Source organism: Mustela putorius, unplaced genomic scaffold (genome assembly GCF_011764305.1).
Source record: "Mustela putorius furo isolate JIRA1106 unplaced genomic scaffold, ASM1176430v1.1 tig00000585_pilon_pilon_pilon, whole genome shotgun sequence".
Lineage (NCBI taxonomy): Eukaryota > Metazoa > Chordata > Mammalia > Carnivora > Mustelidae > Mustela > Mustela putorius.
Genome location: NW_025421424.1, coordinates 4,681,109 through 4,803,004, shown reverse-complemented (window position 1 = coordinate 4,803,004; position 121,896 = coordinate 4,681,109). Strand labels below are relative to the sequence as shown.

The 121,896-nt window shown below is 44.6% G+C and overlaps 2 protein-coding genes and 1 long non-coding RNA gene across 8 annotated transcripts; 1 reads left to right on the top strand and 2 right to left on the bottom strand.

Moving 5' to 3' along the window:
- Positions 1-484: 484 nt before the first annotated feature.
- On the bottom strand, positions 485-9,993 carry TRIM45 (tripartite motif containing 45). Its single transcript, XM_004771065.3, has 6 exons — positions 8,914-9,993; positions 6,522-7,255; positions 4,853-4,982; positions 4,148-4,262; positions 1,929-2,055; positions 485-760 (listed from the first exon to the last, which is right to left on the bottom strand). The coding sequence occupies exons 1-6, from the start codon at positions 9,399-9,401 to the stop codon at positions 612-614; spliced, it is 1,743 nt and encodes a 580-aa protein (XP_004771122.1). The 5' UTR covers positions 9,402-9,993; the 3' UTR covers positions 485-611.
- Positions 9,994-10,139: 146 nt separating this feature from the next.
- Positions 10,140-30,528, top strand: LOC106003645. Its single transcript, XR_001176253.2, has 3 exons — positions 10,140-10,494; positions 10,952-11,042; positions 29,507-30,528. It is a non-coding gene; the product is annotated as an uncharacterized LOC106003645 (long non-coding RNA).
- A 2,542-nt stretch (positions 30,529-33,070) lies between these two features.
- VTCN1 (V-set domain containing T cell activation inhibitor 1) lies at positions 33,071-90,474 on the bottom strand. Of its 6 annotated transcripts, none has more exons than XM_045081859.1 (6): positions 90,323-90,473; positions 68,849-68,956; positions 57,219-57,283; positions 45,394-45,741; positions 42,124-42,402; positions 33,071-37,279 (listed from the first exon to the last, which is right to left on the bottom strand). In XM_045081859.1, the coding sequence occupies exons 1-6, from the start codon at positions 90,352-90,354 to the stop codon at positions 37,155-37,157; spliced, it is 957 nt and encodes a 318-aa protein (XP_044937794.1). In that variant the 5' UTR covers positions 90,355-90,473; the 3' UTR covers positions 33,071-37,154. The 6 variants fall into 6 exon arrangements, with proteins under 6 accessions (XP_044937794.1, XP_044937792.1, XP_044937793.1 ...); XM_045081857.1 differs by lacking the exons at positions 68,849-68,956; positions 90,323-90,473 and adding an exon at positions 65,587-65,660 and having other exon boundaries at positions 33,071-35,862; positions 37,110-37,279; XM_045081858.1 differs by lacking the exons at positions 68,849-68,956; positions 90,323-90,473 and adding an exon at positions 65,587-65,660 and having other exon boundaries at positions 33,071-34,654; positions 37,110-37,279.
- Between the last annotated feature and the right edge of the window lie 31,422 nt (positions 90,475-121,896).

Genomic DNA, 121,896 nt, shown 5'->3' with positions numbered 1-121,896 from the left:
CCTGGCAAGAGTAGAACCGTAGCCAATTTCTGAGGTGGTATTTCACACTGTTTCCCTTTATTTACTTTCTGCTTGTTTGCCCTTGATTAAATACTAACCTAGCCTGAAGAGTATGAGATGGACGTGGCCTGGGGTGAAGCCGGGAACCTCCACCCCAATGGCAAGATCCCATTATGAATCATTTAAAGTGTGCTAGGAAAAAGTAGATACAATGAAAGGCAGTCTTAATTCTTTGAGGGAAACAGGAAACATGTGGCTCTGGGAGAAATAAACGAGTTACATATCTAAAAGTTAGGAACTAGACGCCCTGCATGATCGCAAAATTCCAACAGGATAGAGTGCTCCATTCCTGCGCGAGAGAAGGGGCCTCGGTGTAGAATGAACACCGCCGACCATCACGAAGAGAGAAGCGTGGTCTCTGGTGCTCAACCGTCCGTACATACCATCAGCGAGTGACTCACAAGAAAGGACTGGAACTCGAGAGTGTAAGATAAGGCACTTTGTTTTTAATTCTATCCGTTTCTTCAGAATTAATCAAGGTCTGGGGTCCTCTGGTAATTGTAAGTTGTGCTGACTGCAGCTAACGGGTCGACCACGTGCTCAGGAAGGCGTCAGAGTGCCACGGTCCTGAGTAGACTCCTCGGTGCGTTCTGGCCACCCATCCACGTGCATTCTGACTTCTCGGCAAACTTCCCACAGCATGACCAGTGCGGGCGCCCTGGGTGGCCTTTGTGTCCGTGGCCGCAGCCTAGGTACCCACCTGTGCGGTACCAAGAGGAGACAGAAGACAACCATTAAGAATAAAGTCCAGCAGTTTTCCGTGGAAACTTAATGTTTCTGGCAACACGTGGACTCATGGGTGTGAAAACATGTAATAAAAACTCGGCAAGAGAAACAAGCTGTCTGGCGCCTTGTCTAGGAGGAGGCCTCCTGAGGACTGAAGATAGCGCATCAATTAAGGTTTGCTGAAGTTCTGAGAGCATAGTTTTAACATCCTGCTAACTCGAGATGAACCGGTTTAGCTGTAAAGTAATTGAAATGAAAGACATGGGAAGAGTGGCTGAAATAAAGAAGATAGTTCCTAAAGTGTTTATGCAAAAGGGTGCATGAGCCTATCTTAAGGCCCACTACCAAAGTAAGGACACAATAGGATACTATTTAAAAAATAATTAGGGGGGCGCCTCGGTGGCTCAGTCGGTTAAGCATCCAACTCTTGATCTTAGCTCAGGTCTTGATCTCAGGGTCCTGAGTTCAAGCCCTGTGTTGGGCTACACAAAAAATTAGAGGGGCGCCTGGGTGGCTCAATCATTAAGGGTCTGCCTTCAGCTCAGGTCATGATCTCAGGGTCCTGGGATTGAGCCTCAAGTTGGGCTCCCTCTCAGCGGGAAGCTTGCTTCTCCCTCTCCCACTCCCCCTGCTTGTGTTCTCTTTCTCACTGTGTTTGTCAAATAAACAAATAAAATCATTAAAAAAAAAAAAAATTAAAAAAAAAAAAAAAGGAAAGGTCTCTTGCCTGAGTCGACCCTCCTTCCCCTAAGAAAAGAGCCAGACCTGGTCAAATGATGTAATCACCCACTTTCCCATCCTTGACTTGCTTGGCATTTCTAAGCAGAGTGGGTTTAGATTTTTTTTTTACACTGCCAGGCTGCTGGAAAGGGTATAGACGGAAATCGAACATCCCGGGGAGAAGCACAGGGCTCCTAAGACTGGTGAACTAGATCAGAACTGCAAGAACTCAGAACTTTAAAGCTTATTATTTCACTTTTCAGAACAGAGAAGCTTTAAGCGAACTTTTAGAACTGTGGTGTATTGATATGCATGGATTATATTCCTAGCAAGAGAGCCTAAGTCTGAGTCTCCTAAACCCAGTGGCTGTGTAGTAGTTGACCCCGCACTGCCGCGAGACTTTCGAGAGTGTTCCTCCTCACCTGGCATGGTGCCTCCACAGGCACAGCGAGCTGTCTTCTGGCCTCCGCTGGAGCAGAACGTGCAGCAATGAAACACACCCGGGTGTGGACGGTGCCTTTTCCTCACGGTCACGGTGAACGGTGAGCCCTTCAAAGTTGAGGCCAAGAGCAAAGAACAGCACGAGTCAACAGGGATGTGCTGAGCATCCATTTGCTTAAATGCAGGGTCAGTCACAGGGCATGGCCCTGGAGAGTTGAGGACAGCAGGAGGGAAACGGATGAGGGACCAGTGACCGGCTGGGTGCTTAAGCTGTGTGATGCCATGTACAAAGGCATGAGAGCCAAGGGCTCTGTGCGGCCCCTCTAGCATGGAGCCCACCTGATACATGAATAAGCCCATATAAATAAATATAATTTATAAATTTTTTAAAAAGCTGTGTTTGTTTTTTTTTTTTTTTTTAAAGATTTTATTTATTTATTTGAGAGTGGAGTGAGAGAGAGCAGGAGAGAGGAGAAGGTCGGAGGGAGAAGCAGACTCCCAAAGGAGCTGGGAGCCCGATGCAGGACTTGATCCTGGATGTCCGGGATCATTACCTGAGCCGAAGGCAGTCGCTCAACGACCTGAGCCACCCAGGTGCCCAAAAAGCTGTGTTTTGTGTCACTGGTGTCACCATCTTCTCCAGTCTAGGGGAGTCTTGGGGCTCGTTAGTAGAATGCCACAACCACAAGGCTACGCCGTTCCCATAATCCTCTCTCCAATGCCTTGTCACACACCTGCTCCTCTCACACACTGAGCTTCACTCCCTTCCTCCCTCCCGTCCATCCTGGACATTTGTTTCCCCATCCACCTAGTCTCATTCAGTGAGGACACAGGCAGAAAGGTGAAGAGCTCAATAATCCTCAAACTCAAAACTCTCCCACCTGCCCCTCTCCTTCCAGGACAACTTCCATTCTCCACTTTCTGTCCTGTGTTAGACAATCAGTAGCTAAGAAGGGAGCTCATAGGCCTTTCTCTGGCTGAGAAGCATGCTGTCTGCAGAAGCACAAAACTCAGAATCTGGTACCTCAAAAGCCTTTCAAGTGTTCCATCTCTCCTCCTTTCAAGAATTTACGATCCATTTTAAAAACACCTTGGAGTTCAAGGAAATGGGTTCAAGTTCTGGTTTAGCTCTATAGGGACTGTGTACATCAGCACGTTTGTTCCTTAGTCCAACTGCATAATGATCCCTAGGCCTGAACAGCCTGGAACAAAGGCTTAAGAATGTAGGCAGAGCCAAGTAGCCCACTCCGGCCAATGTAGTTAGATGGGCGGCAATGGCTGCTGCACAGGAGTCTTCCCCGCCCTTCCTGCACACACCACAAGCCCAACACGTCATGACACTATGATATTTCATCGTCCCTGTCAGTGCTGCTTTCCGGTTGGGGAAAACCTATGAGTACTAGGGATTCTGTTGGACCTGCTGAGTATGGCCCAATTTTAAAAAATTCACAATCTCTAGACCAGAAAGTGTCATCCTTGTCTGAGGAGGTGGTAAGAGCCGAGCACATACGGAAATAGGCGAAAGAGTTACGAGGGTAGATGGTCATGCAGAGAGACGACTGGTCAGTTGAGGGGAGAGGGCACAAGTCTCCACAGTTGTGTTCCAGTACGTTCCAGTCTGTCTGGTTACAGTCTGAACAATCCTGAGCTAAAGGCTATCACTTGAATGGGTATGCTTGTCCCCTGGCAGAATGCCCCCTGGGATGAAGGTATCTTTCCCAAATTAAGAATTTTCCAACCGGGGGCGCCTGGGTGGCTCAGTGGGTTAAGCCTCTGCCTTCGGCTCAGGTCATGATCTCAGGGTCCTGGGATCGAGTCCCACATCGGGCTCTCTGCTCAGCAGGGAGCCTGCTTCCCTTCCTCTCTCTCTGCCTGCCTCTCTGCCTACTTGTAATCTCTCTGTCAAATAAATAAATAAAATCTTAAAAAAAAAAAAATTGTTAAAAAAAAAAAAAGAATTTTCCAACGGGAAGAATGACAAAATACAAGCTCAACAGCCAGGAGGAGGAATAGGCACAGAGTTCTTACGGTCACCAGCGAAATCTACGTCATTTCTCAAGTGAAGAGAAGGAAGAAAGAGGATCCCATGCAATCCCTCCACACAGCTGATCCCCCACGTCATGTCTCCACAACCTGAGATGGTAGAAGCCAGAGGAAGCAGGGAGAAAGGAGGCCAGGGCCAGGCATAGGTCCTACTCACCTGCACATGCTGCTCCTTGATGCAGACCACCACGGTATAGACACCCGGCTCCTTGGGGGTATAGGAGACGTAGTATGTCCCGTCCTTGTTATCTCGCACCAGCGCTCTGACCGGACTGAATGCAGACGGGGTTCAAAAAACCACTCACTCTCACAGGCCTGCTGCAGCCGCCTGCCACTTGAGGTGCGAGCCCTACACCATTCTGCCCCACATTCATCTGAAATGTCCCCCAAACAGGACGCCCCTTCCACTGGTCTCAAAAACTAGTTTCACAACAGGAAGGAAGCAATATAAATGCTGCTTTAATCTGATGTACAGAGGAATTCCATGAAAGCATCACTGTGTTCTCTTTAATGGACTTGCTGGACTCCCTCCTCTGATTCCAGGAGACACACGCATATACTCCCAGCCCAATGGAGTAGCAGAGTGGGGCTGAACTTTGAGAAGGGGCCCGTTGGGTCCAACATAAGAGTATTTTTCAGGGAGCAGACTTTTGGGAGAGAGTGGAGCACTGGCATAAAACCCGCAGAAGAAAACACGTCTGCTCCACCTGGTCATATCACGTATTTTAATAGCATCTGGGGGGCACGGAAGGGGGAGTTGGATGTAACTACTGCAGGCACACCTCCCCAACTACAAAGGGGCCTTAAGTGTCCAGTTTCGTCACTGCTTATTACCCTTGACACCTGGCTGTGTAATACACACCTGTCTTTCTTATCTTTAGGGATGACCGCGACTTGCACGCTGTCTCCTCCCCGACCCATGCTCTCTCCAGCTGCATCCTTACACAGCAGAGTGAAAGAGGCTGTCTGTTTCTCCCGGGCTCGGTGGAGATCTGCGGAAGATCAAACACTCAGTCCTCACCTGAAAGGCCAGACGGGGTGCCTGCCTCTGCGGAGCAGACACCATCTTCCTTCTTCTCTTTAGAACAAAAGGTCCTGCTTCCTGTTTATCGTAATCACCCTGCTCCCTTTCTTTTCCCTTCCCGCTCCGGCCCCCAGAGCATACCTCTTGGGAGTCCCTCCTGGCAAGCCTGGTTGTCTCTCAGCCAGTTGCTGCTCTTGGATCACCCAGGATCCTGAACCTTAACTGCAGCCCTAAGGGAGCTTTGAAAAGACTTGGGATGGTCCTCTGTAGTCAGAGCAGAAAACCTCTAGATCCTGTGAGGGAAGCTTGTAAGCCCAAAGCTATCCCGTCCGAGCTGCAGATCATGCTTGAGTTGGTCGGGGGGTACAGCTGATCGGCTTGGCCTCTTCAGCACTTGGGCCAAGCTGCTGGGAAAATAGTCACTAGGTGCAGCTTCCGGCCCAGCAGTTGCAACAGGGCTTCTTAACGAGGGGCTCATAAACTACCATGTGGTCTCTGCAGAGGCTTATGAGGGGTCAAAGAATCTCCTGAAGCGGGGTGCCCAAATTAGTGGATGTTTCTTGGGGAGAGATCATTCTCGAAGGGACCTAAGACCTCCAAAAGGTTAAGAATTCCCGTGCCAGAGTCAGGCTGCATCCATGGTCCAGTCTGCCCATCAGGACCGATCTCCGACATATCTGTGTTTGAATAACTGCTTTTAGGAACAGAAGGGTCCTTTCAGGACAGGAGAGTCAAAGGAAATTATTTCTCCCTCTACCAAATGAAATGCCTACCATAATCTTTCAAATGTCAAGATGTGGCTTACATAAACCAAGAAGGGCACAGATGAAAGTATGCTCCAACCTTGTCTTCCTCATTCCTCTGAAACTCTTTGGAATGATCCAAGCCCCCTGCGGCCCTGCCATGCTCCTCTGTAGGCAGGCAGGACTTCACCCCGGCCTATCCTGTTACCGTCTTTGGGCACTATCTCTGCTCTACCATCTGATAGAAACAGCATGCTCGGGGCGCCTGGGTGGCTCAGTGGGTTGAGCCTCTGCCTTCGGCTCAGGTCACGGTCTGGGGGTTCTGGGATCGAGCCCTGCATCAGGCGCTCTGCACGGCGGGGAGCCTGCTTCCCCCTCTCTGCCTGCCTCTCTGCCTACTTGTGATCCTTGTCTCTTGAATAAAGAAAAATCTTTAAAAAAAAAAAAAAGAAAGAAAGAAAGAAAAGAAACAGCATGGTCCTGGAGGTCCTTGCTAGTAACTGCTTCGCTCAACTGGAAAAGGGTCACGCCTCACTGCTGTCTGGGATACTAACTGTACCCTGGCCAGAATGAAACAGAAAGAAAGGGCGAGGAAGGGGGGGGGGTCACTGTCCTTTCTATCACTATGGTCTCGCCCTCAGTAAACTGGCTGGTAGGAAACTCTTCCTAGCTGGATGAGGGCCCCAGCTGAAAAAGCCACACCTCCTTAAACACCATGTCCTCGCCCACCGCCCTCTCCAGGCCAGCGGGAAATGCCTTCCTACCTTCTCCTTGAAGGACACATTTGCTCGGATCGACCTCTTTGGTATTGATGGCCCCATAAACTTCGTAGCCACGGCACCGGCCTGCTTTCTGCTGAGGAGAGAAGCATATCTTATCGTTCACTCCAGGATGGACACTGTATTCGACTTTGTTCAGCTTTGTGAGCCGTTCGACTACCACCCCCTTGGTGATGAGGATCTCCAAGTCTGAGCCACTGGTCAGCAGGTGCTCCGTGAACTCCACGCCGGTCCGCATGTCTGCCAGCAGCTGCTCCAGCTGGGCTTTCTGCAGCTGCAGGGAGTTCTCCTTCTGGACCCGTATGTCTTCCAGCTGCTTCAGCAGCTTGTCCCGGTGCTCCTCGATGGCCTTGATGTAGCCTTCAGAGAACGTTCGCACGTCGGCAGCCACGGCCTCCACCCGCTCCTGGAGGGCAGTGTTCACCCCTTTGATCTGTAGGAGGGCTTCCTCCAGCGCCTCCACGTGGGGCTGGGTGCCTTTCAGGAGTTCCCGCACAGAGTCCCCATGCTTGTGGATAACATTGCTCGTGAAGTCATAGGGGTGCTCCCGGTGTTCCCCCACCACGCAGTCCCGACACACGGGCCGGTCGCAGAGCTCACAGAACAGCCTCAGCTCCTCTGCGGGGTGCGCAGGACACAAAATGGGCTTTCCGATCCTGCTGTAACCTTTCAAGTCTTTTAGGTCCACCATCGTATGGTAAGTTGTTTTCTTCTGCCGCCTAGGGACAGAGTCAGGGACAGAGTCAGGGACAGGCAATTAGGGGCCGGTTCTGCTGGGCAAGTCTGGCAGTTTTCAGAGCATGGCTTGGAAGTCAAACAGATTAGAGTTCAGTCCCTTGCTCTGACCTCTTACTTAACCATGTAATCCTCTGATTCCAGTTCCTCCTCATCTGCGCGGGGAGGAAATAATAACACCTATTCAAAAAAGGCTACTATGTTGAATAAAATGATAGTAGACTATGGCTCTCTGACCTGGGACAGGACTTTGCCAAAGGTTGCAACACTAAAGCCTATGGCCTGGAACTTTCTCTGAAGCATTAATTTGGCAAGCTGAGACAAGAGCCATGGCCTACTTCAGCAAGCTAGAGGTGAGAGCATGGTGGGAACCCAGCACCAAGAGACAGAAACTGTGCCACGTGGCACAGCAAGAAGACCCAGCAATTAAAGTGTCCAGCTGGCCCCGACAGAGTCTCCCTCCACTTTCACTTGAGATTTTGGTAAAGCATTTCCTTTGGCCAGTGCCTGCATCACCCAAAGCAGCATGCTAGAATTTTCCCCAAGTCACTGGCATTATTAGAAAGACTGAAATCAATGGTCAGTCTTCACAGTTCTTTTTTAATTCCCCTTTCCGGTGACCCTCTAGAGATTTAGGAGAATCCCCAGGAAACCCGATGACTGTGGGAAGATGCCCCGGTAGCATGATAGCAACTCGAAGCTCGCATGACTATTCTGGCACCAGAAGAGTGGCTATGGAGAAAACAGGGTCAGCCATGTAGCTGGTAGCAAGGCAGTCATAATTACAAGTTAAAAATAGAAAGACTGAAGATTACTAACTTGTTCTGTTGGTGAGACCAGAAAACAAATGGAAGGCAGAATTCAAAAACTATTTTAAGATAATCCTAAAATCTTGGCTATTTTATAATCTGATGTCCTGGAATGGGGGTGGGGGTGGAGAAGGGACAGAGAGTGATTCATGTGACCAGCTGTTCACCAAATGCCATAAAGGACAAAAATCTGCACCCCGATGATAAGTCCACCTCCCAAGCTCCAGAGTCACTCTAGGGTCCAAGGCAAGGCTGTGATGGGGTACAGCCAAATAGCCCTTATACTGGGAAGGCAGCACGGATTACTAGAAAGAGCACAGAATGTGGTCAGAAGACCTGGATTTAAAAACTGGATTCTGTTATATGCTACTTACTGGCTGTGGTGCCTTGGCAAATCACATTTTGCTGAGCTTCAGTTTCCCCAAATAATAAATGGGAGGGAAAACAGCGCCTGCTTTTCTATAAGAGTTGCAAGGCATCAAATGTGATCAAGGCCAGGGGCTGTGCATTCTTCTCTGTTTATCCAGCACCCACTACAATTATTCACCATACAAACGATTGATGATCCAAGGAAACTGCAACTGTGCTTTGCAAACTGAAAAGGACTATGCAAACCTTTGCTTCTATTATTCTGAGATGTATTATGTAAGACTGCAGGAGTTAACTACCATTCCAGAGTATTTATGACAGCGTATACTGCTCTCTGACCTTACACGGCATTTGAGCGAGCTTTCCATCCCATCTGCTCTGGGGGATTTCTGGCTTGATACCTCTTTGTATTCTGCTCTTAAGCCACACCTGGGGGGTGGGGGGGTGGGGTATCCCATCTTTACCTATGAGCCTGGCAGCAGAAGTGGCAGAGATTGGCTTTGCAGGTCTGACATCTCTTCTCCACCTCTCTGTCGCTGCACAGGTCGCACACCAGGCCCTGGCCTTCCCCATGAAGACTCTCCAGCATCACATCATTCATGGCCAGGTGGTCTATGGTTAAAGCCTTCACTCCACCCATGGGCAGGTCCACCTGAGCATCACATACCGGACAGAGGATGCCGATCTGTGGCTGCAGACTGGGTGGCTTGAGTTCCTGGAATATTGACCCCTCAGAGCTTGTGTCAGAGTCTCCCCCTCTGAGGTCCACTACTGAGAAGGGTTCCAGCTGCTCCAGGCACGTGGTGCAAACTGTGTGCAAACAAGGCAAGAGCCTGGGGGCTTTGAAAAGCCCCATGCACAGAGGGCAGTGAGTCTTGCCTGAGTTCCCCAATGCGGTCCCCCTGGGGAGTTTGCCTAGGAAACCCAGCAGCGGCTTCCTCTTTTCTGACATAATCCCCACGTTTGTGCCCAGTATCAGAAAAGGCGGTGGAGAGCTCTATAATGAAGTAGTAGGTGGTTAAGCCCACCCAAAGAGAAAGTTCCCAGAATTTGAACAGAGACCATGGGGACTCTCTCTTCGGCAATTCACAGGGCAAAATGGTAGAAGAGGAGTCGTCAAAGGAACCACCCGCAGATCTACTTAGGAGGGCCCCCTCCTTTCCACGGCATCCCATACCAGACGCGCCCACGCCCTCCGGTGCCCCCCAAGTCCTCCTCCCCGGAAGCGCTTCCAGGTCTGGTCTTGAGCTGGTCTTGCCGCCGCCAATTCCCGGACCCCCGCGCCTCTCACTCCCTCCACTACCACCCCCCTCCCGCCGCCCGCCCTACTGGCCCCGCGCCCGACACGCGACAAGCGCCTCCCCCGCCTCTGCGTGATGAGGTGGGGGGGGGGGCTCCTCCTCCTTCCCTCGACCGGCCCTGCGCGGACCGCACACGGCGGGCATGGGAGCTGCGAGTCCCGCGGGCTTCTCGGTGACCGCCGCCTCCCCAACACCGCGGCCCAAGGTGCCCGGAGGCTCTGGCCTCTTCGCACCAATCCCAGTCCGGGTCTACATAGGGAAGTCCAATCACCGTCCGAGAAGGGCGGCCCTCGCCGCTGGGGGCCCAGCCCCCCACCAGAGTGACACCAGCAGCATCCAATAAGGCTTGGAAATTCCACATCTTCGCCTATCCACTACGACCGGGAGGGGAGGGACCAAACTGAGGGCCCGGGTTGGGATGTTGAGAGCTCGGGCGGAGGGGAGGAAAAGAGCAGGGCTGGGAGTGAGCGGCACAGTATAGCCACCGTCACCCTTTTACGGGGACTCTCTCTCTATCGCTGTAGCGACCAGAGAGGCCAGAGGACCCCTTAAAAATCCGCTCTGCTAAGCCCCGGGGACGACCTCCTTCGCGCCTTCGGATTGGGCCCACGAACCGGCCTGGGCTTTCCCATTGGTGGCTGGCGCCCCGAGCGCAGCGCACAGCTTGCCGGGAGTTGTGGGACCAGGCGTCGTCTTAGTGCCGAAGGCTTCCGACGTGACGACCGACGTTTCTGCTCAGCCGGCGTGAGCCCGGAGCTCCCCTCGGGGCCTGCCCAGCTTATTTTAGTTCAGGAATCCCTCAAGCCTAGAGTGCCGGCTACAAGAGCTTCGTTTCCCGGGGCAAGGGCCCTGAGGCCCTGGTTCTGTGGCCCCGTCTGGTTGACCGTTGAACCGAGGGGTGGCGGTTGGGGAGCTCGGCTCCTCGGCGTCTGGGGCTGGAGAAGCCGTTGTTTCCCTTCGGGGCCAGGGCCGCGGAAGTTCTGAGGGCCTAAGGGTTTGTCCCCCAGGACGCTCCAGTTCTGTACACCAGAAACGGAGCACGTTTGTCCTGCCGTTTTGATCATGGCGGAGGGCCCGTGACTGGTCACCGTGGGAGGGGGGAGGATGTCGACGAGGGATGGACGCTTTGTGGGCTCACAGACTGATGGCGAAGATGAACGCGGCAGGCAGCCTTGACAGTTTCTCTGTCTCCTTCTCTCAGTGTCCGTACCAGGAGTCTCCTCGTTCGGCCCTGTGGGGGCTTGGCCACACCTGGGATCCGGGACCCGTAACTCCTCAAATTTCCAGAAATGGTAACACTCTAGCTCCTTATCCTCCACTGTGCCTGTGATTTCCGGTTGCTTCAGCCTGTCTCGTACGCCTGATTCTCTCCCTGCTGGTTTTGTCACCTTCCTTCCTTGGTTTGGACCCGAGGGGTCTCCCATTACTCATCTCCTGCCATAGGCCCACGGCCTAGAGCCTAAGCTTACAAATACAGGGAATTCCCAAACACAAAACAAAGTAGAACATGACTCTAAAATATGAAAGCTATAAAAAGCTTTGAGGAATTGAAATGTTTGGCCATGTCGATGAAGTCAAATGCCACTTTAAAAAAAATTTATTATTTTTAAATTTTTAAAAGACTTTATTTGTGACAGAGAGACAGAGAGGGAACTTAAGCGCCAGGGAGCTGGAGAGGGAGAAGTAGGCTCCTTGCTGAGCAGGGAGCCCATATGGGGCTGGCTCCCGGGACCCTGGGATCATGACCTGAGTTGGAGGCAGATGCCTAACTAACTGAGCCACCGAGGTGCCCCTAAAATTTATTTTTAAGATTCATTTATTTATGAGAGAGAGAGCGCGCGTGCGCTCGTGTGTGCAGGCATGCACTGGCAAGCTTGAGGGGCAAGGGGCAGAGGGAGAGAGAGAGAGAATCCTTACGTTGACTCTCCACCAAGCGCCGAGCCCAGTGTAGGGCTCTAATCTGGGACCCCAAGATCACAACCCTAGCGAAGTCATGGAGTTGGCCACCCAACTGACTGAGCCCCCCAGGTGTCCCCAAATGCCACTTTTATATAAAAATGACATGTGATTCCCCAAAATAAATATGCCTACCAAGGTCTTAAAATACTCCTTACCTAGGTTTCTTCAGTTTCTCCTCCTCCTCCTTTTCCTCACCTACCCCGACTCAGAATCTGCTTTCTACTCTCAGGTGTGCCAGAGTAAGTCACAAAAACTGTGCAGACTTTTGTTTGCTATATATTCTTGCTCTCAGCTTCACCTGATGCTGGGTGATGCTTGGCTTCATCTCTTATTCATGCACTGTCACATTTCCCATGGTAGGTGTTCCAAGCTTCTCTTGTTTACGAAGTGCTTTAGAATTTACATGTGCATTATTTCACTTAATCTTTTAACAACTCTGTGAAGAAATGGAGTGGCAGAGAGGTCTGGTGGGCAGCCCAAGGTAACACCTCTGAGACTTGAACTCCTATTTGGGATGCCATGTTTAAGATTTGACCCTGACCTCCCTTTCCTTTCTTCTTGAGCATCTAATCACTTATATACTCAGCAGATAACTGCCTTTAATGGAGTGAGAAAAGCAGGGCTATCTGGAGAACTCCCTCACTTTCTACTTAAAAATCTATGGTTTATCAGGGGCATGGGTGGCTCAGTGGATTAAGCATCTGACTCTTGATTTTGGCTCAGGTCATAATCTCAGGGTTGTGAGATCAAGTCTGGCTGTTGGGGCTCTCCCTCTGTCCCTCCTCCCCCCCCCTCCAAATCTGTGGTTTGTCACACCTCCTCTCATACCCATCCTGACTGCCTTTCTTCCATTCCTCAACTCTATTCTAGCCTCTCCTGGCTCTTCAAAACCTTGCTGCTCTTACGTTTTCTTTTTTTCTTTCTTTCTTTTCTTTTTCTTTTTTTTTTTAAGATTTTATTTATTTATTTGACAGAGAGAGAGATCACAAGTAGGCAGGGTAGCAGGCAGAGAGAGAGGGGAAGCAGGCTCCCAATGCGGGGCTCAATGCGGGGCTCAATCCCAGGAACCTGAGATCATGACCTGAGCCGAAGGCAGAGGCTTTAACCTACTGAGCCACCCAGGCGCCCCTGCTCCTACATTTTTAATCAGTCCTTTACTAGCATATTCTTTATGCCAAGAGTTACGATCAAATCCTAAAGGAGGAAGCAGATCCTCCCTTGACTGAGCTGGCTTTCCAGTTACTGACTTTTGTGACTCTCACCCTTACATTTCTCAGAAGAGTAGTCCTGCTTTCTGTGGTCATCACCATCAATCACCCATTTTTTTCCTCCCTCAAATAAACTAACTTCCAACTCCTCTTTTCTATTGAAACTTTTCTCTTATAGATTACAAGTGACCGAGTCACTGGCCTTTCTCAATATACAGTCTCTAGTAGTCACCATTGTTACATACTTCCTTATCCTTCAGACTTGCTTCCTTCTTGACTTCTGAAATGCTCTACTCTCCTGGCCTTCTGATCTCTTGGGCTGCTTCTCATACTCTCCTTCCTCACTGGTTCCCTTTCATCCTCTTTATACCCTACCTTTTCTCTCTACATGCCCTCTACACAGATGATTCCCAGATCCACACTTTCTCCCCTGAGCTTTGGTCACAACTATCTATTTTAAATCTGCACCCAAGTCTGTCCCCATCATCTTCAGGCCCACCTGCCTTAAATTTCATTGAACTTTTTTGCTCACTAAACTGTGTGCTCTGAATTTTCCTATTTTATTCTCTCAAGGATATCATTTTCCCCCCTTCGCTCCAACTTGAAACCTTACAGTGCTCCTGGCTTCCCTTCTCTTTTTCCCATATCCAGGCAGGTGCCAATTTCTTTCCATCCGTACTGCCATCATCTCACTGCATAGAATTTTCAGATGATACAGGACCCTTACCTGTAGTAGTACACCCTCACCTCAGGTATTGTAGTAGTCTCCGAATTATCCCTGCCCTCCCTTTTTTTTTTTTCTTTCCCAATCAATCCTACAATTTTGCCCAAATTAATTGGAAAAACGTGCTTACAAGGCAGGCTTCATTCTAAAAGTTTCATTAGCTCCTTATCTCCACAGGATAAAATATTGATTCTAATATATCCCAAAACTGGCCTTTTAGTTGTCCCCTAAGTATTGCCAAACACACTTCTTTTGTTGCCAGTTTTGTCTGCAGAATCCTTCCACCTATTTTATTTAAACCTACCCCTCCTTTGATGTCAGGCCTGATTTACACTACCTCTTTGAAACTCCCTGTTACTTCAGGGCTCCAGACTTGAGCTCCAGGAACTCTTTTGCTATATGTTTTTCTTTTCAGTTTGTGTGATAGTGTTAAGCATGTTTATTTAGTTTGTATATATGTATATGAACATATGGGTGCATATATGTATGTACATACATGTATATGTATGTTTATGTGGGTGCATATATGTATGTATACACACATGCACAAACACATTTTCTCTGTATGAAGATGAGAAACGCTTAGCGATGAACCTAATGCCCGATCACTAGCCCTGTAATAAAGGCTTATTGTTGATGAGGCAGGGAATGATGATTGCAAATAAAGGAGAATAAACCAGAGTTTTATGGGCTGTGTAGACCATAGGTGAAACGGAGTGAAGTCACAGGAGGGCATTAGTTAAGGATTCTCCTGTCCCAGAATCAGTTCAGTGTTCCCGTGCTCACATACTGCTTCATCTTTCTGGGGACCCCAGGCGGCAAATAGTATAGGGAAGTACCGAAGTCGCAGGATCAGAGGAATGGGACTGATGAATGTGATCAGGTCCATCAGAGTGTCTAAAGAGTTTCAGCCCACCCTCGTAGCCCAAAATAGTGAAAAGCACCAAAGGCAGGAAGGATGGGAAGGCAGGAGGACCTGTGAAGAATGAAGAGTGATCGGGGCACCTGGGTGGCTCAGTGGGTTAAAGCCTCTGCCTTCGGCTCAGGTCATGATCCCAGGGTCCTGGAATCGAGTCCCGCATCAGGCCCTCTGCTCAGCAGGGGGCCTGCTTCCTCCTCTCGCTCTGCCTGCCTCTGCCTACTTGTGATTTGTCTGTCAAATAAATAAATAAAAATATATATAAAAAAAAAAAAGAATGAAGAGTGATCGACTAGCCCTACCAGAGACAGAGTGAGTACATAGAAAGTGAACCAGAGAGCTGTGTCTGACTTACTTTCACCATTGCACCTCTTTCTCACTTAACCATCCCTCTTGCTTCCTTACTTCAAAAATTTTCAGTTGTTATCAAACAGAATTGGCTGTGGTTTTATTTTGTTTTAAGTAAGTAATTCCAGCGGGGGCTGGAATTCACAAACTGGATATCAAGAGTCACACCAAATGGCCCTACCAACCAAACCAGCCAGTCACCCCTGCTTGTGACCTTGACAGATTTCTTAAAACTTTCTCTTCCCAGGGCGCCTGGAAGGCTCAGAGGATTAAGCCTCTGCCTTCAGCTCAGGTCATGATCTCAGGGTCCTGGGATCGAGTCTCACATCGGACTCTCTGCTCAGTGGGGAGTCTGCTCCACCCCCCACCCCCGCCTGCCTCTCTGCCTACTTGTGATCTCTCTCTCTCTAATAAATAAATAAAATCTTAAAAACAACAACAACAACCAAACTTTCTCTTTCCTTGGTTGCCATAACACTATTCTTGATTTTTCCTTCCACTTCCTGTCCCTCTGACGACTCCTTGTCTTTCTCGCTGCAGAGCATGACTTCTTCCACCCAGCTCTGAAATGTTGGTATTTTCCAGGCTCCTCAGCCCTATTTAATAAAAATCTTCATCCTCCCTTGATTGTTGTGAGATTTGAAGGTGGTGTTTCTAGAGCCCGCGTCTGATATAAAGAGCTCTTTTTACTGTTATCATTATTATCCACACCGTATCTCTGAATTGACTCCTTCCCATCCATCCCTACTATTCCTGCTTTCAAGTCAAGTTCAAGTCCTTATCATATTTTGTTTAGATTACTAACTGGTGTCTCTGTTTCTAGTCCATTCTCGATAATCCTGTCAGAGATCTTTCTGAAACTCCCAATTTGATCATCATCTTCCGTGGCACTTCAGGACCTTCATTTGTTTATCACATATTCTTTAAGCACCTGGAATGTGTTTTCCCAGAATGCCTTCGTGGCTAGCTCCCCCCTAGAATACTAGTGAGGGCAGGGACTTTTGATTGCCAGGATATATCATTGTGTAGAACAAGCAAAAATCCCTCCTTTTATGGAAGCTGTTTTCTAATAGCGACTTCCCTTAGCTCTACCTCTGCAGGCCTACTCAACCTCCTTTTTTCTACTGCTCCACCCACACTTTTTTTTTTTTTTTTTGACTGCCCCATCCAGGCTTTTTTTTTTTTTTTTTTTGAAAGAGCCTGATTCCTGAAAGATTCTTTAGTGCCATCTAGTGGAAGTAGCTGCAAAATAGAAGTGTGCACGGTCCAAGCTCTCTAAGTAGTATAGCAGCTACACTACTAAGAGAGCTTGGACCGTGCACACTTCTATTTTGCTTGTGTTGAACTGAGATGGACAGGAGAAAACTTGGTTATGTTGCATTATGGCTGCTTTGCGTTTTATCTAGGAATTCACTGTACCTTGAGATGTTTCTAATTGTGAGATCTAACAAGTATAAGTAGTTCCTTAGAAGTGGTATTTTATGTTAAGTGGGCAACTCTTCAGCCTTGAGAAGGTGTAGGATGAAATGGCTAGACTGATCTGAGGTTTGGAACTCTCCTTGTGTAACTTCTTTCAGGTTAAACTGGAACTAAATAAGATATAAGTTCCATTATTACTTAACTCCTCACACTTTCAGAAAGAATTCTTTCTTTAAGATCTTCTAGCTCTTCTCACTTGACTCCTTGTCTGACCAGAGGCTCTGTCCTGACCCCCAGCATTCCAGAATTGATAGAGTCAAAAAGCTGCACCCAATATTAGCTAGTTTAGCCTAAATATAAGCTATTCTTAGGCCATACTTTATTACATACTTTATTTATCTTTTTCTGTGAATTCCCTTTTTATGTTTATCAAATAATAAAGCTCATTATTAACCTTTTTTGAAATAGATGTTTCATAAAGCGCCTGATATATTAACATATTTACTAAAAAATTAATGTGGATAAATGCTTTGTGATTACATTATCTTTTATATAAATTTATCTTCCACATAAAATATACATAAGCTGGGTAATATAAAGAAAATGGCACATTCAGAGATTGGATTTTGTATGGCATATGGTGATAATTCTTGTGATTAAAATTAGAGCAGCAGTTGTGGAGTGCTCATACTGGTGTATTAGAGAACAGATATTAAAAGGCATGTTTTAAATGAATAAACAAGCAAAAAGCAGAATCACACTTGTACTCACACAGAACAAACTGGTGATTGCCAGAAAAGTGGGGGGTAGGAGGTAGGCAAAATAGGGGAAGGGGAGTGGGAGCTACAGGCTTCCAGTCATGGAGGGAATAAGTCTCAGCAATAAAAGGCACAGCATAAGGAATGTAGTCAATGGTTTTGTAATAGTGTTGTATGGTGACAGATGGTAGCTACACTTGTGGTGAGCACAGCTTAATAGTTAAATTTATCAAATGGCTATGTTGTACCCCAAACTAACATAACATGTGTCAATTACACTAAAAAAAATTAAAAAACAACAACAAAAACGGGGCTTCTGGGTGACTCAGCCAAGCGTCTGTCTTTAGCTCAGGTTGTAATCCCAGGGTCCTGGAGTAGAGCCCCACTTTGGGCTCCCTGCCCAGTGGGGAGTCTGCTTCTCCCTCTGTCCTTCCCCTCCCACTTGTGCTTGCTCTCTCACTAGCTCTCCTGCCCCCTCTCTCTTGTAAATAAATAAAATCTTAAAAAAATTTTTTTTAAAGGTTAATAAAAAGGAAGAAAAAAGACGTTTTGCACTCTTTATAATATTGCATTATAATTTAACTTATGCTATGTTTTTCTGATTTGTGTTTTCTTATTTGTGCTTAATGAACATGTCAACTTGCAAGATTAATCAGGAAAATTTAATTTAGGGGAGACCCTTTGTCTGGAATACATTTGCCTCAGCTATCTTAGCTTGTTCATATGGTAAGTCTCTGAAGGCAAGGCCTATTATCTCTTGTATACTCTACGTATTCATGGTATCTAGATGCATGCCTAGCCCATAGTTGGAGCCCAATAAATATTTATTACATGGATATATGAGAAAATTGAGGCACAGCTAGGTAGAGACATGGCCTGAGGTCACATGGAATTTCTGGAAGAACTGGGGCATGAACCCATGTGTTCTGACTGCTGTTCTGTTGAGTGGTTTGGTGTAACACCTGGTCTCTAATCAGTACAGGTTTTAGTCCTGGCCACTGCCCTGAGCTCTTTGTTTTGGAAGGACCTACTTAGGCCCCTCTTCAGTCACATCCTCACCCAGGGACAAGGAATACTAAGTACATTATCCCACTCCACCCCCTTCACTTTGGCCTCAGAAGTGGTCAAAGGGCAGCTGTTGGGGGTGGTGGAGCTTGATGGAGTTTGTTGGGGTGTCCTCTCTTGGGTGGAAAAGAAAAGAAAAACAATATGGGCATATGACTTTTTTTCCTTTTGCTCATGACCCCTCAAACGTTAGGCGTGGCCATATCTCCATAGTAAATCTAGTTCTCCCTATGTGTTTAATGTTGTTTAAACACCTATATTGTACCTGACACTGTGCTGGGTATTTTCAAATATATTTTTTCATTTAAATTTGTTCTTAATAAGTCTCAGAAGTAACATGCTTAAGGACCCACAACTAATCAGGTGCAAAGCTAAATGCGTAACCAGTTTCTTCAGGAAGTGTAGAGTACTCTACACTTAACAAAACACTAATGTGTGTGCGAATATGTGTGTGTGCATATGAGTTTATATAGGTTTTTTAATTGAGAAAATAATGTTTGATAAAAAGGTGACTAATTTAAAAGAACATAAGTAAATAGTAAATCTCCTGTGCCATGCCCTGAGTCAGAAATAACCAGGTAACAATTTCTTTTGTTAAAGGTATCTACATATTTGGGACCCCTGGGTAGTTCAGTCGTTAAGCATCTGCCTTCGGCCTCAGGTCATGTCTCCAGGGTCCTGGGAACGAGCCCCTCTTTGGGCTCTCCCCACTCAGCAGGAAGCCTGCTTCTACCAGCCCCCCTGCTTGTATTCTGCCTCTTGCTGTCTCTCTCTCTCTCTCAAATAAATAAATAAAATCTTTAAAAAAAAAAAAGATATTTACATATTTTAAAACTTATCACCAATAATTTTGAACTGTTTTATTTGGAAAACTTTAGACATAAGCCACACACATCGCAGAGAGTATAATGAATCTCCACTTATCTCTCATTCAGTATCATTTTTATTTCAGGTATTTCCCCCAACTTTTATTTACTTATTTAAAGATTTTATTTATTTGTCAGAGAGAGAGCAGAAGCATGGAAAGCTGCAGGCAGAACAGGCAGAGCAGGCAGAGGGAGAAGCAGGTTCCCTGCTAAGCAAGGAGCCCGATGTGGGACTCGATCCCAGGACCCTGAGATCATGACCTGAGCCAAAGGCAGACGCTCAGCTGACTGAGCCACCCAGGCCTCCCTCCCCCAACTTTTATTATCATTTTTCTTTGTTCGAATATTTCCAATTGAATCCCAGATATCATATCCTTTTATTAAATTTTATTAAGATTATATTGATACCTATTTGAAAACATTTAGCTGTCACGATAGAAAATATTTTGACTTTTCATGTAGAAGTCTTAATTTTAAGAATACCACACACAGGGGCACCTGGGTGGCTCAGTTGGTTAAAACCTCTGCTTTCGACTTGGGTCATGGTCTTGGGGTCCTGGCATCAAGCCCCACATCTGGCTCTCTGCTGAGCAGAGAGCCAGCTTCTCCCCTCTCTCTCTGCCTGCTTCTCTGCCTACTTGTGATCTCTGTCAAATAAATAAACAAAATATTAAAAAGAATACCGTACACTGTGCAATACCGATTTTATTTGTTTTATTTTAAAATTCCCTCTTTCATTTCAAAGAGGACTGAGATGGGGGCTGGGCATTTAATAATGACTTCTGTGACTATAAATAAAACGTATACATATGCAGCTCGTGTTATAGCACTTGGTTTGCTTCTCAGGATTCTGTGGGACCACACGGGCCACTTTCTATTTTTTTTTCTTTTCCCCTCTTTTGGAAGAGCTGTTCAAAATGATAAGGAAATAAATACCTTTTTTTCTCCCTTCTCTGAGTGACAGAACCTGAAAATGATTAATATAAAAGGGCAGACTGTGATTTAATGTAGTGCCTTTTTAATTCAAATGACAGCTAACTTTTCTGAGCTGAAGTGCACCCACATCTTGGTAATAGCATTTAGAGCATGAGCAGTTTATAATATACCATGGCTTATAGAGAAGTCTATACATTAATGCTCCTAGTTGTATAGAAATATATATAATCCCCACCAGATGAGACAAAGCCAAGTTATTTATTTCTACATTGACAGCAACTCTTTCTTTCTTAAGTACCTATTTTCTAGGTAGCACTTAAATCTGCACTCCATTTTAATAAATTCTTCTTCTTCTTTTTTTTTTTTCTTTTGCACAGTGTGCAGAACCTGAAAGCTTTTTCTCCTTTTACTAATGAGAGGAGTACATGGTGTTTTCAGGAAACTCTGATGTGATAAATCCTTTATATTCTTCAGTGTTCAGTGCCTCTCTTTTAGACAGAGTCCCATCAGGAAGATCTCTAGAGTGATACTATCTGGAGGGCTGGCCTGCTTGTAAATAGCTATAAGAGGGGAGCTGTGAGGGGGCAATCGGGGTGGAAAGAGGATTCAGAGGCTTCATTGGAAACTGTACTTGCAGAGCAAATCTAAGTATCGTGTAAGTATCCAGTGGGGCTTGGTGCTGCCCCTGCTCTAGACTTGTGCTGTCCCACATGTGGCTTTTGAGCACTTGAGATGCGGTTAATTCAAAGTAGAAATGGTGAAATGTAAAATACATGTGGGTTGTAAAAGATTTGTAATGCGAAAAGGAAGGTAAATCATCTCATTAGTAATATTTTATATTGATTGCATGTTAAAATGATACATATTATAAATATATGTGTGTGTATATATATATATATATTTTTTCTTTTTTTAATACAGACTTTATTTTTTAGAGTAGTCTTAGGTTCACATCAAACCTGAGTGGAAAGTGCAGAGAGTTCCCATATATCCCGTCTCCACACACATGCATGGCTCCCCACCATCAACATCCTGCACCAGGGAGTTAGATTTGGTATGCTCTAACCAGTACTGATACATCATTATCACCGAAGTCCACAGTTTTTATTAAGGGTCACTCTTGGTGTTGTTCATTCTGTAGGTTTTGACAAATATATAATGACATGTATCCACCATTTTAGGATAGTTTTACTCTCCTAAAATCCCCCATGCTTTATTTACTCACCTGTTCCTCTCCTCAAACTCCTGGCAATCCCTGATCTTTTTACTGTCTATCATCTTGTCCTTTCCAGAATGTCATATCATGGGAATCATACAGTATGTAGCCTTTTCAGATTGGCTTCTTTCACTTAGAAATAGACATTTAAGCTTCCTTCACATCTTTTCATGGCTTGATAGCCTATTTCTTTTTCACACTGGATGCTATTCCAAAGTGAATCTGCTACAGTTTATTTATCTAAAAGTGATAATATTTTAATAAAAATCTATAAAATAAAATCTACTATGAAAATTATTTTTACTCGTTCCTTTTTACTTTTGTAATATGGTTTCTAAAATAAAGTTGTATACAATGTTTACTTTAGATTTCTTCTGGACAGAGCTGCTGTGACCTTGGTAAAATGATGCTGTTGGTAGTTTATCTTCAAAACAGTCTTCTTATTCCAACATCTGCCTGAGTTTTGCTGCCTCCTACAAAGAGCATTCTCCTTCTCTAGGACTTGTCTGCTTTGGGTTGGTTCCTCCACTGACCCCAAGCTACTTGGGATTGCCATGGTCCTCCCCCTACCTTTCCCAACAGAGACTTACGCTATTTAACTCATTTTGTCAGTAAGGTGACAATTGACGAATTGGGTCCTTTATCACTGCACTAGGTTCTTTGGAGCATATTAATTATGATGTCTGTGGTTTATAATAAAAAAGTTTTTGTAGAAGATCTGACACAAAGCCTTAGGAATTAACTTATTTTTTGTTAGATATCTTTGAATTTATCTTGCTTTACATGTATTTAAGTGACTAATACATTAATAATTGTTTACAAAAACTAATTGGAATGGAAATTCATTCTATTATAATCTGATTTATGCCTCTCTATGTTGGATCTGTTTATATCATGCATTCTCAGTAGGAGTGTTAATGCCCACAAGTGGGCAAAAATTGGTTCTTGAGGTATGGAAATATCTTACTCCTTTTTTTTTTTTTTTTAAAGACTTATTTATTTTAGAGAGAGAGAGAGCAGGGGTGGGTGGGGCAGGAGAAGAGGGAGAGAGAGAGAATCTCAAGAAAACTCACCATTGAGCAGGGAGCCCAAAGCAGGGCTCGATTTCAAGACCCTGAGATCATGACCTGAGCTGAAACCATGACACTTGCCAGATACTTAACCAACTGAGCACCCAGGTACCCCCCAAATCTTACTCTTTTAAGTATATAAGCATATATATTACTTAGACATAATATATGTAACGTGTATATGATAAACACACACACACATTACAAAGCCAAATATACAGTATATCTGCATATATAGTTTCCTAAGAGGCAGTTAGAAAAGAAGTCTGAAAATGTTCCTTAGGGTTTGGTTATGATACATGTTGAGAAATACTGGTTTATCTGGATAAGAAATTACTGCAGCTTTCACATTACAGCAGAATGTTTTTATGAACAGTTAGTTAATAGTTAAGTTAGTCTTCAAAGTTTCCAAAGTAGGGAGAGAAGGAAAAAAAACTGCGGAAAGCTGTAGGAAGATTAGAAAACTGAGGAAAGCTGTAGGAAGATTTACCTTTACAGATTGGGAGAGAGGGAGCATCTGAAGAGTGTTAGAAATCTCTACCACCAGTTGATCACCAATTATGAACATTTTGCCTCTTCATTTGTTCATTCATTCATTCATTCATTTAATCTCTCCTCCCCACCAACCCTCAACACTCCCTGGATTATTTAGGTGAAAGTATATAGATATTCACTGCACTATTATTATTATTATTATTTTGGCTAAAGATTTTATTTATTTATTTGACAGATGGAGATCCCAAGTAGGCAGAGAGGCAGGCAGAGAGAGAGGGAAGCAGGCTCCCTGCTGAGCAGAGAGTCCGATGTGGGGCTCGATCCCAGGACCCTGGGATCATGACCTAAGCCGAAGGCAGAGGCTTTAACTCACTGAGCCACCCAGGTGCCCCAGGTGTGAAAAATTTTCAAAATAAAAGCCAGGGTAAAATGCCATCCTAATCTTTACCCCCTCCTATACCCTGATTCTACACAAGGGGCCCTGTTGAACCAAAATTTCTTGGTGACATGTTTGTGACCTTTGATCTTGTGCATATATTGCTCCCTCTGCCTGGAAATACTGTGTGGCCCCCGTTTCTTCCTTTACACCCAGCCTTTGCCTGGATAACTCCCAGAAGTCTTTTAAGGTTTTACTTCCTCCAGGAAGCCTTTCGTAACCGCCCAGCCCCACTTGTCTAGGTTGACCATCCTGCATTTCCCTTTATTGTGATTGTCCTTGTTATTGTGCTTGTTGTATAATATACTTGCACATTGAACTTGTCTGCCCTCACTGGATTGTGACGTCCATAAAGGCGAGGGTTCTTTTATTCGTCTTTTTTTCCTTGGCAGTTACCACAGGTCCTCACACAATATTTACTAAATAAAGCAACAATTAATTTTTCTATGAGATGCATATTTGTTTTATAAAATTCCATTTACAAGGGAAAACAAGAAAAATTAGGGAAGATGCTGGTGTTTTATTTAGCTTGTAAAGCTTTACTGCTGATAACAGTATAATATCAGGTTAGACTTATATAAATACTAAAAATAACTCCCAGATCCCTATTATTACCCCTGTAAAACTCTTGGTGAGATGTCCCTGAGAATTCTGAGAAAAATTGTTTCTCTGAGCCCCAGTAGAGCTCAGTTTCTGCTACAATAGCATTCTGAGGGGTGGAGAGGGGAGATACACAAAGATAGGAAGTAAGGGTATCATTTCTTAAGGAATTTGGAGTTTAGTGAGAGATACAGACTTAGGAGTGATACTAATAGTTTTTCCTTACATTTGTATCATTTTTTAATAGCTTACAATGTAATTTCACATAATTTATTCTTCACAAAAGCCCTGGAAAATAGGTATTATTATTTTTTAAAAGATTTTATTTATTTGAGAGAGAAAGAGCATGAAGCGGGGGAGGGTCAGAGGGAAAAGTAGACTCCCTGCTTAGCAGAGAGCCTGATGTGGGACTTGATCCTAGAACTCCAGGATCTTGACTTGAGCTGAAGGAGGTTGGTTAACCAACTGAGCCACCAAAATACCCAGAAAGTAGGTATTAACCCCATTTTAAAGATGCTGCCAGTAAGAGCCAGAATGTGCTATGAAGCTAGGAGATTCTCTTGTTTATATCCTAGACATTAGGCATTTTCCCCCATATCTGGGGTCCAGTGATATTAAGTGGCTAGAACTTTACCAAATTCTGCACTATTCCTTTTGAGTAAAATTGTGTAGGTACAACCAGGCTCCAACGTCACCCTTCACAGTTAGGAGTTACTCTCTAATGAGCAATATACACCAAATTGAAAAGTCCTCAAGTGAAATGCATGAAATTAGGTAAGGTCAGGTTTATTTATTTTAGTAATCTCTAAACCCAATGTGGGGCTTGAGCTTACCACCCTGGGATCAAGGGTGGCATGCTCTTCTGACTGAGCCAGCCAGGTGTCCCAGGTCAATTGTTTTTTATAACTTACCACATCTTTAGATACATAATTCTATATATTTACCCAAGATAAAGACTGTGATTACAGCTAGATAAAATATGTATGCAGTGGGAAGAGACTAGAAGGGCATATACAGACATGGTAGTCATTACCAGGGGGTAGATTTAGAAGTAATTTTTTTCTTTAAAAATTAAAATTTGCCTATAATTTTTAGAGTGTGTACATAAGCAAGTTCTTTTGCGTATTACTTAAGGAAAGCTAAGGGTCTCCTGTCTTGAGTCCTAATAGATTCTTGGCTAATTTAACCGCTCAGTTGAGTAGCCATTTTTCCTCTGTCTTCCCTTCTTTCATCAAGAACATCTTCCCGTCTCCTCTCAAGAAAATACCTAGAACTCTGCCAGAATCATTGGGTCAAACCCCAGCAGCATGCGACATTGATCGGGAAAGACTTGTTCCTTTGTTTCTCAGCTCTGTCACTCTTCTGCTTTGAGTTGGATCTAAAGAAGTCTTGCTTTTTCCCTCTTGTTCAGGAGAGGTTAAGCTTTTATTCCCATCTACCATGTCTCAAAGGGTTGGTTCTCAGATCAAAATTCAAAAATCAAAATGAAACTGTAGGCAGAAAGATTAGTTGAGAGGCTGAGCAATTGTTCACTTGAGAAAAGATACTGAACTGAGGAACAATATGGATAAAGAACAGTGGAACAGGGGCGCCTGGGTGGCTCAGTGGGTTAAGCCGCTGCCTTCGGCTCAGGTCATGATCTCAGGGTCCTGGGATCGAGTTCCGCATCGGGCTCTCTGCTCAGCGGGGAGCCTGCTTCCCTTCCCCTCTCTCTGCCTGCCTCTCTACCTACTGTGATCTCTCTCTGTCAAATAAATAAATAAAATCTTTAAAAAAAAAAAAAAAGAACAGTGGAACAGTAAGGATATAGAAGCATTTGAGCAGTATAATTGATAAAAAGTGAGGACCAATTAAGACTTAAGGGTCAAAGCTTTCAAAGACTGAAATCTCTAACTTGGATGACTTAAGTAGATAGTCTCTCACAAAAATGATCTTGTTTTGGGTATGTTTAGAATGAGGTAGCATCAGCTGGAGGTGGCTGGTCAGTAGTTGGGAACATGTCTGGATTGGGGGAGAGTGATGATAGCTGGAGATACAAATTTGAGAATCATCAGATTTTTGTTTGTTTGGTAACTACCAAAAATGTATGCAATCTTTTGGCTAAAGAGACCCTCTTCTTTTGGTGTGAATCACATCTGATCTACAATATATGTTTGAGACATTTTTACTATTTTCATAGTGTTAATGATAACATTTGGACCACCGTTTCTCCAGGGAGCAAATGAGCACATGAAGCAGAGAGGAAAGTCCAAGAAAAGACATCATCCCTTGGTGAACTCAGAGGGCTATCTGAGTGTGCTCTGGGGATAAAAGATTTTGATGGCCTTCAAATGACACAAAGGAATTTAGAGATCCCATATTCATGATACTTTCTAGCAGTGTAACTCCAGAGGGTAATTCGTGTGGTTGGTTGTTTTAAAATCACCATTTGGGCCCTAATGCAAAAATAACCCAAGAGTCTTGCAGAGTCCTGGCTCTTAAAAGACCACATCTATGTGTGGCCACACCTACCTAGGAATTCTTAAAAGAAAATCAGTTCCACTTCATGCTGCTATTTCAACGGACCAGTGGTCTGATGACATTTATATGTAGTGAGGATCACCCTCCCTATAATGGCTCATACATATTCCTTTCCCTTGACTGGGCAGATGTGCCTCTGGAGGGTTCTGAAAGCCCTTGGGTGGAGAATGACCGAATACTAGCTCCTGCAGAGGCACCTTGGGAGCACAGTAGGTTAAGCAGCTGACCCTTGTTTTCGGCTCAGGTCGTGATCTCAGGATTCTGCAATTGAGCCCCATGTCGGGCTCTGTACTCTGCTTGGAGTCTGCTTAACACTCTCTTTCCCTTTGCCCCTCCCCTCCATGCTCTCTCTTTCTTTCTCAAAACAAAACAAGTAAATCTTAAAAAGAAATATTAGCTCCTGAGCTTTGGGTGACCCCCTTTTTAACAAGGCCATTTCCTTAATTGGGGGCTCCCATGGCATTAGAGTTACCTACTGCTCTCTTGAGGAGGAGGGTCACTTTGCACTGTCATGGCCTTGGCCCTGCTGGGTCTCGGGCAGCTACGCCCTGCCTAAGCGGGCCACTCTTATAAGGGTGCAGAGGCTCGCTGTGCTCCTTCAAATCTGCTTGGAAGGTTTCTCCCCAAATAAGCCCTCCCCTCTTTTATGTTTACATTAAGTAGCACTAGGGGTAAGTGTATTTGTGTCCCTTTTGCAGGATTTTGGCTAGCACACAGCCCTTTTCCATCTTCAAGGATTGCAAAAAGGATTTTAGTGAAAAGGGAAGAAAAAGGGAAAAGGCTATTTTCTGTCCCGAGAGCCCCAGGACAGAAGAGATGGTGATCTCCCTCTAGCCCCCAGACAGCTTAGTACTCAGCAATTTAGTTTAGTGTCATGCAGCCAAACTGCCCCTATCACTCAGTTCTCCTCCTTTGAAGACTGGACCCACACTGGTTTTCTTTTTCATCTTTTCATGCTCTACGGTCTTTTGTAACATTTAAAATAGTAACCTATGGTTTTGGGGAGGCCATTAGCCAATTCAGTTCCCTTTGCTGCATCCCCCTGCTGAGCCATTGTGCTCTAGCCTTCAAGTATCCTCTGACCTGGTTGGAATCAGTAGCTCTTTGGACAAGGCTTTCTGTTGTTCCCGAGCTGCTCAAGCATTAGACATCTATTTTTGGTCAGAAAGCTCTTCACATGTTTCCTGTTATGGTTGCATCGATGTTTATTTGCCTTGCACAACACATGGACTTACGGATAGCTCGTTTTTATGAGTTCTTTCATACATGCCAGTGTCACTGTGTGAATTTATCCCCCCAAATTCACATATTGCAGTCCAAACCCCCAGTATTCCTTGGAATGTGACTCGTCAGAGATAGGGCCTTTGAAGTGGTAATTAAGGTTAAGTGAAGTCATATGAATAGGCCCTAACCCAATATGACTGGTCCTTATAAGAAGAGGGAGAGACACCGGGGATGCACATGTACTGAGAAAAGGCTTGTAAGGACACAGCGAGAAGGTGCCATCTGCAAGCGAAGAAGACAAACCTTGGGAGAAATGAAACCTGCTGACGCTTTGATCTGGGATTGCCAGCCCTCAGAATTGTGAGGAAACTAATATCTGTTGTTTAAGCGCCCCCAGTCTATAGTATTTTGTTATGGCAGCAGAGTCCTACAGCCAGGCAATGTAGTAACTGCTTTTCATGAATTATCTCTTTAATAGTTGCACTTACCAAATGGAGTAGGTCCTGTTGAGACAGGGACTCCCAATATAATTTTTGCCCACAGCAGGATCTCTGTTCACAGCAGGCTTGGCCCTGACCCTGAAGGTAGCTAAGTAAGTAGAATACTTTGGCTCATAAATGGGTGAGGTGGGGAGAGCAATTAAATGGAGCCAAGCTTTTTTTTCTGACAGGTATATCTCTACCCTGAGTTTGTTTCCTCCTTGCTCACTCCATTAAGCGAGAGTGCCAACACCTTCCTTTACACCTGGGCAGATTCTTACAAGGGTTTAGTTACCGAACTGATAAGTCCCTTCTGATCATTCACTATTCATTTCTAATTTTCCCCTCTGTTTTGGTCTCTTTCTTACCCCTCTCCAGGGAACAGCTGGGAAGACTGTATTTGCATGTAACTATCTATTCGTTCTTTTTTCCTGTATAGACTTATTAAAATGGTAGGTCTCAAAGGTTTTTAAAAGTTTAAGAACAAGGGCACCTGGGTGGCTCAGTCGTTAAGCATCTGCCTTTGGCTCAGTTCATGATGCCAGGGTCTTCGGATTGGCCCTGCATTGGACTCTCTGCTCGGCGGGGAGCCTGCTTCTCCCTCCCCAACTCCCCCTGCTTGTGTTCCCTCTCTCGCTGTCTCTCTCTCAAATAAAATATTTTTAAAAAAAGAAAGAAATTTTAAAAAAAAGTTCAAGAACAGACACAAATACGTATAGGAACGTAATCTTTTAAAAACTTGGAGGTAAGGATTAATTCATAAATAGTATTGGAGAATTTGAAAAAACAGTGGTTAACTCCCTTACTTCACAGATTATACCAAAAATTAAGTTAAGATGGAGTAAATTTTTTTTTTAAAAGATTTTATTTATTTATTTGACAGGCAGAGAGCACGAGGAGGCAGAGAGGCAGGCAAAGAGAGAGAGGGAAGCAGGCTCTCTGCTGAGCAGACAACCCGATGCGGGACTCAATCCCAGGACTCTGAGATCATGAACTGAGCCGAAGGCAGTGGCTTAACCCACTGAGCCACCCAGGAGCCCAAGATGGAGTAAAGTTTTAAATGTTAAAAATAAAAACATAGAAGTATTATAAAGATGGATACCTTGACATAATCCAGGGTTGCAGAAGGTTATATTTAAAATACAGAAACAGAAGTACTAAAAGAAGAAATGGAAGTTGTGGTGCCTGGGTGGCTCAGTGGGTTAAAGCCTCTTCTTTTGGCTCAGGTCATGATCCCAGGGTCCTGGGATCGAGCCTTGAATCCGGCTCTCTGCTCAGCAGGGAGCCTGCTTTCCTTCCTCTCTGTCTGCCTGCCTCTCTGCCTACTTGTGATCTCTGTCTGCCAAATAAATTAAAAAACAAAAATAAAAATAAAAAAACAAGAAGAAACAGAAGTGGAAAAACTGATAGATTTGATTATGTAAAAGCAGAGGAGAAGGGATCATGCGTGATCCAGTGCTCAACATTAGAGGATTTAAGGGAGAATTTACAGTAATTAAATGTGTTCTTTCCAGGTGTACTTGAGGCTGGACAAGAAAGAACATATAAACTGGTCTCAGAAGACATTTTGTATATGTGCTGCCGAAGCGAGCACTCAGAAGACATTTTGGATCAACTGTGAAAGACTTCACCTCAGCAGATTACAGTCCTCTTCTGAAGTCTCAGACGTAGTCCTGGAAGGACTGTTGAGAACACACAAGGTGGTGTCGCCAGAACCGGTTAGGAGAGGCTTGAGATTCCACTGCTAGACCCTCCATGACCCAGGGAGGGGCTGCGGTGGGAAATGGCCCCAAGTGTAACTGAGGCAACATCCCAGTCTCCCTCAGGCAGAAGAGCCGTCGTCACACGTAGCAGCGAATCCGCAGGAGCAAAGAAGCTGAAAGCTTCCAATGCCTCCTCATATTTTAATACATATAATTACATGGTGGCCAATATTTATATAATATTTTAAGCCTCTGATAGCACTTTTACACATGACCAGACTCTTTCAGAAGTAGTATGGGTTGGGATGACAGATTTGAGCTTAAATTCTGGTTCAACTTGCTGGTTGTGTGATCTTAAGTACGTTACTTAACCTCTCAGGACCTGTTTTCTCCTCTGTAAAATGGTGATGGTGATGGTGATGGGGCAAGGTGATACCCGCCACATAGGATAAGGCTTGAATGAGAAAAATATCTAGTATGATGTCTGACACATAGGAGGCACTCAATTTCCTTTCCTTCTCTAAAGGTAGCTATTTGCATCAGTTGACCTCAAACTTCCAGAGTAGTCAAATGTGTAGAAAGGTAACATAGTCTCTTCAGATCTGTCTCATGTCACACAGTGATTCTTCACTGCAGTGATGGGGGTGGGGGGAGTGATGTCTGTCTGGTTAAAAAGCCCCTGCATCCCCTGCCCCCAGACTTCCTGCTGAGAATCACTGGGCTACACTTTGATATACCAAGTATCTCTCAGTAATTTAATATTGTTGTTTGATATTTTCACTCATGGCTTTATTTCAATAAAGACTTGCCTTCATGGGAGGGTAAGACATGAAGCTAATGAAAAAGGTGGTCCATTATTTTTTTTTAATTTTTAATTTTTTAAAAAGATTTATTTATTTGACAGACAGAAATCACAAGTAGGCAGAGAGGCAGGCACAGAGAGAGGGGAGGCAGGCTCCCTGCCGAGCAGAGAACCCAATTCAGGGCTCGATCCCAGAACCCCGGGATCATGACCTGAGCCGAAAGCAGAGGCTTTAACCCACTGAGCCACCCAGACGCCCCAAGGTTGTCCATTATTACCTTCTCATGTGTAGCTAGAGGCTGGGAAGCACTTTTTTTTCCCTCCTTGGGCAGTGGAGGTGAGGCAGTTAATGGAAAGAATGGTGGAAACACAAAGAGTTGATTGGGCCATGTGGGGAAAATGGAAAAAGGGGAGGGAGAGGAAACTGAAGACAATTATTATTTTTCTCCTAGATCCTCATTTAGCAGGCTGTGACTTGGCTCCTTCTGGGGCACCACTCCCTCTCAATAGAAACTCTTACCTGTATGCGATAACACTATCATACTTCTAGTCTTACCTACCCTGGGTATGAGGCCTGGATCCACCACTGGAGTCCTGTATGGCTAACCTGAACCAATTAATTGAAGTCCTATTAAGTACCATAAAGTCCTGGAATTGTATCCGTCAGAACCTAAATTGTTCTCGCTAGAATGACACATGAGTAGTCATAGTGTTTGGTAACTGCAAATATAGAGGGCAAAGAGAAGGGAAATGGCCTCCGTCTGCTATGAACTGCTCACAGACCATATTAACGGAGCATCACTTTTGGCTTGTTATGAAGAAGGGATATAGGACCAAGGTATTCATAAATTTCCTATTTGAAATGTTGTTTAGAGTTTGGGGTAAGGGACCTTCTAAGTGAACCTCCTAAGGATACTCTTTAGGCCAGAAGGTTAGATTTGAACCGAAGCGGTAAAATAACACTGAAGGTCAAGTTATGACTTTTAGAAGATGCAGACATACAATTTTCTGGGGGAGCCAAACCCTTCAGTACACATAGGGGCTTCTGTAGCGATAAGTGCAGGGCCCCCTTCCAAGCTGCGATCTAACTGCTTTGCCTCAGGAAACAAGGCTTCCTGCGTGTATCTGTTTGACCCTCTTCTAAGAGCAGACTTCCAAGGGCTGCCTGCCTGGACCCCCGTCCTTATTTTGTCATCATCTTCAAGGGAGTCCAAGTACACAGCAGTGAAAACCAATAGACAAAACAGTGTGTGATTTGGTGCTAAATTGCGTGAATAGACCAAAAACCAAGAGTAAAATCATGTTGTATAAAACTGCTCAGAAACAGCTTCACGGGGAAAGAATTTTTGCTGGAGGGGAGGTAGAATGCGAAAAAAAAAAAAAAAAAAAGACAGTAGAGAGCATTGCTAAGGCTCTGTTTCTGTGACGGTTAATTCTCACTCATGGCTTTCATACTGAAACTCCTGGAGATGACTGATGTGAAAGAGGAAACAAGACAAAGTCAGAAGAAGCAGGAGCTCAGGCACCTTTTAAGACAGTCTGAATTAGAGCAGCCGGTGGGATGTGTGGAGACTTCCCCAGCCGGAGGGAGATTGGGAATTCCGTTTCATCAATAGAACCGAAGCATACCATGTATGCTGTGAAGCAGAAGCTTTATTATGCAGTATTGAACTGTGCACACCCTTTCCCTCTATTAATAGTGCACAGATTGAGGTCACTGTGCACTTAAAACAAATCTTCAAACAACCTGGGGATAGCTGGGAGCTGATACTTCACCTTGAAATTTGACTTGTTTGGTCAAATGTGCCTCTGGCATCAGATTTGAGCTTCTCCAGATGTTTGTGGTGTGTCATATTCTGGTTCTTGCACTTTAGCTGATACAATATGGTTGTCTAATGAATCTGCCATGTGCTCGTGGACAAGGCCAAAGAATGAACCTGGGTTGGGAATGTTTATTCTCTCACAGTTTGCTTTTTCAGTTTGGTTCAGCACTGGTCCCTTCTTGCAAAAGGCTGATTGGGACCAAGCTGGAAATACAGCAGGGAAGAGTTGTTCTGAAAGTCCCCTGAGAATTGGCCCTTTGCCAATTAAATTTTCTATAGATTTTATCCCTCTGCCAACTGTCAGTGCAATTTTTGGCAAGTCACATAATCTGAGGACTGCAAGTTACACACACTTCACCCTGGGCCTCTGGATCATCTGAAAAGTGAAAGGACTAGGAAAGATGATTTTGAGGTCCTTCGCCTCTAAGATTTGAGAATTTCTTAATTCCTGAATAGCAAACATCAGGTTTTTTGACACCAGAGCAATGGGTTTGTTTACCTGTATGTGTTCTCCCAAATGTTACCTGCCTCAAGCCACTGAGATCTTTCCCAGATGGACACACAGCAGGCTGGCAAAGCCTGTGGAGTTTCCATAAGAAAGTAGGCCCAGCCACTCCTATTTATTATCTTTTCATTCAACAAACATTTATTGAAGGTCTGTTACATGCTAGTTGCTAATCTTTAGAACTTGACCCATGGCTTTTTATCCATCTTATGTTTGCTTTCTTTGACAAACCAGGCAGACAACAGTATAGGAAATGTGCATTTAATCATTCTCTTGAATGGTCAGAACTCAGAAATCTTAAGTTTTCTATAACAAAATGTAATACAGTCATGGTGGGTCCAAAGTGCCAGGGAGGCAGACCTCAACATGTGAAAAGTATGGAAAGGGGGAGGGGTGTGAGCAATACATTCTTTTTGATCAAAGCTTTATTCCCCGGTCCCATTTCAAAGGTCCATTGTCCCTGCTTTCAGAAGTCTCTGTGTGTTTCAAGGAGGGGACACGTTTTTATTTCCTTCATTGGAATTGTGACTGGGTCCTGAGATCAGAATTTGGAGCGAGAGACATTGAGATAGAACTCAGGCAGCTCTCACAGAACCTAATTTGTACCTTAGAATGAAGGGAAAGGAACCTGCTAGAGATGACTCCGTCAGGAATTCCTGGCTTCCTGAGCTCTGGCTCTCTGTGCTGAGACAATAGCCAAAGAGGCAGAGGAGAGTGCCTATCTGTAGGAAGCAAACCGGTTTTGTTAGTTCCCTCTTTTCTAGATCCTTTTGGAGGACTGACATTTGGGGCTGGGTAATTCTTTGTTGTGGGTGGATAATGCTGTACATTGTAGGATTTTGAGCAGCATCTCTGGGTTCTATCCATAACATTAGCACCCTCCCCTCTCCCCTGAGTTGTGCCAACTAAAATTGTCTCCAAACATTTTCAGATGTCCGCTTTGTGTGGGGAGGAGTGTGAAAAATCACACTGGGTGAGTCCCACCACTCTAGATGTTGTTGAAAGCTGAGGTTATCGCTGTCCGTGCAAGATAGAAAGTCGGAGCCTGACACTTCATGTTGACATAATGCCGTATACAGCGATGACGAGAGGTCCTTTCCCGGACCATTCAAGGATGCACGTCATCTGAGAAATCAAATGGCATTGGTTTGTTTAAAAAAGAAGATATTTGGATAATTTGGAAACCAGGGTGTCCCAACTACATGTTTTAAGTTACAATTATGACCGTGCCCACATTTCTTTAACATTTGTCAAGTGGGAGGAGATTCCAAGGCACTTTTGGCAGCATCCTAAGGAAAGGTGAGTTATTTGACCCATCACTACCTCTAAATTGTGACGTGGCAACTAATTAGCAGCTTCTTACTATATATACTGAGGTTTAATTTATGGATTATAAAATGTGGAGGTATTGCAAGTCAAAACTTTCTGGGAACTTAGAGCAATATTATAGCAATATAAAGATGCAGAGACAAGTCAGAGGCAATATCCCATCCTCTCACTCCCTGGATGTTGCTGGCGGGGGTTGCTGGTTAGTAAGGGGAGGTCCCTGAGGTACAGAGATCCACTTGTCTCCACTTGCAATTGACTTAGTCCTAACACATATCCAGTTCAGATGAGTTATGTTCCCAGCTTTTAATATATGTCTTTGAAGGGAGATTTATCTGGTTCATATTGGAGTCTTCTGTGGGTTGCTTTTGACTTTTTTTTTTTTTTTTGCTTCTTGATCTTATTTGTTCATTCCAAACCTCCAGACATGAATTCATTTCCCCCCAGAAATACAAAACTAGGTCAGATCTTACTGTGAAATAGTTCAGCAGATTCCTGGGATTCTGAAAATAACACAAATAGGATGTCCTTACAACCATTCAGTAAACATTTATGGAGAACCAGTTGTCTCTGTGCCTGTATGAGGGTATCTCTTGTTCAGAGATGGGCTCATTTTTCTGTTATTTTGATGATGTTCTATCAAGACCACTTGCTACCATGGGTTGCTGGGGGATGAGATGGCTTGAGTCTCTTTTTCAGGAAGGGGATCATGCTTAGAGCAAACAGGAACAGAGAGATGAGCCAGGAGCAGTCTCCTGGGTAGAAGTAGAAAGATGACTTCTGCTTGAGTGTCCAACCAAAGAATGTATGTGACCTAAAATGTTGTGCTAAGCATCGGTTTGATGTGCAACCCTCCCAGGAGCTCCCTAGGAGTAGTCTGAGACCACACCCCCTTACTTGTAGGGCAGAGAGAGACAGAAGAAAGAGGCAGGCCACTCCAGGCCACTCCAGGTTGGTGGGTGGCAGTTTCAGTAAGCAAAGGTCATTTATACACGAGGCTTGTCCTGGGTACCAAGAAGACGAGTAGATCCTTGCAAGTCGTAAAAGTTAATATAGAGGTCATTACTAGGTTCGGTCACATATACTGTGCAAGGTGTTCTCAGCGCCACAATATTATCTCAAGGCTGTGTCCTTGGAGCAGCCTCTGGGAGCAAGACAGACAAGTGGGATCCTTGTCCCAAGGACAGGGGTGGAGGTGAAGAGCCCCTGATCACCTGGGTCTAGCTCATGAGTCAACTGACAGTCACATCTTTTCAATGACCTTCCCCCACAGTTCCTTATGGTTTTACAAGTAATGATAATGATCTACTTATTTATTTCTTAAAAATTGATTTAAGGTTATGCCTCTGTAGTTGTATGGAGAAAGACTTGGGGTTGTAGCTAATCTGATAATCGTATATAACCTATGTATGCTGTGAGTGAACATTCTTTACATGCACGTCATGGCTTTTAAAAAAGGCTGCCAATTACTGCTCGAAGGGAATACAAGATAGAGATGAATAAGCCATACTTTGTAGGTCAGATTATCTAGTTGCAGAATGTTAAAAATTCATTTATAGTGTCGTGGGGAATCAAGGAAAGAAGAACGTGTTCCTTTTCTGCTAGTGAGATCCTCAAGGGAGCGTTTCCACAGGGAAATCTCTCTCCGCTGAAAACCGTGGAGGTGGGAACCGGTGGGTTTCCTTATAAAGAATCCATTTTCTGTGCTGCACTGTTGTGTTTGGAGAAGAGAAAGAAGGAAACGCGGTCAACAGATCTTTGCCTGCCCTACTTAACAATCTGGGCAAGGATTATACGTGCCTTCGAGAGTGTAAGAGATCATGAATTATTCATGCATGCCAAGGGGATATGGAAGAAACAGACCACTGGGAAAGTGGGCTATAAGCTGGGAAGCACTTAATTGAAATGGGTGAAGGAAGTGTGGCTTTGAACTGCCAGCAGTCTAGGAGACTTCCAGGAAGGGCAGTGAGAGAGGGAGCAAGGCCAGAGAGCGGAGCAGGCAGCTGACAGAAGCAGGAAGCGCAAGGAAAGAAACTCAAAGAGAGCTGTGACCACATGGCTGAGGACTTTGACACAAGAGTGCCCAGAGAGTCACCTTGGGTTCCAGAGCAAAGGAATGCTGTGATGAAAATAGCATTGGAATATATATATATATATATATATATATATATTTGGCATCTTATTTCCTATCAGTGGATGCAGGGAGAGGAAGAAGCAAGTATAGGGTTTTAGAACTAGGCTGGTGTATGAAATAATGGAGGCTGGAATAGGGTCGGTCAGAGGGACAACCCAGGAAAATGCCATGCGGCCTTGAATGTCAAGGATAGAGGGGGATGGAAATAGCTCTAAGCTTGCGAGCCCGGATGCCTTGTGGTGATGCCGCTGAGTCATGGGGCAGTGCTGGCTGGAGCTTCATGAACTCAGCCACACAGACTCCATACAAGACTATTCGGGGAGCAATATCCTACCAATAATTGGAGCCAGAGGACTGAAGTGACAGGCAGAAGTCTCAACACGGGGAGCCAGCTGGGGAGTCCTTTGTCAAACTTCTGGTCAGTAGGAGCTTTGTTGAGGGGCTAGGAGGAAGTCACTTGTGTGAGTGAGTGTATGCGTGTCCTGAGGCTTTATAAGATAACCGTGAAATCCAGAGGAACTCTCAGGGCCAAACATCTCTTTCTCTTTCTCTTTTTGCCTTGTGGCTAGATAACTTGGTAAAAGAAAAGATGTTTGAATTTGCACAAATATTTGACTTGCAGAGTTGTTTTTGCTGTAAGTGTATCGATGAGATCTACACTCTTTGTTCACACATATTTACCTTTCACAAGACTAGTAGGAACAGTGCCCACTGCCCTGGCATTGTCAAATGTTTCTTTCTGAGGCTGTTGCTGGAGGTTGCTTGACTCTTAGGAACACAGCACACACAGATCCAATCCCCACACCATTCGTGATTCATCTCACCTGTCATACCAATGACTTTGCATGTTTCTGTGTGGCCAGAGGACATTATTTTAGCATCAGGTAAGGGGAGAGAGGCAGGAGTACCCAGCTGATGGCAAAGAAAGAAGAGACACCCAGGGACGCCTTTGAGTTCAGCAGCTGTAGGTGACTCCGCCTTTTAATCTCAGAGTCTGCAAAGGGAGAGAAAAAAGTTCAGGGTCACAGAGGAAAAGCTGGATGTCTTCTTCACGTGGCTGCTTGGCAAAGAAAAGTTCCTGAAGAATAGAGTAAGTTGTTTCTAATATAACTTTTTACCCCCATTTGGGGGCAGTTTTGTACCCTATTCTCTACCTTTCTGTAACTGGCTTAAAATCAGAGCTTTCTCTTTCTTCAAAAGAAGTTCCATTCTGTTATCCACTCCCATGAACACTCAGCCAAATGAGAAACTAGACCAATAAAGAGATTGTTACTGCTTACCAAAAAAAGAATAGGATAAGGGGTCATGGCCAGTCCTTGGTTTCAGACACATTTTTTTTCCTGTAGGCAGTGACCTTAACATTTCCTTCACACTACTACAAGGCCATGTGAAAGTATTGTTCCCATTTTGAAGCCAAGAAAGGGAGAAGTGAAGGAATGAGACTACTCTTCTTTTACTGTATTTGCTCCTTAGGCAATCTAATCTCATTTAATTCATTTCAGCTTTGACTTTTATTAGGCAGGTTATTCAACTTAAACATGCCTCATTTTCTTTACCTAGAAAATAAGGCTAAGATGGTAATGGGCTTCACAGAGTTGTTTTGAGGATGTAAAGCCTGAGATACAACGGGAACTCGCATGTAATAAGCACCCAACAGGTATCACCTGTAACACTAAGAGGGACCCCACTCGAGCCCAATAAGCATGACTTCCATTAAGCTGAGCATCTCCAAACCCACCTTCTTAGTCTGAGCTCTGTCCTGAGTTCCACATCTAGATTTGTGGTTGCCACTGTATATGTCCATTAAAAATTTAATTATTCAGTAAATATTTTGGGGGCAACTGCTGTTGGGGTTCAAAAGAGTCCAGTAAGTAATACCCTTTTCCCCACCTGAGTTCTCAACCAATTAAAGGGTAAGACAAAAAGAATGAGGCAATTGGAAGGCCAAAATATCACCTTTATCACTGGTTAAGTGTGATAATAAAAGATGAAGCTTTATCTGCAGGTAGATGGGCTGCAGCCCAGACCTTCCCAGTGACGGGCAGCACCAGACTGGGGCAGGCTTCCTGCTGCAAGGACAGATTCTGCTTCTAGGAACTCATGGCTTGGGGGAGCAGACTTTCTGAGGGTTAGCTGGAGAGAAAAGGTAAAAGAAAGAGCCAAAATCTTTGTGTCTAACTTTTACTAAGGTCACGAATCAGATAAATTAACTCCTCCTGCTCTGGAGAGGAGGGGAAGAAGGGAGACGAGAAAGCCTAGAAGGGTTACATAGATGAGAATCCTTTCTCGTGGAGGGAAGTATATAGAGGAGGGTTGAAGTTTATGCTGTCATATGCTGGGTAATGTGTTGTAAGCGTTGGACATCTCTGCCTACGTGCACGATGGACGCCTCCAACTTCTCAGCAAATCCTCAACTTCATGTTGCTTCTCCTATTTTAATTTCGTTTGCTAGCATCACTAACCTCCTAAGCACCCGGGGTAGAAACATCAGACCCATTTTGACTTCCTCTTTCTCTTGTCCTTCATATTTGTGTCATGAAGATGATTTTTTTTCATCAGCTTTTGATTCTTCCTCTTTCTTTTCTATTGCCGTTCAGTTAAAGCTCTCATAATTTCTCCCCTGGACCACTCACATAGGCTCCTGACTTTATACCTTCCTATTCTAACAAAACCATTCTCTTCTCCAAAGCCCACCTTGAACTCTGCCTCCTCTACTCAGCCAGTCATAATTAACTATTCTTTCCCCTAGACACCACATCTACACTGGAATCCGTTCCTCTTAGGACATTTATGCTATTATGCTATTCACCTCCGTATCAGCGGACTTAAAAATTGCATTGCACGTATTTGGCACACAATAGATACTTGCTGAATGAATGACCTAAATTAGAAGTAGAGTCCAAGAACATAGGATGTAAACTCTGCCATCTTATCCAATTGTTTAAAAAATACACTCACTTTGTATGTGGCAAAGCTAAATAAGTCGGAGTTGGACCCTAAGACTTTCAGTCTTTGGATTGAAAAGTCTTCTCAAAGCCAGGCTGGAACCAAATATTTTCTGAAATTTGAGCTATGTCTTGCTACCATATTGTATTTAGTCCTAGCACTGATACATGGGACACTTGTCCTGATGTATTCAATAAGCAGGGATGGAAAAAGAATCTGCTCACTGAATCAAAGATGTGCTCAATTTCTTTGGTTTGTTCAGTTATTGTCCTTTCCATTGGAAGGCATTAGTTATACAGTTTGGGGATACTTATTGAGATCTGAACTGAGACACTGCTGTTAACACCTATCCTTCTAAATGCCCAATGCTTCATTTCCCCCTTTTCTTCAGGGAAGGTCTTCCATCAGGTACTGCCTCATTGATCTATGTGTGGGCAACTAACCCAAGTGGAGCCTTTCTGAGAATGTGGAATAGGACTGTGGAATTAAGGCTCACTCTGGTTACTCTATTGAGTGAGAGAGACTATTAAAACTAGGAACTCTTCGGAATCACATTCTGCCCTATAGACTAAAACAGAAGAAATTAAATTAGTAACAAGAGAATAAAGTAGAGGGTTGAAAAGCCCAGTGGAATTTAAATTCCTGGTTCCAGCAGGTCCTGAAACCAAATTGTGCTTCCTGTTCTTAGTTTCATGAAATGTACTAATTCTCTTTTATTGAATTCTCCATTTAGCTTAGGGTTATTTGAGTTGGTTTTTTGTTACAGTCAACTAAAAGCATTCTATTCACTAGTCAACAATTTGTTCCTTAGGATAGTGGAAGAGCTCTCTTTTTCTCATATGTATGATTTTTTTAATAGATACTTTTTTATTGTGATAAAAACATAAAATTTACCATATTTACCATTTTAAGTGTACAGTTTAATAGTTTTAACCATATTCACATTATTATGAAACATTTTCAAAATTTTTTTCATTTTAATCTGAAACTCTATACCCATTAAACAACTCCCTTTGCTTTTCCCTCCCCCACAAGCTGCTGGTAACCACCATTCTACTTTCTGTTCCTATGAATTTGACGGCTACTTTAGAGATCTCATGTAAGTAGAATCATACAGTATTTGTCTACCACTGGCTTATTTCACTTAGCATGATACCCTGAAAATTTATTCATGTTGTAGCATGTGAAAGAATTTCCTTCCTTTTTAAGGGTGAATAATATTCCATTGTATGTATATACCACCTTTTTTTTTTTTTTTTTTTTAAGAGAGAGTGTGTTTCTGAGTTGGGGTGGGGCTGGGGAGGGAAAGAGGGGAGAGCACAGAGGGAATCTCAAGCAGGCTCCCCACCCAACGTGGAGCTTGACCTGGGGCTCTATCTCACAACCCTGAGATCATGACCTGAGCCGAAATGGAGACACCAACTGAGCCACCCAGATGCCCCAATATATCACTTTTATTTTATTCATTAATCTGCTACAGACATTTTGGGTTGGTTCTATCTCTTGGCTATTGTGACTCATGCTGCTATGAACATGGGTGTATGATTATCTCTTTGAGAACGTGCTTTCCATTCTTTGGGTACTGTTAGATCATATGGTAGTTCTATTTTTAATTCTTTGAGAAATTTCCATACTATTTTCCATAGCAGTTGCAACATTTTACAATCTCATCAACACATGCAAAATGTTCCAATTTCTTCATATCCTCACCAATACTTGTTATTTTCTGTTTTTTTTTTTGTTGTTGTTGTTTTTGTTTTTTAATAGTAGCTATCCTAACGCTTGTGAGGTGATACTGTGATTTGGATTTGCATTTCTCTGATGATTAGTGATATCAAACATCTTTTCATATGTTTGTTGGGCCATTTGTTTATCTTCTTGGAGAAATGTCTATTCAAGGCCTTTGTGCATTTTTTAATTGGGTTATTTGATTTTTTGTAGTTAAGTTGTAAGAATTTTTCATGTATTCTGGATATATGATATGATTTGCAAATACTTTCTCTCATTTCATAGGTTGCCTTTTCATATACATACTTTTAAATTAAAAAGTAAGCTGACAAAAATATGATTTATTCAGTTAAATTCAGCAAATATTTATAGGGCACTTAAATGTTCAAGGTATTCCGCCTGGTTCTGGGCTTGATATAAAACAGCAGTTCTCCTGACATACTCCCTCCACTATAGACTGAATTTAATTCAGCTGCAGTAGAGATGGTCTTAAAAGTCATAATCCTATCTGTACATTTTTTTGACACTAGCTCAACCCTAGCTTTTTTATACACTGAAGCAGAGAAACTAGGGTGCTGGGCCTCATGGAGCCCTACTCTTTTAGTATGGGAGGCCAGTTCAATCTGGAGCTTTCTGATTAATGCTGGGCCAATATTAATGGGATCGTGAGCCAGTCCTAGATGGGCTGAGTAAGTTGGAGTTGGAGCCTAAGATTTTTAGTCTTCAGATCGAAAGTCTTCTCAAAGGCAGGCTAGAACCAAATCAGTTTTGGGTGGGGGACTTGGGACATAGATCACTAACTGAATATATCAAAGATGTCAAATGATTGTCATTTCCCCCATTGCTTCACCAAAGCAGTCCTTTTGAGTTAGACAGGGCCACAGAATCCTAAGCACTGGTCTCTAGGCATCCATCCCCACCCAGTCAATGAGAAGGCTTACAAGATGAAGCCTCATTGTGATTTTTGACCTGTATTCCATAAATATTGTTTCGTGTTAGTCTTATGTATATCAGTCCCAACTGTAATTGTGATCAAGTTCTCCATGAAGAGGACTCTCAAGCTTTCTATGACCCAATACATAATATATCTGTTAAACCAATTAGATTTTAATTTGTATTTGATTTTAGCCCAATAAACCATGCAAAAATTGTGGAGAAACCCACCTGTCACTTTGATATCACCTGTGGCTTTGGCAATGTTGTTCTCAATCATACAGGAGTATGTGTTGTTGATTGTGACATTGTAGAGTACAGACACAACCTTCATGGTCACATTCTCAGGGTTCAGCTCAAAGCTGGTATTGGAGACCTCTGAGAAGTTGGCTCCCTGGTCAACTTGGGATGCCCAGACCACTGTAGGCTGGGGGAACCATCGGGGAGCCTCACACCGTAAGCTCTCTGAGCTGGCATTATAGTCCACATTCACCTCTGGGATGCTGAAGGCTGCAGGGATGAAAGTCAAAAGGGACAGATGTCAAGGTCATACAGATAAAATAATATGGCCTTTGAAGAGCTAGGTCTTAAAAACAGTCATTTCTACCACTGAAGTGACTCAGTACTTCCCAAATGGGCTGCCTGTGTATGGCCCATTGTATTATAGATGCAAATAATGACTTACACAACCCTTTGACAAAAATCACAAACTCCAAGGACCTAAGTTCTAGGTATAATTGTTATAACAAATTCCTCCAACTAAGAGGAGTTCCAATTCGTCCCTTAAAGATAAGGGATAAAGCTGATCACAGAATGTTTATGCCTTAAGGATTTGGGGCATTTTCTCAGGCACCTGAGAAGCTTCTTGGATGTTATGTATTTTTCTGCCTGGAGGATAAAGTTAGGGTGGGGAGGCAGAGGGAGAAGGAAAAAACAAATAGCATTCACTCGTCACCCACAGAAATTCCATACACGGGACTTGTCATCACGGGGGTTTGGATTTTGCTTGGGTGGAGACGCTCCAGTCCTGGTATCCAGGGGTAGAGACAGTCATTTGTTTTCTTCTAAGATAATCCTCCTTACTGGGGAGGTACGTGAACTTTGAAATTGAGACTATTTTCCTCTGATATCCAGGCAATAAGACATTTGTGGGAAAATGTTAAGACCCGGACTTTTGACTATAAAATGCTTATTATGCCAAATGGCAAGATCCAAGTTATTAATTTATTTGGCACTTTTGTTTGCCTGGGACTGTGCTGGGACTGAGTGACTGGTGAAAGGAAAGCCCTGGTTGCCCTTAGAGAATCTTCCATGTAGCAGGGGAGAGGAGACTCATCTGCTCACAGCAGGCAGGGAATGAACTCCTGGGAGATGATGTAAGTTGCTGAGAGTACATGATAATGAACCACCATTTATTGAGGGTGCATTCCTTGCCAGGTGCCAAATTCCAGACATTATTTCATTTGATCCTCACTACAGTTCTAGAGATCTGTCTTATTATCAGCATTTACAAAAACAAGCTTTTAATTTTGGAATGATTTTAGATTTACAGAAACATTGCCAAGATAGCACAGAGAGTTCTTATATATACCTCACTGTTTTCCCTAATGTTAATATCTTAACCATGGTATATTTGTCAAAACCTAGAAACCATCACTGACATATAACTACTAACTCATCTCCAGACTTCATCTATATTTTACCAGTTTTTCCACTCATGTCCTTTTTCTTCCCAGGATCCCATATTGCATTTAATTGGCATGTCCTCTTAGGTTCCTCTGGTCTGTGTCAGTTTCTCAGTCTTTCTGTGTTTTTCATGATCTTGACAGTCTGAGTGGTCCAGTTCAGGTATTTTGTCGTTACCCCAACCTCTATTGGAATTTGTCTGGGGGTTTTCTCATGAGGCTATGGGTTTTGGAGAGAAGGCCATAGAAGGAAAAGTGCCCTTCTCATCATATCACATAAGAATGCATACTGTTGACATGACATTGATGATGTTAACTTTGATCACCTGGCTGAGGCAGTATTTGCCAGGTTTCTCTGGAAGCTGGACCTCACTAAGAAAAACACACCCGAAGTGTGGTCAAGGGGGAGGGAGGTTGTACTAAGCTCCACCTCCTGGAGTGGGGAGATCTAAATACATTATTTGGAATTCATCTGTAAGGAAGATTTGGGTCATCTCCCTCATGTTTATGGAAGTTGATAAAGTTGTTCACAAAATGTTCATGTGGGGGCGCCTGGGTGGCTCAGTGGTTAGGCCGCTGCCTTCGGCTCAGGTCATGATCTCGGGGTCCTGGGATCGAGTCCCGCATCGGGCTCTCTGCTCGGCGGGGAGCCTGCTTCCTCCTCTCTCTCTCTGCCTGCCTCTCTGCCTGCTTGTGATTTCTCTCTGTCGAATAAATAAATAAAATCTTTAAAAAAAAAATGTTCATGTGTATTTGTTGAATACTTGGAGTTCTCATTTACTAACATGCTGTTTGTTTTGTTGCTCAGATTGTTCCAGCTTTGCCATTGGAAGCCCTTTGAGTTGGCTCCAGTGTCCCTTTGACATGACCCTATTAATCCCCATTTTAAGATGAATAAACTGAAGGTCAGTGAATTTGCCTTGCCCAGGTCCCAGTACTTGCCCAGGTCTGGCTCTACATCTGTAGAAACACATGTCAGGAAGTGTCCAAGGAAGGCCTGTGTAGACTAGTGTAGGCCAGGAGGCCTCAGGTTACTTTCTGCCCATTTTGTAAGTCCTTTCTTAAATGCCAGATTCTCCATGGGGGCTCTCCAATCCCTACCCTCCCTATGCATCTGGATGTGATCCCTCTCCCCCTGCATCCCCAAATTACTCTGTATTTCTCTTAAAGCATTTGATAGACTTTACCGATTATAATAAGTATTTACCTATTTTTCTTATCTCTGCCCCAGCCCTCAACTCTATAGGCTGTGGCTTAACCCACTGAGCCACCCAGGCGCCCCAACCTGAGTTTCTTATACATAAATTCACCAAGCTGAGTTGATAAGGAAGGGTGAATTTCACTGGGGGAGGATTAGTGAGTTTCTAGAACAATATTGGTTTTGGTTAGTTCCCTTTGAACTTCTCCTAAAATGGGTTCCATTGCCATGAGTCCCTGGAGGTACTGATTTCAGACTTGGGCTAGGGCCTGCTTAGCGTAGAACAGTGTCAGGCCAGATCACAGGTTTCTCTTACCAGCAACAACAAAGGTGGTATACCATAAAGGAGACCACATTTATTTTGGTAAAATATTTCAGAGAATATACCTGAAAATCCAGAGAAGACTAGAATGCAGAACAGAAGATTTTAAGCCTAATCTTACAAGGGGGCTATTTTGGGAGTGGGTGTGGGTCTTGGACAGCAAGGATGGCTGCTGGCAAGGAAGGTCTTTGTCTTCTTGGTCGCTCATGAGCATAACATATTTCAGCAGCAACCCATTGTCTTTAGCCCCAAATACCTTTGGGCGCTCTCTTTCCCCCTTTCCAAAAGTAACTCACCTCCAGTTTTATACTCAAGATTAGCATTCCCCTTGCCTTTGGAGGTGATGATGTAACATTGGTAGGTGCCAGCATCTGTGAGTTGCACGTTCTTCAGCCTCAGAGAGGCATTGCCACCTATCACTTGATCAGCAAACACTGCTGTCCGGCCTCTGAACATTTCATCTTGGTCTGACAGGTCGTCTTTGCCTTCTTTGAACTCATGTACCAAGCCTATAACACCTTCCTTCAGCCACTGTATCACGATATCAGAAAGTTTGATGTCAGGTTCAAAAGTGCAACTCAGGATTCCATCCTCCCCGATGTTTCCTGCTGAGGTCAGAGTAGTGACTGTAATGGAGTGTCTCCCTGCAATTCAGGAAGCAAGAGTCAATGCCCAGGGAAGTTTTTGAATGTCTACAGCCAAACCCTTCATTACCAAAGGCCAAACAGAGACTTCTGTAATAAACTGGAAATATAGAAGAACAGGAGAGGCATACCCCTCCTCTTCTTCACTGCATATCCAATCACAGAAGGAGCCTCTCAAGAAGATTCAGTTAATTGAATCACCCTCCTACAGGCATCCCCAGCCAGCAGTGTCCAGTGAGGAGAGAACAGTTGGCCGAGAGGCATAAAAAAAAGAAGACATAAGAACAGAAAGAACAGGAAGACAGTAATCTTGAGTCTACAGCAGATCTGCTCCTTGAGAACAAGCAACCCAACCCTTGAGAGGCACCAAGGAGAAAACATATTGAACTTGGAGTTTGAAGATGAGAATTCAAGTCCTGGCTTTGTCATCTGATAGCTGTGTGGCCTTGAAAAAGTCATGTAACCTATCTGGGTCTCAGAGAGATGGAGGCGGTATTATCTGTCTTACCTATCTTAAAGGGTTCTCGTGAGGATCAAATCAAATGGATGTGAACTTGATTTGCAAACTGTAATTACACACATAAGGTATTGTTATTCTTAGTTAACCAGAAGTGGCCCAGAAGTGAAATCCCATGTTAACTAAATGTGGCTAGCAATTTGGAAGAATGCTAAATTCTAAAGGGCTGTTACTTATATCTCCATTTAAATGGTGAAGAAACCAACGACAAGATAAGTGTCTTGGTCAAGAGTATATTAAGAGTGAGGTGCCTGGGTGGCTCAGTTGGTTGAGCTACTGTCTTCAGCTCAGGTCATGATCCTGGAGTTCTGGGAGAGAGCCCCCCATTGGGCCCCCTGCTCAGCAGGAGATCTGCTTCTCCCTCTGCCCTTCCCCCTCTCATGCTCTCTCTCATTCTCTCTCTCAAATAAATAAATAAATAAAATCTTTAAAAAATAAAAGGGTATATAGAAAGAGTGATGGCATAATGCAGAATGGTACTTAATTAAATTGATTTTTGGCTTAAGATAGAAGTCACTTCCTCCTCTCCAAACATACCACCAGGAAAAATATTAATTACGATGCCAGCCATGTCCACGACCTCTCCCTCAATTGCCCAGTGGATGGCCTGGATAGTCTGAGAAGCATCGGCCAACTGTTCTCTCCTCACTGGACACTGCTGGCTGGGGATGCCTGTAGGAGGGTGATTCAATTAACTAAATCTTCTTGAGAGGCTCCTTCTGTGATTGGATATGCAGTGAAGAAGAGGAGGGGTATTGGATGCCAAGACTAGAGTGGAGCAGTTAGAAAGAAGTATGGCGGAGAGAACATGAGAGAGAAAGATGAAGAGAGTCTTCCATCCCTGGAGCTGTCTTAGATCCCGAGGATTTTCAAGTCAAGTTCCTGTCCCAATTTCTGAGTATCCTTTATGCAAACACTTTCTATTAAAACAGTCTGCACAAACTTCTCTTTCATACAACCCCAAAAGTCCAAATTGATGGGTCCTGAGTACTTCTCAACTGCACTTCTTAGCTTCCTTATTGCTATTCCTGCCTCTGATCTTTGCCTCCATCCAATCTCTTTTGTAAAATTGCATTAATCTTACAGGTAGACCATAAAATACAATCTGGACATGTCCGTTTTATAATCACTAATCTTCCACGGTTCCCAAGGGCTGGGGACTGAAGTTCAGACGCTAGCATGGCCCTCAAAGCTAAATGCGTCATGGCACAAATAGTGCAGGGCACATAGTGAATGCCCCATAGACATTAGTTCTTACTGTTACCTTTCCAGCCCCATTTCCTACCACATCCTTTCATAGTCTCTACTGCTTATAGATATCAAGTGATTTATTGATTTTCTGCTTTCACTGGAAAGAAACATAAGCAAAGCGTACCTGCTATTTTTCAGATTTCAGAGATAAACTTTATGAACATAACGATGTTCTTGGGGTTTCACCCCAAGGGACTGGAGTTAATTGGCTCCCAGGCCTTTGTAAAGTAGGTGAAGGTAATGGATGAGGGACAGAGCTGGAGAAGCTAAGCCGGATGGATTTATTTGAGAAAGAACAGAGAGTTGTTAATGGGAGAAAAATTATAGGTTAAAAAAGAGGCAGAGGAAACAAAACCTGTGCATACGGTGGATTGGGAGAATGTTTTAGGGGCTTCAGAGCGTGGGGGAAGAGGGACTTTGGAGCAGCGGCCGTGCACGGTGGCTATGCACGTGGGAGATTTGGGAGAGAAATTATGAAAGAGGCTAGGATGAGGTTTTGCTGTGTAATATGAATGCAACACACCCCATCCTCTGCCTTGGCATTTTTCTGAACATGCTTTAAAGATTGAATTTGCTTTTCAATTATTTTTACTTGACAGGCTAATATCCACGACATTCCAGGCTAGTACTGGTTATACAATTATACTATGCTTCTTCACACCCCTGTTCATCCTGCACCTACAATTTATAGTTCCCTCCTCTCCTTTATCACCAGTTATCCAAATTCTACTTATATTCAAGGCTGTTCAGATGGCAGCCCTTGCATGAAACCCTCTTTTGATCTGCCAAGACAGAATTAATAGATTTTCTACTCTCCCGTAACACTTTCCCTTGCCTTTATTATAGCAGCGGTCTCCTTCTACCTTGTGTCTAGTCTGGCCCTGGCACAAATTTGTAAGCTTTTCAAGGACAGAAACTGTCTTAATGATTTTTGTAAGTCATCTAATGCTACGCTGGTTCACTGTATATGTCAACTTGACTGAGGCCCTGGGATGCCCAGACATTTGGTCAAACCTTCAGAGGTATCTGTGAGGATGTTTCTGGATAAGATTAACCCTTGAAGCCGTAGACTGAGTAAAGGAGATCATCCTCCTTAATATGGGGGAGGGGCTTATCCAATCAGTGGAAGACCTGAATAGAACAGAAAAGCCTGAGTGAGAGGGAACTCCTACTTCCTGACTGCTTTCAGCTGGGGTGTTAGTCTTTTTCTGCCTTTGGACTGGAACTGAATCTGTCTTCTTGGATCTTGAGCCTGCCAGTTTGGGGACTGGAGCTACACCCTTGGCTTTCCTGGTTCTCAAGCCTTTGGACTCAGATTGGAACTAGACCATCTGGGTCTCCAGCTTGCAGGCAGCAGATCTTGGGATTGTCAGCCTCCATAATCATGTGAGCCAATTCTTTCTAAATCTGTATTTCTCTCATATCACACACACACACACAATCCTATTGGTTCTGCTTCTTTGGATAAGCCTGACTAATATGAATTTCAGTACTGAGAAGTGGGGTGCTGGTGTAAGAGATACCTAAGCATGTTGAAGAAGCTTTGCAGCTGGGTAATGGGTAGCAGCTGGAAAAGTCTTAAGGTGCATGCTAGAGCTAGGGATGTTAGGGGTGATTCTGGTGAGGTCTTAGGTGGAAATGAGGAACATGTTATTGGAAACTGGAGGAAAGGCCAATCTGTTATAAAGTGGCAAAGAACTTGGCTGAACTATGTTCTAGTTTTTGTGGAAGGTGGAATTTACAAGTGATGGAATTGGATATTTAGCTGAGGAGGGTCCTGCAAAGGTTGGAAGGAGTATCTTGGTTACCCCCGACTGCTTCTAGTAAAGTGTGGGAAAGGAGAGAGATGAATTGAAGAAGGAATTGTTAAGTAAAAAAGAACCAGGGATGCCTGGGTGGCTCAGTTGGTTAAAGAGCTGCCTCTTGGCTTTGGCTCAGGCCGTTATCTCAGGGTCCTGAGATTGAGCCCTGAGAAGAGCTCTGGGCTCAGTGTGGAGTCAGTTTAGGGATTTCTCTCCCTCCTCTTTGCTTCTCCCCCATACTCCCTCACACAAGTGCTCTCTCTCTCCCTGTCTTAATAAGTAAATAAATAAGTCTTAAAAGAAAAGAACCATAACTTGAAGATTTGGAAAATTCTCAGCCTATCCATATTGCAAAAAAGAGAAAGAGAGAAATCTGTTCTGGAGAGAATACTTGGAATGTGGCTGTACAGCCATTTGTTAAGGAGAGCACAGGTACTACTCCTGGGCTTAATCAGCTACCTCAGCAGAAGCCAGGAATAGAGGTGGGGATTATGCCAGCAGCAACACTACCAATGGGGGTCAGAAAAACTAAAAGGGATAGAACAAATGAAACAAAATGAAGGAAGCCTATCAGGTTTCTTAGATCCTGCAGGACAGAACAATAGAGCTATTCAGCCATAAGTGTATGCTATTCTTCCAGAAAAGGGAAGAATAACCCTAAAGATGATTCAGAGATCATTAGGGCTCCTGGAAACCTCTTGGTTTCAAAGGACGGGGGCCACCGCTTCTGTTCAACAGGCCAGACAGAGGGCCACTGATGGTAGCCTTAGAGATGGGGCTCTCTGAAGGCTGGGAAGGACTTTCCAGCCTCCAGAACTGTGAGAAAATAAATTCCTGTGTTTTAAAAGTTTTTTTAATTTTTTAATTTTAAAGATTTTATTTATTTGACAGACAGAGATCACAAGTAGGCAGAGAGGCGGGCAGAGAAAGGGGGTGGGAAGCAGGCTCCCAGGACCCTGGGATCATGACCTGAGCTGAAGGCAGAGGCTTTAATCCACTGAGCCACCCAGGCGCCCCTTAATTTCTGTTTTTTAAGCCACCCAGTCTATGATCTTTTGTTATGGCAGCCTGAGCAAAGTAAGACAAGTGCCTCATGCTCCATTTCTTCAAGGAAAAACAGTATTTGTTGAGTGAATGAATAAATGAAAGAATGCATGGAAATCAGTAGAAATCAAAGCACTATTTGAGATAACAGTTCTATCCAAAATGATTGTAGGCATAAGGAACATTCAGCAGGATTACCACAGCTAAATTTTGGGGAAATGTGAGCCTGTGAAAAGAAAGGCAATGAAAATAACAGAGATTCTCAATAAAATCATGGAGCAAACGTAACTGTGTTAGAGCAAGAATAAATTTGATCATAGTTTATAAAGTGCCATTAAAGTCAAATTGAAAAATTACTTTTCAGAAAAAAAAATACGTGATTAAAGCAGTTTATGGGAGGAATGAAATGGTAATGACATACCTTAGTTTGGTAATTTTGCTACCGAATTAATTTTAATGTGTTGGCCCTGAGCCCAAAGGTAGAGAATTTGCTGAAATATCTCTTCGAGAACTTAATGATTGAAAGTAGGCAAGTGTGGAGTGCCCCAGGGACATGCTGCAGGCTTGAGCCCATTTAAGGTTGCATTAAAGATGTGGCAGATGGAAGGAGTACCAAGTTGATTAAATCCTCTCCTCCCTTATCAAATCAAAAGGAGGAATAAAAGCCAGTGAGAACTGAAAAAACCAGGAGGACCCAGCCATTGCTTTGCACCCAGAAAGCAATCAATAAATGCTTGTTAGGTGAATAAATGATGATCAGGAGTGATTAAATGAAATGTAATTAGCAAACAGCAGCAAGTATAATTGCTTCTCAAAAAAAAAAAAAAAAAGAAAGAAAGAAAGAAAGAAAGAAAAGAAAAAAGAAATCTGTGTTCAAACTTGCAAACAAATAGGCTCAAAGAACTATGTTCTAGGAAACAGAATCTGGCCTGGTAGGATCCTTCAGGCCTCTTAACCACCAGTGGCTCTTGTTTGATTTGGTGAGCCAAAGGGTTTGGTTTTGAGCCAAAAGAACCCTTTTAAAGGCTCTAAGAAAGGGGCGCCTGGGTGGCTCAGTCAGAAGTAGACACTTCTTTGGCTCAGATCATGATCCTAGGGTCCTGGGATTGGGCTCTCTGCTCAGCGGGGAGCCTGCTTCTCCCTCTCCCTCTGCTGCTCCCCCTGCTTGTGTGCTCTCTGGCACGCGCTCGCTGTCTGTCAAATAAAATCTTAAAAAAAAAAGAAAGGCTCTAGGAGGTGAGTTCAAGGCAGTTACCTCATGACAGAATTCTGTTAATTGAAACAGGCACAGATTTGAACTTTCAAGTCGGAAGACCCACCTATTTACTGAAAATGTATTCTCTAGTCCTGGAGGGCTAATTAGTATGACAGCTCCAGTTTGCATGGGAAAAGAGGAGCAAGCAAAAATCCAGAGTGTTCTGTTTTCACAGGAGAGTTGCCCTGTGCTGTAGGAGCAGAAATCTCTTGGAAAGTGAGGTTACAGATAATACAAGGCAAGAATTCTAAAGAGATTATGAATCTGGGATGTCCCAGTAGCACGGGATAAAACCTGGGAAATGGGGGCGCCTGGGTGGCTCAGTGGGTTAAAGCCTCTGCTTTCTGCTCCGGTCGTGATCCCAGTGTCCTGGGATCGAGCCCCGAATTGGGATCTCTGCTTAGCAGGGAGCCTGCTTCCCCGCCCCCCACCTTTGCCTGCATCTCTGCCTACTTGTGATCTCTGTCTGTCAAACAAATAAATCAAATCTTTAAAAAAAAAAACAAAAAACTGGGAAATGAACTCTTCTGAGAGACTGAAGTTGCATAAGACAAGTCCTGTCTCCCGCGGCCTACAGAACATACTGGGCATGCTCAACAGTGGGCACTCAGCACCTGCTGCTCTGTACGATGCTGGACATCATAGCACAAGGCTTAACAGGGGTCCCATGGAGGCTTAAGCTGGCACTAGTGTGAGTGCCGCACCTCCCCAAGAAGAGAGCAGGTTTGGGGGTAGTAGTTGCTTCCTTGAGAAGAAATGAGGAAGGATGCTGGGCCAGGCTCGAGGAGGGAACAATGTGGGAAGCAGCTGGTGTTTGAGAACAGGTGTCAGGCCCTCTGGGTTCAAGTTTCAGCTGTGCCACTCCCTGGATTTGTGACCTTGGGCACGTTTTCTAACTTCATTTTGTAGTAGAGGGAGCCTCTACTATCATTAACATCTTCATTTTACAGATGTTAATGATAGTAGAGGCTCCCTCAGTCGGTCCCTGAAAGGACTAAACGCTACAACACAGGTAAAGAGCTTAACATAGTACCTGACTTACCATATGTTAAATCTTAATGGTATCAAGGACTGTTGCTATCTAGAATTATTTGGAAAGATTGCAGATCAGAGCAGTAGGAGGGAAGGAACAACTTTAGTAAGTGCTTCAGTTAAAGTGACTCGTTTTCAGGCTGGTAAAAACCATGAGAGGTGAGAATTATCATTCTACCCATTTTATAAATGGTATAAAGAGGCTCCGTGGGAGTAATGGCCACCTACAGCCCCATATCTAGCAAGTACCAGATCCAGTATTGAACACGATCTTGTCTGGAACTAAGCTTGTCCTCTTTCTCCCACGTTTGGCTGATAACCATGACCAGACTAAAATATGTAGAGATTGGTATCCCCACCTATGTAAAAATGAAAACAACTGAAGACCATAAAATAAAACAGCTGTTTCTCAGATGACTACAATTTTAAAAAATCTCTCTCTCTCTCTCAAATACTTTTCGAACAATTTGTTCAGTTTCCTATTTTGTTCAGTCTCCTATTTTGGTGCCATAAACACATGCCTGCTTGGCTTATCCAGTGTCCAAAGACACAGCATCTATTATGAGGAGTTTCCTGTGGCCTCCTACCCTGGCCTCTCTAACTTCAAAGGGAGTCGGCCCTGGTATGTCCAGGATATTGTGCAAGTTTTAGGAAGTGCTATATAAATGCGCTAATCATCACAAATTATCATTAATGGCACAGATGCTATTAATATAAAGAACAGTGGCAGCCATTTTCTCCGCTCATGCGGCAGGTACTTCACACATGCTTTTCTCATTTAATTCCCACAACGGCTCTATTTTACCAGTGAGGAAACTTTTCTGGAAAGTTGTGTCCCAAAGGACACATAATTAGTGTCAGACCTGAGATTAGAATGTCTCTGTCTGATTCTTAAACTCTTCCCTTACACAGAGCCGTTTGAAGTCATGGACTGGGCTAAGTAGGGTCGGGGGCCTCTCCACGTGTCTCCCACCCTTCTCGAAGGGTCATTCACAAATGCTGTCCTATGAGCAGGGTTTAACGGGAGCCTCTCAACCTCTCTTCCAAACAGTCACCTCAAATGTATTTTATGTTTTATAGGGTCTATATTTAGTACTTCTAAGGGGTAGGATGGCTATGAGGAGGTGGTATATATGGCCTGAGGAGAGTTTCAAAGAAATTGAATGTTTTTTTCTGTATTTAGGAATATCTCTTTAAAAGCTGTGGTCTCAGGCATAATGCCTACAAAGCAAATCAGAAAACACCCTTCTCTGCCACAACCCTCTATGAATGTTACTATTGGCACAGGGTGGCGGGGAGGAGTGTGGGTTCTGGAAGCAAATTACCAGGGCTTGGTACTACTGTCCCACCTGCTAGCTGTGTGCAACCTTGTACTTACCAGGTTGTAGTAATAATACTTATCTCCTATTTGTTGTGAATAGTAAATCAGATAACGTATGCCGAGTTATTTAGTACAATGAAGTGCCCATTGGAAGGATTCAAAAGATATCATCATCATCACTTATGTAATATCATTTCCTTAATTTCACTGTCTTGTGTATTAAGCCAGCTAACATTTTATTGAATTTATCTGAATTGTGATAATATGATGCTCTTAGGTAAGGGTTATGGTCTTTTTAATAAAAGCAGTTGGGAAAAATCCAACTAAAGAGTGTTGAATTTAAATAAACAGCCCATTTTATCCCAAACAACTAGCTTTTACCCCATGAAATAGGAAGGAGGTGGAAAAACTCTTTATTGGTGGTAGGGTTTTCATATTATGGGGGGAATATTGCTGCACTGAATAGACTAGCTTTTAACTGTGTATTTACCTCTCCAAACATCCATCCACTAGTCCATTCAAAAGGCACTTAGGGAGTACCCTCTGAGCATTGTCTTCAGGAAACTGAGCTAAGTACCTGAGGTCACTATAGTTATTCAACAGGGAAAAGTGTGACTGGCAAAGTGTTGACTTTCACAGGGAAGCTGGGACAATGTGAAAATTCTTGCTAGGGTAGTCAACGCCCCTGACAAGCAAAACATAATTCCAGAGGGGCCCTGGTGCCAAGGCATTTAGCCCTAGGCCCCCAAAAAGTTAGTCACTAAGATTTAGAATGAAAGACAAACACTGGGGTTTTAATTCAAGGTGGTATAGAAGATGCAGAATAGGGTAAATTATAACTAAGGAAGAGTGAAGCATTAATGAGGAAGGCACTGAAATGTATGCACTGATATCTTTAAAAGTTAGCCCCAAATATTTGCTTTATCAATATATTACTGCTAAAAATATATACACACATACTTTATATATTTGTAATATGTGTGTATATATGAGTGTATTAAAGTATAACATACATAAAAAATGTACACATCGTAACTGTGTAGTTGGAAGAATTATCACAATTTCATCCCATATAACTACCACCCACACCAAGAACTAGAACTTTATCTTACCCCGGATGTCCCCTCGCTCTCCCTTCTAACTGGCTACCCCTCAGGCTTTCCCTGCCTTTCTGAGAGCACAGATTCTTTTGCCTGTTTTTGAACTATAAATACATGGAATTATACAGAATGGACTGTTTTGTGTCTGGCTCCATCACTCCACATTATGTTTTTCATATGAACATGTACTCACTCTCCTCAGTCCCCAAGAAACAGAAATTAAGCCAAAACAAGATTCCACAATATCAAGTATTGGTGAGGACACAGAGCACAGAGGGTGAGGACACAGAGCTCTCTCATATGCTTCTGGTGAAGAGTAAATTGGTAAATCATTTTGGAAAACGGAATGACGGTATCTACTAAAAGCTGTTTATTGCCTTCCTTGGCATATTCTTTTCCAAAGTGCTTGTTTTAAGGTTTTAGAAAAAGAAAAGACAGCAAAACAAAGCAGAAAGTGGGACGTTAATAAAGATAAAAGGCAAAATTAATAGGAAAACAATCAGAGAAAGTAAAAATCAAACATAAACCCTGTTCTTTCAAAACTACTGTTCTGTTGACTTCAAACCTGCTTTATGATGAGACACACACACACACACAAACACACACACACCCATGCCCAAGATTAGCAATAGGTAAAGAGATAACAAAAAGGAAAATGAACTATAAAGGAATATTAGAATGAAACAGGCTAGTACATTCAGAAACATCCATATACATTTGGATACTTGATTTCCGACAAAAATGGCACTTGGCGAGAAGTTGGGGGAAGGGCAGTGGTTTTAACAAATGGCGCTGGGTCAACTGGAGAGCCACGTGGAACATGTGCATTTTGACCACTATCTTGCACCATGCCCCAAATTAATTCTGGATGCTAAACAGATACAAACGTGAGAGGTAAAACAATAAGGCTTCTACAAGATAATCTAGAAAAAAAATCTTCATGACCTTGGGATAGGCAAACACTTCTTAACCTAACAGGTTATAAAAAGTTCCCATATAATGGAAAAGATGGATAAAATGGACTAGATTGAAATTAAGATCTTCTGTCGCTTGAAAGACATCAACATCACTAAGAGAGTGAAAAAGCCATAGAGAAGAGATTTTACATTGTATATAACCAAACTGCTTCCAAAATATATAAAGAATTCCTACAAATCAAAAAGAAAAAGATAACCCAATTGAAAATGAATGAAAGACAAAATAACTTTTTAAAAAAGATCTTATTTTTTTAAGAAACCTCTACAACCAATGTGAGGCTCAAACTTACCACCCCGAGATCAAGAGTCATATGCTATACTGACTGAGCCAGCCAGGTGCCCTGAAATACCTATTTTTGATAAAGTGAAGAAGGGGACTAATGCCTTTTCCAGGCAAGCACATCTACCATGTGTTTTCTTCATTCAGGCTTTGTGACCACGATTTGGTGGCGTCACATCCACGGCAGAGGAGAGGAACAGAGAGAAAAGGCAGATTATAAAAACTAAAGTTATAGAATGACAGGGCCACAGACTAAGTTAAAATAGAAATGTCAGGTAGTTTAAGGGAAATGGAGCAAACAGGTTGCCTCAGTGAAGACAGCTGCTGGCCTAACTCAATGTGTCTTACTGGAGGTGGCTTCTGTAACAGATGCTTCCAAGACAAGGTCCACACAGACAAGGAAAGATAAGACTCTTCCTGTCGCTGACATCAGTTGTGCTCAGAAACTCACCATCCACGCACGGCGGCACCTGTTCCCTCCACTGGTCACAGCCCGTATTCTCTTTCCCTGAGGCCCCTGTGTGCAAAGACCTGATGCTTCACTGCATGGGAATCATCCCTCTGGGCCAACCACAGGTAGGATGGCTCAGCCGCAGCCCTTTCTCTGGGTCGCCAGAGTGACCTCCGCAGCGCTGACTGGTAGGCAGAACTCTCTGATAAACAGCCCGTGGGGTTCTCTCAACTACCTGGTCACATGGACATTATTTCCCCGCCTTATCACTGAGGAAACGGAGTCCCGGGGGGGGGGGGAATGTAATTCAAAGAGAGCAGAGCCAATGAGCAGAAGAACCAGTGTTCTGAGATTTTCTGCACTCTTTCCATTTGGGCCCATCAAGTGGTTGGGACGTAACGGCGAGGGGTGAGTGAGTGAGTCACAGGAACGCGAGAAATCACATACCTGAAATACCAAAACCGATGATAAGGGCAATGGCTCCAGCCAAAATAATGATGATGCTAATAACACTATGGAGAGACAGAGAAACAGGAAATTACTCTTCATTGTACTCGACATGCTGCTTTGCAACCGGGGTTTCTGTGTGTTATCTATTAGAGGTGCTCCTAAAAGCATCTTGACCTCTGTCTGCACCATGAGCCCTTTCCTAGAAAGCAGTGCCTTAGGCAGGATTCTCAACAATCCCCATCTCCCCGGGGTGCTGGGAGAGATGACAGGAGTTCATGACATGACGTATGTCATCTTGACTATTTCCAGATCGGGAAAGACTCTGTACAAAGATCGTTGGGGCAAAACTGATGATACCTCTGCAGTGCCAGGCGTGACTTGAGGGGGATGGGTCCCGTACTCAGTCCGCACGGAGCATGAATGCCCATCATTGACCTACCTGTCTTGTCTCCTTCCATAGACTTTACACTGAGGACGACGGTTATGTTTTTGTCCATACCCACTCATCCCTAGTTCTCCGAACCCTCTCGATTCTCAATGGAACTTTGCTTTCTCTTATTAAGAAAGTAATACAAGGGTGCCTGGGTGGCTCAGTTGGTTAGGCGTCTGCCTTCAGCTCAGGTCATGATCCTGGGGTCCGGGGATTGAGTCCCGCATCAGCCACTCTCCCTACCTGTGCTCTCTCTTTGTCAAATAAATAAAATCTTTAAAAAAAAAGTAATACATATTTCTTACAGAGAGTTTAGAAAATACAAATAGGTTAAAAAAAAAAAAAAAGGACGCTAAAATAACTTGCAATTCCATCACCCAGACACAACCACAGTTAGCTTCTTGAGATGTATCCTGCCCTTTCTCAATGAACAGATTAACAAATGACATTTGGGGGAAAAAAATAAGGAAGTAGTGTTTACATTTGCTGAGTTCTAGAATTACTTGGCAGACATGTTCTAGGCACCGTTTATGGATTATATCATTTATCTATTTAATAACCTTACGAGGCAAACACATTTATCATCCCCGTTTTACAGATGAGGAGATGACACAGGAGGTTAAGCATCTTCCCTACATGCGTATTGTTGGTCAGTGGCCCAGCTGGGAATAGAATCTGTGTCTGGAACCTGCACTCATCTTCTCCCTGCACTGCCTCCCAAGAGTTGGGGGCTCGCACATGGGGCACAGGGGTCCTCTCCAGGGGGACCCATGCTCCTTGAAGGGCACCAGCTCTAGCTGCTGAGAGTGACTCAGAAACAGAAGGCCCACGTCGGTGCTGTGGGGTTGGCAGAGCGGTTCCTGGGAAGCCGGCCCACTGCTGCCCGCCCTTGCACGCAGGTCCTCAGGCGAGTGTCCTGGGCCACACTCTCTCCCTGCTGGCAATTCACACAGTCCCCACACCCACACTGATGTTACTCAATAGCAGGACAAAAGAGAGGCACAGGGAGGCAAAGAATGATACCACACAGAGAAAAGGGAAGCACAGGACATTTTCCTTTCTGCCCTGAATAGGCTCATTGTACCCAGCTCCCCCTGGCCCAGGGATGGGCCCACCGGAGAAAAAACAACAGACGTCCAAGAAACCATTTGAGTCAACAGTTTCCCTGGAGGTCAAGCCCTTGCGAGTGTAGCTGTAGGGGCAGCGAGTGAATTAGCCAAATGCTGCTTCTAATGATAATCGGGTACCTGCCACTGATTCTAAGAGGAGACTGTATCTGACCCTTTCCCCTCTCTCTATACCTCGGGGCACCCTCAGTTCTCACTGCTCCAAGTGTGTGAGAACAGCTACACCATCTCAGCAAGAGGTACCGACCACTGAGCCGGAGAGCGGACTTGACTTTGGGACCCCGGCTCTCGCTTATCTTCAATTACTTCATGTCTCTGAGACTCAGTTTCTTTATCTTTAAAATGGGAGTAAGAGGGGACGCCTGGGTGGCTCAGGTGGTTGAGCAGCTGCCTTTGGCTCAGGTCATGATCCCAGCGTCCTGGGATCGAGTCCCAAGTCGGGCTCCTTGCTCGGCAGGGAGCCTGCTTCTCCCTCTGCCTCTGCCTGCCATTCTGTATGCCTGTGCTCGCTCTCTCTCCCTCTCTCTCTCTGACAAATAAATAAAATCTTAAAAAAAAAAATGGGAGTAAGAGTAATTCCTGCTTTACGTGCTCTAGGGGTTAGGGGTTGAAGTGTGTCTCCCCCCACCACCAAATTTACATTTGGAAATCCAAACCCCGAGTCCTTCAGAATGTCACTTGATTTGGAAATAGGGTCTTTGCAGATGTAATTCATTCGATGGGATCATATCGGAGTAGTCCAATAGGACTGGTGTCCTCATAGCAAGGGGAAATTTAGCCACAGACATGCAAGCACACTCAGGGAAAACACTGCATGAAGATGAAAGCCGAGATTCAAGCGAGGAACATCAAAGATGGCCCACAAACCACCAGGAGATGGCAGGGAGGCCTGGAGCGGACTCCCCTTCCCCCTCCAAAGGAAGTGACCCCACCGACCTAGGAGCAGACTGCTCATGTCGGAGCTGTGAGAGAGCACGTTTCTGGTTAGACCACGTTTCTGGTTAGGCCACCTGGTCAGTGGGTCTTTGTTATGGCAGCCAGAACAATGAATATGAAAGGGTTGTTTTCAGGTCAAAGTAGATAGCAGCTATGTCATAATCTGTAAGGGGCTATTTATATATTGCTTTTTACCATCAAAAAGTTTACCTGCAGCTGTTTGCAATACATTTGTTATTAAAAGCTGATTTGGGACACCTGGGTGGCTCAGTCGGTTGATCATCTGCTTTCAGTTCAGGTCGTGATCCCAGGGTCCTGGGATCGAGTCCACATCAGGCTCTCTGCCCAGCAGGGAGCCTGCTTCTGCCTCTGCCTGCTGCTCTCCCTGCGTGCGCACGCGAGCACGCTCTCTCTCTTTCTCTGAGAAATAAATAAGATCTTAAAAAAAATAACAAAAGCTATGACTTAATCCTGGGGACTGGTAATATTAGAAACGTTACAGTATTTTGACACATCAAAAATACCACCCACCGGGCTCGGGGCTGATGCCCAATGAGCACTTTCTCCTTTGAGTTACCAAGTCCTGCTGAGTAGCTCCTTCATGTCTCTCACACCTCTTCATTCCTGTCCTCACTGTCCCCCATCGCCACCATGTCACCCCAGCATTTTTCCAGTGCCCTCCTCACAGTTTTCCCTGTTTGCAGCCTGGACGTCTCCCACCCAGTCCTCCCACTGCCAGCATTAGTGTGACTTTGGAGGGACCACCTAGTGGCAAGATGGGGAGAAGAGACAGGCTGAGGTCCCGAGCCTGGCTCCCAGAGTGAGCCCACATGGGTTTGAGCCTCAGCGCCCCCGGGCTCCAGCTGTGTTTCAAGTTCCTGTTCCTTCTTTTCAGATTAAATGAGCTTCCACAGCGTTACCCCAGGTTGGGTGATTTGTAAAATCACTTAGGAGAGTGCCTGGTGGGGCGCCTGGGTGGCTCAGTGGGTTAAGCCGCTGCCTTCGGCTCAGGTCATGATCTCAGGGTCCTGGATCGAGCCCCGCATCAGGCTCTCTGCTCGGCAGGGGGCCTGCTTCCTCCTCTCTCTCTGCCTGCCTCTCTGCCTACTTGTGATCTCTCTGTCAAATAAATAAATAAAATATTAAAAAAAAAAAAAAAAAAAAAGATCGCCTGGCACCTGGGAAGCTTCAGTAAGTACTAGCTATTCCCCGTCTTATTTTTCTGCTGTGGTGAGGTAACAAACATGTTTCTAAGTTAGAATATGTGTTTCCTTGCTGGTGCCCATGGTGTGGGGATGAGCCCCCCAGCCAGCTACTGAGCTCTTTGTGAGAAAGCCTACAAAACTGTAACAGAGTCAGCCCAGTCCTCTGCTTAAAACGGAGCGCCCTTCCATCTCCCCTGGGATAATGACTCACAGAGCCTCTCGAAGGGGCACCTTCCCTTGTCCGCAGTCTTTGCCTCTCCCCATGTTTCCCCTCAAAGCATTGTAGGGCCTCCCTGCCACAGGCCTTCACGTATGCCATCCTCCACCCTCTCTCAGAAAAAGCAAAGACACAGAACAGATACCTGGCCACACACCCAACAGGAGGGGGACAATGGAGCTTGTGTGGACCCATCAGAACGGCCTCGCCCAGCTCTGTCCCCACAGACCCACATGCTTCCCTAATTGTGGAAGCGGAACCCTCCTGGCTACCAGCCCTTTCTCTAAGTGGGAATCACCTTGAGGTTTGTTCGGAGCTGCTGTTCCCTTGGGAAATAGCTCACCCTCTAGAGCCTTGGAAAGAGAAGCAGGAACTCTCGGAGCAGCCAAATTAAATCGTTCCTGTTTTGCTGCTTATTAATTTTTTAAAAAGCTGAATAAAATATTCACATAAGGTGTACTTACAATGGTTTTTGGTTTTTACTTTTCCAGGATAATTTCCGGTAATGATGCTGCAGGAAATTGTTAATGTGAAACTGTCTTTTAACCACTACACTGGAATTCACAGGGCACATTTATTAGACACTCCTTACAAAGGGGCCCAGATGCAAATCAGTGCTTTTGGAAGATTTGTTCATTTAGGAAACATTTATGAAGTATTTATCACGTGAAAGATATTGTTGGGAGGACATTATAGAGATTAATTGTCAGCCCTCAAGGAGCTTTTTTTTTTTTTTTTAAATATTTTATTTATTAAAGAGAATGAACAGGGGGGAGAGCGAGAAGCAGACTCCCCGCTGAGCAGGGAGCCCAATGAGGGACTTGATCCCAGGACCCTGGGATCACGACCTGAGCCGCAGACGCTTAACTGACTGAGCCACCCAGCTGCCCACCTCTAGGAGCTTATAGTGCATCTGAGGTAAAACACACACACATGCATGTATAACATGCACAGACATGCAGACACACACACACGCACACACACACATAGTAATAACACAAGACACATGTGGTCAGGGCTTCAGTAAAGAGAGGAATAACTTCTCACAGGAATTCTATGGAGAAGGAGGTATTTTAAAAGAGAGAATTAGGGAGAATCAAAGTGTATTTCCATGGACAAATTTCAAATAAAGAGAAAGTCTTCACTGAGAAATATGTTTGGCTAATTCATGCTGCTACATGCTCTCTAAGGCAGAAACCCAAAGAAAAGTGGCATTTTCTGCCACATGGACAGGGTTAGGACCCAAGCATCCTGTCAGGGCTCTGGGCTCGGAGAAGGGGCCTTCAGGGGCTGCAAGACTCAGAGCCTTGCAGGGGATGGACTTGGATTCCACCTAACACATAGTATGGACTCCCTGAGGGTGGCCTTGTTCAGTTCCCTCCATGTCTTCGCCTCTATTGCTGCTGCCTTGAAAGAAATCAGGCGTTTGTGAAGATATGTGAAGACATGTCTGTGAAGACACGTAGGTATGTTCCAGAAAAGACTCATGCTGTAGTAAATCACACAGTAAAGGAGCTGGGCTTATGGGGGAAAAACAGGGTTAAGGACAGACCACTCATGACCTAGGTGACTTTGTAATTGGTCTACTAACAGAAACAATACTGGGAGGTAACTCGGACCTCCAAAGTGGGCATCTCAGTAGGGCCAGAAGCTGCTTCAGGGGATATTAAAAATGCACAGAAACAACTGAGCAGACACTGACTGAGGGTACTGTGAGTCTGAGTTTTCTGGAAAGGTGGATGTATGGGAAGGTGAGCCTAGGATGGGCTTCTCTGGGGAGGGAGCTCCAAGGGCAGATGTTTATTTAAAATAAAAAAAAAAAAACCCAAAACCTGAAAGCCACACCGAGCCACAAAATTCCCATGTGGCAGGAAGCCACAAGGTCAGAAGCCTCCCCTCATCCCCACCGCTGCATATCTCCTCTAGATCTGTTTCCAAAAACAAGGGCTTTCTGGATCTGCTATGCCATGTGTAGAGCACTATGTCTGGAAGACATAAAGCGCTCTTTGTTTTATCCAAACATTAATGGTTTCTATGTTCTCTAATTTCTGCCTCCTGCCCCAATGCTAGCAGAACCGAGAGATGCCACATTCCTTCAGATTATCAGCTTACCTTCACTTGAATAAACAATAAATGATTAAGACTCTGAAAAGAAGATTGTTAGCACACGTATGATTAACCTGAATAAATTATACTTTTAAAGTAAATATACTTTTAAAAATGAAATATTTAAATTTATCCTGAATAAATTATACTTTTAAAGTAAATATACTTTTTAAAATGAAATATTTAAATTTATAATATAAATATAGAAATATAAACATTTTATATATTAAATAAACATATATACTATATACTATATATAATATATAAAAATAAATAAAAAATTTAAATTAAATATACCAAGCTTACTTAAATACCAGAATATTTGAGTAAATCAAGTAAATATTTGAATAAATCAAACATATTACTTTGTTCATAAACTAACCAAGCCACTGAGTTTATAAAGAACGCTGACACTGGAGACGTTTACTTCAGCCTATCCAACACATTTCTCTTTTTTCACCCCATCAAAGGTGAAAAGAAATTATTTTGAAATACTATGTGGAACAGAGCATTGGGCTTAAAGGCAAAATTATCTATTTTCTGGATATTGATTAGTACAGGTTTTAAGTTTCTGAGAGGCTTAGATTATTGTCTCCTCAACACTTTTCCTCCATCTCTACAGTCCCCTGCTTTATCTCTTTATATTGGTAAAATCAAGGCCAGTATTGATCCAGGGAACTGCTAGCATGAGCGTTTGCGAGTGGTAAATGGAGGGTCAGGAAGCAATTGGCAAGGGGGAGACTGTTATATGGAGCTTATGTAAGTGTGTGTGTGCGCATGCACGCACACATGTGGGTGACCTTCCGGGCAGCCCTGCCCTGTCACGCTGCTCTCACAGTAGTGGACAGCATAACTTTCACTTTGGGGAAGACATTTTAGAAAATTGCGTGGGAGAGACTCAGGTGCTTTTGAGGATCATGTTGAGACATCCTGTCTTCCTTCAAGCTGCCGCTAAGAAACATGACACGATATTCTGGGGGTCCTCCAAAACATAGGCCCCACGATTCCATCCTATCTGGGCCTCAATGCCACAAAAGGAGATATGGCCAGCAAATGGATTACCTCTCGCTTGCCAGCTGCTTCTGAGTGATCGATCGTAATGGCCTTGGGTATTGCGTGGGAGAAGATTGCAAGGCTGCCTCAGGGCTCAGCGGCGGAGAGTGCCCCCATGATGAGAGACTTCTGAGTGAGTATGTGCGCCCCGTGAGTGCCTTCTCTGGGCCAACAGCAACACATGAAAGGCGGCTTGAACTGGCCACTTGCCACCAACTACCACAGTCCTAGCTAAGTTTACGGAAAAGTAATGACGGTAAAATGGCAGTGTTAGCGGACTCTCGTCTGTGCACGTTTTTGGCCTGCCCTTTAAGAACAGCGATGAATGTGCTTGCTTAGGACAGGGCTCCTCGGGCTCAGCACTATGACTATCTGGGCCACATAATTCTTTGCTGCTGCAGACTGTAGGATCCCTGGCCTCTGTCTTTTCGATGCCAGCAATAGTCCTGCCCCTCTTGGGGCAACCTAAAATGTCTCTAGACAGGTCGCTTCTGCTGAGAACCATTGATCTAAGAGAAGGGGGACTGGCGACGGTGATGTGATTAGAAGTCATTGCTTTTGAAGGGAAGTTGAAGGAACGGGGGTAGTTTAACTTAGAGGAGTCGAAATGTAGTAACGATCATTTCAGAAACTGAAAGGTGCCTTAGGGGCCTCTTCTCTATCACCCTAGAAGAAACAGAGGCAATAGGTCAAAGTTCTAGGAGGTTAGATTGAGATTCAGCATGCAGAGGAAGCTTCCAGCAGAGCTCCCTGGTCCTGGCTGGAGGCTGCGAGTTTCCACGGGACATGTGCGTACGGGCACATGAGTAACTACTTAGGGACAGAAGTGGGGAAGGAAGTTTGGGGGCACTAGTTAGGGAGTGGAAGAGTTTTGACAGCCCCTATCAAACAGTGGGATGATTCCGTAATTCGATGTTCCTCGGCCTTGCTCTTGCCACAGTTGCGTATTCTGTCTCTGCCTCCTAAAACCTTTATTAATAACATAGAAATGACAGCTGATACTTCATGAGTGCATGGCCTCATTGATCTCACTTAATTCCCACAACAACCCTATTATCTTTCTTTTTAGTGTTAAGGAACTCATCCAAGGGCTCACCCCTAGATTATTAAATTAGAGCAAGATTAGACTTCAGTCTAATACTCCATGGCCTTAATTATTAAACTCTATGTTATATAAATCCAAAGTTCTCTAAATCTCAGGGTTCAAATCCGTTTCCAGGCTCATGTTTTGTGCAGCTGTAACCTCTGGACGGACACCATGCCCGATCTTCCTTAGACTGAGGAAGCTCACCTCTCTACGGGGTATCTTTGCGTTGAGACTCTGGAAGGAAAGCCAAAAGGCAGAGTCATAACTCTGGAAAAGTTACTACTTTCCACTACAGGTGGAAAAATACCGAATGTGAACACATAGACACCTTTCCCTAAAGAATATTTGAATTTGCAGCAAACCATTCTATTTTATTCTTCGGCCCACTCTATTTATAACCGTTCCCTGACTGCCCATGAAGCACGCGCTAGCATTTCATCAGCCTTGCGCACGCTGCTTTCCAGTGGTGCAAGCAGAGCAAGACAAAAGTCAATATAAGGTTGATTGCTGGTCTTTTTTTAATCATACCTGTGTTTCCCATTCTTCCCTATTCTCACTGCAGAGGGGGGAGAAAAAAACCTTTCCAGAGGAGGTCTCCCGCCTTATAACCGATCCCATTCTGTTTAATAACAAACACACTTGAGACTGTTGAGGAACCGCCCATGAATGTCTGTCTATATGGTCAGAAAAGCCGGGCAGCCCTTGAGCAGTCTGTGTGGTCTCAATGGAAACAGCCTAATTGGAAGTCTTCCAAACCGTAGCTTGGGAGAGATTTGCAGGGGTGCTCACAGCACCCACAGTGAGATTGGGCCGCTAATAAGGACATCCTTGCCGCGACGGGCGGTTGTTTTCAGGCTGCTGTGCTCCCACACACGGCCTCCGTCCCGCCTCGCCCCTCCTGCTCCAGCCGGATCCAGAGGAGAGCAGGAGCACTGCTCCGTGACAGCCTGGTCATTTCTGAAATGGATGGGACAAAGAGAAGGTGCTTCTGTGCGTCTCCCCTTATCAACTCCACGGAGAACCTGGTGTTCTGTTCCTAATGAAGCCTTCATGGGAGCAGGGGGCTCGTATAATTGAGCGACACTGCAATTCATCCTCCATGTCCACATTAAGCACTACTATGTCCACAGAATCACTGTTAGGGTCAAAGAAACAACTATGCTTTCTATAGATATTAATTATTGTTTTTAAATTATTAATGTTAATTCTTATTTTTAGCCCTTCTCTGTATCCTCCAATTTAAGTGCTTTCTCATTGCTTGTAGATCAAGTTCAGATTTTATCCTAAAAGGCCCCATATAATCTAAGCGACGCCTCTCTCCTTCTGGAGCCGTGAATTCTCAGCAAACGGATCTGTTCGTTGCCCCCTGTTGCCCTCTGCCTATAACATTTTTCTACCACTTCTCTAGCTGTGAAAGGCAGGCCCCATTCAGAGCCCGGGTCAGCTCTGCCTTGTCTCTGACCCCTTTCCCGAAGTCCCAACCCAGAGTGTGCTCTTCTTTCTCTTTCCTTAGTGGATTTCAGGGGGTAAGGCAAGGAGGGGAGCCTCAGAGGGCAGGGACAGAGAGAGAGGAGGAGGGCCAGGCACTGGGGTTCAGGAGGCGAGGACGCAGGAGCTGGAACCGAGAAGCTGGATAGGGGAGGGCAGGGCAGTCTCTCTCTGGGGCAAGCACGTTTCCTGTAAGCCTCTCCCATAGTCATGGTGACCTGGGCTCTGACGGATGGAGCACAGACGGAATGATCTGGAGTCTAGCTTCCCTTTTCAATAGCTGAAAGCCACAACGACTGTGGTGACTTTTCATTCCTTTCTTGCCTTCAGGAAACCCGCACTGTCACGGAAGAGATTCAGAGAAGTACTTGGGCTGTCTTCTCTCAGAGATCCTAGTCTGGGGATCGGCTCATTGTCATTAGGAAAGCCGGAAACAAGTCTATCTGTTATCCTCAGAACTTTACTGGAACACGTACCTGTCAGGTGGTCTGACGTCTCTGTGTTCTGCAGTGGGATCTAATGTCATATTTGTAGCCCCCAAGGCGTCTCTCATTCACTCTCTTTTAGTCATACCAGGAAAGTCCCCAGTGAAAAGCAGACCAGTGTATGCCGGAAATCAAAAGGGATACGTTGTTCTTTCTTCCCAAAGTCCGACCCTGAGTTCCACCACAAATCCTCCCCCTAGGACCCACATCTCCTTGTGTAGGTGCGGGTGGTCCTGCAGGTGTGGCCCTAGGAAGCTCGGGAGGTGGGCGTGTGGCAGTTAGCTTGACCCATTCCTTGAGGGCCTGGCCTGCCAGAGCCATGCCCCTCAGCCACTGACCCTGGGCTGTTCTCTCTCACACACGACAGGCTTTGGCTGCTCACTCCAAGGATGGGAGGGAGACACACGCTGCCCCAGGTTCCACAGTCATCTTTGAGTTAAACTCCTCTGTGAGACAAAGACCATTATCACATGATCTCACTGATATGTGGAATTTAAGCAACAAAACAGAGGAACACAGGGGAAGAGAAGAAAAAAATGAAACGAGGAAACCAGAGAGGGAGATAAACCACAGGAGACTCTTAATCTCAGGAAAGAAACTGAGTATTGCTGGAGGGGAGAAGGGTCGGAAGGGGTTAACTGGGGGGCAGGCATGAAGCACGGCACTGACAGAATGAGCACTGGGTGTTATATGCAACTGATGAATCACTGACTACCTCTGAAACTAATAATACATTCTATGCTAATTATCAAATTCAAAAAGATTATAAATCCCTCTGTGCGCCTGTTCATCTGTAACAAACACAAAGATTATAAATCCCTCTGTGCACCTGTTCATCTGTAACAAACACAAAGTTTCCCTGGTCTTCCAGCCTAGAATCTGTACCCAGCCTGTGTCCTGGAGCTGGGCTTGAACTCAAGGCCTCCTCGTGATTGTGGACCAGGCTGCTTGGTCGTTTTCCCCTGCTCCAGCCTGACTTCCCGGGCATTAGTCTCAGCTTTCTCCTGTAGATTCACAGTTCCCGCATTCCCCCAGGTCAGGACTCCCAGCCAGATACTCTGTGCAAGAAGGTTCTGCTGTGTTCTCCCGTATCCACCCCTAACTCCCACCCCAGACCCTGTGGGCCACCCTAACCCATGGCTGGCCCAGGGCTTGGCACTAACCCAGGGATTAATTGGTTACAGAACTACTAGGAGACACAAAATTTCTGTTTTATCTTCTGATGTAGACTTCTACATATTCAAATACCATATTTTAGTAAAAGCTTAAAATTTAAATCTAAATATAAAATATTGATTTGAACATAAAAAGTAAGGAACGTGTATGAATTCTGAAAGTTTAAACAGTTCCAACACAAATACAAGCTCGAGAAGAATTTACATAAATGTGTGGATACGTCTTTCCATTTCTTGCCCCATTTCTGGCCCCCTACTTCCATGTTTCAACTCTTCTAAACTACTCTGGGCCTCTAAAGATGCCAGGCTGTTTCTTACCTCTGCGTTTTATTCCTGCTGTTCTTCCAGTTCTTAGAACATGGTAGGGACTTAATAAATGTTTGTTGAATAAATGCTTCGCCTTGGAGAAGGCCTCCCTCAGAGTACCTAGCGCATAGTATTTAAAAGTTGTTAAATTAATGAATAAATCAAATATCCATGCTGTGTTACTAAGGGAAACTAATGCAGTTTTAGCTTTCAAGGAGCCTTTTATGGGAGAAATTATCATTTATATTCCTCTCTAAAGGAAGATAATCTTTTTAAAAATTAGGGTCTATGAAATCTTGCTGGTGCCATGAATTCTAACGCACTGCCTGGGAGGGCTGGGAATAGAAGACCTAGCTGGTGGGATGTGGGGAGAGGACAGGAAGCGAACCTGGAGGTGGAATTAATCGGTAACAGCTGTGCGTGATAACTTGTTGAACTTGGGTCCTTTCCGTCATCTCTTTCTGCGAGTGACTTACAAAATAGAGGTGTCCCTCTAATAAGAAAACGGAACTTGTTGGGAAAGGAAAATGTAAATTTCCAGCAACAGTGGCTAGAAATATCCTTTAAAAAAGAACAATCTTACTTTAAAAATGCTCTGCATGCTGAATCAAACCAAAAAACGCCCACGTGTTTTTTGAAAACTGGTTTTGCTGGCAAGAGAGTAGAAGTTTGCAGAGTCAAAGGCTAAAAACGAAGGAAACTCCTGAATCCAGACAGGTAGGAGGCAGCACTGCACTGCGCACAGTGGTTGTCCATGACTTCCAGTGGCCAAAAGTTACCAACCTAAGAGTGTGCAGAAGATAGTGACAAAGCTAAGGGGCCACAGAAGCTGGGGACTCTGAATTGGAGATTCACATAATCCAGGACCCCTGTTCCTCCAAAGCATGACCACCTCATCTGGTCTCGGTTTTCGGGGGAAGAGAAAGCAACCCTACCCTGAGATGGTGTGTATACCAGCCAGTTGTCAAGCAGGTCTGCGTCCTGATTTCACAAGGCCTCCAGTTCCCAAGGAACCTAAACTAAAGAATCAAGTGGAAAGGGTTCCTCATTGCTAATGGACCAAGTCTTCATAGAAACAATGGCAAACCTTCTCTGAAGATATATGCTCTCAGTCCAAGCCTCAACGGATTTCATCTACTGAAATTCCCCCAACTATATAAGCTTGTAATAAAAAATCACAAGGAAGAGGTGCCTGGGTGGCTCAGTCGTTAAGCATCTGCTTTCAGCTCAGGTCATGATCCTGGAGCCGTGGGATCGAGTCCCACATCAGGCTCCCTGCTCACGGGAAGGCTGCGTCTCCCTCTCTCACTCCTCCTGCTTGTGTTCCCTCTCTTGCTGTGTCTCTCTCTGTCAAATAAATCAATAAATTTTTTTAAAAAATCACAAGGAGAAAGTTACCATGAATAAGAACTGGTAGAAACAAGCAGCAGATTTGGAGTGAAAAGATGTCAGATACTGAAAACACGGAGTACAGAATATAAAATAAGGCTTTTCAGTGTGTTCAAATGAAGGAAGGAGGGAATGAGATGCTTGAGGAAGGAGCAAGAGATGCAATCTGACCGGATAAAGGTTTGAAAGACAGCCATACAGAGTGTCTAGAAACGAAAAACAAATCACTGAAGCTTCTTAAGTTACGACTGCATACAACTGGAGGGGAGACTCGGTTAAGCACGAGTGAGAATTGAAGAATTGTCACATGAGGCGGTAGAGGGAAACAACAAGATGAAAAATGTGCAAAAGAGGGTAAGACACTCCAAGGCCAAAATGAGAAATTTTAAGATATATCTGATCGGAGGTAAAGAAAGGGAGAGAGAGGCAATACCCGAGGAGAAGACTGAGTATTTTTTTAGTATTGATGTAAGATGTATTTTTTTAGTATTGATGAGGATTCAGGAAGCTCAGTGAAGCTCAAGTAGGGCTAATAAAAGCTACCGGTGACTTCATAATGCCTCTGATGAGCAAAGACCAAAATGGTCCTAGAAGCGAGAAGAGAGAAAAGACATTTACCCGGAAAGGAATGACAAACTAATAGCTTGCTTTCTGAAGCCACAAGGGATGCCAGAAAAAAATGATGGAATGATATCTTCAGTGTGCTGAGAGAACAGGAAACGCAGGATGGGAAGAATAGCTCTAGTGCCCAGCGGATATTACAGACACGGATATGACTTGGAGGGAATATGGCACCCAACATGAAGGCTTCGTGCCCGATTGACAGATTAGTAGATGATGCCACGAAAATGGAAAAATAAGATTTATACTTCCGCTGCGGGGTAGAATCAGTCTTCATGGTCATCCAGAGAATTCGTGTCGGGCAACATTGAACTAGTTAGAGAAACAAGTGACAGGGGTCCAAGCTAGCAGAACGTCCAGAGATGGGCCAAAGCAATCTTTATTGGGCAGCGCCTAAAGCCCAGGCAGTCCTGGGTTCTTTGTGAGCATGACCTTGTGGCATCAGCACAGCCGGAAGGGCAACCCGTCCCTCCTACCCCTAACCAACACTCACAATGGGACCAGAGATCAGTTAAGTTTCAGTGTGTCCTTCAACCAGGAACGCTGGAGGGAAGTGGTTTAATTTTAACTTGTATATACATTTGTGTGTGTGTGTGTTAAGGTTTTGTACCTTTGGTACTTTGAATTACTTGCTGGTTGGTGGGGCATTAGTGGGTACCATTACCATCTTTTTAATGCTCTGAATTCAGGGGAGAAATAGTTGAAGGCCAGGGAGGGAATGACCTTCTTCCCTTGGTGACTTTCTTCGTAGTATATATATAACACCTATAGGATAGAGTCTGGCCTGTAAGAGCAGAGGATCTAAAAATATTATAATCCTTTCCTCTCCCATGAGGCCAGGGCCCACGTGCAGAAGAGGGTGATGGTGATTACAAACTGGGTTGTTCTCCAGGTCAAAGGGGTGGAGGGTGGAGTCAGGAGAGGAAGGTCTCCTGCGGGGACAGTTAGAAGCAGATTCTGTTGAAGACCAAGAATCCTACCAGGCCTGGGGGAAATGCCTCCCCGATTTATCCCTTGGTCTAGAAACTGATTAGCTTTGTTTCTCAGGAGGCTAGATGGAGATGAGAAAAGGAAGTGATGTCAGATTCCTTAAAGCTGCACCAGCCACATCGACCTTGACTTAGATTTCAGAAGTCAGGATAAGAAACTAGCCTTGTTTGTTTCATATTTATAATAGCTTCTTAGTTTCTTCCCCCTTTCTAGGCATCTCTGCCCCAAATCAAGGATGGAAGATCACATTTCAGTCAAATAGGACCATTCCGGTGGCCACCAGAGCTGAGAAGAAACTCAGGATGGCCTTGGGGATGGGGCAGTGCAGACCGGGGTGGGAAAGGGCTGCAGAAGACAAGAGGCAGGGATGACTGGTGGAGATGTAGGAACTTCTCCATCCGGCCGGGTTTCCTACTACGCAGTGAAAGCCAGCACCATTCTCCCAGAGGAGGTTTCCAGAGGCTGCCAGAGGAGTCCGAGTCTAACGGGGTTGGGGATACCCTGGACATGACATTCTGCTTCACTTCTTCTAAATGGTCTCGGGTTGTGGGGGCGATCCTTCCTAAAATGGGAACAGTGGTTTGACATGTATGAGAGGTCTGAAAGGGGTAGTATGGATTCATAAGGACTTGAATTTCTGGGCTGTCAATGGCTCGGAGGGACAAGAGTTAAAATAACTAAAAACATAACTGGCCTGTGGACGTGTGGCCATGGTGGGGTGTTCTCAGTGTGGGAAGTGGATTGGACCTGTTTGGACAGCTGGATGGGACATTTCCGGGGTTCTGGACTCAGAAGCATAAGCTTCAGTGGAGGCCCGAACTGCTCACAGCATCCTTTCCTCTTGCCTCAGCAGCCTTGGACAAGCAAGCTCATTCTTAGCTGTTCAGTATTTTCCTGAGAATTGTGTATCGCCAGGTTTTGGGTTGGGGTTGGGGGCTGAGAAAGTTCGATGAGCTATTTATTGCGAAGGAAAAGAAAGAATTGGAGGGGAGAGAATGTGCAGAGAATGAGAAGGTAGATTCAGAGGACAAGGGTGTTTATTGGCCTTCTCTACCGCTGGCAGCCGGGGCTGTGCGTGGGGAGACATCTCCTTTGCGTTCACAGATGTCACGGAGCCGCCTTGGCCCCAGAACCTGCCCCGTGTCTCCACTATCTCAAGGCAGATTCCGAGAGGATTACTATTTTTACATTGGGCTGCCATGATTTCTGGGCCTCCTTTCAAACACTTAGAAAAGGATCCTCTTCCTAGCTACTTTAACCAATTACACGCTATTTCTGCAAACCTGTCATCTTTTTCATTTCGCCAGGCACTTGGGCAATGGGAGGACACCTCAGTAGCTTTTGTTGTGAAGCATGAGGTTCCCAGGCGAACACCACGTTCTTTGAGCTCCCATGTAAGCCACATGGACTCCTCATTCTTTTGCGTATGGCTTTCCTCCAGATAATGTTTGAGGGAAAGTGGCGACCATTTGTATCAGAAGCTGTCTCCGTGTCCTTGCTGTCCCCAGTACACGTTTCTGTCCCGATGCTTGTCACATCACATTGAAATGATCTGTTTACACATTTGTGTCTCCTCTGGCCTCCACCAAACTTCTCAATAGCAGGCACTGTCTCTGGTCCTTTTTGCATCATAGGACGTTGAGTTGAAAGTTTCAGCTGGGGCTCCAAGATACAATAGAGACAGAATACCAAAGCAAGATCCCACGCCTCTCTGCAGATTTTTAAAAGGGGAGCATTGATAGCCAGTTCCATGATTCTGAGACACCTCAATCAGATGAAGGATATAAAAGGGGCTCAGATTCGTGAGGTTGTTTCTGAGGACATAACTCCTGTGCATCATCAATGCACCAAGCACACAGTTGGTGTGTGCTGGAGACACCATGAGCTAGACCCTAAATCACACTTGAGAAATTTAATGTGGTCTAGAACAGGTCAGTGAGGGAGAAAGAGACAGAGACAGGGGTTCACATAGGGAACATAGGGGGCAGAAGGAACACAGGGCTGCATTTGGAGGTCATTTGCCCTTGTGTGAGGCAAGGCCTACATACGTAAGTTTGTCCATCAGGCCAGATACCCTGGAGTCATGACGAGCCCTCACCAGTAGAATACTTGGAGGAGGGCAGGGGAGGGGACCTGAGCATTGAGTCATGTGAGAAGTGCCCCTTCCCAGGACCGGGGGGCTGCGGGCACATCAGCCCACTGGGGAAGAGGCCAAGTTTTCATCGGAGCGCTCAGAAATTTCGTCATGTATTTCCCTACTGAGTGCACTTTAAAAGGTCAGAGAGAGAGAAAAATAAAATTTCGCTTTGATTAGAACCTACTGGTCATGCTGAATCAATATATCAGTCACATTTATTCCCCTAAGTGTCAGACACAGGGCCTGACTCATCGTAAGCATTTGATAAATACCAGACTGAGCTGTTCTGATTTTGGAATGTATTTTTCTTCTACCGAGCCAAAATACGTCCAGGAGGCAGCCCAACTGAATGGCAGTCCATATTTTATTTCAGGGTTATCTCTCCTTAAATAACTTTTTGGGAAAGATTTTATATGAATAATTAAAATGAGTAGCTAAATATAAATGCACATTCAGAAAGCAGCTTTTCATTATTACGCATAAATATTGTCTCATTCCAAAGACACGAAATTTTTTCATCTTTTTTTAAAAGCAGGCTCCTCTTGGAGCCTCACATGGGGCTCGATCTCACAACCCTGAGATCAAGACCCCAGCTGAGATCAAGAGTCAGACACTTAACTGACTGAGCCACCCAGGTGCCCCCAAAGACATGATCTCATTATAACCTATGGAAAGCCCAAATATCCTGTGATCCAGTTTTTGGCAGTGTCACCATCAAAGAAATACCAACCCAATGGAAAACTTTCACTGAAACCATTGGACATCCAGGAAAACATCAAGGGCATTACATGGACAATGCATAGCAAAACTTCTTTTAAAAAATCCTCTTTTGCAACTTCTATCCTCTTTATGAGCTAACCCAAGCTCTTCCTTCTTGAAATTTCCCTGAAACTCTCTGAAGTCCACTCCCTGGTCTCTTGTCCCTCATTACTTTAAGTCTATTCTCACCAGCAAATCCTCCCTCCTCTCTCTTAGACCTTTCTCAGTGTTCTCTGCAGGGTTGACTCCACTGAATTCTTCATGAGCTGGAGGGTTGGGGGAGACTCAGCAGAAAACACCCAAGATTTTCCTGAGGGGTTGGGTCGAGAAGGAAGAGGCTGTGAGTATTTCATGGTTTCCTCTGTCACTCCACATGAGAGACTTGGCAAAGGGCAGCCCTGGGGGGTTAGGGGAACAGCTGACCCTCTGTTTTACCACCTCTAGGGCTTTCTCTACTCCACAGTCTGTGCCATCAGTAGCTTGATAATAAAGTGAAACCCTATAAGAAATTTAGCCCTTTGGTTTTGTGCCTGATTAAAATGTATAGTATAATATTTTATCTCATTAGTCACTGAGACCTGGGTGTAAATGAGTATTAGATATTTTATTGACAGTAGGGTCGGCCAGTAAATTAAGAAGGCGGGTAAGGCATGAAAAAGAAAGCCTCAGAAATGGGAAAAAGTGGGAACATTAGATACAAAATTTGACATTTTCTTTTTCAAAACATTGGCAAGTGTTAGTGCTGGTCCTAGAAAAGGCCTAGGCAGACATTATTATTTTGGGGAATCTAGATGGCTGGCAGGGGTGTGAGTTGATGCACACTTTAGGGTGAGGAGGGGGATAATTTGTTCACGTGTATCAAAAGCCTTACAATGTACCTAGCAAGCTTCCATCCAGTAATTCAACTTCTTTTTTTTTTTTTTTAAAGATTTTCTTTATTTGACAGAGAAAGAGACAGTGGGAGAGGGAACACAAGCAGGGGAAGGGGAGGATTCCAGCCCCCACTTCCCCAGCAGAGAGCCCCATGTGGGGCTCAATCCCAGGACCCTGGGATCATGACCTGAGCCGAAGGCAGACACTTAGTGACTGTGCCACCCAGACGCCCCCAGTAATTCTACTTCTAAGAACTCATTCTAAAGAACAAAAAAGATGCATTCTTAGAGATGGCAACTAAAAGGTTAGTTAAAATTAACACAGTAATTGCAGGCTAGTCATTGAAAACAACCTACATGTCCGAGAACAGAGAACTGAGTGAATGAATTAATTTTCATTATTAGAGGCGATATTATGTAGTTGTGAAGAATCACATCACCCAAGAATATTTATTTATATGAGACATATTCCCAAAGCCAGTAAATAGAAAGTAGTTTTCTTGGGGTGCCTGGGTGGCTCAGTGGGTTGGGCCTCTGCCTTCAGCTCAGGTCATGATCTCTGGGTCCTGGGATAGAGCCCCACATCGGGCTCTCTGCTCAGCGGGGAGCGTGCTCGTGCTTCCCCTTCTCTCTCTGTCTGCCTCTCTGCCTACTTGTGATCCCTCTCTGTCAAATAAATAAATACAATCTTTAAAAAAAGGAAAAAAAGAAAGTAATTTCTTTTTTAAGATTTCATGTTCTTTATGTAATCTCCACACCTGGCGTGGGGCTTCTACTCATGACCTTGAGGTCAAGGGTCGGATCTCCACCCATGGCACCAAGCAGGCGTCCTGAAAGTTTCTAAGATAATATGCACTGTATGATATCATTTATTAAATACAAATAATGAGGAAAGAGACTGGAAGGACACAATAACATTGATTATCCCTCAGTTAGAGAGGATACGGATTTTGATATTTTTTTCTTCCATGCTTTTCTGTATTTCCCAAAGTTTCCACACTAATCCCACATTGCATAAGTAAAACAAATAAGGAAAACACGTTTTGCAAAGAAACCACTATTTTCTTCAGGTTTGACCTGTCTTTCCGACAGTGAGTGAACAGTCTTTCAATGTGATGCTATTAAAACAGAAACAGTTAAAACAGTTTCATGGGTCAGTGGTTTACACTGGCAGAGTCAGAGAGGGGACCCAGTGCATACGGGCTAGTTACCCACAACTGGTTTGCCTTCATTTTAAGTGAGCAGATGTGTTCCTAACATGATCGGCTGTTCACACCTGCCGGGCACGATGGCTTGAGAACAGCCTCAGTTCTAGGAAGCCCAGGTGGGAAGCAGCACCAGGAGCCCCCAGAATTTTCAGATAAATAAAAAACACTTCCTTCACAGTTTGGCCTCTTTGGGGAATTGCCAGAGAAAACCCAGCATCTTGCAACCTACTACTTTACAATTGTACTTGCCTTAAGGGTAGGAAGCTAGCAAGATCCTCTATACACATATCAAACAGATTCTCTCATAGACCCCATATTTTTTGCCTTGGAAAATTAGCATTTGCATTCAGGTAACACCTTTATTAGAATAAATGGAATACGTTGGGGTCAGTATTAGGGCAACGATAATTACCTATTTGCTAAATCTATGAAAATCGAGCATTTTGTTGATCTAGGAATTTGTCTATGAGAAAATGACAACCTGGAAACATGAGAAAACAGCCAGATTTATCTTTTCTTTTCTTTTTAATTAACACATAATATATTATTTGTTTCAGGGGTACAGGTCTGTGAATCATCCTGCTTACACACTTCACAGCACTCACCATAGCACATACCCTCCCCAATGTCCGTAACCCAATATCTTTTTCTTTTTTCCCCCAGTTTTGGTCATGGTCAAAAGCTTTTGAAGTTTTTTTTCAAGATTTTATTTTTAAGTATCTCTACACCCAGTGTGGGACTTGAACCCACAACCCTAGAATCAAGAGTCACACGTTCCACCAACGAAGACAACCAGGCACCCCAAAACTTTTAAAATTTTAATCTTCTCCTACAGTTTAAGCACAGAAGTTTGGGGGGACCTGTTTAAGGAAAAAAGTACAAAAGGACCAAGAACCTGATAGCTTTACAGTATCAAAACACCTCTTCTCATACCAATATCCCTCTTTGCTGACATAGTTTTATTTCGAAGGACTTTTAAAGAAAGACAGCGGAACATGGCTTTTGAGGTTTTGACATTGAGGCTCCTGGGGAGCTGGGCTCTGACACAGTATAGCCATCAAGTCTTTGGACCTAAAGGGACTGACCTCATCAGAGTCACCTGGCCACCAGCCCGGGGCACCCTGACTTCTCCAGTTGCTCCAACCACTTATTCTTAGCATTAACAATAAAATAAATTTCTTTCTAAATTAGGAAAGGGTATAGACTTCGGAGACAGATAGATCTAGAATCTGCTTTTAACTCCCTTTGTGTATATTATATTTAACAGTTGTGATAATGGTTAAGTAGTGAAATTCACGGTCCCTTGCAGAAAGGATCAGTAACGGGCCTCACACAGTCCTGCCGTTAACCAGGGGCTTCCTGACCTCATGCTGTCTTCTCACTCATTTGAAAACCGTTCTCATAGGTGATTTGATCTCCTCTGCTGGTTTTGCACATCTTCTAGCCTTTCCCCCAAACCTCTCCCTTTACTTTCTCACAGCACCCTAAGCCTGAATTTACTCAGCTGCAGAATGGGAGGATAAAAGCCAACCTCTTCATTTGTTGAGGTTAGATCTAGCCCGCGCTGGTCTCTCCAGGGGCCGCTCTGGCCCCGGCTCTCCCTTCCCACTCGCCTTCCCACCTGCTTCACCCTGTGGACCTTGCACTTGGCCTGGATGTTCTTCCCACTTCTCCTTGCTTCACTAATACCCATTCAGAAGCCACCTTCGGATGCTCTCTAATAACCAACACTGGATTAGAAGTCGATTTCAAAGCGTTCTGAAACTGGTCTGCAATGGCATGTCGAGTACTGTTTTTAATTATGTGCTTATCTATCTGTCTCTTCTCATCTGTACTCTGAGTGATGCTGGTACATGACTGTAACCCTAGGGACTCTGGCACCAAGTACAAAAAAGATGATCAATAAATACTTGTTAAATTAATCAGTAATGTATGCAGAACTTGTGGAACTGTATTGACACAGGAAGAACCCAATACAGGAGGCCATGATTATAAGGTTGTGGGAGTGTAAGGTGATCCCACAAGAAGGCTGCCACCAGAATTGACTGAGAGAGCCACAGTGTGGGGCTACATCCCTAACATGGACAGATTCTTTGAAGGAAATGAACGGTAAGTCCTGTATGACCAGCCTTTTGGATTTCTCATGATGTAACTCAAAAGGAAATGAACGGTAAGTCCTGTATGACCGTTGCTTTTAATATTTCTGCCTATTTTAAAGTCCCCGGTATATGGGTCTTGGTGCTTTTTAACAGTTATCTTCTTGGGGCGCCTGGGTGGTTCAGTTGGTTAAGCATCTGCCTTCAACTCAGGTCATGATCCCAGGGTCCTGGGATCAGCCCCGCATCGGGCTCTCTGCTCAGCAGGGAGCCTGCTTCTCCCACTCCCTCTGCCTGCCCCTCTCTGCCTACGTATGCTTGCTCTGTCAAGTAAATTAAAAAAAAAAAAAAACTAATAAAAAATAAAAGTTATCTTCTTCAAATGGGTGAGGCAACTTCTAATGAAAGATGTAGACATGTAAGTAATGCAAGAGAGCTATGTGTTGCGGTCAATGTCACTGTTATGATAATCTATTGTGCCTAATTACCTTTGATCCCCAAGGAGGTTTGGGGCTGTCCATTTGTTGTCCTTACTTAACAGGGGAAATTAAGTGACCGGCATATTACACAGTATAGATTTGGAAAGGGGAGCTGAGTCAGGTCCCTCTGGTTCTAATCCCACCCTCTTCCTTTCTATCATGCAGCCGAAGAGAAGTGGCAGCATCCGTGCCCCTTCCCATCCTGCCGCTCCCAGAGCTCCCCAAATATTACGAAGGTCATTTGACTTCTACGGGTAGAAGACAAATGAGAGGTGAGGATCTGAGAGACCATGTGGCCTGTTCAAGCCTTACCCGTGTTTGCTCTTTCAGCATCCTTAAATCAAAGGCTTTTGTTTTGAGTTACATCATGAGAAATCCAAAAGGCTGGTTTTTACCCTTCCTGGCGACCAAATGTTTGTAGTGATGCCCCCGATAGGCTAAGCACTGCTTTTGTAAGCATGCCCACTGTGGGCCGTGTCTTCCATCACAGGACACAAAACTGTCAGGGCCCCATTTAAGGTCACTTAAGTCCCGCCAGGCTACAATTAATAACTTTAATGAACTCTCTCCTCTCCTAGGGAAGCAACACCCTACTATCAACTCTCCTCCTCTTCCCCAGAATATTAGATAATACCTGCCTGCCCCTAACACCTGCTGGATGACCGCAGGGGCTGACAAATGTCCAGAAACCTCGTCACTCCACGGAGGGTTGGTCACTGTGATGGGCATTAGGTAGCATACAAATGACTCAGGGGAAGAACTCCAGACAGTGGGACAGGGGTTGGGGAGGATGGAAGCCCCTGAGGATTTAGTCCTGGCCAAGCCCGTGTACTCTTTTCTACCCGAATCTGCCCTGTCCAGGGAGTTCATCCTCTGTCAGGGGCATTTGGCTCTGGCGCCCAGAGAGCAAAAAATTCAAACCTGGCTAAGTGCCCACTTTCTTTCTAGAGCGTATGTGAGATGCTCCCTGGGGCACCAGCTGCCGGGCTGAGACTCATTCCCGTGTCCAGATTAGCTGAACTCACCTCACTGTTGTAAGCAAATTAGATGAACACTCCTGAGCCAGGACGATGATATACCCGGAAAAGATGAACTAATTAATAATTATAGTAATGAGAGGGCAGTCAAAATAATACCCATGATTATTTAGTATTTGTCACTTGAGGAATATGGGGTGAGCCATTGATGTCACCTCATGAGTCCTCCCTCTACTTTAGGAGGAAGCAAAGGGCAGGTGTCAGTTACAAACAAGTCTATTTGGAAGAAGGTTCATCAGGGAAGAATTAATGTATAAGGGGAAGGTCTGAAAAATAGGACTTTGAATATCAAAGCTGGGCGGGCATTCCCGGGATGGAAAATACCAGCCTATTCTTTTCCTCTTGTGCATTTGCTCAGCCCTGATGCTGCTCCCTAGCTCTGTGATATTGGTGTGGTATTATATTAGCTCCCACGTTAATGTGCTTTTTTCTATTCATGACTTCTGTTCTTTCCTAATTACTCTGGCCCCTAGACTCCCAAAGTGTGTCCTGATGTTTATTAATAAGTATTATTTTCAGAAGGATTACAATTTCATAACATTGCATCAATCATAATCAAACAGATTTCTTTACCTTTAGGACTTTAATATGCTACTATGCCTAAATGAATGTCCCAGAAGAGTACATTTTAGGTTGAGCCTTTTGAAATTACCATTTCTGTAGATCAGAAACAATGGAACATTGACAATTTCATATGATCCAGCCTAATAAGATTCAGCACTTCCAAACTTGCTTGACTACAAAACTCTTCGGGGGAAAATTTTGTTGCTGTATCAGTGTCCTTTGGCCTCACTTTGGGAATCACTGTATTAGGTACTTAAACACAGAGATTATGAGGTGTTTGAGTCGTGCATGTTGCTTGGATTCCATCTTGCTCTGATGCGACAGGATAATAGGTTGAGCAGAATGAGAAGCAGGCATATGGGGGAATCCTGCTAGGCACTGAGGCTATTTCCAGGAAGGGTGGCCCATTATGGCCATCTTCCTACAGAGCACTTGCTAGTACACGACTTACCTTAGCATCTTTATGGGACTCTACCCCAATCCCGAAGCTGATGCCAGCCCCTTTAAAGGATGATTGTCCCTATACCATTATATTTTGTTCCTGGACCCTGAGGCTTTTTAGCAGAGTAGAACCAATCATCAAGTATCAGAAATGACTGAAAGTCCTCATACCAGAGCAGGTTCCCGGAGGAAGATCCTGGTTGATTTCCAGTTGCATGGGGCAGCAGAGGAACTTGTAACCATCCCAAACCAGGACTAGGCATTGAAAAGCAGAGGTGAACCCCAAGAGACCACACCAATATCACAGAGGAAGGAGGGTGTGAAATCAGGAAAGTGTAGTATCATGGAAACCAAGAAAAGAAATCCAAAAGTAGGTAGTGGGACATCTGCATTGAATGCTGTTGCGAAAATAGGTACAGAGAAGTCCACATTAGGTTTGGCACTAACAGAAGCAATACCTTGGTATAGAGGGGACAAAATCGTGGTTTACAGTAAGGGTCTGCTAAGTGCTCTATACGTATTAATTCACAAAGTTCTCAGGTCGTTTTATGCAGATTCTAACATCACCCTCGTTTTACAGAGGAGGAACCCAGACACTGAGAGAATCAATAACCCGCCCAAGGCCACATTGCTAGAAAGTGGCAGCCGGGCTTTAAGTTGTGCTGGGAACCACATCGTATTCCTTTCGTGACACCGCAAATCTCAGATCAGTAACTCCAGACAGTGCTTCCGGCAAGATTGCTAAGAAGGGAAAACAGACCTGGGGTGGGAGCTGGAGAGGCTGTAAGGCTGAGAGAGGCTTTCCCCTCGAAAGTAGCAAACGCTGCCTGTGGGCTGCATGCTGACAGGGATAAAAGAAGGCGGGGAAGGGGGGGCTGGTGGGTGGAGGACAGTGGATGCTGGCTGGCAGAGGCATTCTCGAGCAGCAGGCGAGATCCAGATGGATCCCATGGACCCAGGGCACAGAGGGGTTGCCCTTTGATGGGAGCTGGGCTCATCCTCCGTATCAGGAAGGGAGGCAGAGAAAAAGGGCACAAGTGAGTATAGCCTGTAGTTTTGGGAATGGAAAGATGAGTACTATCTGCTGACTCCTATTTTCTCTGAAGGATACAGCAAGATAATCATCTGAGACTGGGGCAGGAGGTGGCGGGGAGGAGGGGACCTGCAGGAGGACTGAAGAGAAGAGAGGTATGAAATGGCCATTCTGGGTTAGGGGTAGGAGACAGCACAATGAGGAGCCCTTAGGAAGCTAAAAGAGACAATTCAATACCCTTAAATTTTACGGATGCTTCTCTCTCCCTTTCTTAAATCTTTCATGGTTTTTATTCTATGAAATTTTTCATTTTAAATCTGCGGAAAAAGAAAGAGGGGAAACCGTCTGCCCTTTCTCCCATTACTGCTGTGCTGGGAGTAGTAGGAATACATTTGGAAGTGATGGGCTAGTAAATCCGAGATGGTCCAGGCAGATGGTTTGGGATTGCGGAAAGCTAATATAAAGAGAAATATGACCTGGGTTTCTTACCTGCAGAAACTTCATGTTTTTCCCTTTGTTTTCATCAAGGCCCATCTGTCCCTCTTTAGGACCTTTCTTAAGGAGGAATGTGGGATGATAAATGATTGCAGGTGAAATTTATCTCTGCCTGGGTTAAATCCTCGTGCTTTCCCCGAGGGATCAAGGAGCACAGACAGAACGCTATTACAGCTTCTAGAGCTGATCAACATCAGCTGGGTGGCTTGTTACTCCACATTGCTGGGGCCCCACCCCCAGGCTGTGAATCAATAGGTCTTGGGGGAGCGCTACCGAAAATAATTTGCATTTCTAACAGGCTCAGGTGGTGTTCCCACCACTGCTGTCTGGAGATTGATTTGGAGTGTTTTGTAGAGTGTGTTGTCACTGGGGTGGCCAGGGATGTTCCCATATTCTCACAAAACAAGGACTAGGAAAGAAGGTATCTCCAGTTGACTCAAACCCCAGAACAATTCAGATGCTGAGGTCCCTTAAACCCATCTGCTACTGCCGGACGTGTCCTTCCTTTCCCTCCCTCCAAATCACTTTGTTATTCTGTAAAAAGAGTAGCAGGGAATAATTGAGTAAGAGTAACTCCTACATAAAGCGCTAACCCTTCCAGGGGTTAGCACAACTGTGTGAGGTAGGTACTGTTATTAACCTCAGTTGAATGGGGGAGGAAATGAAGACACAGAGGGGTTAAGTGACATAACTTGAGGTCACACAGCTAAGAAGTGGAGAGCTGAATATGAACACACATTAGCTTAATTCTAGTACCAACATTATTTCTACTCCTTCCATATGTCAAAGGTAAATGTGGAGGAAGCTTTGGTCCCCCCAGTTCGGGGAGCCTTGCTGTTTGGGTAAATCGTGGTTGGCTGCCATCCAACCTAGGGACACTGAGCAATACAGGATTGTTGAAAGAGCTCTTTTGTACTCACTTTTCTAAAACTGCATAACCCTTGGGCAAGTCACGCAATTTATTTTCATTGTCTCAACAATAAAATGAGGGGGTGTATTGTCTGAATTTTCAAGTTCTGAAAGCATGAAATTCTCCCTGAGTTTTAGTCACGTTTTCCTCCTCAGCTCATTCATCTAGAGCTCAGGTAGATGTGTGCTACTTGAAATAACACAAACCAGGGACGCATAATCCATGGGCGCCAGCCTGCTCTGAGGACAGCTCCTTCCTCCATGGTTAAGAACCCTGGCAGTCTCTTGTCCCAGAGGAAGTGAGCTTTGCAGTACGAGATGGGTTTTGCTTCAAGTGGCAGAAGAGTAAGTGCTAATTATAAAGATACTCTTCTAAAAACAGTCAGTATGGAGGTCCAGTGGGAACCAGTTGGTTCCTGCCATTGGCTGGCTGGGAGACACTGAGCAAGTCGTCTTGCCTCAACATTTGGATCTGTGAAATGGAGATAATTAGGAGTGTGAGGTGGTTTAGCTAGTTAACCATTACCTAGTGCTTAGTCAGATCTCCATAGCCAGACATTCTCAGGTTGAAAGACAGATTATGTATCAGTCTCATAAACAATAGAAGGCGAGGTGGTCTTGATTTTTTTTTTTTTTTTCAAAACAAGAATCTAGAAAACTCTGACCATTCTCTAGAGTGTTGTTAGAGTTAACTGTCTTTGGAGGATCCCATTCATGATTTAGCCAAAGTATAATCTTACAAGAACATCTATTCAAGGGACAGGAGGGCCAGTGGGGTCATGGAGTTGAGGTTAATAAGGTCTTACAGAGAGCTAGTCATGTATTGAGCATTGTGGAATTGCAAGTAATGATTCATTCTAGCAATAGCTAAGATTTATAGAGCTCTTAGGATGTGCCAGACATACAATCATCACATGTCATTCACATAGCCCTAGGAGTTAGGTCCTACTGCCATCCCATCTTACAGATAGGGAAATTGAGATTTATAGAGGCTAGTTAGTCAGACTAATTCCAGTGGGATAAGCATTCAAGGTGATAGGATTTGAACCCAGATTCATGAGGGAGCAGGAGGCTGGCTGAAGACAAAGCAAAAGCTGGCGCCTTGCACCCCTCTCCACCAGCTCCCCTCCATATGTGTAACATTCCTCAGGCACCCCTGACTGCCATAAAACGATAAATAGTTAACTTGCAGGGATCGCAATCCTGCAGAACAGGAATCTCCCTTGCTCTACAGATGTCCTAGAGACCTAAACAGGGAGGTTACCTTATCAATAGCACAAATTTCCAGAGGCAAATAACTCTCAGTTCCTGAAGCCCTAATGTCTCCCTCCCCACCATAAACTGGAGGAGGCTGAGATAGAAGGGAATGTAAATGACAGCAGGATCATAACACCCCACCAAGAATCTCCCATCCATTCACACCCCCGAACGGCAACCTGCCATCCCTCAAAACCCGGGGCAGCAGCTCTTCCTGCCCATGGGTCCTGTCCCTGTGCTTTAATAAACCACCATTTTGCACCAAAGATGTCTCAAGAATTCTTTCTTGGTCATCAGCTCCGGACCTCAGCCCACCGAACCTCACCTAGGTTCTAGAACTTCATCAAGATGGTCTGATCCCAGAGCCCAGATATGTAGCCATGGTGTTACATTGCCTTCATACAATGGTGAACAAGACAAAGGCCAGACCCTCAAGGGGCCAACCGTATGGAGCGAAACAGATGAGCACCAGGAATAGAAATCCATCAACATGGCCAACCACGAACATAAAAGGAGCAATTGACTGCAACCTGAAAGATCCAGAAAGACTTCAAAGTGGAAATACCACTTGAGCTGGACACTGAAGGAGAGGGGTGTTGAAGAGGTGGAGATAGGGAAAGAGGGCCGGCTCAAAAGCATGTACTTCTGATAGGGACAGGAATACAGGTGCCTGTTTAAGTCTTTCTTCTAATGTGCAGTTTTATCTCATTTTGTAACTTCCTGTTCTGTTCATGGGGGTTGGAGCCTGAAGCCTTAGATTTTGTAGGCTCAGAGAGTCTGAAAGTTGGGCCCATCTCATCCCTCAGTGGGGTTTCAAGTATCATCATGCCCTGTGCTGAGATCTTCCCCAAGCCAGATCTTTCACGATTTTCTCATCAGGCAAACTTTCATTGTGCTGCCAAACGCTGTTTTCTCTGGCCATTAACGTCTGGTATGTTTGAGCCAACCACCAGCTTGAAAACTCAGGGACAATGGGAAACCAAGACTAGAGAGCAAAGCTGCTTGGGCTCTCTTATTCTAGCCTCCCTCATTTTGTGTTTCATGCACCTTTCTCCGGTAAAAAGATTCCTGCTCTTTCTCCACTAGTAACTTCCTTCCTTTGACAGGTCTTCATTAATCCAATTGTTGCTGGTGATTTCCCCCAGTCTTCTAACGGAAGAGTCAGAATAAGACTAGATGAAGAATCCAGGGAAAAGTAAAGAAGGCAAGGAGGGAGGAGAGGGGAGGATGGCGGGAGGGAAAGCAAAACAAAAATGTGAACTTTGTCCAGCTGAGCCGCATTGCTGCTACAGTTGTGTCTCTGATTTCAGGAAGGACAGCTATCACATGCTCCAGCTATCTGGTGTTCTCTGCTGACTGGGCACCCATGAGCCCTTCTTCAGGCTAGACTGAGAGCCGTTCCCGCCCCTTCTTGGCCTCGTTGGGGTGCAGGGTCTGCTTGGCAGTGTGTTCTCTTCATTGTCTGAGCATACCCATGTGCGTTTTGCCGAAATGTTGCATAGGCCGTATTTTTATCAGGATTGGATCTTTATCAGCACCAGACCTTACTGAGCCTAAAGGACACCCCTTCCAGCCCCGGGACCTCTATGAAACTTTTCTCCGTTGACATCCCTGAGACTTATCTATCCTGGTCTCTTCTCTACCTTTCCCACCATGGACTCCCAGTTCTTTCTTTGACTCCTCTTCCTCTGCCCACCCTTAAAATTTGGTTTTCTTTAGTTTCCCATCCCTGCCTCCTTACCCCTCTCTATGTGCTTTCCTTAGAAGACATGCCAGGTGATCGATCATTCCCTGCCTGGGAGTCCTTGACTCTCAGTTGCTATCTCCAGGCCTGGCTTCTCTTGGTTTCAGCTGCATGCCTTCCACTGCCTGTTGAACATCTCCAGCTAGAGGTCCCAGGGGAACTTCAGATTCATCATATACCCGAGTTAGCTAACTCTCATCTCTCCTCACTCTTCTCTATTCACTCTGTGCAGTACAAAAACGGGGGCGGGGGGCATTCCAGACTCCGCCCTTTGCCTCACCTACTCCTACTCTGCACCACCCTACCTGTCCCTCCATTCATTTATCATATATCACTGATTTTAAGTTCTAAACCTTTCTGGAATTGATCTTCCCCTGTAGCTCCCCGCTATCATTCTCTACTTGAAGTCCTCATTATTTCTTATACTTTGGACCACAACTGTTTCTCCTGGCCTCCAGGCTCAAGGCCTTCATATCCATTCTCCTACCACAGAGGTATCTGGAGTAGCCCACCTAAGAGGAAACCCACCAAGATTCTCCTGCTTGAGAGCCTTCATTGGCTCCTCATCACAACAACAAATTCCTAACTTTGAGCCTGGCAGATAAGGCCTAAACATGACCTGGATCTGCCTCTCCTGTTTCATCCCAGAGCTCCCTGCCTCATGCTTTATACACTAATGATGATGCTAGGAGAGTAGCTTGTAGCTTTCCAACACCCCATGCTGGCTCATGAGTTCTATTCTATTCTATTCTTTCCTCTGCACAGTGTTCTTCCCACCCTTCTTCATCTGGATCACACTAACTCATCCTTTAAGACTTAATCCAGCCATCACCTGGCTTAGGAAACTTTCTCCCAAACCTCAGGTTAGTGAATTTCTGCTGTTGCCTCCTGCTCTTATTATCTCTTGACCTATGAAGAGCAGGTTGGAATGATCTGTCTGGGAATCCTTCTCCTCATTAGGCTATAATCTCATCAAGGTCTTAGCTCCTTTTTCCCCAGTCCCTAGTCCAACACCCCACATATAGTAGGTACTCAGTTAATGTTGTTGATCAGAACATAACCTCAGTGAGCAGGGGTCATGAATTTTCCACCCTTGGACTCCTAGCAGGTACTCAACAACTGTCCCATGGGCAAATGCTGTTCCTGTTGACAGCTATAATGGGAAGAGGGGAGGAAAATTCTGATCACATAGTGCTTAAATATACTAAGGAGGTCAGGCATAATAGAAACCGCACATCGGTATTTCATCCCAGAGTGGCATTCATCTTTGAGCACGAGATTTGAAGGTATTAGGCTCTCCGGTAATTATTTAAGAGAGTAATCTACCATCAAGCCCTCTCATAAGCTCTCCCACATCACCAACGGTCATGATTGCCTCAGCAAAAGGAATTATTATGAATTAAGAAAATTGTGGCAAAGAAAGAGGGTTTGCGGGCCAAGAGTAGACCCTGGGTTCCCTCAAGTGGGCTCCCATGGTTCCCTGGGATGAATTCTCCAGACCCTGCTTCCCACCAAGCCCACCCATTGACCCTCTTCCCAGTAGCCTCTTTGCACAAAAGCTCTGCTGCTCCATGGCTTGTCATTGCTCTTGCAATTGCAGAGCATAAATAGCTAATGAGGCATGCTGGGGCCAACAAGAGGAGCCTCTGTGGATTCCATTTGGTCTCTGAAGGGTGGGGGAATATGCATTTTGAACACCCACTTCCTGCTAATCCTCCCACCAAACCAGTCAGGCTGGTTGTAATGTATTATTAGAAAGCCCACACATCCATCTTTAGAACAACAGAGTCACTTGTTGCATGAGGAGTGTTTCACATCTATAGAACCAGAATGGAGGAATGGGGGTGGGGGGTGGGGGAAGCTGGGACAGGCAGGTCAGGGACGGGGGTGGGGACAAGCATGGCCCAGAGGACAGAGCTTGGGTTTCAGAATTAGGTAGAGTGGATTTAAATGCTGCCCTGTCCCCTGCACGCTGTGTGGCCTCAAGCCCATGACTTAACTTCTCTGAGGCAATGATGAACTCTCATGGGCTCTGGTGAGGATTAAAGGAGGCTTCTGTATGGCACCTAGCCCAGGGCATGGAGAAAAAAGGTGCTGGCAAAATACCAGTTCCTCTGACGTCAGTGCTTCCTGGGGTGTTCTTGCAGGGCAGAAAAGCCCCAATGGATGCCCTCCACGACCTGCTGCTTCTCCTGGGAGCAGAGTGTTCTTACCAGCCACAAGAAGGGAAGTACTGCCCAGCACCCTTACTGGCCACACAGAGCCCCCCAGCCCCAACCCCTGTTGCAGGACTAGCTATTCCAGATAGACACAAGGGATGGAGCTGCCATTCTGTTTGAAGGGAGAGAGTTTTCCAGGCTGCACTGCAAAACAATATTCCTTCAACATCTCGACAAACTTTACTGTTCATCTGAGCTTTCCTTTCCTCCTTCCCTCTGTTCTTTTCCCTCTCACTAGAAAAAACACCACGAAATGAGAGGACTGGTCTCTCTAACAATGCCCAGAACCAACAGGTACCAGCCTTCCTGTCTTCCCAAACACCATCATGAGTTGTGACGAACAATGAATCACCAACCCTCTCAGGAAAACCCTTCCTTCACTTTCCATCTCTTTCTTTGCAGAAAAGGAAGTGATGTCCTGAGGGGAAAAGAAGCAGCTAGAGGTAGCTAAGTGAGAGGAGCAAAACATAAGGGACAGGCTTTCTCCTTTCTTCATGATGGGGGTCTAGGCTCGCCCCTGCTCTCAGCTTTGGATTCTCCAGTCCATCAGCTCTACTGCCTTCTGCATTTGTGCCTCCAATGCTCTTTCTTCCTGTGTCCTGCCTTGCTCCGCCCCAGCCCCCAGGGTGAGCAGACTCTGGGGCCTTAACAAAGGCCTGCATTCTCAGCAGCAGCTGCAGGGGTCTCCTCCCCAAGGAGTCCCGGAAGAACTAGGGACCCCATCCTGGAGCTGGGGGTGGAGGGAGGGTGTTGGTGCAGGTTACGCAGCAGTACTGGGAAGTCACACCCCCAGAGGAGGTCAGAGAATGCTCACCTGCTTCATCCCAGGGACCGCATAGTGAGCTCCCCTACATCCCTCCCATCATTAGTCACTGGTGTCCTTCCCTCCCAGCACGCAGCCCCATGCCACCCTGCTCAGTGCCCCCCACCCCCACCAAGAGCCTCGATGTCTCAAGGAGCGCTTAGCCCGAGAGCTGCTCGGGTTCCCTGATCCAGAGCTGCCTGCGCAGGCGCCAGCTCTCCATGGCAGAAAACCAGCCTACCCCTGAATAAGTGCCCTGAGTGGTTGGGGTGTGATGCTCAATCAAGTCCGGTGAGGCTCAGGTCTGGCCAGGCTTCTTGCCAGCCCAATGCTGGGTCGGATAAGGGTACAGGTAGCCCAGGAGTCCTCAGCAACCCTGCTAAAGACCTCAGCCCTATTCCCTTCACCAGCTAAGCTAGAGAAGAGTACACTACCTCCAGAAGATGATCTGCCCCAGGGAAGCCATGGTGAGGGGAAGGGTCCCTTCCCTCGTTGTGCTGGCTGCTGGGGGACGTGGAGCTGCTGCTGCCCTCCCGGAGCTGTGACTCACAGCCAGCTCTCGTGTGCTGGCCTTAAATAGTGTGCTCAGGCTGGGAGTGGTGCGTGGCGGCAGACGGCTCAGGTATGAGGAAACAGGGCTGCCGGGCAGAAGTCCCCGCAGGCGCAGAGACTGCCTGCTCCCAGCCAGCCTGGGGAGGCTGAGCTTGCAGAGCTGCCTCTCTGGGCCCTGACCTGGCCGGAGGGGAAGAGGCAACAGCTGTCTGGACCCCCGGCTTCAGGGTCTTTATGCAGCACACGTCTTCTCCTCTTGACTCTGGAAGGGAGCAGTAGGGGTAATTTAATCTCCAAATAAGAACGGCCTGGAATAGCTCAAAGTGTCAGGCCGTGCCAGGAATCAGGGAGGATGGAGTCCCTCTCCTTGGGGGCAGTGGATGATCAGAAAGAGGCTGGTCACAACCGGTGTGGTATCTCCAGGAGGGAATTCATGCCAAGAGACTGCAGGAGGGCTGTGAGTGGGGATGACAAGAGGGCTGAGTTTGTTGCTGAGGACGGAGTTCCCCCTCGGCCCCTGCGACAGCCCAGCTGGGATGGCAGACGTCTTTAGGCTTCTTCTCAGCAAAAGGGGGAGAGGACCTGCCCTGTCCACCTCACCGTGACTTTCACACTCCCAAGAGACGCTGACTGACATTCCCCAGAACCTAGTGCTGTTGGGAGAGTGGGTGAGAAAAACTGATCTCCGACATTTAATCTCGCCCTCAGATTTGCAAGGAGGCAGGAAGTTCTTAAGGCATAAAGCCCTTTCTCTTCCTCTTGTCCTATTGTTTCATCCATACCCTGAGTACCCTGGAGGAGGGCCCTGGAGAGTAAACACCCACTGCCTACCTGACTGCTGATTTCAGGGTAAATCACCCCGGGATTTCAGCCGCGTGATTCCAGTGTTGATGCACTGGCTGCTGGAACAAGCATGGAGGATGCCGGGAAAGGAAGGCAGAACCAGACAGGAGGTTGGGGGGAGACAACAAGGAAGGGGGTCGTTTAACAGTGGAGAGATTTTTTTTTTTTTTTAAAGATTTTATTTATTTGTTTGACAGAGAGAGATCACAAGTAGGCAGAGAAGCAGGCGGAGAGAGAGGGGGAAGCAGGCTCCCTACTGAGCAGAGAGCCTGATGCGGGACTTGATCCCAGGACTCGGGGATCATGACCTGAGCCGAAGGCAGCGGCTTAACCCACTGAACCACCCAGGCGCCCCAACAGTGGAGAGATCTTAAGAGTCACCCAGAGCCAGGTCCAATTTACTTTTTAAAATCTCTACACCCAGTGTGGGGCTTGAACTCATGACCCCGAGATCAAGAGTTGTGTGCTCTTCCAACTAAACCAGCCTGGTGCCCCCGCCTCCCAAATTCTTCATTAATCATGCAACTCTGGGCAAATTACCTTTCTTCAAGGCATCTTGAAATCCATGAGAGGAGGTCCATGTGTCTTCCCTTTCCCCAGAGGAAGTAAAGGGAATGCCTGGAACCAAGGAATTGTCCGGGCTAATTGGATTTTCCCCAGTCTGGGCGGCTGAGGTAAGGGGGAGCGGTGATTTCCACAATTCCTAGACATCTGAGCCCACCCCGAAGGCATAAGTTTTCTGCCCAATTCCTCAAAAAGCCTTAAAAACAGCAGCGTCACCTCCAACACCCTGGAGAAGGGCCACTGAGTCTGTGTCCCCTAGTCACCCATCATCACTATGGGACTGACCGTAAGAAGGCCCTGAAGGGAAAACCAAGAAGGCGTGCTGAGATGCCCCTGCAGGAGAGAGCGTGATGAAGAGGCAGCTTCCATTTGGGGGCTGGCTGGAGGAGCATCCCTGCCACCAGGGCAAGCACTAGCAGGCAGGGGGCTGGAGCTAAAGGCGTTCTGCCGCCTCTGGAGAAGCAGACAGACATTGCTTTGACTCTGACTCGAAAACCTGGAAAGCAATGCACATAAAATAATGGAAAAATCACTGCAAAGCAACAGACCAATATTGCAAGACAGTAGAACAACATAAACGTGTGTGTGTGTGTGTGTGTTGTGCGCGCGCGTGCGGTGTGAAGGAGTAAGAGACAGAGACTTTGAGACATTGATCTCTCCAGGATTCCAGAGCCTCTCTTGACATTTTCTTCTCCTGGAAATACAGAAGCCTCTCTCTCTGTCCTGTGCCCAGGCCATCCTTCTTCCTGTAAGGGGTGGGGTTCTCTGTGATTCTGGCCTCTGCCTTCTCTTCTCAGAGCTCACATGTTCCCTGGAGGACCTCAGCTGTCCTCTGCTTCCGCTGCCCCTGTGTCTGAAGATCCCATCGTCTGGACCCCCTCACCACCCCCACCCCCGCTCCTGTGTGAGCCCAGCCCCACACGTCCAGGCGCTTAGTGGGCATCTCCATGCATTGCTCTATAGGGACCACGAACACATCCCAGCCAGAACCGAATAAGTCCCAGCTGGAATGCTTCATCTTCCATCCTCAACCCCACTGCTCCACCTCTGTTAGAGCTCTTGGAAAGTGGTGGCATCATCTGCCAGGTGGCCAAGGCAGAAACCTGAAAACCACCCTCTCCTCTCTTCACTGAAGCCCTACATCCATGTCCCCACTCCCCCACCCCCACCAGGTCTCCCAAGGCTTCCTGCCTGTAATTGTTTGCTCGGGTTGCCATAGTGAAGTACTACAGATGGGGTAGCTGAAACCATAGAAATTGATCATCTCATAATTCTGGAGGCTGGAAGTCTGAGCTACTGTAGCAGCAGTAGCTCTTCTTCTGAGACCTCTCCCCTTGGTCTGTAGAGAGCTGTCTTCTCCTTTGTGTCTTCACGTGGTCTTCCTTCTGTGTGTCTCCACGTTCTAATCTCACAAGCACCACAATTGGGTAGGATTCGAGCTCACATTATGGCCATGACCTTTAACTTTATCATGTCTTTGAAGACCTTCTCCCCAAACACAGTCACATTCTGAGGCACCAGAGGCTAGGACTTCCACACGTGAATTTTTTCAGGGGAGAACCGAATTTAGCCCATCACCTTGCTTTATGGCTTCCAATCCACCCCCTTCTCTCTCTTCCCAGTAGTATTACCTAAATTCAATCCCTCATAATTTCTCATTTGAAGTGAACTTTAAATAGTTTCTTATGTCACTGTCTTGCCCCCAGACTGCCCCTGTATGTGCTGATTTACCCACCTCTGCTGGAATGACCTTTCTTTCTTTCTTTTTTTCTTTCTAAATTTTATTTATTTATTTGAGAGAGAGAGAGAGAGAGTGCGTGAGAGAGAGCATGAGTGGGCAGAAGGAGAGGGAGAAGCAGGCTCCCCACTGAGCAAAGAGTCTGATGTGGGGCTCAATCCCAGGACCCTGGGATTATGACCTAAGCCGAAGGCAGATGCTTAACTGACTGAGCCACCCAGGCAATCCTGGAATGATCTTCATAAAATGCAAATCCAACCAGACCACTTGCCAGGTTAAAATGATCGATGGTTCCCCAGTACCTGGGGTCTGGCCTCTGCCTACCTCTCCAGACTTTGCTACTTAACTCTTGCCTGCTCGCTCTGGGTACCAGGCATGCTGAGCTGCTTTGGGTTTCCCCAAAATGCCACATTCTCCCAAGCCACCCTGCCTTTGTGTGTGCTGCTCTGTCTGCCTGGAATCCACACCTTGCTTTTCCTTGTTGGATATAAATACTCCGGGAAACTTTCCCCGACTGCTTCAATCTGGCAGGTGCCAGACCCTGGGCTCCCATGTGAACCTCGTGCTTGCTTCTGTGTTCCAGAATGGTGACTGTTGACTCATCTGACTCCTGAGCTAGACACCCCTTAAAAATAGAAAAGGCATTCTTATTCTTTTTTTTTTTTTTGCATTTCACCCCAGTATCAGGCATGCACCACAGAAAGGATCATTATGTGTTTGTTGAAAAATGCACATTTTTCTTCCACAGCACACAATGATAGTGCTATTTCCTGTTTATGCATCTATCTCATCGCTAGTCTGTGAGCAGCTAGGGGATAAAAACTATGCCTCATTCATCTTTGTGTCACCGGGTCCTAGCACCGTGCCAGACACATAAAAAGGACGTGGTAATGTTTGATGGATGGGTGAGCAGGGATCAACCTGAGGTGTGATCCGTCAAACACTTTCTGGAGATGTCTTATGAGCTGGATCGACACTATCCAAGCAGGAGAGAACACGTTGCATTTGAGCTAGAGGAACAATTTAGAATTAGCACAAAAGGAAAGCAGATGTGTGAAACAAAAGACAGCCTCTGTTTTCTCCTTGTCTATCTTGGGGAGGGAGACACAGAGACCAAGGCCAACTTAATGTCTCTCGAAGATTCTCGTGAATTTTTTAAAAAATTCATTCAACAACCCAGTCTCCCAGACCTCTCTTTTGTCATTGAGTATCTGCACATTTCCCTGGGTACCAGCTTAGAGTTTTTCCCTCATAGCCTCTCCTGGCTGACAGACTACCCACAGATGACTTTGTACTTTATGAGCTCGTGGGAGCCTTACCATAACACTATGGGGTGAGTTTTACAAATGGGAAGCTGAGGCCCAGGGATTTGACCAAAGTCCATAATTTGGGTTTCCCCAGGCCGACTCAGCTGTGTGTATAGGTGGGACCACCGCAATAAAAGTAATAAAGGGATCGTTACCTTCTACGACAGAAGCTCTGGATGTCTGCAAGGGTTATCTTGGAAAATTTCTGCACCTTTTACAAAGGTTCTCAGGAAAGCAAACTGTGGCAGATTCTTACACTGAAAGGTCCCCAAGGAACCAGGTGTTGGTGCATCTAAGCCCTTGTGCAAGCCCCTCCCACACAGGCTCTGGGCATGGCCACCGTGTGATGTAAGCAGAGGTCGGAGAAGGGCTAATGCAGCGGCGCTTGCCCTCTCTGGCTGCCAAAGACTCTTCTGCCACCTTGTGATAAAGTCTGTGGAACAGAGGAGAGCCAAACCAGCAGACATTCCCGAACATCAACCAGCCCCCACTGACCGACCAGCTGGCCACTGCCACGTGAATGAACTTGGGTGACTAGAAGAATCACTCAGCTGAGCCCAGCCCAAATTACTGACCCCCATAATCATGAACAAATAACATGGTGGTTTCAAGCCACAGTTTAGGGGGTGGTTTGTTACATCAGCAATAGACAGGCTCTTCTTTCTTCTTCTTCTGCTCCGGGTTTCTTTCTGGCGATGGCTGCCTTTGGAGTCCCTTCTGATGTCATCTCACCATTTACTACTGCCGGGACCTGTGGAGTCAACAGCAAAAGGGGCGTCTTGCTTCCAAATTGGAATGGTGTTTCATGGAGCACCCGGTATGCTGAGCCATGTCACACATGTGTGCACACACACACACACACACGCCTCAGATTTAACATACAAGAGTTTGCTGTTGAATGTACCATCAGGAAAGAAAGAAAGAGGGGCCCTCAGCTACTCCACCCACACCTCTGGGCCTATTCACACCTATTTCCCCGATACACTAGCACGCGCCAAGACCTGTTCTGAGAGATACTTTATGGCTAGTGGGGCTTTGGAATCTTACGATACTCAGCTGGAGGCAAAGAGATCTCATAATACTCCACAGAGCTGGGGAGAGCAGATATTGTCATCTTAATGCAGAACACTTCAAAAAGGATAATTGAAGGGGATGCTGCCATCTGGTAAAATATTAAGGAGTTATCATTTTGTTGGAGACCTGGACTTTCTCTTGCTAGTTGCTAGTGCTGTCTTATTAGTAAAGAGTTGGTTGCTTTCTCACTGGGCAGGCTAGGGGCCAGTATTCCCGCAGATGCCATGCTAGCTCTCGGTGCTCCCTCCTTTATCTTTCAGCAAAGCCCCTGTTTTCATGGCCAAGGCTCAATGTGCCAGAGCCTGGATGCATTTCCTGACCAGCTGACTCCAAATTCAGCACCATTCCCCCCTCCACGTTCACAGACAGCCTTGCTAGATTAGCATTGCTAGTCTCGTGTGGCTCCAGAAACCCTTCCAAGAGAGCATAGAGGAGGCCCCTCCCAAGCAAATGGAGATCTTCCTTGAGTTTGTTTGCTCGGGCTGCCATCACCAAGAACTGTATTATGCAGCAGATACGAATCATCTCATGATCCTGTAGGCCGGAAGTCTGACACTAAGGTATTGGTTGGGTCGGTTCCTTTTGTGGGTTCTGAAAAAAGGGTTTGTTCCAGGCCTCCCTCCTTGGCTTGTGGATGGCTGTCTTTTCTCTGTGTATTCATATCATCTTTCCTTGTTACATGTGTGTGTCCAAATGTCCCTTTTTGTAAAAATACCAGCCATATTGGATCGAGACTCATCTTACTGAGCTCATTTTAACTCGAGCATCTCTGTAAAGACCCCCTTCTCCGAATAAGGGCTGGAGTCAGCACTCCAATATATCTTTTTAGGGAGGACTTACAACGGTCCCCTAGGTTAGGCCCCCTCGACCTCCTTTCTGTCCTCTGCTGCTCTAGACTATACTCGTGCCTTCCTATCTGAGCAGATACAAGATCTGGGGACCAGATGTTGGGATGGGGCTCGTTTGCCTCTGGGAGGTGTAACAAGAGACTAGCAACCATGTTCCTTCACTAGCTGGTGAGATGCGGTCCCCAGCCTGCTTCGGGTTCCATGGGTGTTTCTTTCCAAATCTGCGCATTAGCCAAAAACACAATTCTGAAATACTGAAATGTTGTTCCCAAATATTTACTGTCCCTCCTCAGGAGAGGATCCCATTGACATCAAGATTGGTTGTGCAACTTGTGTGAGCCAATGAAACAAGAGTGGAAGGGATGTGTGTGACCTCCAAGAGGAAGCTGGGAGAGGCCGTCTGTGTTGGATCATGGTCTCTCTCCTGCGCAAAACTGGGAGTATTCTAGATGGTGGACGGTTCATCAGTCTGGGCCCATGTGAGCAAAGTTGGTGTGGAGCAGAGCTTATGCCAAACCCTGACGGACATCTAACATGAAATAAATTTTTCTTGTTAAAAGCCGCCAAGATTAAGATTTGTTTGTAATTGGGTACGACTTGGTCTATCCTGACTGATACAGCAACCTTTCCAAATAGAAGAGGACTATTTGTTAGTTAGGAATATAAATGTGGAGGCCTTGGCTGGCTCAGTCAGTTAAGCACCCAACTCTTGATTTCAGTTAAGATCTCCATCTCAGGATTGTGAGATCGAGCCCCATGTTGAGCCTTGCACTGGGCGTGGAGCCTGCTTGAGATTCTCTCTCCCTCTCTCCCTCACCCCCACTTATACTCTCTCTCTTTAAAAAAATACATATATAGGGGCACCGAGGTGGCTCAGTGGGTTGGGCCTCTGCCTTTGGCTCAGGTCATGATCTCAGGGTCCTTTGGATCAAGCCCTGCTTTGGGCTCTCTGCTCGGCGGGGACCTTGCCTCCCCCTCCCTTTCTGCCTGCCTCTCTGTCTACTTGTGATCTCTCTCTCTGTCAAACAAATAAATAAAATCTTTTAAAAAATACATGTGTATATTATATGCATTATATATATGTAAAAATGTGGAGTGAACACAAGGATAAATTTCAAGTGAATCAAAGTTTAAATGTAAGCAATGAAGTCATAAAAGAAGAAAATAAGAATTAACCTTAGAGTGGGGAAGGACTTTCTACCAATGACTCAAGATTCAGAATCCATGAAATTGTATTATATAAAAATTTAAAACTGTGTAGAAAAACAAACAAACAAACAAGTAGTAACACCAAGATAAAGAACCAAAACCCCAAACAAACAAATCCTTTAAGTGTGGTAGATTATTTGCAAAAATGGTCACAACTTTCTTCCTTTTATTTGTTTTTAAAGATATATTATTATTTTCAAAAGATTTTATTTATTTAATTGAGAGAGCGAGAGAGAGTGAGCGGGGGAGAAGGGGCAAGGGGAGAGGGAGAAGCAGGCTCCCTGCTGAGCAAGGAGCCCAATGTGGGGCTCGATCCCAGGATCCTGGGATCATGACCTGAGCCGAAGGCAGAAGCTTAACCGATTGAGCCACCCAGGTGCCCCTCTTTTTAAATATTTATTTTATTTATTTTAGAAGAGAGAGAGAGAGAGAAAGAGTACGGGTGGAAGGGAGAGAGGGAAAGGGAGATAGAATCTCAAGCAGACATCACACTGGGCATGGACCTTTTCACAGGGCTCCATCCCAAGACTCTGAGATCAGGACCTGAGTCAAAACCAAGAGTTGGACACTTAACTGACTGTGCCACCCAGATGCCCCAAATTTCTTGCCTTTATTCATACCCATGGCTATTCCTTTCCTACCTTGATTCTAGCCTTAGCCATGTCACTTGCTTTGGCCATCAGGACAATAACAAATATGACACAAGTAGAAGCTTCAAAATACCTGGGCATTGGTGCTTTACTCTCTTGCTATGTTTTGGAACCTGTGACCACCATGAATACTAAGTTAGCTTGCTGAATGGCTAGTGATCTCCATTAGCTCTACAGATAGTCAGTCAACCACCAGACCTGTGAATGAGGGCATCAACCATTGGGTGACTTCAGAGTATAGGTGAGTCCAGCTGACACCTGATCCAGCTACAGAGATCAGTGGTTTCAGTGGAGGCCAGACCTTAGCATTATGAGAAAATAACTGCTTGTTGTATTAAGTCAATATGTTTTGGGATGGTTTCTTTCTCTCTCTCTCTCTCTCTCTCTCTCTCTCACACACACACACACACACACAACTGATGCTACAAGCAAGATCAAAAGGCAAATGACAAATATTGAGAAAGTTATTTGCAACTCATACTACAATGAAGGGCTTCTATTTCTAACATAAAATTTTCCTTACAGAAATTTCCTTATTATAAATATCAAAGTTCAACAACCCAATGGAAAAGGGGCAAAGGATACGAACATACAGTTTATAGTAAATAAAAGACAAATAGCCTTTTAAAATTATAAATGCCTAAAAAAAAATAAAATTATGAATGCCTGCTTAAACTCATTTATACTAAGATAAATTCAAAGCACAGCTACAGTGAGATGCTATTTTCATCTGTCAGCTTGGCAACAACCCACGGGTTTGACAACAATGGTTGTCGAGGGTTTGGGTGAACAGGCACCCCCAGGCATTGCAAGCAGGAGGATAACTCATCAGAGGGCAGTTCAGCAGGTTGCCCTTCAGGTTGATTCGCTTAGGCAAATGGAAATTGGTTAACTTGAGGGCAAACCCAAAGTCAAGTTGGAACCTCAAGCTGAAACCATGGTTTCAAGTGACTATTTGTCACTCTCTGAAATCACAACCTTAGAGCATTTTCTTTTGTCCATCACAGCTGAGGCTAATGACCTCTGCTGGAACCTTGTAAATTGTTTTCTTACTTCAACAATAATGCCCGTAGTTGGTTTCTCAGCCTGCCGTTCATGAGCTACAGGAAAACAGACTCCAAGCTGACTCGCATGATGTCATTCCTCCTCACAGTGGTAACAGTTAGGTAAGAGTGTCTGCTTGACCCAGCAGCTAGGTTGGCTAGTGACTCTCATCTCCTATTAATTAAAGAAGGGTGAAAGCAGGCATCACATAAAGGGCTCTGGCAATATTTACTCAGATGTTAAAGAGGCAAGGGGTTGTGTGTTTATCATTAGGTTTTACTTCTGACGCTGATCTGCTGCATGACTCTGAGGAAGTCCCTTCAACTTTCTGGGTCAGTTTCTTCATCTGTAAGGTTATCCTAGTGAAGATCATTACATCCATCACCCTCCTCCTCTTTTCCCACTATGAGCACCAGTCTGTGCTACACATGGAAGTTAAAATACACTGCTTGGTGCCATGTATGTTTGTGCTTTTGTTTCTTTCTTTTTCTCAAGGGCAGGGATCACGTTGCTTTTAACATTATATCCCACAGAGCGTCAGCACAAGGTATTCCTCACTGTAGGCAAATGGAGGACTTTAGGCATTGGCCTGGTTTTCCTTTCTTTCCTTTTTTACATGTCATGAACTCTCACCCCATCTATTCTTTTCTTGGATCTCAATGACTTTATTTGTTCAGTTCACTGAGTCTTATAGTGGGTATTGCAATATGCCTCCCAGATCTTCCTTCAGAAGTGAAGGAATTATATCCTCAGCTCCCGAGAGTGTTACTGGTACTAGACACTCAGCTGTCAGCCCGCAACTCAATTGCTTAGCTGAAGAGCCCTTCCTCCAAGGTCATGCCCCCTTCCTAGGGCAACCCCATGAATGACTGATCTATAGGGGCTTACACAGACCCAGGCTTGTAATTTTGTACAATTTAGTACAACTCTGAAAGACTGTCCCAGCTTGAGAGTTTCACACTGGGTTGACTAAAGAACCTTCTCCCTCTGACCAACTCTGTTTCTTTCTTTTCCCTTTTATAGCTGTTCATCCCAAGAATACTCCCTCATAGAAGTCATGCACAGCAAACCCTATCTCAGAGTCTGCTTCCCAGGGACCCCAGCCTATAACAAGCACCAGATATTGTTCTAGGTAGTGGGTTTAGAGTGGTGAACATGACCAGGCCTCTGTCCCCATAGAGCATTCACTCTATGGGAACAAGACAGATGATAAACAAACATGCATATAAGAAGTTAGATGTCATGAATAGAATAAGGGAGTTGGAAAATGACTTGGGAAGTGGATGAGGAATACCATTCCTGATGAAAACTAAGGAGTAACTGGTGAGCAACAATCTGAATAAAATAAGAGAAAGGAACAAGATATTTTGGGAAAGAGTACTCTAGGCAGTTGGAAGAGCAACTTCCAAGACTTTAGGCCAAAGGAGCAGTGAGGAGGATGATAGCAGATGAGAACCAAGAGTCAGGTCAAATATGTCCTGATAATTCATTGTAAGGATTTTGGATTTTACCCTGCATGAGATGGGAAGACATTGGAAGTTATGAAGAGAGAATTTATGTGAGCTGACCAAGAAGAATCACCCCAGATGCAATGAAAATAATTGATTGGCTGGGATATGAAAGAAGAAGCCAGGAGATCAGTTAGAAGACTACTTTTTAAGTCCAGGAGACAGCTGATGGTGTATGGGACAATTATAGTGACGGAGATGGTAATGGGGGTTCAAGGGGAGTGCGGCGGTACTAGGATGGGATGGATGAAGACCACAGAGGATCATTTACATTATTGTCAACATTCTATTTTCTGTATTGGGCTGTGGGTTCAGAAGTAGTTATTATATTATTTTAAACAATTAATAAAAATTTTAATGAAGGCCAAGCATTGACAAAACATGAGTGTGTCATCAACCCAAAGGTTATGATTAATTCATTTCTATGCCCTTGACATTTAAAAGAAAAAAGAGAGAGAAAGAGAAATGTCCATTTGAAATCCAAGAGGAGATGTTGAATACATGAGTCTCAAATTGAGAGCCTGGATATAAATTTTAGTCATCAGCATATAGATGGGATGTAAAATGTGGGAGTCAGTATGACAGAAAAGAGATGTTTGAAAGCAGAAGTGGGAATATTCCGAAAATAATTGCTGATTAAGAACCAGCAAATGTGATTGAAAGGAGGGGCTGAGAAGGTAAAGGGAAGGAGGCATGATTCCCTGGGTCAAATGGCTGCTTGACAGGTCAAGTAAGATGAGGTCTAAGAATTGAATTTGGCAAATTGGAGGTCATGAGTGATCTCAAAATTGCAGTAGAGTGGTAGAGATGAAAGTATGATTGGAGTGAGAGCAAGAGAGACAAAGAGGATAAGAAGTGGAGACAGTTAGTATAGAAACAATGCTTCTCTAGATTTGGCTATAAAAGGGTGATGAGGAATGGGGTGATAGCTGGAGGGATTATAGCCAAAAGAGGGACAATTTGAGTTGGGAGATATTATCCATTCCTCAATGAATATTTATTAAATACCTGCTAAGTGTCAGATACAAAATTATGCATTAGAAAATTTGTACTCAGCTCCTTCAGCAGATGCTTTGGCCACACAAAGGCCACCCAAAGGCTGTTCTGTTGGATGGGGCTGTGCAGGTTGCCAGCACCCAAGCACATGCCAAAGCATCTCTTTGCTTTCCTGCTCAGAGCTTTCTCCTAACCCAATCTGAATGCTGCTGGGAACCATCCAGTTGAGAGGAAAAACTGGTGATGCAGGAGAGGAGTCAACTGCAGGAGTAAAGTCTATGCTAGGGGCTGGGATACCATGTACATTTGGAAGAGTCAGCCTTGGATAGAAGCTGAGAGAAATTGTCCTTTGTGATCGTGGAAAGGAACAAATATGGGTAAGTTTACAAGGGTGTGGCTGCCTTTGCTATAGGAGTAAGTGGATATTCTCTTCAGATTAATTGTATTTTCTCTTTTTAAAAATTTTATTTATTTATTTGAAAAAGAGCACGAGCAGGGGCAGAGGGAGAAGGAGAAACAGACTCCCCTGCTGAGCAGGGAGTCTGCCGTGGGGCTCAATCCCAGGATCTTGAGATCGTGACCTGAGCCGAAGGCAGATGCTTAACCTACTGAGCCACCCAGGTGTCCTAATTCTCGTTTCTCAGTGAACTAGAAAGTTGAGTGTGAATTACAGTGAGAGAGTCTGAGGACTTTGGTATGAGGAAAAAGTGTGAAATACTTGTCCATAACATTCACTGTACATGCTATGTACCAGACTCTGTTCTGGGCTCCTGGGATATACCAGTGAATAGAACAGAAATCCTTGCCTACTTAGAGCTCACACTCCAGTAAACTTACTAGAGAAATGTATTCAGACTGTCAGTTGGCACTTAGAATCCACCTGAGATTTGGCATCAGACTATAAATAAAAGAGGTCACATGATTGATTATTGGTTAGTTGTTCAAGGGCATTGTTGAATGGTCAGTGTAAGGGGCAAAAGGACTTCCTTTACCCTCTTAGGTTCTGTTCCCAGAACCTACAAATTAAAATGACAAAGACAGATTAACAGGAGAAAGGTTTATTTAGTCAGCACATGGGGTTTTCCAGAAAAGAAGTGAAAGCCCAAAGAAGGGGTTAGACCCAGGGGTTTATATACCACTTTAACAAAGGGTGATAAATGGTGGTAAAGTGACTAGACAAAGGAAAGAAGGGGGCAGTTTGGGCTTCTCGGGGCAGTAAATTGTGGGAAGTTAACTAGGAAATGTGTGGTAGATAAAGGCTGTTTACTCAATAAGGTTTGTTATGAAGACTGAAGTTAGTGTTGTCTTCAGTGATAAGAGTCATCTCCAGTGATTAAAAGTATCCTCCTCTTCCTGGTGCTAACAGGGGAGACATCTTTACAAATGGAAATTTGTGCTTCCTTTACAAAGAAAAATTTATCCCCTCCTGTTAGCCAGTAAAGGGAAGGCAGAGAGTTCCTCCTGTGTCTGCAATTTTTTAATTGCCTTCAGCTGAAGGCAAATCCTGAAGCCAAAGTGGCATATTTTGGGGTGTCGTATTCTGAACTCCACCATCAGCTAAGGAGGTCCTGATTTCCAACACAGTGGTGTGTGGAAACTATAAAGTAGGAATAGATAAATTAAACATAAAATGAATACTTTTTAATGTCTGTCTAAATGGAAGAAAACCCAGTTTTATTTATGACTCTACCTCCTACTCCCACCCTTCTTTATATCTCCGTTGCTACTGCTCTAGTTCAAATTATCCATTCTTGCCTGGACTATTTCAAGAGTTTCTTGACTTATTTCTCATTTCCATTATTTCTCCCTTCAAGCCAGTCTACAAAACCTCATTAGATTACTTTTCTGTAAATATAACCATCAATGTGTCACTCTCCTGCTCGGAAGCCAAACCACTTCTCTATCACTACAGGATAAAGTCTACACTTATTTTTATTTTCAAGGCTCTTTTCAGTCTGACTCCCAATTTATCCATGCTATTCCTGCTTCCCCTATTCCCATATCCACATATCCTGCTCCATTAGACTAATTGGCTCAGGGGCTCTTAAACATTGCATGATCTTGACACATACCATGCTCTTTAGTTGGAAAACACAACCTCTCTGTCTACCTTAAGCACATCTCCACACTTCATGGACTGCTCAAATAGCATTTTCTCTTACCCCTCCGTCCCGCCTCACCTAATATTGCCAAGTGTTTATATCACTCTTGCAGCTCCTACATGTTACCTAACTTGCTAATTATCTTTAATGCATCTATTTCTCACCTCTCCAGCTAGATTATAAATTCTTAGTAAGAAGAAGCCGTGCCTCATACTTCTCTGTCTGACCCTGGGTATTTTTGCTCTTGGAAAGTCAACCCTTTTTCAGCATTTAATGTTGAATGCTGATCCAGAGACAAAAAAGCCTTCCATTAAGGAGCCCTCATGCGACACCTCTGATTGGTGGTTCCAATTACAGGAAGATCGCATGAGAAGCCACCCCCCATTTGTTTTCACTCCATTAGGAAATTCTTTGTGTTAATTCAACATTTTGTCCTATGACCCATTAAAAAAAGTTACTTTGAAAGCAATTTAATTAAAACCCTTGTGATTTTGCAAGATTGCCAAAAATGCTAGGAGCTCTGGGCAGACCTATGACTTATAAAATGCAGCATTTTAGTTGTCAGCATAGCGGTGGAGGAGCCTCGCAAATCAGACTTGTTCAAAGATGAAGTTCTGAGAAGTTCCTCCTACATCAGTTGAGGTCATTGGCTGGTAGAGAGCTTTTGCAAATGTAGCTCACTGTCAAAAAGCTGCAACATCGAAAATATAGCCTCTTCTTCCCCACACATATACACACATACGCCCTCTCTTTCTTTGCCTAAATAAATATAATAGCAACCCGGGTGTGCCATCACAGCCCAAGCAATTATAGTTAAAAACAGCAATTACCACTTTATAGCATCTAAAGTTCTTGGTGCTCCAAGTGAAAAGTCATGCCATTGGAAGCGAAGTTTTTTCTGCACCCAGAAAATAGTCATTTTCCCAGCAAAGATCAAAAGTTTATAATTCACCGAAGGTAAATGGAGTTACGGTAAGCAATGCAAAGAAAAATAAGACCTGGGTTCTGCGCTCAGGAGTTTATAATCTACTAACGGAAGGCAGGAAATATAAGATTGTTAAACTCAAATTCAGGTGCTGAACTTCAGGTATTACAGTGGTCATACACAGAAGGAAGGATAACTTGGGTGGAAGGGGCAAGACAGGTCCAGAGAGACTTCAGAGGGGATTTCTTAAAAATGCTCAACCCACTGTTAAACAAAAAATTACCATAGGGTTCAGCAATTCCTCTCCTGGTTTCATAACCCCCCAAACTGATAACAGGTGCAAACAAAAACCTGTGCACAAATATTCATACTAGCACTATTCACGAGAGCCAAAATGTAGAAAAAACACAAATGTCCATCAACAGATGAGTGGGTAAATAAAACATTGTCTGTTCATACAGTGGAATATAATTTACCCATAAAATGATGTGTTGATACACTCTATGACATGGATGAACCTTGAAAACATTATGCCAAGTAAATGAAGCCAGATACAAAGGTAACAGATGGCATGATTCCATCGATATGAAATATCTATAATAGGCAAATCTCTAAAGACAGGAAGCTTAATGGATTCCAGGGGATGGGGCTGTTGGTGGAAATGGAGAGTAACTGCTTAATGGGCACCAGGTTTCCTCTTGGGGTGATGAAAATGTTCCGGAACTAGGTAGTGATAACAGTTGCACAATTAGTCAATAATAAACACACTCCTACAGTTGATGCAGGGATGGGGAAGGATGTTGCAGGAAGAGGGAGTAACACACAAATACATGCGGGTCTGAAACGGCCTGGTAGGAGCTTTCAAGAGACTGGATGTGACTAGTGCCAATAGCGTCTCCCAGTCATCATGACAACCAAAAGTATCTCTGTGAATTTCCATCCCTCACCGCCATCCCAACGGACTGTGTCTGTAGTCAAGAACTGCTGATTTAAAGTTGGTAAGAACTTTCTAAATTAACTGCAAATACGCCCTTCTTGATTAACAGTGTATTTAAATTAGAACTGCTTTCCAAAGGAGGATTGTAGCTTGTTGGCTCAAGGTCATTAAAAACAGACAGGGCATTACTCTAGCGTGGTATTAGCTGTGCCATTGTAAGTCTGCATAGAACAGGCAGATTGACTGCTTAGGAATTATTACTCTATTAGGTATGGCATGTACTAAAATTCAGGAAATTGTATGAAAATATGGGTGGAAGGTAGTTTGTTATGTCAAGATAAAACATCTTTATGATATTTTATTTAAAGATAATCTTATGACAACACAAAATTGGAATGTGTCCCGTTTTATGAGATGCTTAAAACTAATTTCATGGGCCACTCTGAAATAGATTAAATGTTACACATATTGAACTACTTCTTCTTTTTAAAAATTTATTTATTTATTTATCTGACAGAGAGAGAGAGAGAGCACAAGTAGGCAGAGTAGCAGACAGAGGGAGAGGGAGAAGCAGGCTCCCTGCTGAGTAAGGAGCCTGACACGGGACTCAATCCCAGGACCCTGGGATCATGACCTGAGCTGAAGGCCTTTGCTTAACCAACTGAGCCACCCAGGCACCCCATATTGAGCTACTTCTTTAAGGTTCTATCCATCAAGTGTTAATGGATCCTGTCAGTTGGAATGCGGCAAGCCTTTCACAACCACTTTTTGGACCAAAATAGTTCAAAGAGGGCACAGATGGGTGGAAACATAAGGCTCACCTCCACCTAGAAACACACTTGTGAGAAGGGCAGTCCACCAACATATCAGTTAGGAAGTAGCCTCAAGCTCTTCTGAAATACACTTTATATCACAGGAAAGGTAATGTCCACTTTCATTTGTTAAGGCATGACATGGGTCAGAATTCCTTTATTCCGTTCTTGATTACCAGGACATTTAAATTAGAATCATTTTTCAAGAAAGTATCTCAGCTCATCGATTCAAGGTCTTTAACAACCTGCCTCGAAGAACGGGAGAAAGCACGGAATGAGAGAAGGAAGAAGAGAGCGACAGGAGGAGGGGAGAGAGGGAATAAGGGAGACCATGGCTTTAGCAACTGTGATTTGCTGGCATAATTATGTGTCCCTGCAGATATGAACATGTTTTCTTCCTAACAGATGCTACTCTTGTGAATCCAAACCCCCACAACTGTGTAAGCACGAACACTCACCTACACATATTCACACACATCCCTAGAGGAGGTTGAAAAAGAATCATTTAGCATGTAATTATGACACTTCTTCCAGTTGTCAGTCCTTATTCAATTGTCTTGGAACCACCCAAGACATAAGCTCCTCCCTTCTGTCATCTGTGTTGGCTCAGCCCTACCAAGTCCATTCTGCACAATTGACCTTCCCGGTTGCCTCCATCCACTGTTATTTCCTGGCCCCCAAACTGCAATTTCCTCTATGTCCATCACCTGGTTAGTAATCCACCATCCCACTGCCTTCCAGCAAACTCTTAACTCTACCATCTAGTGGCTTTTTCTAGTCCTCATCTTCTTAGCTTTTCTGCAGCAGTGAGTCTTTCAGTAATTCAAGAAATCTTTTTAAAAAGATTTTATTGATGGGTTGATTGATTGAGAGGGCGCAGGGGTAGAGGCAGAGGGAGAGAGAGAATCTCCAGCAGACTCTGCGCTAAGTGTGGAGCCTGATGCTGGGCTCTATCTCACAACCCCGAGATCACAACCTGAGCTGAAACCAGAGCCAGACACTTAACTGACTGAGCCACCCTGGTGCCCCTCATTCAAGAAACATTCGTTAAGCTCTTACAGTGTGTCGTGATGGTTCAAGGCATTAGGGATACCAAAACCAAAAAGACCTGGCAGCCCAGTTCCTTTTTATTTTCATACTATGTCATCTTCATCACTTAAATTTTAATTGTTTCTTCTACCAAAAACCAAGTAAAAACCCCCACACCTAGAAATTTCCCTCAGATCTCACAGCTAATCCATCAGCAAGTTATGTCATTTCTACCTTATGACATGTGTCAGGTTTGCCCTCCTCTCACCATATCCGCTGCCACCATCCATGTCCCCACCACCATAACTGCCACCTGGACCCCTTCAGTAGCCTCCTTGCTGGGCTCTCGCTTCCACACCTGCTCTCTACACTTCACAGCAGGCAGAGTGAGACTTCCAGAAAGCCAGTCAGCTGCTGTCATTCTCCTATTCGAAGCTTCCAGGGATTTCCCCCCGACACACTCTGAACTCCCAAATCCTAGCCCTGGTCTACAAGGGCATGACCCAGCTCCTGCTTGCTTCTCCATCCTCATCTGCTACTACTCCCCCACTCACTCACTCTGTGCCAGCCCCACTGTACCCTGGCCCCACAGCCATGCTCTGAACACACCGAGCTGCTCCCAGCTCCTAAACTTGACACATCTGCATTGCACATTGTAAGCTTGACACACGTGCCTATAATGCTCTCCTCCCAGAGCATCTCAGGGCCACCTCTTCTCCTCAGCTTTCCACTTAGATGTCACTTTCTGAGAGCTTTTCCTTATTGAATCAGAGTTCTTCCCACACTATTCTTCCCGCCTCCCTTCACTCCCCCCAACCTCATCACTCTCTAGCTCTTATTCTGCTTCATTTTTCTCTATGGCTCTACTTAAAACCATTTAATTTCTGTGTATGTATTCTTTTACTTTAGAAGCTCCAAGAAGGCCCACCTTTGATCCCAGGACATGGAGAAACAAGTGGCATGTGGTAGGAGCTCCAGTGGGCAGATTCTCCAGCTCATTTCCTTAAATAGCCATTCTCAGCCGCCTTTTATTCAGTGCACACTCTCCAGGAAGTCCCTAAGTCCACAGCACTGTTTCCTCAAGTGTGATCAGTACACCACACGCATCCAAATCGTCTAGGATGTGACTTGAAAACACAGATTGTTGAGTCCGAACTTAAATCTTCCTCAATTTCTATATCCACGGGGCAGAGCCAGAAATAATACGCTTTCCGAGTAATTCTTCTGCTTAGTAAGCTTGAGAACCACTATTCTATAATTTCAATAATTACCTGCACTGACTTCCAAATCTGTGTTTCCACTCTTGTCTCTAAAGGATCCCCTGGGCTTGTTGACTTGGCTTTCTTAGCATCTCTTGAATCTGTGTGCTCTATTCACACCAGTCTCTTATGGTTCAGGCATGTAAAGTTCATTTGAATCACTGTAGTCATTGTTGAACTGGTGTTTGTCTGCTTTCTAAACCACTCAGCTAACCCGTGTCACGTCCCCTTTTCTAAAACCATCAGTGGTTTTCCATTCCCTCCTCCTTGGGACCCCTTCCCATCACTTTCTGGGTCTTGATTCTCCAACAAGGAACAGCTCATGCACCAAAATCTCTAAGAAACTTCTCTTGTCTCAGATGAATATCTATCTTTTCCCCCTCCTTTGTTGCCCGAAGGACCCATCATCTCTCATATTACTCATTCATTCTACCTTTAGTAGGGTTGTTTATTTATCTATTCTATTTGCTGCATCTCATAAGGTCCATGAATGCAGGAAAGGTGGTTTATTCATCTTAGTATACTCCAGAGGATTCAGCCCAAAAGTCGGTACACAATAAATGTTTGTTGAATGAATGAGCTCGTGTGTGGTTCAGTGTATGTGCTGCCGAAGTGAGCGCTCATGTTCAAGTAATTAAAAAGGAAACCCACAACATAGTAATTAAAAAAATTTGTATCATTCATTTCTGTTAGAAGAAAAACACTGACAGCCAAATACCGACATCCATTTGTGACAATGATCAGTTTAGGTATTACAATGAAATTCAAAAACAAATTTATTATAATCAAGGTACATAAAACCAGTTACTAATTATAACAAAGAGCAAAAAAACCTTGGAGTTCTCAATCATGGTCCCCAAATGGGATTCTGAAACAAAGCAAAGACAAGCAGTCTGTTGTGAATATTCAGTTTATAGAATAATTTAAAAAATAAGAATGGGGGGAGTTGACATTCACAACTCCACCCTTCTAGGTAGCTTTTCCTTGTTCCCTAGCTTGGAACAACTTTGCCTCCTCTTAGGCAGATGTCAAGACGGAATGAACTTGGGGTGGCTGGTACCACCTGTCCCCAACTGTCCCCACTGCAGCAGATCTGTGTCTCCTGCTGGTCTGAGGGATGTACGTCCATGGTGTCCTATCAAGGAACACAGGATGGATTTTTTTTTCCCCTAAGAAAATGGTTCTATTAATGAGGATAAGCATATCAAAATAATGCTGTTATTTGTCTTTTTATATTATATTTTGGGTTAAATAGCTTTGAGGATCTAGCCTGAGAAACAACCATATAATGCTTTGGGCAAATGGATTTTGAATTCCAACCAACATATCCACTTTTGCAATACCCTCTTTCTTCACATTTTTAAGCAGATGAAAAGTCTTCTCCTCTCTTTAGTCCTATTGACCTTGCAAAATGTCTCTAGAGCTTGTGGCCTCTACCCTCGGGGTGTGGGAGATACACACAGATACACACATCATGTGCTGAATGACAACTGACACTTCATACAAGTGGCATTGCTTAGAAAGTAAGAAAAGTAAGACAAAAATGAAACTGCACATATAATGAGGTGCTGAAGATAATTTTTGGAATGTTCTTTCTGAGATTTATTGCCATTGTATGCTATTTGTTTGTGCAATGAACAATTGATTTCTTACACAGTTCACTTGAAGCCTATGTTGTTGTTCTCGTCTGCCCAGAAGTCATAAACTCACAGGTTGGAGGAACCCTCAGAGATCATCAGGTCCAATGCCTTCACTTTGCCTACAAACAATGAAATTGCTTTGGTTTTATCTTTATCATAAATTCTATATGCCACAAATGTTCTGAATACTTCCTCCAAGTTCCAAATGTAGTCTACTGGTTTTTGTATTGAATCAGCTTTGTTTATAAAACTGTGTGTGTGGCGGGGATCAAAACATGGTAACTCTTTGGGTACTACTAGACAAAAAATGGTATGAGAATCAACTATATAAATTGAAATTCTGGAAATAAAAGACCAGAGACCCAAAATTTTAAACGAAGACTCTGCTTGCTGGAAGAATAAATGGGAGGTGACCCAATAGCAATGGCTTATTTCCCAGACTCCTTGGCACTTTGGAGATGCACTTACAATTTCATGTAACTTTTTGGAAACTAGCAAACAGCCAGAGGCCACTCTATAAGAATTGTCTTTGTGGTTAGGAAAGTAGGAAAGTATTCCACTTTGTATTTCCTCTCTTTCACCCCACTCTGCCTCTCCTCACCCTCCTTCTCTTGGCACTGACTGATTTAAGTTCTGTCACTCCAGATTAGTTTACATTTTTAAGAGTTTTGTGTAAACAGAATCCTATAGAATGTTCTGATTTTTGTCTAGCTTCTTTCACTCAAGTTGGTTCATGCTGTTGTGTACTCCTATAGTTCATTCCTTTTTATTGCTGAGTAGTATTCCATCATCTCTGCCCTTTTGCTCTGTGTAATTTTTACTCTTTCACTACTATCTTGTTATCTCCAGTAGAAAAAAGCCTGGCCTATGGAAGTCCCAAGATTTACCTTTAATGTCTATCTCCTCTAAGAACTGCCTGGTTCTTGTTCTGGTCCCAAGTTGAGATATGCCTAAGAAGGGCTTGGACTGACCAGTACTGGGTGAGATACTTAGCTCTGGGCCAAAGAACTGTGATTGGAAGGTCAGGGACACATGAAAAACATGGCAAGGCTATGAGAATCTTCTGGATGTTTTTGATTACAGCTTTCAGCCCACATGGGACCATCCTTCCTTGTCCTTCAGGGTCACACTGAATTTGTAAAATAAATTATACTAGGATCCATACCAAATGAATCAAATATTGAATGTAAAAAAAAAAATCCTAAAAGGAAAGTTCCTGTATAAACTTAGAGAAGACCTGTCTAACTATGTTACAAAATCTAGAAGGCATAAATTAAAGTATTTAAAAATTAAATTTCATAAAAATAAAAATCTTTGCTTAGCAGAAAAATCCTTGAACAGAGTCAAAATACAGATAATAAATTGGGAGTGAATTATTTGCAACTCATTTCACAGACAAATTTTGATGTCCTTCATATTTTGAGACAAGCTCAAGTTCAAACTACAATGGAATACCATTTTTTACTACCAACTTAGTAAAAATCTATGTGTATTCATGCATGGTATTAGCAAGAAAAGGGGAAATGGGCATTCTCCCATGCTGTTCCTGCAAACAACAGTTGGTACCACCAATAGGTGGGCAATTTGGTAAGAACCATCAGAACTGGTTATTCATTGTAGTACTCTTTGCTATGGCAAGAAATTGGCAACAGCGTAAATGTCCACCAGTAGGGGATTGGTTATATCCACTATAGTGGGTCCTTGTAGTAGAATACTATGTAGTTGTAAAAAGAGAATGCGGGTAGTTCTTATGAATTGAATTCAAAGATTTCCAAAATGGATTCTGAAGTGAAAAAAAAAAAAGTAAGCTACAAAATAACACATAGAGCACGCTTTCATTTGTGTAGAAAGAAAGAGAATGCATTGTCAATTTGTATTTGCTTGTGCATGTATTTAAAATCTCTGGAAGAATGCATAGGAAATACTGACATGATTACCAGTTTGGGAAGATGGGATGGAACTGGATACATTGAGGACAGAGATAGAAAACAGACTTTGATGTATATATATTTATTTAAATTTGAATTCTATAAATGTATTATCTACTTACAAGATTAAGTGGTTTTTGAAAAATTCTATTGCTTGTCTTAAACTGAACCAAGCTATTTTCTCCTAAGTTGCCTTCTAAGAAATATTTAACCTTCATATTTGCCTTAGTTGAGGAAGCCAACATGCTTCTTTTAGGTTTGGCTTCACGACTTCGGTGTAAGTCCCTGATAGCTATACTTCTAGAAAATACAGATAATTCATATTAACAAGCAAAATGGGGGTAGACACTATTCATCGACATGTGTCGACACTATATGTCAACACATGCCGATACTCATCTAGGTCGCATATACAGAACTCCAAAAATAGAGTTGAATGAGTGGACATCTCTATAGAGGAAGAATGTGGGTCTCAGGAAGTGTGCTTTGGGAGGCTACTGGAGGGGGAAGAGAAGGTAAAGAGGCCGAGGGAGGAAGGGGTACAATAGAAATGGGATTCTGTCCCTTCCCGTCTGTTGTCATGATCGCTACAGGTGCCTGCAAGCGGACGGTCTTCTCTGACTCAGCAGATCTCAGAGCTGAGTCACCTGGTTCTGCATCATCGTGGGGCTCCTCCAGGAGTGCCCAGCCGGCTCCACCCTGATGAGTCCACATTCTGCATGCTCTTTAATTTCATGCACATCTTCAGAGCTCCGAGGACAGCCAAAAACCTTCTGGGCACATTAAGACCTATGAGGACCACTCCACCGCCTGCTCCTGATAACCAGAGCTAAGACCGGAAGAGAATGTCCACTTCAATGATCCCATTTCCGGGGCTGAAGGGATCACCGTGGCACTGGGTCAGATTCAAAAGGACTCCTCCCTTCAGATTTCCTTTGTTGGCTTTATGGCCTCGGGGGCTAGAATCTTCATTCCTGGCTCAGGCACAGGGTGTGTCTCTTTGAAGCTTCCGCCTCATTTTCTGAAACACCTCCCTTGTGTCACCACTGGAAAATGTTCTCAGCCAGGGGCTCTGCTCGCCTTGGAGTGGGATCTCAGTCCTGTTCTGGAATGCTTTCAGCTAAACAGGAGAGACTCTGACATACAGACTTTTAGGTTCCTGATACTAGAGCTGTTAGGAGGAGAAATAGGGTCCTAAGTACTCGCTAACACTTACTGAGCACTTAGTGTGTGCTGAGCAACTTACCTCCATTATTTAACCTCCCCTCCACTACCCGCTTATACTCCTCACATACCGCTATTATCCCATTTTATAGATGAGGACACAGAGGCTCAGAGGTTAACTGAGTCCCCTGTGTTTGGAAAGTTGGTGAGGAGGAAACCAGTATTTGAACTCACATTCGTATGAGCCCATGTATGAGCCCATTTTCAGCACCATGCTTCGCCCAGAACATACATGTGGAAATACTTGGCAAACGCAGGTTCTGCACCCTTGACTTCTTGTTTTTCCTGTGGAACATGATAATGGCTAGTGATCATTGAGTTCTCGCCACATACCACATATTTCATGTATCTTATCTCATTTAATCTTAACAGTAGCCCTTTGACTTCCTTACTGCCCACGTAGGGTCTCCTTATCCAGGTTAACACACACAATGCACTTTCAGCCCTGGTAGCCTGACACCAACACCCGCTCTTCTTACCACTGCACTATGCCATCACCTCCAAAACTCCAACATTCATGAAAAATATTCAAGGAGATGTTATTATTTCTGATTGGAAACAGATGGAGAATAGCAACATCCCTGGCTTCTTGTAGTTCAGGACTTTGGCACCTGTGCAGATCTGCTTGGAGAAAGACAAGAGGAGTGTGTAGTCCAAATTCTGGCCAAGTACCTTTCTAATTCCACCGCAGTTATGACACCTAGTTATCATTGCTCTATACCCTTTCCATAAGACTGTTAAGAATCAGGTAACCAACACGATTGTTCATTTAAATACTCCTCTCTTTTCCTCTCCCCCAGATAGGTCATTTGTCCCATCAAACAGGTTGACATGTCTTTTTCTGGTGGGGTTTTCTTCTGACTTCCCATGGAAGAGATTTAAAGTAAGTGAAGGAATTGGGGCGCCTGGGTTGCTCAGTGGGTTAAGCCTCTGCCTTCGGCTCAGGTCATGATCCCAGGGTCCTGGGATCAAGCCTCGCATCAGGCTCTCTGCTCCGCGGGGAGCCTGCTTCCTCCTCTCTCTGTCTGCCTCTCTGCTTACTTGTGATCTGTCTCTGTCAAATAAATAAATAAAATCTTAAAAAAAAAAAAAAGTAAGTGAAGGAATTGATTGCCGGCAAATTGAAAGGCTTCATCTGCCGTTTCTCTGCAAGTGGATCTTCTGCCTTCTGCCCAGAGCAATAACAAGGGCGTTGTTGAGTTCAAGTGTGGAGGGCTGGCGCTCCTTTTCCAAGCTGCCTGGTTTAGCAGTTTGTGCTTACACACCTGGGGACCTGGAAATGTGATAATGGATTCTACTCTCCAGAAGCACCTCGATTTCTTTCTTTTCTTTCTTTTTTTTTTTTTTTTTTAAAGATTTTATTTATTTATTTGACAGAGAGAGATCACAAGTAGGCATAGAGGCAGGCAGAGAGAGAGAGAGGAGGAAGCGGGCTCCCTGCTGAGCAGAGAGCCCGATGCGGGACTCGATCCCAGGACCCTGAGATCATGACCTGAGCCGAAGGCAGCGGCTTAACCCACTGAGCCACCCAGGTGCCCAGCACCTCGATTTCTTAAGGGACTCCCCCACTGGGGAAAAAGGCTACCGCATACACTATGGGGTCCTGGAATAGAGGAAGTAGATTTCCTCCTGTTTGTATCGTCAGCAGCTGGAATAGTGCCAGTTTATGTGCACACCTACCCTCAACTCAGTTGTGCATCGATCAGCTTCCACCCTGCCAGGAAACCACATTCCATTGTCCTAGGGAAATGGTTCTATTTGTTCTCCTTTGCCACAAACCCTTCAGTTTAGGCACCTATAGGCATAGCCCACACAATGACTCTGGTATAATAGCTAAGATTAGAGATGGACGGATGGGGGAAGGAGGGAAGAGCGAGAGATATGCTGTTTTTCCTTGACGTCAGATTTACAAAATTCTTCTCCTTAATTCTACAGTTACAGAGCTGACGTAGTATATATATCTCTCAAGCTCTCCTATAAGCTCCTTGAAGACTGGGATTATTTTGTATTCACTTGAATCTGCCACAGGGCTTTGCGAATAGTACACGCTTAGTTATCTATTTGCTGAATGAATGTAATTTGTAAATTCAGAAAACGCTATGTCAATTAAGGAGTGTTTATTATCTTTCTTAGAACTTCCTCTATACCATCAAAATTTCTATGGATCTGACAGTACTGATAGCCGGTTCTACGCAAAGCTCCTCCTATGTGCTGGGCACTCTCCCAGCTGCTGAGGGTACAAATGGGAGGAAATCTACCTCCTCTGTTCCAGGAACTCATTGTCTATACTTTAGCCTTTTTCTTGGGGGAGGAGTCTCAATTACCCCTCAAGGAATCGAGGTGCTTCTGGAGAGCAGAATTCATTATCACATTTCCAGGTCCCCAGGTGTGTAAGCACAAACTGCTAAACCAGGCAGCTTGGAAAAGGAGCGCCAGCCCTCCACACTTGAACTCAACAACGCCCTTGTTATTGTTCTGGGCGGAAGGCAGAAGACCAAGGAGCAGAGAAATGGCAGAAGAAGCCTTTTAATTTGCCGGCAATTAATTCTTTCACTTACTTTAAATTAAAATGTTCAGCCTTTCCCAGCCACTCATCAACAACGGTTAACATCAGTGTCTTTTCAGCATTGGAAGGCTCTGAGTATAAACAGCCCATTACCTTGCAATGAAAGATAAATTGTAGAACCTTGATTAAGCAGAATGCTCTGGGAATGAGTTTTACTGGTTCATTGATTCTTCTGCTTATCAAAGACTTAGCCAGAAAACTTTTTTTTTTTTTTTTTACTTTTAGCATGCATGCATGCATTCATTCATTCATTCCACTGATTAATCAATGTACAGTGGGGGTAAGAGCAGTCTCTAGGTCAAACTGCTTAGATGCAGCCCCAGCTCCATCACTTGGTTACTTTGGGCAGCTTGCTTACCCTCTCTGTGCATCTGCCTTCTATAAAATGGTAATGGTAATGGTACTTATTTCATAGCATACTTATGAAAATTCGATAGACTTACATATGTAAAGTTCAAAGGACAGTGCCTAGCACACTGTTAATATTATTATTGTTAATTTTATTATTATTAATATTGTTGATAATATTAATTATTAATATCATCACTGTATTATTTATTGTTAATATTATTGTTGTTGATTGTTCCCTTATTTTATTCATCAAAGGGAAATCAGCAGGATAAGATGATCCCTGCCTCACAGTAGATTCCTATGGTCACAAAAAAACTCAAACAGTATAGAATTCCATAGAATAAAATATGGAAACCTACCCCTACCTCCCTTAATTCTATTTCCCAGAGGCAATCATTGTCAATTATTTCATATGTATCCTTCCAGACTATTTTTCTAGGCAGTTTTTCACTTTTATAAAATACCAGTTTTTCACTTTTATAAAAAATACAATCTTGCTAACCATGTATCATGTACATTTTTACAGGTTGATCCATACAGACCCATCTCCTTTGAAGTGGCTGCCTTTGCCTTCTACAGTATGAAAAGCTATATATTTTTTATTTCACTCTTTTCCTATTGCTGCATGTTAGGTGGTTTCCAATTTTATTACTGATGCAAACAAAAAGAACATCCTTGTGCCCATAGCTTTGCACATCTATAGACTATTTATTTAGCAAAAGTTCCTTAAAATGGACATTTTAGTCCATTTGCCCTTAATATAAAAGCATCCACTTTGATGAAGTTGATCGGACGGCCTCAGACCCATTATGAACGACCCACGCCACCACACCTGGCTGTGGATGCCCTTGAGAGAGCAGCCAGTGGGCTGACACTGTCGGGGGCTTCGGAAATTGATTTTTTGAGTGAATCCATCATGACACCTTATTTGGTTGCAGTTTTCTTCTTTCTAAAGATGTGGTAGAACATTCTCAGTAATAGAGCTGTGATTAGTCAAGCTGCAGGTAATTAAGGTCTTCCTCTTAAGCTCAGAATCTCATTCACATCCCTTCTCTCTCCTAGCCCACCCGCCCGCAGGCACTGTACCTGGCAAGGAAACCCATGACTCCATGACTTCCATTCTTCTCCAAATATTTAGAGCGCCTGCACCGTGAAAAAAGAAGCAAGTGAGCAGAGAAGGAGGGGTGGGAGAGTTAAGAGAAATGACAGCCAGAGAGGGATCATGATATCCTTAAACTGGAAAATCACTCAAGAGAAACTCATGTTGGAACTATGTATAGATTAGAACAAACAGGAAATGCCTCTGTGGTCCTGAGCTAAGCTAAAGACAGGCCAAGGGGTGAACCCTGGGCATGTGAGTTAGGTTATGGGTTTAAGTGTCCTGAAATAAAATCCAAAAACACGGGGACTTCACAAGACAGAAGTTGAACATTCCTGTTGGAAGTGTCTGCCGATAGACTGGCGATGCAGAACAGACATACAGCCCTGTTCCCTAAGGTCATCCGAGGGGTAGGCGCTGGGACAGCTCTTTCATCCTCAGTGATGGTTCCCACCTTTGTTTTAAGGTGGCCGCTGCGATTGCTGTGATGTAATCCCATGTCCCTCCTAGCTGCAAGAGGCACTGGGAGATGTGATTGTTATCTGTGTGACCATTTGCCCAGATAAATCTTGGCATTTTATTAGAGGAGGGAAAGGTGGGGGAGGAGGAATGAGAGGAGAAGGAGAAAAAGAAGGAGGAAAGGCTAAACATGGGGGTTGTTGTAGGATTTGGAGCTAGAAGGTAGACAAGAAAACATGGCATCAAGGAGGAGAACTAGCCAGCCGAACCAGTAACCACCATGATTCATCAAGGTCTAGCTCCAACCTGCTTGTTCAAAGTGCTTTCACATAATAATTGTATTTGACCTTGCCAGAAATTCTATCAGACAGGCAGAGAAGATACAGGCATAGAAAGAGAAGATGAGTTGCTCCGGAGCGCTTAGCAAGGTTGGGTGGAGCAAGGGGTTGGGGGTGGAAGCCAACATTCTCTAAGAAAGGGACAACAGATGGAAGAAAGCCACCAAAAGGTCAATTTTCACTCAATTCAAGGGGAAGGTTCCTGCTCAAGAGGCAGGAAGGAACTGCCCCCGAGATGATAGTTATTGGTGGGCTGCAAGGCAAGAAAGCTCTAGAGGTCACTGAAGGACAAGAATGGGAGTTTTTATACACAATGACCTTAGGTTTCTTCCATCTCTCATGTTTCTGATTCTAGGAAGAAATTTTATCAACTTCTCCTAAAAGAATCTGAGGCTAAGAAACAACTGGCCCTTAGCTTATCTACAAATCCCAAGGCAAGGAATGGGGCTGTGAGTTTCTCCCTTGCTCTGCAGGTGAATGCTAGCTGCCTAGCCTCCCCGATGTCCCGCCACCCTCACCCCATCCCCACTCTGCAGCCCCAGTTCTCAGTAGAGCCTGATCTCACCTGAACGCTACTGTGTGCTGCTGGAAAACCACCCAGCACTCTCTCTCGAGAACTTGTGCCACTAGGAGCACCCTGGCCAGTTTGCCCTGGGTTCATGGGTGCTCCTCCACCCCAGATCTCCTGACTCAAACCTGCATTTAACACTGACAGGTTGGGGCACCTGGTGGCTCAGTCGGTTGGGCTGACTTCAGCTTAGGTCATGATCCCAGGGTCCTGGGATCGAGCCCCATGTCGGGCTCCTTGCTCAGCAGGGAACCTGCTTCTCCCTCTGCCTGCTGCTCCCCCTGCTTTTGCGTTCTCTCTCCTTCTGTCTCTGACAAATAAAAGAACAACATCTTAGGGAAAAAAAAAACCAACCCAACACTGACGTGTATGCACAGTCAAGACTGAGATGCCTGCTCTAGGAGACCCACTGCTCTCACACAAGCCGCACACTCAGCTAACCCCAGATACAGAGGCAATCTAGGCTCAGTCTGGGTTGACTTGGTTACCTCAGAGGGGCTCAGAGAACCTCTGTTGGTATCCCGCTCTCTCCTATTGGTGCTCATACCCACCCTCAAACCTGCCCAGGCTTGTGGGATGCTAGGAAGTCATAGTTGAGATCAGATTTTCACACAAGCAACTAAACTTCGGAGTGTACATACTGCTTTTGCCAAAGAGCAAGTAAGGCTTACTCTAAGACCCCAGCGAATCCTATGCTCACAGAGAGATGATGGGCCCGAGGGAATGGTGAAACCCACAGACCTACGAAAACGTATGTTTTTCTTGGACCCGTGTGTCATCTTTTGACTTACACGTTGATTTTCTTTAGGGCAGTCTTTTGGATATTTATTTTCATGGCTCCTCTAATTTGAGAAACAGGTTTGCTTTGTTCTGGTAAGGTCTGTGCTTGAGAGGGAGAGTAGAAAATAATGCAGTTCCTACAGGTTCCTCTGAATGCTCTGCAAGCTCAGCTGTTAAGCTTCTGCCTTCAGCTCTGGTCATGATCCCAGGGTGCTGGATCAGGCCCCACATGGGCTCCCTGCTTGGCGGGAAGCCTCCTTCTCCCTCTGCCCCTGCTTGTGTTCCCTCTCTCGCTGCCTCTCTCTATGTCAAATAAATACAATAAAATCTTTAAAAAAAAAAAAAAAAGATTGTGAAATTCTCTCTAATAGAGTTCCCAGTGATTTTGTTGGGGTTGAGATGTTTGCCCTGGCAAGGACAGGGTTCAGTGGTTGTTATTATGTTTTGCTAAATAAAGAACCGAGCATCCATGTGACTCCTGAATGAACTTAAAGGATTTTGGCCCCCAAAATGGACACAAGGACCCCAGCCACGGCCCTCCTCATGGCTGCTCTGAACCTTGGCCAGCCAGAGCTCTTTGCTCCTTACCTGTTCCTTTGTAGCTATTGAGGGCAATTGACAAAAGACTCGTCCATGTCCCAAAGTCAGTCCCTCTTAGGTGAAAATCTGACTTACAAGCAGGAGCTCAGAAGAGTTTTAGAGCTGACATCTGCCTTCCAACCAGCCCACTTCACTCTGGCCCTCTCATAGGTGCAGAGAAAGACTCAGCCTGCCTCACACAATTTGTTTGCAGCAGAACACGGAACTTGGAGTGAATTCCAGGTTCAAAGTCACTTCTCAGCATTTTCCAAACTGCCTCTTCATCCTGCCATTCCTCCCACTCCAGGGGGGGACCAACCCTCCAGGGGCTGGGAGCCTTTGGGAGGGCCCGATATTCTGGAACATATCTATTCATAAAGAGTTACTAGAATTTTTTATGTATTTCTAAGTGAAGTCACTTGCATGTTACATACTGGCTTACATTTTTAAATGTTTTTTAAAACACCGGCAGACTGACCACTGTCCAGTTCCCGGACAGCCCCTGCAGCTTAGCAGAGGGTCAAAGGCAGACAGACCAGTGGGGATTCTGGCTCAGCCCCCGCCTGTGACCTTGGGTGAGGCACTTCTCCCACCTTCAGTCTCCTCATCTATAAAGCAAGGGTAACGTTGGGCCTATCGCCCAGCATTCTTGGAGAGATTAAGTGACATAATGTAGCTGAAGCACTTAGAATGCTGCCAGGCACATAATCAATAGTCGATAAAAGTTAGCACTGCCATTACAACATCACTAAATCAAGTAGACCTGAAGCCTTGGTAGGAGCTCCACCCAGAAGGGTCTAAGGCAGAGCCAGCACTCCTCATCCCTCATGGCCAGTGTCTGGAACAGCCCCCTCAATGGCTGAACTGTGCCTGCTCAGTGTTCTGTGTTAGGGTACCACAGCGCACCGACCTATCCCTGGGGGAATGGACGGATGGAAAGAATGGAGGCAGCAGGCAGCTCAAACCACTCTGGAGAGTCTGGGAAGGGGCCAGGTCCTGGCGGGGGCTTTGAGCATACACAGAGGAAAAAGCACGGCCTCAGCTATGAGACCAGTGGTGTTTGGTCTGGGAGATAAACA

Coding starts and splice junctions, on each gene's coding strand:
- VTCN1 (XM_045081859.1), bottom strand. CDS start 90,354: ATGGCTTCCCTGGGGCAGATCATCTTCTGGAG. Junction 68,957..90,322: donor GGGCAGATCATCTTCTGGAG/GTAGTGTACTCT, acceptor ACTATGCGCTAG/GTACTCTGAGGGAGGCCTTC. Junction 45,742..57,218: donor CATCGGTTTTGGTATTTCAG/GTATGTGATTTC, acceptor CCTGAATTGCAG/GGAGACACTCCATTACAGTC.
- TRIM45 (XM_004771065.3), bottom strand. CDS start 9,401: ATGTCAGAAAAGAGGAAGCCGCTGCTGGGTTTCCTAGGCAAACTCCCC. Junction 4,983..6,521: donor ATGTGTCCTTCAAGGAGAAG/GTAGGAAGGCAT, acceptor GATCTTCCGCAG/ATCTCCACCGAGCCCGGGAG. Junction 2,056..4,147: donor TCAAGGAGCAGCATGTGCAG/GTGAGTAGGACC, acceptor TCAACTTTGAAG/GGCTCACCGTTCACCGTGAC.